This window comes from Strix aluco, chromosome 3 (assembly GCF_031877795.1).
Source record: "Strix aluco isolate bStrAlu1 chromosome 3, bStrAlu1.hap1, whole genome shotgun sequence".
NCBI classification, from domain to species: domain Eukaryota; kingdom Metazoa; phylum Chordata; class Aves; order Strigiformes; family Strigidae; genus Strix; species Strix aluco.
In genome coordinates, this window is record NC_133933.1 from 73464661 (window position 1) to 73608839 (window position 144179).

Here is a 144179-nt window from a genome sequence, read left to right on the forward strand (position 1 = left end):
ATTAGCAAAATAATAACAAAACCGTAGCAGTGTACATGGACAAGAAAACAGGCAGCACTTAAATTATTTCACTGCAATTCTTTTGTTCTGAAAAATGACAAACCAGCAAGGAATGAGTAATGCTATAGGTTTGCTGTTGTTATCTATCTGTATTTAACTATATATATAATTATTCATCTTATTACATTTTAACATATAAATTATTGTTACATATTACATATATATTTTTTTAAAAAGAGCAAAAGCTTTCACACCATAGTAGTATGATCATGCATATGCACCATAAACTGAATCATGTAAATGTGTTCTAAAAATCTATGTGTCTTAGCTTAGGACATGTTTGTTATCTGACTTTACAGTAGACAGAGAAACTCTACGCTGAAGAATGCGCTTTTTTTCATGCCTAGATAGTGCTCTGAAAAGATGATCGTCCAAAATATGATACTTGCTAATACATTACATTTATGTGTATTGACAGGAGTGGGTCCCATACCATCGTCCAATAGCAAGACCGGGATGTGCAGAGCTCTGTTACGACTTGAATGGACCGACTGCTCGGGGGGAGCAAGCATGCTACGCACACCAAGTCCTGGGCACTGGGACCTGATGGAGTTCCCATGCACATAACCCACACTTACCCCTCAAGTAGCAGCTCAGGACTGGTTGTCACAACCAAAGCAACTACTGCAGCTCACATCCAGCCACCTTTTCTGGAGCACTCCTCATCTGCCAGGCTGTCAACTGAATGAACATCTTTGGCAGAGACAGCTGCTCCATTTATCGCTGATCAGGCTGACAAGGGGTCCTCACGAAGGTTGGTTTTTATGAAGTACAATTCTGACAGTCATGTTCAGTCCTTGAATGCTCATTTGTGGGAGAGGAAAAGTCAGCCTTTCTCTAGCTTGTCTCCTTTCGCTGCTACAAGAAAGATAACATCACTACACTCTCAGGTCCAAAGATGCAAAATAGCTAATTCAAGATTACAACGAATAAATAAATCACAATTAAATGAAAGCTATAGGCTGCCTGTAATCTAAGTAACCTGTTTTTTAAAAATAACATCATAAGGGGAGTGGTGACATAGAGCGCATATTGTAAAAGAATTTGAGAAAAAGGCACCAGCAGACACTGAAGGTCCAAAACATTGAAGGTGTTACTGGAAAGCTTTGCTGAATTAATGTTTGTTTGATTTGGCTAAGGTTTGCCACTACCTGTTTATTATTAGTTTGGACTTGTCCATCACCTTATAAAAGTCAGATGAAGTTAAGCCGAAGCCACGTTTTTGAAAGTATTTTTAATAAATAATAAACACATGGTCAAACTAAAGGTTAAAGTAGACGCTGTTTGAAAATAAAAAAAGTTAAGACCATAAAGGCTTGGGGAGAGCTGCAGTGAGAAGCCAGGAGCTGAGGTCAGGCAGAGGGTGCTGCCACACCGCAGGGCTCACAGAGACATGCTGCCCTCCCTGCAGCTTCCTCTCCCAAACATTTTCTGCTCCGCAAAGTATTTTGGTGTGATGCACCGAGGACTTGAGCCTGCCATTACTTTTATTTGATAAGATAGGAGTTAGAAGAGAATCTACATGGCAGTTTTTAAGTGGGAAGGAGCAGGCACAGGATGGCTGAGGACAATCACCTCGATGGTGTGTACACCCTAGGAGAGAAGCCATTAGCCCAGTCAGCTCCTTTGCGTGCCAAGGGCACCGTGCTGTGCGACTGGCCGGCCCTCACGGCAGTCTCTGTTGGCAAGCCCAGCTCTGTCCTGCCCTCTGCAGCTGCTGCTAGAATGGGCCGTGTTCCTGCCCCTGCAGGTGAAGACCACCGTGCCTTGGATGCCCAGTGTGGACACTGAAATGGTTCTTTATTCATTAGACTGTGCTGTGCTGCTGGGACTGTGACTCGGGAAGCAGTGCATCACGATGGGCATCCATCCTCAGAGAGGCTTCAGTCTCAAGCCACCCCTCACCATCCAACAGATGCATATGGATTCCTTAAAAAAACCCCAAAACACAACAACCAAAAAAACACCCAACAAAACAAATCCAAAGCAAAAAAAACCTCACCCAAAATGAGCATGTTGCCAACTCTTTAGATGTATCATACACATGCTAAAAAAACCCCAAATGAAAAAAATCAGAAAATGAGGAGTGCACAAGTGTACAATTATCGTCAGGGGAATCACTAGCAGAGTCCTATTTAATCACACAATGCTGCTCTTCAGGCTTAACTAGCTTTACAATTTTATTTTGATTTACTGCTCTTTTCCTCCTATCTGCTAGGAGATTTTGGAAACTGTCCAGCATTTTTTAGCATGAAATAGAACAAAATAGAAACCATTATTTACAAAATAAAATGAGATTGATGAGATAGAAGGCAGACAAAAGTGGGCAACAGGCACCTAAAAATGCAGCTGTCACATTTATAGAAAGAAATGTTTCTAGAGAAGCAGTATTTATGTATGTCCAAGTTGGTCAAGGAAATGAGCTCTGGGCCATCACAGAACAGATCCGTCCACCACTCTTACAGGGTTGTGAAAACAAAATTTAGCTTCAGATCATTTCAATATTCTAGTAGTGGAAGTGTTAAGAGGAAAAACAGCCTGGGAAAGGTTGACATGACTGTGAGTGCATCCAAAAGACGGTAAGTGGACAAGTTAGGTAGAAATAAGGCTGATGCAAGAACACTGCTCAGATCAGGTGGAACAAAATTAGGTGATGGTGAGAATAGCGCACTACAAAGTGGACAGGCTTGCACTGTGTCTCAACTTTGCAAATCCGTATCTTACCTTCCAGCATCTCCACCTGAGAAGTGTTTTCCACAGCCAAGTAGGATGGGAGAGGCCATTTCCCCACCATCCCCAATGGATCACCGCTAGGATCTGCTACAAAACATTCTCACTACCTAGCGACCTTCAATACAAGAAGAAAAAGAGGACAACCTACAAATACTGGGACAGAATGATGATTCAGAGAGCCCAATATCCTCTCTCTGACCATAAGCAAAACCAGATGTCTGGGGAAGGATGCAAGACATGGTAAACAAATACTACCATCTACTACTGTCCAGGCCTCCAAATATTTTTGACTCAAGGACCTCCTGAGCCAAACAGGCTATCTATCTATACATTTGGTGACTTGCCACAGATTTCTCTCCTCTGAACTGCTTCATTTTCCACTTCACCCCTCAGCACCTACAATATCCTTCAGCAGAAAATTCTACCAGTCTTTCACTGTTCACATGAAGATTCCCCCTTTTTTTTTTTGCTATGGCTCCCGCTCGGTCACTATTTTGTCTTTTCTGCATCACTCAAATATTAAGACCTTTATAACAAACATGATAACCATTAAGTATCAGTCATATCATTCCCATATTGAAGAGCTTTCCTCTTATTTTCTTGTTTGTTGTCCAAAAAGCATTCGTTCGATTATTGTTACTAGGTCTCATCTTTACTGTCCTGTGTAACTCTCCATCATCAACATCTTTTGTTACCCCATTGTTTACCTTTTTCTTCACATCATTGCAATTACATTCAAGAGCGAAGTCCAAGCACAGGTCTCTGCACAGTTCAACCGACATCCTCCCTTCACAGCAAAAGCTACTCCAACTCTTTTGTATCTTCTGACCATAAGATGTCCAAGTTGTCCATGTGAGATCCTCTTTCCTACCCCATACCTAATTAGTTTCATTTGAGGCTATTGCAAGGAATTCCAACAAAGATTTCTAGAAACTCAAATAAAGTATGTAAACAAGATGACTCGCTGACCTGCCAAATAAACTTTGTGGTTGCTAAGGCAAGACTCCATAAAAGCTGTATCAACTTTTCAAAAGCATGACAGCTTTACCCATGTGGCTGCTAATTCTAATTCTGTTCTCATTAGCCAGTATTTCACGTATCACACATTCCAACATATTGGCGCCTTGTTTTGCTGCTGCCAAGACAAACTACTAAACAAATGCATGAGAAATTCAAATATTAATTCAAAATTCTGGGAATGTTAATTAGTTTTAATTATTAATAGTTAAATGTAATTTCTTATAAGCAGGCAGAAATGCATTAATGATTATGGGAAAACACCTATCTTTATTTCCTATAATCACTATTTCAAGTACCCACAAAAGCACATGCCAATCATCTGAAGGGAAGCATCTAAAAATCACAGTTGCATATCTGAAATCTCTGTGGAGCACATTAGTCCTTTCCTTAGAGAAATAACATCTTTATAATCAAACTCTGCTTTTCTGTCTTTTGTCAAACAGTATGAGATTGCAAGTGAGAAGTTAGCCTTTAATTTCAGTTTCAGCTCTAGGGATATCAATTTCTTTGTCCTCCTTACCATCCTTCCACTGCTGCAGACCGTGTGCTAGAATTCCTGCAGATAAGGAACCTCTGGTATGATGCCCTTGACATTTGGTTGCAAATCTTGACTGTTTTGAAGGGGGCTGGGGAGAGGGCTGAAAGACTGTCCTTGGCCAGAGGCATCTAGCACCGGCCTCAAGAGTTTTGCTGTGTATTTCACTGCAGTGAATTGTTTTTCAGCTTTATTTCCTACAGAAACAGACTGTAGAGAAGCATACTACCTTGTCTGCCTGTGCATGAACATGCAAATGCAATTTCATCATTAGGCATAGTGTTTAAAACTCCCAACACATCAGACAACACATTCCATCAATATTGTCAGTTCATCAAGTGTGGAAACCGAAAACAGTTCCTTTCCAGAGAGAGGCACCTGGTTCAATTAATGGATTACATATTTCAAGTTCACAGCTACAGACTGCCTTCTCTAAAAACTGCCTTTGAAGGAGATGGAGCTTTAGGAAGTAGTCCTAACAAGGGAATGGGAAAGTTGGATTCTAGCATATTTTCTCCTCATTTTGTATTGGGTTATTTTAAGCTAAAATTTTAACATTTCATGACAAGGTAAAATTTTGTGTTGCATATTAAGATGCTTTTAAAAAATGAAAGCAGTAGCCCAGAGATGCCATCACAGGGCAGGGAGTATTTTACATAACAATATTCATCATAATAAACTGGCTTTCTACCTCTGGTTTCATTTTCAATGTTAAAGTAGTGAAAGACTAAAGTGACTGTAATACAGTGTTTGTTAACAGAAATATACTGAAATTTACATAATTCAGTGGAATTTTTGTAGGATTACATAAGAATCATTATGTAGGATTACACAAGATATCATAAGAAATATTACAGATTTAAGCAAGACTCCTTGGAGCTGGTCAACTATCATTCATGCATACAATTTTTTGCAGAAAGAGTTAAACATTCAGACAAGTTTTATTTTTCTTTTTTAAAACTTTATTAGGTAGACGTTACTAGATGACATCGTAAAACCCCTTGTGTGCAAGTGAACAAACTACAATATATGTCTTCCCACAATTCATTAAATCCACCCCCCCATTTCTGAATATTGATTCTAAGACAGGTGAAGTGCATTCAAATGCTACTTTACATTCTTCCATTTCATCATGGGGAAGCACTTTTTCAGTCTGTTGGTAACAGGGGCTTGGGATATCAGTGTAAGTGAAAGGAATGCCTTTAAACAAAGTACCGTAAGTTTTGACTTACGAACTTCACTCTCAGTATGGACATCAGATTCATCACAGTCTTTTAAATTAAACTGCCTACCATGATTGTGATTGTTTTTAGCAAAGTGAAGCAGTACAGAGACATACCTACTACTGAATACTAGTGAGGTAACATTTTGAAAATAAAACTGTTAAAAAATTCACTTACTTTCAAAAGGTCCTGTCCAGCAGGACAAACATTGGCAGAACACCTTCCCTTGTATCCATGCATGTACATGTGCATATACAACCTGTGTCTACTATAGCTTTTTAAAGAACAGGATTTTAGTTATACATTCATCAGGACAAATTTAAAAGTCAGACATTACTATGGTAGATTCAACAGAAGACTTCAGTGAACCATCTCTAGACCTCCTAAATTAAAAGGCACTCTGAAGAGGGTAGCAAGAAATAATCCTTACAAAACATTGACACAAACCAAAGCAGCCACAAAGGTAATACACTCAACAGTGATTATTGGTGTACATTTAAAATACCAACTTGAAGATGGATTATTTGTAAAAATATTGCCCAAGACTACCAAGTTTTTGTCAAGTTATTACAGCATGAAGACCATTGTTGCAATACTATGCAACAAAAAAATAGTTACCAGCTAAATGCGGGAGAAAGATAATGGAAAAACCTTATCAGCATTTTGGTTGTGTGCCTGCTGGTTGTAAGAGAAAAGAATTTCATTTAAGGAAATAACATTTTAAAATAAACAGTAACTCCTAAGATTGAAGAAGTATTTTGATACACGATGCCTCCTATTCAATGGGTTACAGAATGACTTAGTTAATGCCTAAAAAGCAGAGATAATACTGAAACAGAAGTTAAGAAATCTGTAAGAGTGATAATTCACTTATAATTTTATTGCAGTATTGTTCTAAATCAAATTCCCTACCACCAAAACCTTCAGATATGCAAGTTGAATCCTGATTAAACACTTGTGTGTGATGCTTCCTGAAGAAATAACACTGCAAGTGACAGCTGTATTACCAATTAAGAACTCCAGGGGAAAAAAAAGCCTCTCCTACTGTTCTGAAAAACTTCAAAAGAATAAAAGGTTCCAAGAGATACTCTTCTCATCTTAATTTCTCCCTCTTTTCCTTCCTTCACAAATTCATAGTGGAGGAAAGTAAAACCATTTTATGATCATGAATCTACAGGAGATAGACCTTCTAAGCATAATTTTTCTTCTTGCCCCTCCATTATTAACTCAATTTCCTTCTGATAATTACCTTTTTATAACTTCAATATTTTTTAAAGGATAATTTCTATCAGAAGTTCATATAATTCAAGATAATTTTAGAAAAGTAGCTTTTTTCTTGGCACCTGACTTCCAATAGATGGTCAAAAATGGGAGCAATGTTAGTAAGAAAATACAGGTCCTTTAGAAAATCAAGATCATAAAAGGCAAAATTCCACTGTCTTCTGGGAAGAAGGAAGTAATCCCAGAAGAAGAAAAAAATCCTACAGTATCCATTTTGAAACTATCTGAAGATGGTACAACAAATACTACTTTTTCAGATCATACCTCCCACCATGCAATAAGGGCTGGGCAGAGATCCCAGAGCTGTTCCACGAAGCTTGTTTGATGGTTTAGTCCATCAAAATACCCACCCCAGGGGAATTACCAACTTATATTAACAGGATATGTTAGTTCAAGTTGGGTACATCTGAAATGCTGTTAAACTGCTTTAAGTCCCAACCTAGCTACAGTGCACCTCCGTGCACCACGCTTCTCGCTATTTCCATCTTCATTAATTAGTGCGGAACACGTCCCGTTTGAGCCCTGGAGTTTGAAGGTACACATAACACAGGTTGTGGTCTAACCTAACTTCAGCTGAATTCTCTTCCCCAAAAAGTTGCATTTTTTTAAGTGAAAGAAACGTTGAAAACTCCTAGCTGGTTATGCTGGAAGACCAAAGACGACAACAATGTAAGATGCATTTCTGCAGAAGTCTGAAGGGAGATGGGGCAGGGGGGGTGAACAGCAAGTTAAAAAACTCAGAAACGAGATAATCAGAATAGGCATGCCAGATTATTTTTATAATTCGTAAAAAGATAACTTCATCACTAACATAACATTTTTCAACTTTCTGAGCAAACCAGTATTGGTTACTTTGGCTTAACATGTCTGTAGGAGTCCATGGAACAGAAATTCCAATATTGCTCTATGGAGGGGAACAAACACCTTTCATTTGTTTCAAGCAATAAGGCACTTACACATTTAAAAGTCCTCATTATACAAAACACACTGAATACTGGAATTCAAGCGTTGATAGTACGGGTATTGCCAACCTCCAGTTTTTATAACTTCTTAGTCATCAAATAAACATACTACAGGAAGTTCTAATCGCCGATGCATCTAGTTTGTATATAGCCCAAATGTGGAGTTAGAAATTGCTTTCTTAATGAATTCGCGGTGTTTTGGTCAGCAGCCTGTACGCTAAAAAGGATGTGATCTATTGTCTCACTACCCTTACCTCCTGCCAGTCAAATGAACCCTATTTTAAAATGGAATTCTTCACCTTAAAATATATAAAAGAAAAGACATGGGGCAGAGGAAGGTTTCTCATTGAATTATCATGGTTCAGCTTGGACAGCCTCTTCAGAGATCATGTTTTCTTTTTCTCAGCACCTATTATTCTCATCTCTACCACAGTCACAAGAATTAACAAATACCTTAAAAAGTTATTTGGACTCAGATGGTTAGTTATGTAACAAAGACAACTGTGCTTTTTAATTACATTTAAAAAAATGCAAAATTAAAAGCCCTGAAGAAAAACAGATTTCAGCATTCTGCATTTCAGTAATTTAAATACAACAAAATTAACCTTTTGCTGGTACAGCTCAACAAAACATTACTGGAACAACTTCTTATGAGATCACATTTTCCAGCTCTGATTTTATCTTCAGCCATTTTCACAAGTCACTTTCAAATTATGAAATTTGGAAGGAAAATGAGAGTATTAGAAATAAGAGTGTATAACAAATGGAAATATGGTAAACATTTTATTGTGAGATGGTAAACACAGTGAAATGTAAGTCTATCCCTGTCCTTGCAATTTCTGGACACGAAGCAGCAGAATGTAAATTGATAGGAAGAACTCTTAAGAGTGCATTTTTTATGCAAAAAGATAGTCCATGACTGAAGACTGAATCCATCTGCTTACCCAGAGCTTGCATAAGGCATGAAAATGTTTCTTGACTGCATCAGCACTTTTACAGGACAGGTTTAAAATATCTGAACAGCTTGTTTGGATTCTGTAAGTAGATTTTCCTTCTAAAAATGAGGAAAATGTGGCACTGTATTAGTAACATCATGCTCAGCGACAGCAGGTTAAAATTTCAACAATACTGTTTTCAGTCTGACAAATTTTCAACAAGATGAACACTGAATGGGGTTAGCATGCAACTGTGTTTAAGCAGGTATGTGCAAAACTCATGTTTATGCTAAAAAAAAAATCAAATATTTTTTAAATAATAAATTTCTCCTCTTCTGACTTTGATCCATCCAAAACACTTCAGATTAATTTTTCAAGTTTTGACAAGCCAAATAAGCTCCAAAAAGGTATTCTTCTGTACAATATGCATTGTTTAACAAACTATTTGCTATTATAGCTACTCTTTTTTTTTAAGAAAAACATAGACTTAGCTGAAATTATGCTTAGAAATTTATGTATTTATTTTTTACTAGGGACTAAGTAATTAAAGCTTATTACACATTTTTGCCTTTGAAATCAGAGCATGCACTCTAAGACCAGTTTCCATTTCCCTACCTTATGGTATTTCACTGTCAGGTTAAGAGAAGCATCACTGATTAGTTACCTGACACGAGCACTCCATTCCTTACTGGACAGAGAACGTATAGATCCTGAGTTCTTATGCACAGAAAGATAAGGAAGAATCAGCCAGGAAGCTACAGTCCTGTGTAACTGCAACAAGCAGCATTTGTTAGCTTTATTAAGAAAAATGTTTGGGGGTGTTGTGTTATAGCTTGAGCAGTACTTAAGTGAAAACACTGCTAGTCTTGCAGTTGAATCAAGGCTCAGCTGGTTTTTCATATAACAGTAGCAAGACAAGTCACCAAATACATCAGCAACATAACTTTTAAATGTTGTATGCTCTCTTTTTCAAGTTTATGTGTTAAGTCTGAAAAATACTGAGCAGCTATAATTCCAATTCTTACACTGTGCTAATATCTGTTACACTGAAGAAAGTAGAATTTTAAGATATGTTATTTAACACTGTCCATGGATGTTATTTCTAACTTTATTAGTGACTCAAATCATTACGAAGGTCTCTTATACTAAAAGCTAGTATTCCTTCCCCTGACAATTTGCTTTAGTAAGAACATCATTTGGGAATTCTTCCCTACTCCATGCTCTCAGTAAACTCTGCAAGTGAAAGGACTGGCTACATAGCAGCTTGCGCTTCTTCAGAAGCGAACCAGATTTTCAAATTGCTGCACAATGGCTATCAACGGGATTCCAGATATTTTTATCAAAGTATTTGCAACCAAATTCCATACTGGCCTGAAAACAATTATGGCTCCTCTGGTTTCATGGGACTATGACTGATGTCAGGAATGGAGCTGACCCACTGCAACTATAAGGCTGCAAAATTAAAGGAAATTAAGAAATCATCTCTCTAATAGTTTCCTCAGGTAGGATTCTTTCCATCAGCAAAATCAGATATCTAATACAGATTATAGAAGTGAGAGTTATCCATGGTTCTTATCCACAGTGTGGACCTACATAATTATTATACCAAGAATTATGAACGGTGCAAGGTTTGCTCAAGAAACAAAACACCACAACTAAGTTTTAAAAAACTCAGAGCCTGCATGGCAAACTATTTGGCCATTGAATATTAAACAGTTTCTCAGATCTAACTGGCAAGAGAAACCATTCAATCGCTGGAGAATTTGTATCCTCTGACTGAATTACTGCCCTACCTACACATCATTTAACATCACACAAGCTATGGCAGTCTTTGGAAGAACAGAAAGCCCCTTGACTAAAAATAATACCTGATGGTGATCCAAAACACCTTCTAGCTAAATAGGCAATAGTCCCTGCAAATTAATGTCTTTATTAAAAGTAAACCTTCACGTTGATCACACTTTCAGAATCAGTAAATAGATGTAAATTAAAAAACCCCTAACATACCAGGAAAAGTTATGAAGTCAGCATTAGTAACATCAAAACCAAACACAAAATCCTCCCTTACTTACACATTTGCACTGCCCCAAAGGAAGGTAATAGATCACTCAAGGTGCACTGTATTTTAATGACAGCTGAAAGATATAAATATACTGTTTATTATAGAGATAAAAATTGAAGACCAATAGACTTTTGTATCAAACTAAAACCGATGGGTCAGCTACAGAACGAGGCTACTCAGAACTGCACTTTTGCCTCTCGCTTGTATTCCTGCTCAGCTTCTTATTCTTACTGGCTAATAGATTGACACAAGGAAAAGCACAGTTATTTTCCAGTCACAAGCTCCTGGATAAACTCTGCAAATATACCTAACTATGCTCTGAGATGCCACAGCAGTCAGAACCATCCTGCCACTCACACGGCTGAGCAGGCCTGAAACTTGACCCAGTTAATAAAATACAACTAATTATTTTAGCAAACAAAGTGGAGAAAGGGAGAGCAGCCCCCTCCAGCCTGGCATGCCCAGCCAGCCCTCCCTGGCAGGAGGAGGATGGGGCGCACACAGCACGGCACTGCTGGGAGGGCACCAGCTCTGACTGCTTGCCTGCAAGGAGGCCTGAGCACGTGGGCAAATCCATTTCAGGCAAGCTTGAAAGAGAAGGCTAGTGTAGAATGGATTTAAGCATTTCCTGGTCTGAATACAGTTATCAGTGAGCAACAACTTTGCACAAGGATAATCTTAAATATTAAATGTGGTAAAAGCAAACCAGCGATGATCAGCATACAGTAGCATGAAATCTGCCTTAGCAGGTTAATTCAGCTGCCTCATGAAGTTTTCTGCTAATAAAGATGGAGTAGAACAGTCTGGTGTTTCTTCAGAGTACTTACAAAAACCAAAACACATTTACAAAATGAAAGAAAACCATCATCGAATTTCCTTACAAAGTCCATTCCATTTCTTTCAAAATGATATATTAATGCCTGTAGAACAGATGACATGACTTTGATGTATATAAGATTTCCTGTGATACGAGAAGAGCTATTTAAAAGCTAACATTATATTGAATAAAGTTTTGTACTAAACTACTTCTCATACTTCAGTTGGTTATGTTACACTGTTTAACATCTTTGTCAGCTACATGGACAGTGGATTGAGTGCACCCCCAGCAGTTTCCCTGATGACACCAAGCTGTGTGGTGCGGTCGACACACTGGAGGGAAGGGAGATGCCATCCAGAGGGACCTGGACAGGCTGGAGAGGTGGGCCTGTGCAAACCTCATGAAGTTCAACAAGGCCAAATGCAGGGTCCTGCACATGAGTCGAGGCAATCCCAAGCACAGATACAGGCTGGGCGATGAGTGGATTGAGAGCAGCCCCGGGGAGGAGGACTTGGAGGTATTAGAGGATGGAAAACTGACTATGAGTCAGCAATGGGCACTCGCAGCCCAGAAATCCAACCATATCCTGGGCTGCATCAAGAGAAATGTGGCCAGCAGGTGGAGGGAGGCGATTCTCCCCCTCTACTCTGCTCTCGTGAGACCCCACCTGGAGTCCAGCTCTGGGGCGCCCAACATAAGAAGGACATGGACCTGCTTGAGCAGGTCCAGAGGAGGCCATGTAGATGATCGGGGGCTGGAGCACATCCCTTAAGAGGACAGGCTGAGAGAGTTGGGGTTGTTCAGCCTGGAGAAGAGAAGGCTCCAGGGAGACCGTAGAGTGTCCTTCCAGTACTTAAAGGGAGCCCACAGGAAAGATGGGGAGGGACTCTTTATCAGGGAGTGTAGGGATAGAATGAGGGGTAACAGTTTTAAACTGAAAGAGGGTAGATTTAGATTAGATGTAAGCAAGAAATTCTTTACTGTGAGGGTGGTGAGACACTGGAACAGGTTGCCCAGAGAAGTTGCCCCCTCCCTGGAACTATTCAAGGCCAGGTTGGACGGGGCTTTGAGCATCTGAGGAACCTCATCTAGTGGAAGGTGTCCCTGTCCATGGCAGGGGGTTGGAACTAGATGATCTTTAAGAGTCCCTTCCAACCCAAACCATTCTATGATTTCATATTTAATATTGATGAAAAATTGTACTATTCAAGTGGGAATATTTTTATATGGATGAAAAAAAGTCTTCCATATCCCTACTGTGCCTGGCTCTTGAAATTTTTTTCTATTCTACAGAAAAGCAAAAGCAAATATTATTTTAATTTTTTTTTTAACAGAAAAAGCAAGATTAGACTCCCTCATCTTTACAAGGTCAAAGATGCCTCGTTTTGGTATGTGTAGAAAATGAAGAACCATTTCCATTTGATTTAATCTGTTCTGATAAAAGCAAAATGGCCTAGATGAAATTACAATGTAGTAGTTGAGATGCGTTTTTTTTTTCCTCCATCCACAATGACATGCTTTCTGAATATACATAAGTGCACATCTATTATCTTCCCTTTTATGCTCTTTATTCTAGCATCTGAATTTCAGATCTTACAAACTCCCATCAGAAACTGAAAGTGGCAAACATGGCAGAGTGAAAACAGCTACAAAGACTGTAAGAATCTCTCACACATTTACAAAGAACCAGGAAAAGAAAGAAAATTAATCCACTGTATAGTTAATTACAGATAATCTCAAGTACTAAAATATTCTCAAGTGGAATAGTTTGACACTGAATTACAGACTGCACTGCAAACCCGAATCTATCTATATATATCTCACACTCTGAGGTCTGAAGGTTTTTCTAAATAATACAAAAATATCTTCATTATTTGACATTTAAAGAAAGGAATAAAAATCCCTGAGTAAGCCAAAGACAACTAATATGTATAACCTCAGAAAACACACTCAAAACCAAGACTGATTTTAAGGCAGCTTTCAACCTCAGACAGAACACAAATAGAAAACTGATGTGTCACAAAAGAAGAAATCTAATTAACAGGTGAATTTGCATTGACAATAGACTTTGAACTTTACTTCTAAATGTCACAGCTTCCCTGCTTAATTTGCAGATCTTAGAAAGGTACTATTTCTACCATTAGGACAACAGGGTCAATATGCCCTTAAATTTAAATGGAAATATTAAGTACTTGTTGACCACTATGGTGTGCTTGTATACACTCTTGCAACAACAGCAAAAAAACAAAACAAGAAAACAAAACCAGAAGCTGGCAGAAACCAAACATACTAGCCAACTACTGTAAGCTGATACTTGTGTTTCCAGGTAAACAAAAATCATCAGTTTCTTCCACTGAGGCCTTGAAGTCAAAGTGAGTATGTTAAAACAGCATTGTTGATGGGGCAGAATAGTATTTACTTAAAAATTACAACTAGATTCAGATTTAATAACAATTTTCAAAGTGGTGCAAAGTACATCCTCTCAAATGATATGCTATTTGCAGGCCTAAATTTTGAAGTCTGTGGACTTTTCAGGACATTGCCCACCTCCCTGCTTCCCACTCTCCCCATATATATGCAAATATATATATATATATATGCATCTTCAAACACACACACTGAAAGTACCTTCACAGTAAAAATCCAATCTTCTTTTCTTTAAGATCAGCTTGTATTTTTAAAGTACAGATATTTCTCTTATTCAGTTCCTTTGTTTCAGTGTTCTGATTACACAAATTTATTTTATTCTGATTTTTTTAAGTTATATTTGTATGATAAATTTGGATTATAACTGAAAGTGAAAAAATTCTCAGTAGCTGATTCCTACCACTGAATTACATTGCTCTTGTAGTGATGTGCTGAGAAAGAGGTCTGGTAGCAAACAGTAGTACTCTGAAGTTAGGAAAAAAGAGCAAAGATAGCTATTCTCTTCAGATCTGTAACACCCAGGAAGAGAAACACTGGAAGCAGAGAATAAGAATGAAATGGTCTCCTAAGAATTCATGACCCCTCCCCCCTTACCCAAATTCACAGATTTTCCTCATGAGACATCAGTGGATGCTCTTAAGAGTTATGTAGCCTACTTCAAACAAATGAACTAACAAACAAAACATGCTATTTAGGTTATAAAGTTTCATCAAGTCAATCTTCACACAACTAGAGTGTAGCACGTGTATTTATGCCAAGTCAGAACAGAAGAGCAGGTTTCCAGCTTCCCTGCAAACACACTTCAGGGATATCTTGGGACAGGAACAGACCACTGACACTTCTTGTTATCTAAACACTTCAAATTTTTTCTGTACTGGGAGAGTTTCAAAATGCTCCACACCCCACAATCAATATTAATAGACTGCCATAAATTAAATACTGAAGTGAAACCAATCAGCATATTTGTAAGTATCACAGAGCTTCAATACTGAGGATATTTCCTTCTGAGGCCCTGCAGTTTGGCGGTGGTAATCTACACTCTTGCCCACTAGCAGGACTCAGAAGATAACCAGCTGTCGTGCTCTGGCATGTAACAGGGTTTCGGTATGCTGAACAGAATGCTGTGTTATGGAAGTTATTTACAGAAGTAGTTTTTAATACCAAAAGTAGTATGCTCAGTATACAGTAAGAGTTCAAACACTTCTAAGCATTTCCCCCTTAAAGGCCGACACTGAAGTTAAATGGAGCACATGTTAGCAGTTAAATGCTTTCTTCACAGGCCAAATCGGTAGTAGAGTTGTGGCTACAATACAGACCTTGATTGTCTAGTTCAGAAGACTCAAAAAACCCCTCCAAAGTAATAATTAAAAAAAAACAACAAACCAAACATTTAAAAAGCAGCAGTCAGGGGGCCCATCTTGTTCAGAGTGCACCAGAGCAAAGTGGCTTTCTGGTCTGCAGTAGTGTTTTCGGCTGAGGGAAGATGGCAGGAGATCGATCCCCCATTCTTCTTCCAGGGCGGTGGCTTTGATGCTGTTACCAGCACTGTATTGCTCTGTTGCACAAAGCGCGTATAGCCCTTGCAGGACCAGCTCAGTTCAGGTGAGTAAGGTCCATCCTTACCAGGGCATACCTGTCCGTGACCTTTTCCTCTGCTTTTTACAAAGGCAATAGATAGGAAACACAAATAAACCTGTCAAAAGAAGAAAATAAGAAGAAAATCATAATTAAATGCAATCCTTTGTGCGTGCATTGTGTTCTTTCAGTGTATGTAGAGTATTCAGATGCAGCTTTCCATGTCTCAAGAGAATTTAGATAAGGCATTTGGACAAGCAGAAAAACTATTAGCCTGCAACAGTCTCTTCAAAAATGAGTTAAGCTACACTTTGTTTACTTTACAACAAATTCCTGCTAACCCTACTTCCATCTCTGATAAATTAATTCCTGAACCACGCTGTTTTGTAGAAGATACAAACTTAAAACTTTTAAAAGCATTTTGGTAATTCTTAGATTTAAATCCAAGGCTGATTTAACTGAACTAGTTTTCAACCTGTTTTGTATGTAACAGAGGCAGCATGTTATGGCTTTTTAAAAAAAATTTATTTAGTTTTACAAACATCCTCATCTATTGTGAGGTAATACCAAATGTTTATTCTTGCCTGGGCAGAGAACTATTTATTCTTAAAAGTCTTTTGAGAGAAAGGAAGCTGTAAGAGGAAAAATAAATAAATAAAATCCGTTTAGTCAAGAGAAAAATAGTTTTTCATAAGAGGTACTCTTTCAAACACAAATGAGAAGGATATCCCCCTTTCTCTTGCCACCAGCTGACTGAAATGGTGAAAGATCTCCTTTTCAGACACCACTACAGTAACAATATATAACAAAAGACTACTACGGTCACCAGGGTCCTTGCTTTGTTCAATAGCCTTGTAAATGTTGTAGAATGGTTTTCAGCTATGATACTGAGACTACTTTAACAGTTGTGTTGGCAGAAGATATTGCTGTACTTACCTCAAAACCAAAACTTTCCTATAAATAATCAAGTGTTTTTGGAACTGCTCATACTGCTGCTCTTGATCACATTATCTGGCCATACCTAGGATGGGACTTCAATGACATACTGGGTATTACTGTAATTATCATTATTATATTACTGCAAAACCCTCTTAATTTTCAACATAAGCAAAAGAGTGGGGCTCTTCCCAGCATAATTACAGAATCACAGAATAGTTTTGGTTGGAATGGGCCTTAAAGATCATCTAGTTCCAACCCCCCTGCTAGGGGCAGGGACACTTTCCACTACACCAGGTTGCTCAGAGCCCCGTCCAACCTGGCCTTGAACACTTCCAAGGAGGGGGCAGCCACAACTTCAGGGTCCATCTGGTCCATCTGTCAAATCCATGCCTCTCCAATTTAGAGACAAGGATGTCATGTGGGACAGTGTCAACTACTTTGCACAAGTTCAGGTAGATGACATCACTTGCTCTTCCCTTATCCCCCAATGCTTTAACCCTGTCATAGGCGGCCACCAAATCTGTCAGGCATGATTTGCCCTTAATGAAGCCATGTTGGCTGTCACCAGTCGCCTCCTTATTTTCCATGTGCCCTAGCATACTTTCCAGGAGGATCCGCTCCATGATCTTGCTGGGCACAGAGGTGAGACTGACTGGCCTGTAGTTCCCCAGGTCGTCTTTTTTTCCCCTTTTTAAATATGGGGGTTATGTTTCCCCTTTTCCAGTCATCAGGAACTTCCCCGGACTGCCACGACTTCTCAGATATGATGGATAGTGGCTGAGTCCCTTCATCCAAGAGTTCCCTCAGGACCCACGGAGGCATCTCACCAGGTGCCATGGACTTGTGCACCTTCAGGTTCCTTAGATGCTCTTGAACCTGATCTTCTCCTATAGTGGGAGATTCTTCATTCTCCCAGTTCCCACCTTTGCCTTCCATGTCTTGGGCAGTGTGGTTGGATCACTTGCTGGTGAAGACTGAGGCAAAAAAGTCATTGAGTACCTCAGCCTTCTCCATATCCCAGGTAACCAGATATCTTGTCTCCTTCCAGAGAGGGCCCACACTTTCCCTAGTCTTCCTTTTATCACTGAGGTACCTATACAAGCTTTTCTTGTTGGCCTTGATGTCCCTGGTCAGATTTAATTCTATCAGGGCTTTGGCTTTCCTAACCTGATCCCTGGCTGCTTGGACAATTTCTCTGTATTCCTCCCAGACTAACTGTCCTTGCCTCCACCCTCTGTAGGCTTTCTTTTTGTGTTTGAACTTGTCCAGGAGCTCCTTGTTCACCCATGCAGGCCTCCTGGCAGCCTTACCTGACTTCCTCTTTGTCGGGATGCATCGCTCCTGAGCTTGGAGGAGGAGATCCTTGAGTATTAACCAGCTTTCTTGGGCCCCTCATCTCTCCAGGGCTCCAAAGTATACCAGATTGCTGAGCAAGATAAGCTTTACTGGCATTAAGAATATTTTTGGCAAAAAAATGCCACTAAAAAGAATAAATATTTAAGATCTCTCTCTCTTTTCAGTGAATCCAACTCAGAATATCGATACAGGAAAAAGATATGTATTCTTAGTCTAAATAATGAAATTAATAGCAATATTCCTTATTTGGCCAGGTGTAGTCTAGGGAAGCTGTAATGGTATTTTGGTTTTATACTGATTGGTTATGTGCAATCTTATTAATATAAATATCCTGGTATATTTTGGCTTTATTATATGAAAATAGAGATGCCACAGCCCAACAAGCCTCAAGGCTGGGCATACACTGCAAAATTTTAAAAGGAATAAGTAGTCTGGTGAAGAGTTGTAAAGCAGCATAATAATCCCCAATTGACATATTACTGCCAACATAAACAGTGGATATGCACTTACATGAGTAAAATTACACATTTATCATTATGGCTTATTTAATTTCTGCAGGAGAATTCAGTTAAACCAGGCAAAGAGCAGATTTGCTAGAATAACTACATCCACATTAATACAACCACGTTAAGAGAACATTGATACTCTATCAAATGAGTTTACAGTACTGGTTTTTGTGATGGAATGCAATTTGGCAGTCTATGCACTGAATCAGATTTTGAGATTGACTCATCTCAATTTGCTGCTTTGTTGTTGTTGCTGCATCTTCAAGCTGGAGGGCTCTTGGGACTATGCCTAGTGCCCCCAAAATCTTACCATGCACATGGCCAAGATCTTAGAATTGTTGTCCACTGGGGTGATTAAAGGGAGGGTTCAAGTCAGCCAGCCCCCAGGACTAAACTTAAATTACTTGGACCTTTTTATTAGTTTAACTATACTAGTTAAAGATTTTGGTTCAGAAAACCAAATAAGTGGGGAAAAAAGTAAACCTAACAGGCATAAAATGCAAGTAAGAAAAAAAGATTCTAAACACAATTTTTTTTTAGAGAAAAGTAATGTGCTTTATACTAAAATGGTATCTATGAAATTTGTACCTTGTGTCCATCTCTGAGATGAAAACACAGAGATGTCATACAGAAAGTCACTGCAAAATCAGAATCAGACTCATTCACTTATATAACTCTTACCTATTACAACAGCTATGGCTCCCAGTGCCAGTCCCAGAACCAGTATTAGGGGTGTAATGAGTAGTTTTCCAGCTGAAATGCAAAATTCATTAAACAATTCAAAGTAGGCATTTTGTTTTTCCCTTTCCAACCATCCATAAATATTTTGATATTGGACTCCCAAACACTGGTTCATTTTTTTAATACTTTACCAGGATTCCTATTTGTAAATTCATCCTACAAATCTAACTGGGAGCTATCACCACTCAGCCAGATCCCTCTCTTTGCCCTTTTCACCCACCACAACTCTTCGAGCACAACTCATTTTGTAAATTAACGGTTAGCTTGCATTTACTTCTGTTTCCATTCTAAAATCCTTCAGGCATTGACAGAAACATGATAGCTATAAAGCTACTATCGTACAGCTTCTCCAGAATACTACTGTACAGCAACCACCCTGGAAAGATGCCAAGCAAACCAGCATCTTTGAGAGTTTATATTAACTCAAGGCGATGAGACCATCACCTCTAAATATGCTTCTGCTTGCTTTAAAAGGCTATGGTGAAGTCCTCCTGTACAATTGTGATTTAGGTCTAAATCAAACCACAGCCAAGCCTATTTTGGATCATTATTTAGAAGGACATGTTTCTGCTCTTACATGAGTAAGGCAGCGAGGTTGTGCAGCACACCAGCTAGAGCATAAGACTCTAAGAACAAATAAAACATGCTCATATTCTTTATTTTTGTTGAGTTCATGATTTGTAGAAATGCATGGAGGGGAAGGCAGGGTTCCTTCTGAAACACTTAAGCTGAAACTGAACTTTGAATCCAAGTTATCTTTCTCGCGTTGCATGCTTTCAACTGAACGGCAGAATCTCCCTAGCCATGTTGGCTGAGAGTTTGGATCACAAATGTCATTTGTCTCAGCTGTCTGAAAACACAGCAGGGCAGGCCTTTTTACCAATACACCAGCAGTCTGATCAGGGATTTGAAATTAAGCGATTTTCTAAGTTAAGCATGTCTTTGAAAGATCACCTCTAGAAATGGAGGAGAAGCAAGTTTGTTACCTCTCTCTAGTCACTTGTGTCAGATTTCAGTAAAAGGATTACTTCATTCAATGATGATGTAAACCTCTCCATAACCTGAGCCACTAATTTGGGCAGTCTAAAGGAAAAATGAGATATTTTGAAAATATTTACAACAGTTAAATGAATTGGTCCTTTTCGTGCTCTATTTTGATAGCTTTTAAATTTCATAGGAGTGTTGTGGGTGTGAAACATTAATTCCTAGAAGAAAAAAAATTGGCAAATATTATTTGTATTACTCTAGTTGCTAGGCATCTTAATGGTAACCCTTCTTGGGACTCCACTGTGCTGCATTCTATACACACAGAAGTTATCAAATAAATTATTCAAGCGTAGACAGGAGAAGGAATGTAGAATGATGGAAAACCTCAAGAAAAGTCAAAACATGAGCGATTAAAAACATTTAAAAACACTACCAGAGCTCTTAACAATTTCAAAGTAAAGCTTATAAAAGATTGTTTTAAGGTATGAACTCGCTTTACTTTACTAATAACCATGTAATTAGAATGTTACAAAATCATGACGTTTGGTACCAGAATTATTAAAAACTTAAACCACTGAACTGGTGACTAAGTACACAGAAATAAAGTCTGCAGAAAGAACTAAGATAGCTTTTGACTGGAATAATTTCTTTGCAGACACAAAGAACAGTTCCTAAGCTAATTCAGTTTAAGAACTTGTTTACTTACACATTTGACAAAGTAACTCGGAGCTGAAATAAAGACTGAGTGAGTGCATTTTTCCTTCTGCCTGTGAATGTAAAGTTATGAGTATCGTGTAGTTCCAAGATCTTATAGGATAAATTCATCATCACGGGACAGTATCTTCTTTTAGTTATCAATGCATTCTTTCTAAAGGTTACACTTTAAAACCAAAACAAAATACCCTTTCTCCTTATATATCTACCACATTTAAATCCTTTACCTTTGTAAACTAAAATTAAGGAACAAGTTAACATGAGGTGAACATAACTTGCACAAGCTACCATCAGTAAAAGTATGAACAGCAGCAATCACTGCAGAGCAGGAGATATGTACCTTTTACTCCAATCATTACCATCAGCATTGTATGAAACATTTATAAAATGCTCCCTTTTACATGTCTGAATTGAACATTACTTTATATCCAATTCCAGTTCAACACAAATCGTTTGTTGTAGTTTGACGGATTATGAGGCTTTCAATAAGAGGGAATCGTGACACACAAGAAATGCTGACGAGACTAAGGATGTCTATTGCAGGCACTAAACTTCCCAATGATCCACTGTCTCACGTCTGTTAGCTCTGAGACTGCTAGCAGAGAGCGCAAATATAAAACTTGCCTCAGAGCTGAATAAAATCTTAGGTCATTAGTCTATGTGGTGAACTCAGCAGTAGGTTATGATAGCCATTTTGGTAATGTTCAAAACCTAGTATTTAAAGATAACTTAAAAAGAAATGGTTGTAAACAGAACAAGGTTCAAAAGAGAACCTTTTTTCAATTTTACTCAAATTAATGGTAAACAATTTATCTACTGGGTTACTCAGCACAAAGATTTAGACATCTGTGGTAATGCAATAACTGTATTTGCAGGTGTCTCAGGGGGGTTGCATCACTTGTGATAGAGAGCGATGTTTTTCTGCAAAATGAGGAAAAGTTTAGGGAAACATGACAGAATATTTTTCCTTTGCATAACTTTGAATTTGGTTGCCAGTTTTATGGAAATGTATACAAAACACCATAACTCCTTAGAGAATTCTTTGTCACGTAGAAAACTAATATAGTAGTTTTAGAAAACAAATTTAGTCACTAGCATGAGAAAAAGTTTTGTCTTCCAAGTCTAAATATCATGTTTATGTAACAGAGCCACTAAAAGTATCCACTTACAAATCAGAACAGTCACATCTATGTAGATTTAAGTTCTAATACAAGTTTGTATCTGGTTTTAGAGTCCTATCAAGTGTATATAGAATATAGGCAACTTCTTACAAATCAGACTGACTTAAATGAAGGTTGGATCCTAGAAATGCATGCTTCCTTCTGCAGAGTTCAAAGCCATGCATACATAAAGTGCATCCTGCACTCTGTCTCGGGACAGGAGCACATTGGATCTGAAAACATGCTGCTTTCAGAATTCTATTTGAAATGCTGTTTACAATGCAAAAAATGTCATTTGCTTTAGTAGCATCATTACATGTTGTGTCCTGTTATGTATCCGTGAAGTACCCGGCAGTTGACTGTGAATATAATTCAAACTGAATTCAGGTGGTACTTAAGTGGCATCTTAAGTACATTTAAGACAAGCCGAACATGTTTTCCTTTTCTATGCAATTCATCACTAGATATTATAGTTATAACTAAACATTCTGCCTCCAACAACTTAGCCAAATAATTACTATGAGAATGAAATCTCTAAGTCCACTGGGACTGAAGGATAAAAGCAATTTCAGCTTACTGTACTGGTCACAGGACAAAGTTTCTCTAAAAAATGCTGGCTAAAGAAGGGAGAGAAATGTCATCAAATTGAGAGACCACTTCTGCTCCCAGGTTATTTTCTTTTCCCTGTGATTTCTTTTACCTTTACAAAACCACTGGTTTATGAAGAAAAAGTTTATGCTGTCATAAATGCTTTTCCCTTATTTTTATTACAGAGCAGTTTGTGATTGTAGGCACGAATGCTTGCTTCTCAACAGAAACCATGACAGCATGCCAGCCTGCCATGAAGTGTTCTTTCCTTTCTACACACCCCACCCACTCAGATTTAGTAGAAACAGGCCAAAAAACCTTCACTGCTCAAGGCTACAAAATCACCACATTTACTTAAATAAGTACTAACTTCTCCATAGCAAGAAAGTATAAAAAGTCACAGAAGAAAATGTATCTAACAACACCTCCCCAGTCTCTCCCTGACAATCAAGGTAATGTTCTCTTAATTTCCACTACTTAGCTAACTAGCAGAAGCATTTTACTACAGGAAATCCAACCTTTATTTCTTGCTACCTGTTACTAAAAGTTAGAGACTATGCTTTCAATGGTCTATCTGCTACCATCTCCTTTTTCCAACATCTTCTGCTGACTGCCAGAATGGAACCAAAACCAGGCTTGTACACTAACACCTACTGATGATAATGTTCCCCTCTTACCTGATAAAGCCTTAAAATATTTACATTTACAGTTCTAGCTACCAGGACATCTGAGCCCAGGCATGATCCTTAATTGGAACTAAACATTTCTGGGTTTTCAACTTGATCTTAAATGATTAAGACTAGGAAGCTTAAGTTCAAAACAAAATGGAAAAAAATAAAAGATCATAACAAAGAAGAATCTGATGGAGGGTCTATAAAAGATATGAGAAGGTAAGTAAGCTATTATTACTTACTCAATTTCATAACAGAAGTAACCAATGAAATTATCGGGAACCAATAAAAGCCAGGAGGAATGGAAGTACTTTCTCCACGCAACACATAGTGAAATCCTACAGCCCCTACCAGAGATATTGTGGAAGCCAAAACTTAAGAACTGTATAAATTGGTGAATGAATGGTGAATTGATAGTTATTAAGCAAAGGTTTAGATACAAACCTTAACTAAGGAAGCGTCCACAACGATTACTGGAAATAGACAGGGAGTGAGATCTTATTTCTAGTTGGCCACTGCTGGGGACAGACTCACTAGGCAGACCTTTACACTCACCCAATTAACAGGCACAGATCAATTCTGTTGAAGTTTTACAAAGATAGCTAATCTTGCCAAATTCCCACCATTCAAGACAACAGAATCCACAAACTGAACTGACACTGTATCACAGTTAGGGATTATATTGTCTTGAAAGAAAACTGTCAGGAGATATAATCTTAAAACAATATAATGCCTTCTTAAAAAAACCGTGCACACCCACATGTGTGCTTGTGTGGAAAAAAGTACAAAAATCTAGACTGACTCACATATGCCGATCATAGCCATAACCTAATCAAATGGAGGAAGAGCAGTGAGCTGAATTCCTGAATTCTAATCTGATATAAATTGTCGAAGCTTTTATTTTTTGATTTTTCACATGTGAGTTCTGTTAGGGCTCTGGAGTGCTTTGGTAGTTATTCATAAAGTGCATCAGGATCAATATTTTAATTTAGAGCTCTAGAGGTAACAGGGTCATGAGTGTCAATGCAGAATTCTTTGAATCATTGTCAACTTGGGCGTTAACAAGCCATTGTAAAAATGAAGGCAATTACTACATGTGCTGGCAGGTTCAGCTAGCTCTGTCTCTATTCAAATGATGACCATTCCTGTGAAAAATAGCACTGTATGACAGAGGTAGTCCTGGAGATAAATTTTTAACAGAGAACCCTATGAGAAATTTAAGCTGAGGCTGTAGGCTTTGCTAATCTTTCTTAGTTTACTAATTAAAGGCAAACTACAAGTACACTTGCAAACAGGAAATGAAAGTAAAATTATCTTATACCTTCTCTATGCATGTTTTTATAAATATGAACATATACATGTCACCACTGAAGTTTAACTCTTATATGCACTTTTGCATTTCTTTACTGCTTCCAAGTCACTGCAAATAAACTAAAACTAAATAAAGCTGTTTCTTTTTAAAAGGGAAAGGTTGTGTATTATTGATTCTTGAAATAGGAAACAGGGAAAATAGAAAATAATTTTAATAGTAGTTAGGCACATGCAGTATGTGCATCTGTATTCTGGACTTTGCATGTGGCATTAAAACATGCCAACTGCCTTATATGTAAATCATTGCACAAATTAAAACAATAATAATGTTATTTTTTGCAGATCTATGTTGTGATAAAACCCACTTATTTTGTATTTATATCTCCATTGTACATAGCAGGTTTAATCTTGGAATAAAGTTACCCATGATTCTGCATGTGAGCAGCACAGACTTGGTACTATCTCTGAGCACAGTCCCTTGCTATCACAGATAATAATTCCATCAAATGTACCAAGACCCATTTTAAAACAGCTTATATTGTTTGCCATTGTGGCTTTTACTAAAAGCTCTTCTGAACCATTACTAAGTGTTTTGAAACAGTTCTTGAATTTTAAGCCTAAATTTATTCATGAACAGTTTATACCCATGTGCTCTAGTGCCAGCATTGTCTTTAATCTAGACTAGATCTTCTCATGCGTTGGAATTTATCTCTACAAAATGTATCAGAGTAGGCACATTCAATCATTTTGAATTTTCATCCACTTTCCTATTTATTTCTGTATCTTTAATTCACCTCTCTCAAGTTTGTTCTAAAGCCTTGCAAGTTCCTGAGGTCAAATTAAAGGGCCTGGATGTCTTATTGCCATTTGTTAGACAAGCATTCCAGGTTTGCGAGCCTCCCACAACATTGCAGATCAGCAAGATCGGCATTCTTGTTACCAGGCCTATGAGTTAATGTGCCAACTCTTGTATTACTGTAAAATAGAAATCACCTAGTTTTCTTACTGGAATGTGTTTGGCTCACAGGTGTATTGTTGTCACTGGAAGTCTGCTGACTTCTATTTCCACACATTCAGTCTCTTACCTTTACCTCTACATTCAAGATCATCAACTGATAAGCTCAAAGCATTTCCTCATCCTAGTTGAATTCCAAGTCATCTCCAATTTCTATGCTTTAATTCAAGTACAAAAAGTCTTATTTTCCTTAATAGGTCCCCAGTTTTCAACAGCTAATTAGGAGTTGGGGTTTTTTTTTAAATAAAAAAAGTCAAGCTTTTGGCATCATATTCCTGTGAAAGAAATTAATGTATATAGTTGTATTTTGTTTTAAGCTGGATTTTGTCTGAACCAAAACTAACAGATAAAAGGTAAGTATCCTCCTATTTAAATGGGCAAACTTGAGTGATTGGGTTTTTCAAACCCAGACCAGGTTTAAATCTAAACAGTGCTTTATTCAAATAGATCCCTGACACAAAGGTTCATTTAAAAAAAAGTTCCTGCTCTGATCCACTTCTCCTATATGCTTTTAGAATAACGATCACAGCCAGCAACATGCATATTGACATAATTTTTCCAGTTTGCTTACTTATTATTTAAAAAGGTTAGAAAACAGAAGCTATCAGAAGAGGACACAATACTTATTCATACACAGTCCATGAAAAAAGGTAGTGCAAATGGTATATATTTCAATATACTTAATAAACCACCTTTTACATAACTAAACAACAGACTGTCCATCCAATACTTTAAACCACTAGTTTTTATTTAAGTATTACTGACACCTCCCCAATCACCTCATTGTGCAGCTCTCCATAAGGAACATTTATCCACTCACCACAGACAGAGCCTCGCACTAATCTCCTTAAATGTGGTCTCTCGGGGAGGTAACGGTATTTGCATCCAAAGATACTGAGGTTTGACGTGTGATCTCCGAAGAACCGGAGCTGACGGTATCTCTCCCCACAACGGTAACAGAAATTAGTGTTACACTGTGAACAGGTCATGTGGTCACACCCTTCTGTTCTCTGGATGTGGATCTGTATGAGTGGAAGAAAAAAAGAAAAGCATTTTTTCCCCCGCCCTAATCACAGGAAAGTAGGCACTGCCTGGTGCAGTCCATAAATCAGATGAAAAGACACCACAAACAACCCACTGCTTAATTCAGCATTTGCATTAATTAATACTGCAAATATCCTAAGACAATAGTGGTTTTCTAAAGCCACGTTTCAGAGCATCAAATATGAGTTATAGTTGTTTCCAGATTTCCATACATATTTTTCTATATAATCCTCCTTCTTTGTTTAAACACTCTTTGTATCAGATGAGAATCTGAGTCATCCTTGCCCTTACTGAAAATTTGTTTTTATTACTGAAGTAGACACATTAGCATCAAACTTTATTAAAAATAAAAGCAGCACAGTAAATATAGTTATGAACTCTGTTTGACCCGTCAACAGATGGGTTTCCCTCCTATGCTACCTATGGCTCCACTCCCTTTCCTATTACCATCACAAATTGACTTGCATTTGGTAATAAACATCAGAAAGGCTTCACTGTTAGAGTGAATGATTTGAAAAGTATGGGATTTTATTTTTTTTGTAAAAAGAAAGATTCTACAAACCATATAAAAGGATACGCCAAGCTTTCATAATGGCTGCAGTACAGCATGAAGCTGGGCTGCCTAGGTTCTACATCCATCTTTCTGCTCATTGCCTGCATAAATAGCTCCATTCCTGTATCTCCATCTACTCTTCTGCAAAACTGGTACATTACCTGCTTTGCACAGATTTGATAAGGCTTCAGCTTTAGTTAATAGTTCTGAGAGTCTTAGGAGAGAGGGTAGTCCTGGGGCTCAGTATTTCACTAAATCAATACGATTACACAGCCACTTCTAAATCTTGCAAACTAAAACTATAGATAATAGTGCTGTAAACACACACTTTTCCTTGCTCACTAAATTGCTAAACCCCTCCCCATCCCAAGACCATGCTCCACAGTGGAATGGCAGATAAAATTATTTAATAATTGAGGGTGGAAGTGACCTTTAGAGGTCATCTATTTTAACCCCTAGCTCCAAGCTGGGCTCACTTCAAAGTCAGATCAGATTGCTCCAGGCCTCATCCCACTAGATTTTAAAAATTTCCAAGTACGGGTATATCTCAGTTTCTTTGAGAAACTGTCCCACACTTCATCACCCTTCCTGGGAATATTTTTTTCCCTTACATCCAATTGGAATTTTATTTGTTGAAACTTTTGATGGATAAATGAACACCTCCTGAAATTCTTATCCATATCTACATTTTGCAGGGAGGTACAGGTGAAGACAAGGCATCACGACTCAGTGGCCCTGCAAGCACCAGAGATGCTGAAAGCTCAGGTCCAACTGAAGCCTCTCGCCTTGAGAGGCTTGTGACTCCTGGAGGATCTGGCCAACAGTAGTGATCTCAGAATCTGTATTTCTACAATTTCAAATGCTTCTTCTACACGTAAGAGAGGGGACTGAGCTATAAAACATTACTTTCTAGTAAGCAACTATTCTAGTGGACTTGTATTCATCCCATGAAGGGATGCAAATACTCACCGAGCAGTTATCCCCCCTCTATCCTGAGGAAGCCTGCTGTATCACAGGAGCCCTGTCTCCCAGAAGCACATGACAAAATACCATTGCTGACAAGCTTTATAAGCCACTTGACTTTGAAACATTCACATTTAAGCACTGACTGCAAGCAAAGTGGAAAGAAATGTTGACCCAATATTTTACCAACTTGAGCATAACTTCTTAAGTTATATACTATTTTCTTCTAAAAGGGATATTCTCAGCATGAATTTTGCTTTTACTTTTCAAGTTTTATATGAAAAAATTTCAACCACTTATGGAGCCATAGTTTATTTAATTCCTAAGAGATTAATTTGAATTGAAATTAAGGAATTTTAATAGTGACTTAATATATTTTAACACATAAAGTTTAAAATTTAATTCCAATTAGTTTTGCAGGGGACAAATTCAGACAGCAACTATACAGAATTTTGCAATTTTAGAGGCACCTTTCCTTATCTGGTGATTCAGTGACGTATCTCCATCTTAAAAATGTAAATGAGGGAATTAGATCTTATGACACTAATGAGAATTAACTGGTTGATTCAAAAAGAAAACAAGACTGTTGAATTCTCCTTTCTCTTCTCCAGCTTACCAACCCAATCTATTAAGTTACCATCCATCCTAATTGAAAATCTGTACAAGCCTGGAGCCTATAAAAACCCTAGATGCAAACCCAAACTACTTCACATATCAGAAACAAATTAATCTTCTTTGGTACCAGGAACTTCAAGGAGCTGCTGGCAGTAGCTTTATACATTCTACTATCAATACCTTTCAGAAATACCCACGTCTTTGACACTGCCTACCATTCTTCTATCCATGTTTTCCTAGAAGTATCCCAGCTCCAGTTAGCCAGGCAATACTCCTAAATCACTTCTGAATCTACTTGTTTCTGCTCTAAATACTCCAGATATACTGTCCTCTTAAAACATAAAGAAGGTGATATAGGATTTATTTTCTCACAGACACATATTGCAATTACACATACTTTATCTTTGCTTCTTCAAAAAGTATTAAAAACATTTTAGTGAATACTTATCTGCACATAAATAACTGTCTTCAAAGCTGCAAATTTGGAACAACTGGTTGTACTTGCTTATATTTTTTGTTGCAAAAAACCTTCCCTTTTTTAGTGAGGAGAGACTTCATTAAAAAAAATGAAATAAAAGAACCCAACAACCTTAGATGCGGGGCCTATACTCCCTGTCATATGCCAGGTAGACTGACAATGCCAGATGAACTCTGTATGATTCAGTCAGTCTGCTTTCAAGCCTAAGACATGACATCTCACCAGGTCAACTTCAGCTTGCGTTCACATGGGCACGCCTCCCTCCCCTCAGAATAAGCCACTGACAGAGATGGATTACAAATCTATAGGTTGAGAAAGCGATCACTGACAGGTCAGATATCACATGAGTGTTCCTGCTCTGCTGGCAATGCCGCAGCATGCAGCAGGCAGCCGGGGGAATGCACAGGGCCAGGAATGCACCTTGCTATAGTTAGCTGTGGCCATGTGGGGCTGGGTGACTTGTAACTGCAGGCTGCCCCACAGCATGGTGTGGGTGGAGAAGGCAAGATGAGAGCACAATGACTGCAAGTCCCACTTCTGCCTCCAAGCATTCAGTTACTGTTACTGGTTTCATCCTGCATCCAGAGCCTGCTCAAACCCAAAGACAAACCTTTCCCTGTAAGGTGAGGGTATAGTCATTCAGAAACCCAAGAATGGCTCCCACAACAAAGAGGGGTGAAAATTACACACCAACGGCAAAGCTCAGAGTCTTAAGGAACATCTGAAGTAGCACAGTGGCTATTTCAGACCCTCACTTTACCTCCTCTGCACGTTACATGCCCTCTCACAGAAATCTTCCAGGGAAATCGCTTCTAAGAGATCTGAGAATGAGTGGCCATTTCTCCTCCACTCCTTCTGGAAGAAAAGCTGGGGCACAGCTTTATCCCTTCCTCTACAAGATAGGGCTCTCCTCCATCCAGAGTACGAGAAATAATTTGCACAACACCTTCAAAAACTATGCCCCAAGTTATTTGATAACACTTGTATTAATCAGAACAGTGCATCCACAGATAAGAAGTACATACTACTTGATTTGCATTGACATCCTTGTTTACTTAAATTTCTGCTGTTCAAAGCTTTCTAAGCTAGAGCCACTGTTTGGTGTTTTTCAGACAGTGGTGCTTTTGAAATCTGTGGTAAGATAACACCAACATGAAGTACTTCCTTGGTTTGCTGTACTGTACAAACACTTGTGGAAAAAAGGCATTTCGCTGCAAACATGTCACAAGAAACTGTAAAACATAAAACCCTAAACAGTAGTGGGGAAAGACAAGTAAGGTTATTGATTTTATGAAAAGACATCTAGTATGTAGCAGATCTGAACTCATTAGTCAGTCCCTCTAGAACAAGACCAGCGCTTTTTGAACAAGTCTTCTTGAGAAGAATGGTCTACACTGAGCTTCTCACAGTAGCGTGTAATAAATTTGAAATAGGCTCTATTAGAAACAATAAAGATGTAAAAATTAATTTAAGGTAGTTTTTAAAAAGTAGCATTTTGTAGTATGTATTTCCATACTGACATAGTCACAACATGAATCTACAATTATGTATTTTGACTGCGTGTAACATTTTTATTTGCTTATGTAAGCATATCGTAGAGAAACCAAGTAAATATATGCTACTCCCATTAGCTGCACTAAAGCTGTGTCCACCAACAAGAAAAAGTAATCAAGTTTAAGCTTATTTAACAGTACCTGCTAGTATTCACATTAAGGGATTATGTTCTTTCAAAGCACTTACCAACACTAGTGAAAAAACTTGTGAATACCTGCCTAAGGATCTGGCTATATTTACACACACCACAAGAGTGTTCCTATTTTCTCACCTTCACGCCCAGACAAGATAATAATTGTGCATTCTACTTCTCCATGGTACAGCTACTTAAAGAAAGAGTCTGTGGGTATATGTGTCAGTGTGTATATATAATTAACTCCAGAAGATATCTGGAAGATATGGTCACAGTTTACACTGCAATGAGTATCTTTGCAAGTTACCAGTAATTTTAGAAGTTATTTCAGTAAATTCTACCTCTACCGAAGTTTCCACCTTTAATTTCCATTAGCTTCAGTTTTAGCATAAAGACTGAATATTAATATCTTGACACTTACAATTTAATCTTGCCTTTTCCTCAAGCTGCTTGTCAATTTTGGCTGCTACAAATCTTTAACCAAAACATGAAAGAGGTTCTTTAAGCAGAATATATGCACTTATCAAAATATGTTGTCACCTGAAACATTGACTACGCGGATCAAGAACAAGGATAAATCAAATAGTGTGTTACCAAATCTGTTACCTCTGTCACCCTTTTCTCTATTTTATTTGGATATATGGTAGTCATCTGAGTCAATGTCATTTTATATAGAGGTTTTGGGGGGATGGCTGGAGAGAGAGGCAGAGAAAGTATCAGCTCCAATCCCCCTGATCCAAATTGTTAACTGATGTAATGTTTATCTCTGTGTGCCCAGACATTTATTAATGCTTTGGTGAAGAATTCTCCACAACATGTATTTTTTACAACTACTCAAAAACTGATTAAGAAAAAAGAAAAAGAACAGTATCAGTAACCGCTGGCTAAGTGGTTCTTTTGATTACTTGCTAGTTATAGATTTGGTTTTAAAACAAACTGTGTTGAGATAAACATTTTGAAGGCTGTAGGCAGGAAGAATTTTTTTCACCTCTGAAGAAAAAAAAATAAATATCAGGAGTGGGGCTAGCAATACAGTTTATGAAAAGGTTGAACCCTCTCTTCAATATTCACTTGTACCACATTACCAGAAAGGACTTGTTAACAAAGGTTCTTTTTCTGTGCTAGTTTCATAACTTTCCATACTGCCTCCCACCATGCAGTTTTATTTTCTTTTGATTAAGAAAAGAAACTTCAAGTATTTATGAAATTAACAGCCAAACTCATGCAACTTCAGGCTTCAACATTAGTGACTTAACCTGCATAAGTTTCAAGTGTCCAACCTTTTATTTTGAAGACGGTGAAAACAGCTGTACATTTGGCATTTTAAATAAATTTTAAAAAATGAAGAATAAACATGTTAAGATTAGCAGTTTTAGTTCCTTTCTCTTTCCAGCTAGCAGCTCTCTTCCCCCTGCTTTTCCACATTTGTACTTTTTTGCTTGGAGCATTTTCTTCTTTTTTTGGACAACTTACTTCAAGAGTTACATCATTCACATTGTCATAAAATCTGAATCTGGACACAAGTCAAAGAATTAAAAACAAAACACATACTTCCCACTCCAAAAGGAATGAAGTTTGTAAAAGGATTTTACTGTAAAGATTTCCCAGAAAGTGAACGTTTTTAGAACTGGCTCAAACCTATCAATTCTTACTAAACAGCAAGCTGTTAAAACTCTGTTAAAATGTCATGTGCATGCAGGAGGAAGGGTAAACAACCAACTGCTGACTTTAGAGCTTTCTGAATTTTTCTTAGTGTTTTGAAATCTTTCAATTTCAAGCTATGGCATCACAGGCATTTCTTTCCAAGACCAAAATAAGATACTTAGTAAAATAATAAACATTCTGCTATTTGCACAGCGTAAGGCTCAAAGTGTGACAAAAGTATACTTTGGAAATTCAGAAGGAAACATTCCCATTCAATATTTATTTCCTATCAAATGTTCCAGTTTCCCTACTTCGTCCTCTCCATGAAGTAGATTAGAGCAACAGACAGGTTCATATTAGGCACTCCCTTTCAAAAAAAAGGCGTTTCCCACCACCACGGTGCTCTCAAGATTTTGACTTATTACTCTGTCAGTAGCTGAAGATAAGTGCTGTGAAAAAAATAGTGAACAAAAATAATGGCCACCTTCATTAAGGTCAGCCAGAGCAGGGGTGTGCAGGGCTGCTGCATCTGAGTAGTGGGAAATATTTCCTATCCTGAATGAGATTAATAACATTTTTAGAGTATGTGCCTGCACTTCAGTGTTGAAAATTAAATTAATGCAAAAGAAAGACTTGTAAAGAACTGACAAATTCTAAAAATACTCCTGGTTTTGCCAAATCTTAAAGTCTCCCTTAGTTAACTTGTTGACAGAGTACTTTCTGCCTTACTCAGAAATTGCATTCACCCAAGCTCTTTGGAAAACCTGACAAAGGGCTTCATATTTCTCTAAAGCTTTAAATTTCTTTAAAGATTTATTTTAGGAATAATTTATTCTGTAACACATATTCATTATAAGCATATATCAAAGCCCCCTCTTATGATTTCCATAATGTTTCTTTTACATGCAGAGATTCTGCAGAATCGATGAGGGAACCAGCAAGTAGAACATCTGACCAGTTTTTCTCAATGGGTCATCGACAAGAATCTGCACAAGCGTGAATCCCTTTTCCAATGCTGAACAGAAGCTACAAATACTTGCTTTAATACATATTTAAATGGTTTGAAGCCACTACCTGCAAGCCAAGGGAGAGCAGCTCACCTTGCATTTTGGACACTTCTGGGCATTCCTCTGCCCGTGTTCGATTTCATTGGCCCAGTGACGCAACAGCTTGTCTCCCTTCTTGTATTCTTTGCAGTTAACGCCTTCATGCCAGGGAGAGTGGCACTTGAAACACCAGACAAATTGGCAAGATGGACACTGGATCTGTACAAATGAGAAAACACCACGTTTGCAAGCTGGGCACTGACTCAACTGGAAAGCCTGTTTTAAAACAACTGCTCTTAAATTAGGAGAGTAGCTGCCCAACAAAGGTCTAACATCTTTTGAAGGGTCTGTTTTAAAAACACAAGTTGTAGAAACTAACTTGTTCTTTTTCAAAGAGAGAAAATACAGAACTATTTGCTAAAGCCAGGAAAGGCCCCAATCAAACAAATCACACGTAGCTTGGTTTAACCATAGAAACTGCTTCCCAAATTCACTGTGTGGCTCAAATGCCAAAAGGCAAAATCCAGGAAGCTTATTCAGTTGCCTCCGATACACGTGTGAAAACACCTAAAAATTAGCAGCCAGTTTTCAGTGCTGTGGATCTCAGTCTTCTAGTTATAAACTTCCCTGCCAAGGCTATTACCAGGGACTACCTGGTCTTCTGAAGGGGCTCTACAGAGTCCAGAATGGGTTATAAAGCTTATATTAGAAAAGGTCCAGGGAAAAGGGGCCAAGAGCAAGGGTCTCAACTAAGGGCCACAACTATCACCTGGAAGTCAGGCACCTCCTTTTGCTCTTGATTGTGTAAGGGCAAGACGAGGCTGTGCCAAACAGACCACAGCTAACGGCAAAAACCACAAACCAAACTCCTTAAGTTGAGAAAGGATCTATTCTTCCCACTCTCTGGGTTTTAAATCATTGTGTCAAACATCATGATGACCATCGTCACCATGTCTTCCTTCAGAGCATGGCTATTTTGAAAAAAAGCTATAGCAGCTGCTGTGTTTGTACAAGTAATAGAGGCAAGTTGCTGGTGCTTATCTGATGAAAGACAGGCTTCCTACCTGGATTGTGACTAAGGAAAGCAAGAACTAGAAGCCACATTAGACACAGGCATGTCTCCACTTCTGCTGTGTTTGGCAGCAAAGCATCTCAGCCTGAAAGACGGGAAGGCACATCTCTCAAGTGACTGCTGAGCCCTGTCCACTAGCTCCAGGCAGCCCATGCCTGGCACTGCCCTTGCTTGGTACCAGCTGATGGACAGGACTGAGGAATTCAACCAGACAGAAAAAGGCTTTTTAGTTGTATCTGTGTCTAGAGCTGGTTCAACACCGAATCATGGATGTGTCTGTGCTGGCCATGCATGGTGTGAGGATGCTGCTCAGGAAACTACATCCTAGTGTGTAGTCACACATGAAGACCCCAAAATGTATTTCCGAAGTTCTCACTCCCACCAGCTGCTGTGCCTTCTGCTCAGACATGCTGACTGGTGGTGTGCTGCCTTGGCTCCAATTAAGAGTCCAAAGTAGGCACTCTGATCAGTCTTAAGTATTTTGCTGGGGGGCAGCCGTAATTATTTATATGTGCAATTTCTACATCCATCACTACCAGCATACTAATACAAAGCTGATCTGATCTCTGATGCATGACTGAGAAATGAAGCCGTCTACTACCCCTAATGCTATTCCCCAAGTTCTATACGCAGAGACAGCATTTAGCTTTTTGCCTTTAATGTTTCACATTAAAAACTTAATTGACACAATGGCTCAAGCTGAGCATTTTTATGACTGTGGCTGACCCATTTTTCAGTGGTTGTCTTTAACTTCATCTGTAGAGAGAAATTTTAATTTTTTTTTTTTTTTTACACTGCAGCAGTGTGCAAGTCATAGCTTCATTTGTATAAAGTGATGTACCTCTGTGCGGCACTGTTTAACCAAGTATTTTACTTTTAACAGTGGACTATATGATGTGCTGCTCAATGCATCACTTCAGCTTACCTCTTTATGCCAATACACATCTACAGATCAGCAAGTGTAAAAATGGGAGTTAATGGTCAAGAGAATTAATAATTTTCTCACTACCCATAAGACAGCATTTCCCCCTCCAGGATCCTTTGCCTGGGCATAAGGCTAAAGTGCAAAGAAGAGAAGCAGCATCAAGAAATTGACAGATTTTCTTACTACAACACATTAAATTGACAGATTTTCCTATTATAACACATTAACATTTTAGGCAGTTACCATCTACTAGCATTATCCTTATAAAAAAAATAGTATGTGCATTTAAGTGTTAGAATACATACATTTCCTTCATATCAAGCAGATTCAAAAGGAATATAATATTAAAATGGATGAAATTCTGATATCATGTAGCCGGTGCAAGTATAGCTTACTGTTTTCTATAGCTCCAAAGTGACATTTTCTGCTAAGGCACACAATAAGATACCTCACACAGAAGAAAACTGCGCGTATCACACGCTTCCTGTCAGTGAAGTGAGTCACTGCAGACACAGGTAGGCAACACAAAAACAGGAAAGAACAACAAATTAACTTGTTTGTAGGGGAACAACACGATAAAGCTGCAACGTGTGGATTACAAACATTCTTACTTTTTACACGAAAACACAGTCATGTCTAAGGCCAAGATAAAGTATAAAACAAAAGCAATACAAAATAAAACCGGTGCCCTTTCTGATTTGTTTGTCTGCTAGCCCAGACGCTAAACCAAAGGGAATACACTATCCTGCATCTCTGCTTCCCAAATGAAATCTCCTAATAAAACAGTTTAACAGGAAAGAGGAAAATTCCCACTCTGAATAACCTAAAGAATAGTGTATTCATTGCTACTAACCAAACTAGCACAGAGCACTGATCCATGTTTCCACAATACTTTAGAAACCAATATACAAAAGATAGATTACTAGTAACTATCCTGCCCAATATCTGGGTTTTTTTTTCCCCTTTTTCCCCCACCCCAAGCTTTGAATTTATGTTTTTCATTAACATGTCACAGTGACCTACTGCAAGCATCACACTGTACTGCTCAGTATTTGTTATGCCTCAGCCAAAGATGGAGCTTGTAGCCACAATTTAGTGTTCTGCAACCTGAAAGCTTTTATAAGTTGCAGTATCCAGACATCTGAGATAGAACATGAATATTAAAAAATACAAACCCAAACCAACGATCTGCGAAGCTACAAGTTAACACTTCTTTCTTAAACAAAATGCCAACATAATTTAAAACATAGGTTTTGTGTGTTTGGTTTTGGGTTTGCTTTTCTGGTGAAAATCTGACAAATTCATTGCAGGCTCTATCTTTCCATTATAGCATGCATATAATTGGAAGAAATATAGCAGCCACCAGGATATATATTTAATTTTATGCATGCACACTGACATCAGATGTTTCCAAATACATTACACTTAGAAAGTACTGAAATACAGGATGAGGCTCTAACCGCATGAACTCAGAATAACATCTGTTACCATGAATAGGCCTGACTAACTGAAGTAAACTAGAGGGAACTGTCTACTTCATTACCAGGTTTGGAGTTCCTAGTTTCCTCTTCCACCTGTCACCCCTCACAGCACCTTCCTCAAAACTGAACCGGTAAATAGTTTTCACATTTTGAATACGCCACTTGACTTCTTTGTTGTTCAATACTGTATGAATATACATTAAGCAAAGAAAAGCATGCTCTTTTAAGTACTTATGAACCTTATTTTTCTTGGAACCAGTGGCCGCAAAACAAAACCCTAAACCTATTCAAACTTGGATTCAGCGTGACACCAGTGTGCTTAAGAAATAGGGACGCAACTGGCCAATTATAGCAGTCTTTCAGATTCTTATTCCATTCTTTCTCTGCTTTTCTGAAAGAAAAAAGTCAAATATGATTTGCTTTATGCTCCAGTATTAGTGTATGAAATCATCACAAGGACACAGAAATGCTATCTACTTATAATTTAAATCAGTAAAATACATTGTAGCCCAGCAAAGCAGAGAAACTATACCCCCAAAACACCCAAAACATCAATCCAGTGTTTTTTCAAATACGTTTTTTGTCACACAAAAGTTTTTCCATTTATTTTACAACTTCCATTTCAGTCAATCAGAATTGAGAGGATGGATATATACACAATCTTCTGTGCCATCTGGAGGTCAGTGTCCCTTGAAATAGAAAAGATTACACAACTTCTCATACTAGCCCTTTGGGTTCTCAGCTTTCTGAAACACTGACCTTTGAAGCTAACATTTTCCATTTTCTTAGCTAGTCTCTTTACTGCGGACTAGTCTAACTATGATTTTTCTCACCTCCCAGGAAAAGACCTTTCAAAACTGGTAGGTAACTTCAACACGAAACACTGCTTGATGTGACACGATTATAGCAAAACTGACTGCACGTTAAAAATATTCTGAGAGCCTGAAGCTGCAAAAATCTTAGTGGGATTTTCTGCTGCTTAGTGGAATGCTAGCTATATAATAGGATGGCCAAATTAATCATGCAACTAACTGATTACATGAACTACAATCTTTAGTTACAGCTACACAGTTACTTTATTCCAAAATAAATATGGGCTCCTGCCAAAACAGCTGCCGCCTCCTTGTCACCAACCAGTCCTGTCTCTTGTACCAGCTGAAAATAAGAACAACAAAAAAAACAAATCTTGTATCCCACTGGAGCTGATCTTTGATCCAGCTCCCAGTGTGACACCAAAACATCAACATGAGCAAAAGCAAGTTAGCAGGAATGAACAGCTGAGAGCAAACAGGGAGAGCAGAGCAAAATCACCACGTTCACAGCAGTTCAGGCTCAAGGCAGATTGAAGTGATGTATAGCCATGAAGGTAGCTACTAAAGGTTAAAATCTGATCCAAAAAGGGGAGAACTGATTGATATGAACTACACAGACCCGCTTTATCACAGCATCTTTGCAGGTACAGATTCCTACTAGTTCTAAAGCAACAAGTTTCAGAAACTCTTGAGTAATTCAAACAAGATAGTTTATATAACAACCGCACTGAAAAAACATTTACATTTCCAAAGCCAAGCACTCAAAGCCCTTCTTTTATGTGATGTGTATCTCTTGACAGAAGCAAACAAGCAAACTTCATTACGAACCTCACAGGTTGACAAGGCAGAAATAGAGTCCAAGAACCAAGAATTGCTTCTTCATGGCAGGTGGCAGGTCAAAGAACTAACATTAAGCAACAGGTGAAATCCAGGGCTTAGGAGAAAAAAATCCCCCCAAATCACCCCCAAAATCCCTCACAAAACTAGCCAGCCTACTCACTTTTGTGAAACCTGTATCTGTTCCATGCATAGGAACTAAACTACCAATTTTTCAATTTTTGCCCATTTCCTTTGCACTTTGGTATACTAGCTTTCACGAAAGGTTTATTAGGATCTTGTCTACAACCAAGTTCTGCACTCCCAATTTAGGTCATAAGACAGGTGGCAGAGGTATTTCCTCAGTTAAAAGTTGGATCCATTTGTGATACAAATATTTGATATGAGAAACTAAATAGTCACACTGCTGTACTGTGCTGTCCTAAGTGGCACTAATGGGAGAAGAAAGGTTTAGATAGCAATTTTCCCTTTCCTCCCTCTCCTTCTCTCTCAACATACATGCACCAGCTAACTTTCTAGGCTTAGCCCACCAAGACTGACCTCAAAAACGAAAACCAGCATCAGCAAACTGAACTGCTGGGCTTTCATCAGTTTAGCTGACACAAAACAGCTATAGCAAAGAAAATTAATCTAATGATTTTGCTACCTCTTTAAATTTAGATGTTATTTATACTTTTAAATAGTTTATCAAATCTTAGGAATGTCATCAATAACATTTTTAAAGTATCTGTTCAAATGCGCTCTTGGATTTTAAAGTGTTTTCCTGTTGTAGTGCATAGGAGAGTGAGGGTACTGGCACTGAGCCCTCGCGTGCAGTGATCCTACTAGTAGGCTTGTGTACCGACGTTCCCCACACATGACTCAGTTCTTCTGAAGGCAGCACTTCCAGTGCTGGTGCAGAATTCATCTGGTGCAACTGCTGTTTATATTGGTTGCATGTGAATATGTGAGTCTCCTAGTCTCCAGTCATGTCTCCTATGCTATATGCAGAAGAAAATGAGTCTTTACCTCCAAAGAGCCTGTAATTGAAGGCACGGACAAGATACATACAAGCAATCACAAGAGAATCTAAGAAAACAGAGATAATAAGGGCCCACAGCTACGTGTGTATGTAACTACTCACATATACACAATCTCATATGTAGTCTTCTTTTTAAACCTTATCCCTGCAACAAAACTATTCCTTGTGCTAAGCTTAAAATAAGTTAAAGCTGTACCTATGTCAGAAAACAACACAGGTTCAGGGAGTAGGCTGAAGCCCTGGACTATCATCACACATACTGTTTGCTAGCACTTTCCTAATTATATTTCTGAGCAGCATCAACTAGACATTCTTCCAGGCAACAGCTGGGCACAGCTCAAAGAACACATTTTGCCAGAGTCTGTTCCCAGGAGGAGACTTAAGCTGTGCAGATCAGAGCTACAACATACTGCAAGCCAGAAGCAGTTCCCTGGTCCTGCAGTGATGTATTATTTCATGCATCACACAGCCTCCCATCCTTTCTGATTATGATTTGTAGGGAAGTGGTGGGAACATTTTAACTCATAAAAGAGCACTGGTGGGCAGAATGACCCGTTTTGCATCTTGAGGAACATTCTCAGAGTTGGCATGTTTATGATACAACAGCTGCACCACCTGTGACTCACACCAGTGGGACACTAACAGCTTCTGGCACCTTGAGAAGCTACTCCAGAAGCATTAAAAACTCTGATCTACCCTGGACTCTACATCCTGTCTACACCTGAGGGAATGCTAAGCAGATGGGTAAAGGAGAATGGTTGTGGGCAGAAGGAATTTTACCTGCAGTTTTGAATTTCTCCACCTCTGTGTAAGATGTCAAAAATCTGAAAAAGTTAAGTCCAACAGACAGTGTGGCATATAATTAATGCACTGCACAGATATACATAAGTAGCTCATAACTCAGAGTTAGCTTTACCAAGGTTTCAACTCCACTGGATACACAACCTTCTATCTTTTAATCTCTGTACTGGGCTGAATTTTATGCTGTGTAATTAGCGCTATCTAAACAGTCATCTAAACTTGTACTAAGGAGAACTCGTTTGTCCAGGAAAGGCCAGCTCAATCATGAAATTAACCACAACAAATCTAACAACCGGATGGAAAACTAACACAGAGCATGATGCTGAACACAGAACCATGGTCTTCTGGAACTGAGATGGACCTTCAGCAGCCCAAAGCTTCTTCTAACTGTAATCTCTTGCTTTTTACCTTCAACTGAAATTACAGTATAAGCAAATCTACTAAAAGAAATGCTGTAAAACTTTTTTCTTCCTACTTGCCAAGTTTTCTATATTGTGAGTGATGAGACTACAGTAATGTATAACCTCTAGTAGGGGACTGAAGAAACCAAAACCAAGAATCAGGACAGACAACAGCTCTAAGGAAGGAGCAAGCCAACAGCCAAACACTATAAAATTGCCCAGTATTCATTTGCCCAGAGTTTTAGGGAAAACTTATCTTTGCTAGAGTTGTGTGTCTAAAATTATCAGTTATAGTGATAACTCCCCTTCCCCAGTCTCTTCTGATTGTGACCATATTGTTTGCACGTCAAAGAGAAAACACTCTTTAAATTAAAAGGTGTGTCAGGACAAAATTACACCACCCACCAAAGAAGTAAGGGCTAAAGTTCAACTGTTTGAACTGTTAGAAATCAATTAAGTAGTTAAATCAATGTTGTACTACAGATTCATATTCCTAAGCTTGTACACAGCCCCAGTGATACAAGAAAGCTCATTTAATGCCCACCAAATGCTGTCCTATTTTTGCAGTGCCATCTAACCCACAGTCCTGGCAAGCATGCTCACTTTGTATTTGTTCTCCAATTTGGCAGGGGTAGGAATGTGGCCTCTTCTCCGGAAGGTTGTAAAGTGCTTGCACTGAGGGCACGGCTTGGTGCTGGAGTCAATGCGGCTGAGTTCCAGGAAATATTTATACTTGATGATGTCATCATGGGGCAGGTTATAGAGGACAGTTGTTTCATCCAGGTGTTCGCTGCACTCTGTGATTGGGCATTTTATATCCGCTTGTCCCAGCTGCACCTGCATATGAAAAAACCCAGAAAAGCCGTATGACCTTTTGCTTGGAAAAGTTAAGCAAGCATTTGTGATTTTTCTTGAGGAAATTTACTTTCAAGTACTGTAACAGTCCACAAACTATCAAGCACATAATCTTAAAACTATTTTGACTTAGTCCAAGCACGCTGCGTTTTTTTCAGAGTATTTTCAAATCCAATCAGAAAAGCTAATTACCCTTATGACAACTGCAGCTATTAAACATACAGTCTCAGAGTATGTACCATGGCTATGTACTCCATGAAAGCAAAACACAAGTCCTAACTAGCAGCATCCATCCAGCACTCCATGCTTTGGTTGTAATGGTCAGCCTCCACTATCACTGCTCATACAGGCTGCGAGAAAGCAGGCAATGGAAACATCTGTGTGCTGTTTCACTGCAAAACGTGCTGGGAACCACAACACAGAGAAATTAAAGTCAATTTAGGATCATCAGAGTCTAGCAGCTCTGACTCAGTGCTAGCCTTGAGTTGGTTCCTGCTTAGCAAGCTCAGTGTCTCTGCAGTCTGCTTCCAAGTAGCTCCTTACATGCCACACTGCATGTGCAGAAAGTGTGAGCTGAGCCTGGGGCTGATCAAGCTAATAAATTTTCCCAGCACTGAGTTAGAGTTTAAAAACAATCCCTAAAAAAAACCCCAAAATCCTTAAAAAATAAAAAAACCCAACCCAAAACAAAAACAGGTATAGAAGCAAGCTCAAGGTTAACAGGGCTGAAACTGTTGTTGATCTAATGAGTCCTGATGGTCCCAAGCTGATCCATATGGTCAGATATCCGCAACCTGTTTCCAGAGCTCCTGGATCCGAGAACAGCACTGGACCCAGTTCTGCACCCTTCACGCTTGGCAGGCTTTAACAGCTCAGCCTCCATGCCAAAACAGCAGATCCTACTTGGTCTGGGAGCAGCAGAGTTGCATTTGCTTGGCACTGAGCCTGAGTTAATAAACCCTGCTGGATCTTGAGAGTCTGCAAGGACCCAGCTTGAGCATGTTTGTGTCTGCCTCAAATAATCTTGCATGAATGAGTGTTGACTGTACAAGTGGAGCTTACCACCAGTCCAATTCCTTCCTTACTGAATATCTCCGTGCAAAGAAAAAGCGGTTCAATGGTGCAACCAGCACTTCTTTCTAGGAATTACTGTTTCAAGGTTGGCAAATTTGATTTCCCTAGACTGCATATTCTTTAGCATGCTCCATTATGGGAATCTGCCAAACAATACACTAAATACAATAGAAACACCTGAGATTTGGATGACGATCTCGCTTCTGCACAGTGGCACCAGAAGACACGTCAGAGACTTCACTAATGCAGTATTTAAGCTAAGAAAGGAGGAGAAAAACCCCTAAAACCAACACAACACTACCCTGCCATTTCTGCCTCAGCAATGAAAACATATGAGCTCTAACTGAATGATAATTAATTTAGGCAGGAGCCAGAGGATCAGAAGAGTCATAACAAAATGGTATAAAACCTAAGGTTCATACTGACTTCAAAAAAATCCCTATTGCACACTACCTTTGTTCTCTTGGCAATGTAGCTAAACCTAAGCAGAGCAAAGGGGTTAGATACACATTAGAGAGAGAAAAGCAGGGTGAGGATGGTGGCAGCCTGTCCCAGACCAGCAAACACTGCGGTGAGCAGTTGCTGCCGTGGTGCTCTAAGCAGCCTCAGCTCAGGGTGCAGGCAGGTCAGGATGGAGGCAGATCTGCCTGCAGTACAGAGGAGAGGCAGCTCCTCCAGCAATACACCCACTCTTAGGAGGGAGCTTCCCTCAATTTCATTTCCAGCTCCAAAAGATCAGCAGAGCTCTACCACATGCAAATAAGGCTAGGCTCAAAGTCTGGCTTTTACATGGACCTGTGTAAGTACAGGAGGATTATGTACTCAAAGGTATTAAAAAAAACAAAATCCCACAAACTACATGCTGGGAAATGTCCGCATTTTATACCTGTAGGACACTAAGTCACTGGTAGCAGCATGTGAAAATTGAATTTGAGCATAGGACATCACTAGAGTGACTCTTCTCAGAAGAATCACCCAGTACATCATGGAGGTGTGCTTAAAAAGGAGATGATGATTAATCCAGCACTAGAGCACTCAAACACGCTAAACTAGGAAAACAATTTGCTATAGAAATATAAATCCTTGCACTACTGCAAGGATTAGTACAAGCTTCTGTTTAAAGAAGTGTAAATACAACAATTTAAAACTAAATAATCAAATTAAGCAGGAATGTCAGGGGTTTTAAGCATTAGGGAAATACTGAGAGGCAAGCCCTTTTGCTAAGAGTAAACTAAGCTACAACGGGGTAAACACTTCACAGTGAGAAGGCACACTGTATCTGGCATCTAAACTAGTGCTTAAGAAGCACTGCTTATATTAAATGCTAGTTAGAACAAACCTGCATTTATAAAACGAAGGAATACAAAGCTGAACACTGTCTATATTTCATGCCCACACAGAATATGATTGATATATGTGGTAAAAGTCAAGTGTGGTTTCAGAGCTTATTTTGAAAATATGGTTTACACCCACTTGAAGTAAATCATTTTTATCCTCTGTAACAGTTTCAAGCCTTTCAAGTTTGGCGAAGATTGATCCTTTTCCTGTGTTTTGAATGGGACTGAAGTGAACAGAGCTGGTTCGCTTATTAGCAGGATCTTCAATGGAGCCTTGTCTTACCAAAACAGTCCATCTTTGTTTGTGCACTAGCATCAGCAATTAAGTACAGCTTTAGAGGTAGCCTGTTAGGCTACCTGCTGCTGCAGACCCAGAAGGTGCTACAGAATGGGAAAGAAAAAACAAAAAAATTCCTTATAACATAGGTAGAAATACCTAGTTTTATTCTTTTCCTTGATTTTTTTTTAATTTTGAAGAGCCCATCCTTCAATATCAATTTATCACAATGTCAAACCTCTGAGTTTTAAGAAGCCTTTGAATTTCAAAACACCATAGTGTGGTAAGAACTTCAGAACTCCTGGTATACACAACAACATGGTGTATTTTCACAGCATGATGAACGACTCAGATATGTCTAAAAGCAGCTGAGCTGTAGTACAGTGTTAAATGTCAGGCAGCATGCAGTTCTTATGCCCAGCTGTGCTTCACTTCTCTAAAGCATCTTCAGGAGGGGCTAACTCTGCCTACAATTCATAAGGAGAAAGCAGGCTCTCAAGACCTTCACTCTACAGAAAGGTAACATTTAAACTATCAGAAGAGAAATACGTACCTCCCCACCACCCCCATACCCTCCAGATTCTTGACATTTTATTTGAAAACACTGGGGGTGGGGGGGGGCGGGGCGGGCAGGGCAGAATCAGACTCTACAGTGGTCCACTTACTGCCCCAAAATGCAGTGATACCAGCAACAGAAAACAGAAACAGATGGCATAGTACTTTAAATAAGAAAATTATTTCTGCACCCTGAACTTTCTTTTAAAAGGAAATCTTTGTTAGCCACACATAAAGCAAAGTTCAAACTACACCAGAGAAGCACTGATTTATACCTGTCGTTTAGCCTGGCCCAAGCTGGATGTAATCTAACCCTGTGCAGGCTGTACTTGGGCAGCTATATTCCTTAAAGGAGGGGCCATTTTACTTTAAAATAGACAAACGAGCATTTTCTAACTAAAACTTTACTCTTAGTTCAGAGATGCATATGCTAAATAAACCAGTAAACTGTTCTTACTTCTCACCTGAAAGAAAAGTGAACAGTGCCATCTCTGATCTGCACCTCTGTAAAGAAATTCAATTTCTACCAGTGTGACAAATTCTCCCCTGTAAACTACCAAAGATGTTATGCATAAAAAATAACATTCTGGAAAGCACAGATGCAAGTGAAGGGACACTCTGGTCTACAGGACCTTCATATTCTACAGGGGAGAAAACAAATGGCAAGTTCCCTTTATTTATAAGCAAAATCCCATTGCTCACTGTTCACTGGAAACACTGCTCTTGCATTTTTGCTGGTAAGTTGCAAATCAGTGAAGAATTACTTTTCTTGTAGGTTTGGTAAGTGGAGAGTGTCATTTTGAATTTGTTTTCTTTAAAAAAAAAATCGTGGAAAATACTTGAAGGATTAATCATGGTTCGGGACTCTACAGTGATAGGTGCTAATCAAATGAAATCCAAGTAGACATGACTCAACAAGTGAAAACCAAAGACAGTGCAAACCTTTACTAAGCATTCTGCACCTGCCTTTAAGCTTGTGGTTCCATGACCATTTCTGTGGTCTGAGTACTAACTTCAGCAGTCTGAATCCCCCACCTCTGATTTGTGTCAGTGATATGCTGGCATTCTCCATTAAACTCCTTTTACAAAAAAAAAAAACCCACCAAAATTCTATGAAACGGATTCTCTTTTTCAGTCCATCTGTCCTCCCTCCTCATTGCTAAATGGTAAAAATCAGTGCTGCAAGACAAAGTAAGAATGAACAGCTGGAAGTACAAGTAATTAGATTAGGGGCTACCTAAGTTGTATCACCACCAAAACAGATTGGTTTCTTGTGTGCCACCTCCTCCACTGGACATCATCACACAAGTTCTGGTCTGCCATTTATTACTTCACAAACCATACCCCATGGAGTATGTTTCATTTTTATTTCCCCACTGGACATCATCATACAAGTTCCTGTCTGCCATTTATTACTTCACAAACCATACTCCATGGGGTTTTATTTTTATTTCCCCTTTTATTCATTTCTCAATACAGAAGACTTGCAATAAATCACTTTCTGAATTCCTTTCTCATTAAGTCCCCCTACTGTCTTTTCTGCCAACTACCACCTGTAACCTCACTCTAGTTGAGATCCATCGCTCCCCTCCCTCAGGAGTCAAGGGCTTCACTAGCTTTAGCAGGGTATATATTGCTGATCTCAAAAGGATCCAGAAAAAGTTCAAATTGGTGAGGAACTCCTGCACACTGGTATTGAACTAATAATTGTTATATTTTGAGTTTTAATTCATATTTTCTGCTATGTCAGGAAATATCCGAGTAAGCACCAAAACAACTAGAGTGACCAGTCTTTCTTCATAGTCAGTGGAGAATAAGGAAGACAACTGAGGCAACTCAAAGGTGGCAAATGTCAACAGCACCTTTAAGATGTCTAGGAGAAAAAAAAAAAAATTCCCACTTTTCCCCAGCTCAGGTGCTAAAAGTAGCCCAAAAAACCGAACTTCTCCCAGCAATATCTGACAGATATTCAAAGACAAAAAACCTCAAATAATTTCTGTATACATTTGTGACAGATGTCCATTTTAAATTGTATTTTAAATGGCTATTTATTCTTAATAAAAGTACAACCAGAGACTTCCACTAAAAAAATAATGAGATTTCTATTATGTCACAAGCTCACATAGATCAACCCTGAAAGGATCCATCAGGATGTCCTCCTTCACATGTCCTCTGAGGACAAATGCTTTGTTCTCCTTTCACATTGGTACCACACATCTGGATGACCCATGACAATGACATGTTGGTTCCTGCTCCATGTGACATTCAGAAAGAGAAAGTCACTTGGGCCCAAACATTGTAAGCATGAGCAGACACCACCTCTTCTAGTCACACTGTTAGAGATTCGCATTAACTATCACACTGTCAACACTAAAAAAAGACACAAAAAGAAGCAAAGTCTCAGGACCTTTGAAGAACATGTTAGTACCTCATCCTTCAGGAGAAAGGCACTCAAAAGCAAGAAGCTGGGAAGGTGTACATAACTGAATCCAATCACCACCACCAATGGTTTGACCTTTCTGTTCCAAAAGCATCTCTCTTTTGAATGCTTTACAATGCATATTTAAATGCGGCATCAATTTAAATTCTCATCTAGCTTTCACAACCTCAGCCTGTACTGGGTCTGGCTGAGCCAGAACTGGTTTTCCCCTGTAGCAGCCCTCATGGTGCTGTGTTTTATGTTGGGAGCTGGCAGGGTGTTGATAGCACACTGGTGGTGTGGCTACTGCTGAGTAGTGCTTACACAGCACCAAGGCTCTTTCTGACATTTCCCCCCCCCACAGTGGGACAGGGTGGGCAAGATCTTGGGAGGGGACACAACCAGGACAGCTGACCCGAACTGACCAAAGGGATATTCCATACCATATGATGTCTGCTCAGTATAAAGCTGGGAGAAAGGAGGAAGGGGGTAGGGTCACCCTTGGTCCTCCGAGGCAACCACTACGCGTATTGTAGCCCTGCTTCCTGAGAAGGCCCGACATCGCCTGTTCATGGGAAGCAGAGAATAAATCTGTTTTCTTTTTTTGCTTCCGCGTGAGGACCTTTGCTTCGCTTTGCTTATATTAAAACTGCTTTTGTTTTACCCACAAGGGTTGGGTTTTTTTCCTATTTTCTTTCCCCTCTTTGCCCTGTTGAGAAAAAAAAAGGGGAAGGGGGGGGAAGTGATAGAGCAACTTGGTGGGTACTTGGCATTTAGCCAAGGTCAAACCACCACACAGTCAGGGATTCCAGCTTTATCCATAACAGTCCAAGGACTGCTTCTGGGAACGCACTTACACAAACCCACATTCCTGGGGTGCTGCAGGATGCCAGCACCACCACCTGCGCAGAACAGCAACCAGAGCACCTTTAGCCCCAGAAACCAACCAAAACCTTAACTGGCAAAACTGGCCTCCACAGCCTGAAGCAAAACCCCAAACCACAGTGTCTGCTTCCTGTTCAAATTCTGCTTTTTCCCTCCACAGTCAAATATAGGATTCTCCTAAAAAAAACTTCATGAGGATAAGCTAGCAAGATATTCTTCAGAATACGCCTAAACTCAACCAAAACCTTTTTCTTGAAGGCCTCTTAATTTGCTTTTTCATTTGATGACATGCTGATGTGAAGATCTAACTCCTTTTCCCTTCCTTCCACAGGACCGGGTGTTACCTGCTCACATGGATTCAATATCAACAGGAACATTCTTTTATTTGTCCTGTTCCCATGGGGATAGGATTTATAGAAAATTACTTGTAGAAAAGCAAATTAATACTGAAATTCTCCCTCACAAGATGTAAACAAGTAATTATCAACTTGCATGAGCTCCCCCTCTCTGCGCTTTCATCTCCTGTTACTTTCCCTAGCACTAAATGAATTAAAAAATGAAACAATTTTACCTCAGTAATGCATTTAGAAAAACTACACTGCATTAAGTCATGCCTCTGCCTGCTACTACTCAAACCTAGTGCATGTCATCAGCATGTATGGAGGTTATGTACTTTCTGCTCTGTTTTTTTTGGCATCCATGGTGAGCTGAAATCCACAGCAGAGGCAATGGTTAGTCCTGTGGCTGGACAAAACCAGAGCAGGTACACCCAGACAGCTGCCCGCTGTGCTGGGACACTGACAAAATAGGCACACCAGAGTCAGTGAGAGATCAGCTCACAGAAAGTTTTCACAACCTCTGGGAGCCCTGGAGTGTGCAAGATAAAGCTATCTTTCATCTCTCCTCCTGGGGTATGTGTAGAAGCAGAGGGAGGGGGAAATCCCAGCTGAAGAAGGTAATTCAGGAGGAAGAGTGGCAGAAACTGCAAACCTTGGAGGAATCTGACCCAAACCCACAGGTCTCTCAGCATTCATTAAAGGGAACAAGGAAATGCACAAGAGCTTTCTTATTTTGTCCAGGTGTGCATATTACCAATGCTAGCCAAGTATGGGTATGGTAATTTTTCTATTCCTTAGAAGGCACATTCACTTTTAGTAAAAGACCCAAAGATGCTCCTGAAAGAACTTCTTTGAAGTCGGAGGACCGAGCCAGACACCTGCCTTTCCTGAGGTGGAAAACAGAGGCAGTTGCTTCTGCCTAGGAGTGGGACCAAAAGATCCCACTAAAACCAAGCAGGTATGGAAGGGATTACAGAAAGGAAGCAAGGGCCAGGAGACCAACTGCATACCATGATACGCTCCAATAACCTGGCCATCTCAGGAGTGAACCCTGCTCGCAGGGGCTGAGTAGCATTAGGAAATACAAGTAGCGAAGAAGCAAAACCTTCTTAATGTAATGATTTGCTGGGCTTCCAACACTGGAATAAAAACACCACTGCCAAATAACACAGAACCAAAACAAGCCAACTGCAACAGCTGATTCTTGTAAAATAAGATAAAAATCTATCAGTTAACTCTTTAATCAACAGCCTTAAATTCAGAAGAGAACAGCCTGTTCTCCTACGGCCAACATAAGACTTTCAGAAACAGTCATCTGTACTTGAATTTATTACCAGCCAAGCCTAAACCAGGTCTATTCTGCCCACCCAGGTGCTCTGGTAAGGTACAGACCATGAGAGTCCAAGCTGACATCCTGGGAAGGCAAGGAGTGAACAGGTTGAACGGGACAGGACACAAGCCCTCTTCCTCCCATGGGGCAGTACCCCTCCCTTTCAGCATGTCAGACCTCCCAAAAGCAGGAAAGTCATGATGTGTTTGCTATAATTCATTTAAATACTTACCTCACAAAACAATAAATTAGAAATAAAAAACCCAAGAAAACCCCAAATCCTATTCTCCTTTTCCAGTTAAGAAGATTAAACCAAAGTGTGCTCAGCTACTTGAGCAGATAATTTTTATGTATATGCTGCTCTCTTATAGGAGCAATGCTTAAAAAGGTACACAGCTGTTTCCTTGTCTTGCTTACAACAGAAGTCCTCTTCAGTCAAACTCCGACCTTCACTGAGTTCAGATTGAATTAACCCAGATTCAGATCTATTCCAATGGAATAATAACTATAAACAATAATTAATATCACAACCAAATCCTTTCCCATGCTTTTCTTAAAAGAAGCTGTTATAGAAGAATGAAAATATGCAGTCTTAGTCTTTATTAGAAACATCACCTCAGTCTTCAGGTGGAGCCAAGCAAAATCCATCAAGAACAGCGACAATTTATTCTACAACTGTTTATGTTGGAAAAGAGATCAACAGCTCATTCTTCTACCGTTTAGTAAGCAGTGTCCTAACGAGACAAAAACTAGAAAAATGTCCCAAGTTTGCATTTGCCAATCAGCGTTCACCTTTCAAATAAAATAGGGCCCAAACCACCATATATTTGCACAACCTATTCAGCAATCTGTATCACTGAGCCTCTAATACAGATAAGCCCCGTTATTATCATCAGCAATAATTAACTGAATCTTCGATTTCACCAGCAACGGCTGTTGTTATGTTTTACTGTTGTACCTACAGAAACATTTATGGTGCTTAATATTTTCTCAGCTGAAAGTGGTGTTTAGCATATAATAAAGAAAATCTCTCAATCAAGGGAAGGAGGTAGGAGAAGTATACTCCCACCTGCCTCGCTACTCCATCCCAGAAGATGGCTACAAAACCTAACAGAGAGTTGCCATGGATGTGGGTGATGACTTAAAAATAGCAAGAACTTTTAACATGAATCTCTCAACTATTCTCTTGACCACCCTGATCATCTACATTCCCTGGCCTGCAGAAAAAAGGATGGGCATTTTATATCCACTCTTAATCTGTCCTGCTTTCCTTAAGAAAGCTACCTACAACTATTTAGTTTCCATGTCTTTGCTAGGTCTGAGATTGTATGCGAGTTTTCTTGTGCATGTATGAATAATCAACATTTTCATTCTTAACTATTAGACATGAAACCAAATTGTGCCCTCTTTACTTGATAAATTTAATATAGAAACAGCAGAACTGTACAGGTGCAAGCAAAAGCAGAAGAAAGCCTGAAAAGTACTTTTTAACTGGCTGACAATTGTCAGGAATGATAGTAACACACCTCATTTCTAACATTCAAGGTGGAATATATAAGGTTATAATGCCATCACTTGGTTTCCTTTACAAAGAACATAGCTTAAATTTGTTTATACAATCAAGTTGCTAAAAATAGCTAATATTTGAATTATAGTTATTTTGCCCTGCCTTCCTGAAATCAGACCTATCTCATTCTACCAGTACCTATCCACAATAAACAAAGCTGCTTTTGGTAAAGAGCTATGCTAATTAAAGCTACCACAAAGTGAAACAAATTGGTAACTTTTACATAGCTTAAGCCATAAGAGGACGGGTGTGCATGCTGACCCATTTTCAGGAATAAATACTTCCTGGGAAAGGCTAACGCAGAACGACTTCCAGGCGTCTCCCCACATACCATCATTTGGACAAACCCCATATACTGTGCTAAAGCTCCCATTTCACATGACTTTATGAAGTTATGTTTCATAATGCACTGTAAGTTTAAACCACATTTTAATACACATTTAATGCAATGATGGGTACAGCCACAACAGGGAGCAAACAAACAAGATCAAGAAGTGCAAACAGCACAGCCTACTCCAGGGAGCAGTCTGAGGCAAAAGCTTAAGCAGTGGTTCTGATCCATACTTGAAGAAGCAGAAGTGAAAGCAAAGCAAAAGTGTCACTCCAGTTAGGAGAAAATTACCCATGAAAGAGTTACACTGTTACCTAATATACCTCAGCAGAAAACTGTGACACAGAAGAAAAAGCCTCTTGGGAAAGTTGAAAGAACATTTTTTCCCCACAACTGATCTAATCCAGTAGAGAGCTGCACTCCTCTAGCATGTAGTGATTTCTAAACAGCATATTTAACAGCCAAACTATCATAGGTAATTCTTCTGCTGATCAAACTCTGGCTGTAATTTGGGGGTTGTTAACATAACAGGTCAGTCTCCCTGAGAGTCTGCCAGAATTGGGTCCCGACTGAAGATGGAAGACAGCCTTCAATTCGATTAATGGAAAGTATTTGTGTATTGATTGCTGCAGACTTTGTCACAAGCAGCTACAATCTCTACATCACCACAAAACCATTAGAAACAGCAAAACAAGGGGGGAAGCAGACAACACAGATGTTTTACACCAGGAAAAACAAACAATAACTGTGTTCAGAACAATATACTGCACTAACCACTTTTTATATTGCACTTACCACTTTTCCATAAAGCAAAGAAATCATGAAGCAAGCTCATTTAAATTCCTGAAGGCAGTTCTATCAGCTGATTAGGTTGTTAAAATACTCATTTTCACATCAGATTTGCCACAAGAGAAGAAATTATGACTTCCTATTTGTTCTAAATTCTCTTTAAAAAAACCCAAAACACTACTATTCATATGCAGTTTATATATGTAAATCTATGTTTTAAAAAAAGTGTAGCAACATAATATGACCTTTACTACAAACCCCGTACTAGTTCAAAACATTGATACGGATCTGACAAATCTGTTGCACGTAGTGTTGTGCTCTGAGAGCCTGCTTTTGCCATGAGGCGCAAGTGAAGAATAGAGGTAGAATAAGTCAAAATGCCCCAGGTTAGACTCCTGACTAAAATTTCACAGTTAACAGTGAGGAATAGATTTGATTTGATTCTTGCGAAAATAATATTGTCATCAGATAAGGCTGTGGAAATACTTGCATGTAGGAGAAAAAAAACACAAGGTAATAAATATAAATATAAGGCTTCCCTTCCCTACCTCATCATGTTTTTAATCACTTTTGTTCCTTTGAGGATAACAACAGTCCCAGCCAGTCCTGAATACTACAAGAAAGGTGGCACTAATTGTTGTAATCACTGAATGCAGTTCCCTGCAATCACCCTTTTTGACTAGTTAGAGAGACTGGCCTGGAATAAAAAACCAAAAGAGACCTTCTACCTACACAGGCTTACCCTGTATGACTGGGAGTTTAGCCCAAGATCTCCAGTTATGTGATCAAACACCTACATGGGCCTGAAAGATTTGGGATGCAGGTCCAGCTAGATCTCTCACGTATCAGTTGGTCCAGGTATCCCTCTCCAGGTCTCAGACTCCTTCAGCCATTCCATCAGGTCACAGTTAGCCAAGAGTGCCATTATCTCAGACTGCACCCTGCCTAATGGCTAAAACATTATGGAAGAAGTCAATATAGCTTTTCCTTCTCCCTCTCTGCTTTAGAAAGCAATCATGAGGCTGCAGGGAGAAAAGCTTCAGGTGGCTAACACCAGAGTCTGCAGTAGTTTTAAATTAGTTTTCCAATTGATCAGGCAGCTGAATTAATTCTGTGACATATGATCACTGGTTCAGTACCCAATAGAAAAGTGGGAAACACACGGCCAAGGAGAGAGACTCTTGCAAAGGTAGCTGGCCACCAGTCATCTTACCTGTCATGTCACTCTACACCTTCAGATCATGTACCAGGTTCTTTCTCGTGTTAACTTTGTTTACCTTTAGGAAGCTACAAGCCTGAAATACGCTCAGCAGCTTCCCTCAGTAAAAACTGAGGCAACTACAGTACCAGGGTTGGAGGGCTGCACCCAGTCTATGCATCAGTGTTTTCCTCACACATCCAAAAACTATTGTTCTTCAGAAAGCAGCTTGTATTTTTGCATAGCTAGGTGATTATTAGATTTATGAATACTAATGCATATTTTCCCATTCTGTACAAATACTCAAAATGCTCAGTGCACTCAAGAAAATCCTTCACTGAGCTTCAGGTCTGAACCCAGCATCTGCCCTTACACCCGCCCTGCAGCCCTTCAGATGGTTTTCACAGTTTCCACTCCTCTGTTAGCACTATTTCTGCTCTTTCTTGAAGGATACAAGAGTCTTACCTGTGAAACTAAAGCAAAGGGAATAGTCACAAAGTAGAAAAAAAAAAAAATCTTAAAAATCTCAAAAGATGAAGAAATGCATTACTTGTAACGAAACAATTAAGTTAATAGGTATCCTCAGCAATGCTGGACCAAGCAGCAGGGAGGAAAACTCTATCAAGAACTGTCATGCATGCTACAAAACACTGAAGCAGCTGACTGTAAGAATAAAATAATGATTATAAAAGATATACTACGAACAGGACACCTCATTAACTCAACATACACTGCAAGGAATTTTTACTAAATACATTTCAATTGTTCTGTTCCAAGAGTAAAGATATCACCTCCAGAGACTCCAACTTAAAAATGGTCATGGTAGGAAAAAACTGCTTACAATTGGAGGAAAGCAACTATTTATCATTTCTGTAGATACTGCCTATCTATTTACAAACAAAATTACTTCAAACTTGTCTAACCCCACTCTCACCACCCCCCCAAAAAAATCCCAAACAATCAAGGATTATTGACTGTGAGGATTTGTAAAGTGATGGTGGTTAGATACCTTGAAACACCACTTCTGCTGGCATTAAACTTTTGCAGGGCTCCAGAAACTGGGTTGCCACACTGAATATTTAAAGAAGCAGCTTTGTTCCTACCAGTAGGTATCAGAGTTTTCAAACCACCACCAGTAAGGACTGCAGCTTGGGGACCAGGGAGTGGGCAGGTGAAGTGAGGTGAAGGAGGTATCAAGTCAACTATATCCATCTCCACTTCTGAAACCACAGACTCCAGTAGTAATTGAATTCAATACTAGTTGAGGAAATTCTAGTTTCATTAATTATTTCCAAAGAATATATATAGTCCTCAGTGAGAGAGAGGTTAACAGGTAGGAACTAAAGCAGTACAGGAGGAGAAAGGAATTGTTACAAAGCATGGTACCAGAGAACACACAAGGATTGTACACAAGGACAAACATCTCTCCAACTCCAGATTTTGCAAGACCAAAAATAAAGGATCAACAGCTTTCATGACAAAGAAACAAGAAAATAAGTAGAATGCTTGTTAGCAAGGAGATGAAAACTTTTGAAAAGTATCTGATTTATCATTTCATTGACATCTTTGTTAAAATGGAAGCACATCACCTGACATTAAACACCACTGACCTGTCTATCCAAATATGACCCCTCTCAAAATATTAGTTTTGTTTCAGATTTTTAATGGGATAAGAACTTCTTTTTTTAGAAAAATAACCCAATAGTTCTTCCAGAGCAAATACTTCTACCTAGTAGTTGCAAACTGCAATTACCCTCTATGATTAAGCAATCACTGATGACCATTTGCCACCAGTGCAAGCTTCTGTAGAGGCCTGGCGAGCTGCAGTGGTTTAACCTGGAAAAGGGAAAGCATTCACAGTTGCTCTAGCTTGTTTGGGGAGAGGAAGACAACAAGAGGGGAAAATTCAGGAAAAAGAAAGAAGAGGTACTCACTTCAGCCTTTCCTAGGAAGTCCCCACTCTTCCCACAAGTTGCATCTCTTCTCTCCTGCAGTTTTTCCCTGGAACATAATGTCCTCTTGTCTGGATACAAGGGGGAAAAAAAGTCTGCTCTTCAGAATTTTCTGAATCCACCTAATTTCCCTCACTTTAATAACACACAGACAGAGGCTGACTACCCTCTGAACTGCCCTGTACCTTCACCTAGTGAAGGTTCCGCACTTGTAAAGTCTCCTTTTAACCTGAACCTGTACCAAACAGCTGGAGGTGCTGCTGAGAACTGCTGTTGCTGCCACCCAGAAAACTGCTGCCCCAAAGCACATTGATTTTCTGTGCAAAAGAGACACAGTAATATTTGTATTTGTGACTATTGTTGTTTTGGAAGCACACCCAAACACCAAAATAAGCGATGTGTTTGTTACCCATTTTTCACCAAAACACTGCCTGCAGCGAGGGAAACAGTTGGCATCCTACTGCAGAACTAAGGTCTGAATTGTACTGACATTTCTCTAAAAGAATCAAAACATCACTGCATGAGAACAAACACGGCTGTGTTAACTTCCTAGTAAATTCAGCAATTTCGGAATTTCCACCCATGTGCGCCTACTTTTGATTCCCCAGCACCACCCCAATATGCTATAGGTTTTTGAAGCAGAAGTCACATAAAAGCTGAGAATTTCTGGCAGCACCAGTAGGACATAATAACAGCTTGACAGTCCCCAGTAAAGCACTTTCCCCAACGCTTAAGATTCCCAGTACTTGTTAAAACAAGTCTCGGCACTTTCCTTGGTGGCAAGAGATCAGGCTCAGAGACATTCCCACCCCCTTATTCCCAACTGGACAGAGGGGGATGGCAGAAGTATCCTTCCAAAGCTAGTCCCTTGTGCTCCTCCCTGCTCAGTATGATCAGCTGATGTCCTGTTGCATGCCTATGCAACTCCCATCATTTCCTACAAACACACAGGCTTACTAAACTTTTAGTACCAAGTAACTAATGATACTAAGATTAAGATGGCACCTCTGAAATTCAGTGGTTAACTGAATGAAAGCCACTCTTTGACTCTCCTCCATTCCATATTCTATGTATTCCCTACATAAATTGAAGGTGACATAGCTGAAACAGCTGAAAGAGTGTATAGAAGTCTAATTTTTTTGTCAAACTTATTTTGGGAATAAGGTAATTTACCCAAACAGCAAGAAAAAAACGTAACTAAACAAATCTGTTAAAATTTATATTAAAATACAATCCTGTAAAACTGGGTTTCTCAGGTAAAAGTGACAAATCTGAAAAAAAGCACCAAAGGGTGCTTACACTTAAATCTACAAGCCACTTGCTGTCAAGCAACGGTAAGGCAGTATCAAGGGAAAGTTTAAGAACATTTTATAAAATCATTTAGATTTAATGAAACATCTCTTATTAAAGGCAAAATTAATCCTTTGTTGTATTCCAGTGCATAGGGTATCCTATAAAGGCATTTTTAATAATAAGGTCTTTGGAGTCTACTTTCAACCTCTACTGAAATAAATGTTTAGTACAAATATTTTAATGTATGCTAAGAATTATAGAAGACTGAAGAAAAGACTTACGCACATTTTCTGTGCTAAGTCTCCAAAGTACAAATGGCTATGCTTAAAACTAAGTGCAAATTACAGTTCCATTTGATTTCTCATTTGCAAAACTGCAATCAGTAAGAACGAACAGGTTAGCAAGTCTTTCAGCACACAGGAAGAATGATAAAATAGAGATCATAAAAGCATTTTTTAATGTGCATCCTCAGCTATTTCTGCACACCAAACCTCTAAAGTTATTAATTTCTCATTACAGTATATGAATGTCTTATAAATAAAAATGTCTTTTTCCTAATGTCACCTTGATTTACCTCAAATCATAGCTCCCAGTGACTGAGTGCCAAAGGTGAGTTCACAAACTGAGTCACTGCAATAAGCAGTCATCTGTGAGAAGTCTGGATTGGGGGACTTGGCTAGTATCACCTTGGAAGGCTCTAATACTGCCAGGAAAAAACAACAATGCAGTTCTCCTACCTTAACTATTACATTATTCTCTCTCATCTCACGGCTCCTAGAGTCACAACAGCTGTAACAATCCTCCTCAAATTCAGTTGTATGGGAGAGTACCAGCTATGCATTTTATCAGCAAGCTAGAAGACAATCACCATGTATAGAGGAAAAAACCTGACGTTTGAACTTAGGGAATAACCACTGGCGGTACTAGGCAGTTATTTTATGCTAAACAGCTGCTAGAGAGAGATTTGCCAGGAGAGATTTCATCCTAGGCAGAGCAAATGCAGACAGCAAGCAGATCCCTGCAGCCTCAGCAGCAGCCTGCAGACACCCTGCCTCTCCCCTTCCCTGCCCCGCTGCCTCTGCTTCCTGCATCTCTTCTGGCCTCTCTGCACCAGGCCTCCCTACACCAATTTGTTCTCACTCTTTGCCAAGCCAGCCCTGGTTAGCCTTCATCCACCACATCAGAAGACTTACAGGATTGTCACTGGTGTGCAGACTGCCTTCAGCTCCCACATCATGGCACTACATCCAGAAACAAGGCTTCCCGTCCCATTCAATTTAACTCCTCTGCCACCTCCATCCTGCTGTTCTTGCTGCATTTTGGTTCGCCCACTCCTCCTGGACAGCAGGAAAGGAAGATGTATGCACACCAGAAAAGTGCCACCCTGCTCCAGGATCCACTGCAGGATATTACAGCAGTCTAAAACAGCCAGGATGGACAAAAAGTAAATCTTGTTCAAGTCTCACACAACTGGGACTGTGATTTACGTCACCTAATGAAAAATCTGCATGTTTAACTGCAGTTTTTCATCATGTATCATTTGATTCCCCGTATATAGCATTTGTAAACATGAAGACAGACATCCTGCAATGCTGAGTTCCCCACTCAATTACTGAAACGCTCAAGATTTTCAGTAAAATAGACTAAATGTGATTTTTAAAATTTTAATTTACTGGCAGAAACAAGAAAATAAGTGGGCTTCTCCAAAGTTCACTCTCTTGAGGTATCCAAACCAACTCTTTGCTAGGATTTTCCCCAGAGATTCAAGTGGGATGAAACATTTCCATTTGGAAGAAACCAAGAAAATCTAGAAATCTGGGTTTGGATTTCTCAATTCTAACAGCAGACAATAAATTGCAACAGTGATACATGGTAGATACTTCTACTCAACAAAGAAATGCACTTGCTGAATTCACGTGGGACATCAATGATTTTCCTTCTTATCTATGACAGCAGATAAACATCTTACAACGGAAGGTGGTGAATTCATGTCCTACATGGGACTAGAGAAACTGCATACAGTATTGACTACTGTGCAACAGAAGTACTTTTAAGAGACACTTGGAAAGTAAAACCCATCAAGCTGCAAATTCGAGTACAGTACAGCAAAGAAAACCTGGCCAACCAGCAGAAACTGCTCAAGAGATCTAACCAGAAAAGTGGAACAAAACAAACCAAAAAAGCCTAAGCGTAAAGAAAAGCTCATGAGAAGAAAGCGGGACTGTTTTATTTAACCACCACGAAGATGGGAGCATCACAATTCTGCCTGTAGTCCAGGAGTATTAAAATTTCCTGAGGTGTGCAAATTCAGAAGGGAACTAATCGCAAGAGTCAAAACATAAAAATCCAAAAGGAAAAATGAAAGGAGAAAGGAAGCTATGCAAAATGTATATATTTCCTCTTTCATGGAATGATCTGTAATTTAACTGCAGTATGAAGGTTTAATTATCATCACAGATATTTGTATTGTTACAGTAGTCAGTGTCATTCGATAGCGTACTTACAGGTTCAAGGAAATTTCAACAATTAGGTACCACTTCCCTGAATTTACAGTTTTCAAGCAAAAAAGCATTTTTAGAATTTTACAAGTTTGCAATTAGTTTCAGATGAAACCATACCAAAACCCACCATCTCTTCCCCCAAAAGTTGAGGCAAAACTGGTTTTTAAGGTAGTTTAAAACTGGAGTTACAAGAAGGCATGATTCCAAGGTTTTTCCACTGCGGTCACTATAGGACAGCTAAGACTGATCAGCTATCCTAATTCTGTATTTTTCCAGTTAAATTAAAAAAAAAAAGCTATGAGCAACTTCTTGTTTGCTTGGGTTTGCAACATGTAGTATTAGCACAATCTGTTGTACAACCCAAGACATGATATATGCAGATAGCTTCTCTAAATCATAAACCCCCCCCAAAATATAATTTCTAAAACATAAGTGGTCAAAGCAATACTATACTAAATCAACACTAAATTTCCTACTGCCATGTGATATGTTCTCTAAACTGGGTAGCGACAATTGCTCTTTTTAAAATAAAGTCCATTTTTTTCTGGTCTCGTTAGTGCAGCCCTACCTGCCCAGCCGTATTAGTCACTTCTTGCAAGAGCACTCAAACACCAAAGTGGAATCAAAACACCTCTTATTACATCCAAGAGAGGATACAGGTTTAACTGAAACATTAAAGCAAATCTGTCCCCTGTGCCACCATACATAAGGGTGTCACCTGCAAAACACTCTGGATGGAAAAACTACTGCTTCAGAGAGAGACTAACTCCTGTTCCCAATGCCCTCCCATCCCCAAGTTACATTCAAAGAGAAAGACAGGAAGAAAAAAGAAAAGGAGGAAAAGCAGACAAACAAAGTCTTAATCTCATGATTATTCCACTCTCTTATCACTTCTAGAGCTTGAGACACAAGTAAGAAAAGGGATAACAGTAACTCTTCTGATACTGGGGGGGGGGGGAAGGGGGGAGGGGATGGTCTTCAAAAAACTTTTTGTAATGCTCAATGCAACAGTAAGATAATCTTCTGTTACAGGCCTTTATGATTTTAACTTTCAAATTTCACAACTGCTCCACTTTACCACCAAAAATATCTGTACAATAGAAGCTCAAGTCTACTGAGTTCTATCTTCAAAATCAGCATGCTGAAATCACAGTTGAGTAACAGGGTTGAGTAACAGCATAGGCTAGTCCATAACTTCTCCAAGTCACAAATAACAATGCTTCCCATACCCTGCAGTAAGTGGGGGAAGAAAAAAAATAAATAATGCTGTAATTTCACTGCTGTGAACACTATTCAGCTCCCCCTCCAGAGGTGTACAGGGATAGCAAGGATCGGTGAAGAGCTTCTTGAGCCAGCTATAACTGATGGGTCATGAAGGTTCAGCCTTGGCTCAAGTGTCTTAGTTTAATGCTACAGAGTGACACCACCAGTGCAAAGCATGGCCAGCTCTCTGAGAAATCTGCTACGTGGATCATACTTGCACAAAAGCAGCTGGACAGACAAAAGGGTGTGACATCTGATTACAAAGATCCTCCTGCAAGGAAGTCTTTCTCTCCTGCTCAATTATACACTGTCAGGAAGTAAAACAAGACAAACACTCCAACATATGACAGAGATAAGAAGAGTCCATGGCTGAGTGACAATTCCTTCCCCTGAAGTCACACAGTATAAAACAGATGTTAGATTTCTTCCAGTACAAAACTTTCACCTTAATGGCACTGATAAATAATAAATAATGTGACCAAGTTAGTCTTAAGCTGTATAAATCTCTACTTTTTCAGGACACAACTGCAAATACTGTAAGCAAAAGGATTGCTATGCAAAGGAAATACCATTTTAAAAAGCTCCTGAAAGTGGGAAGGAAGCTCATCCAGGAAAGGGAAGAAGAAAGAGAGCAAAAGTTGGAAGCTGGTGAGAACAGAGGTCACTCTCCAGGATCTTTAGAGCACTCATTAGATAAGCATACACCTTTTGAAGAAGCTCAACTTCCTGCCATAAATAAAGGTTTTATAACCCACTCAAAATACGTATCAGCCAGCCATTTACCTCATTTCATTTACCTTTTATTATTCCTTGGGCAGTACTTCTGCGTTTTTCAAGTGTCTCAATAGACCATTACACAATATATACTACTATTTGATATATTCCAGATATAGTTCTCATCAGTTTTTCCACCATGACTTACATATATGAAGTAATTCATTAAAAATCATACACCTTTCAGAAATATTTTTCAAGTTTCAATGCTTGCTGGTGTCAGTATATATCAGTCTTCATGTTTGTGTAAGGTTTGTTCGAATCCAGAAGTAGGTTTGTCATGATCAGATTAGTGCCTGGTACTGATTTCAGAGCCAAAAATTAAATCAATTACTGCTTCCATGAAATTTATCTTTCCAGACAGACTTCACTAGTGAACTCGGAGACAATACTTGAAGCTAAAACCCTGCAGAAGACCAGTTTAGTCTGGTATAAACCTAACTTAACAGGAATTGAATAAAAATAGTCTTTAATGCTACAGTCTTCACAGGTACAAACACATATAGGACATTAAATACATAAGACGTGCTTGGCTACACAGCCTCTACCTTTGTGCAAGATTTGTTCATTTTCCCTGTGGATCTAGCTTCTGCATGTAACAGCTGTAAAGAGCACAACAGCTTCAACAAGTTAATTCAGCCAGCTTGCAGATATATTTTGTGATGAATACAGAAACTCAATGTTTATTGCATCTCAGCAGCAAAGCCCTCCCTGTGTACACCAGGTCAGGCACAGAGCCAGGATGGATTTCACCAGAATCCCCAATAAATCACCTTGCAAACCACCTCGAGCTACCAGAAAACTACCTGGCAGCCAACACAAGTACTTTAAGGATGCTAAAATCCTTCCATAAAATTTGCCAGATATCGTTATCAAAAACTGGAAGGAAAAAAAACCTTAGAATGAGACATCAGGACTTAAATCCAGAATGATGATGCTGCAGCCTGTCAAGTGAAGCATACAGCTAACCTAAAGACTAACAGGAAGACAAGGAAGTTCAACAACAACCAGCTACCACCTTCCAGTAATTTACAGCATGTTCACCCAACTGGTAACTGTAGTTTCACAAAAAAAAAAAAAAATTTCAAAACAAACCCCACACCCAAACCACCCAATTTCAGAGACTGTTTTCCAGTGTTACATAGCTTTTCTTTGGTACCTTAACCATCTATTCAGTTCATTGTTTTCATGTAAAAGCAATCTGTGGAAACTAAAACAATCACTGGTCTTTTCTAATTGTTCTTTCTCTCATAAGTTTCTTTATACAACAGCCTGCATGAATTCCCTTGGAGAGTTATTTCAAAGGCATCCTCTATAGCCTAGGTCAACTCAGGTAATGGCAATGCCAGCAGAGGGAGGGAACCACTTAGATTGATCTGGCTGAATCAGAGCCATTTCCAACCAAAACAGTCTGAAAAATGCAGTTTTGAAATTTATTTAAAAGCCATTTCTCCTAAAAACAGTGTGAAACATTTGACTTCAGATTCCTTACAGACCAAAAAATGCCAGATACAAAGCATGGTGTGAAGTGCACTGCTTGCAGGTACACGTTGGGCATTAGAAAATCCTTTGCCATTTTCAATGGTTAAAAAAATAAAGACAATAGAACTCTTTTACCGTTTCCTCATTGGACTCAAGCTTCTCATCAGAGCACACTGAGAAGTGCAGGGGCCTTTCCATCCAACCAGGCCAAATTCAGCACATAATGGCGCCACATAGCGAGTCTTTTTTTGGCAGCAGCAAAGGTGCTGGCTTTGAGAACCACTCAGATACAGTGTCCTTCTTCTCAAATTCTGAGACTGGAATGGCTCTCCCAGGTCCTTCCCTTCTATCCCAAACATATAGGCTCATGCTGATTTCTAGCCTAACTTAATTTATTGCAATTTTTATAATTCGCATTGTGCCAAAACTTCTTTAGAAGTGCCTACCCAACTTACCCCCTCTTGTACTTAGAGAGCACAGTCATTTCTCCTCCCAGTTCTCCTTATGTTAAAATAAAGTTCCGCATCTACGCGACAGCACTTTTCTCCTTGTGGTCCTTCCTGGTTCCTGACATTCTTCTTAAACCCTGGTGCCTGAGATTCCAAATAAAGCCTCGCCACATACGACAACCTCATTGCTCTCCTCTACTACATCCTCAAATTGCATTCACCTTTTTAGTGGTTCCATCATTATTAGCCACTCACATAATCTGTTGTCATTAACCCAGATTTGTTGTCTCCTACTAACATTACAACAGACAGATGAGCTCCTACTTGAAAAATGAAAATCATCAAAAACCCACTTCCTTACTCTTTCTTTTCACCATAAGGACTGATAAAACAGAATTCTCCTAGATCAAAACTCAATAAAGAAGCTAAATGGTAAGCCAGTATCAGAAAACTTAGCATCTGGTGCCAGTTCCATTACTGAGGCAAGGAGGGTGGACTCTGTCCTTGCCTCCTTCCCTTCCCCCAAACATCTCAATGCTTCTCACTAAGAAACATGCTTCTAGCTTGTGAAAGCTGTAGTTACAGCCCATTCACACCAATACACATGCTGTAAGTGTGGATTACATACATCTTAAAAGAATTCTATATTTATTGTAAAATAAGGCTTAAAACTTTTATGGGTCAAAAGCAATACACCTACAAAAACCACAGAAAGTCAATTAGAGTGGAAAAGAATATACTGGAATAGCAATGAATTGATTTTGGTTTCATCTTCAAAACAAGTTTAGTTTTTTTGTACTTGTACCAAGAGACTGTATGACCAAGTTAAAAAGAACCTCCACCAGCAAAGATCTCAAGATGATGCATACCAGTTCTTCCATGAAAATCCTGTACCTTGTTCTGTTGTGCATTTTTAAGTAGCATCATATCTTGCAAGTCTTCAGGCATTTTGTGCCTTTGCACAAAAACAAAACCTGGCCCCCTCAACCCACACAATAAACCCTCAAAATCCTTGTATCATTTTGAGCTCTGCATCTTTTCTCTTGTTATTCAAACACATAAGGAGCAATAAGGAACTTCTTTTGAGAGCTCTCTGGTGCAGGAAAAATCTCAAGAAAATAATTATCATACTTGGTACTGCTTGGCTGCAGCAAACTAAAGCTGTTGAAACAAGCAAGATCAAAAAAGAGGTTCCTCATCTGCAAGAACATTCACATGAAAAACTTCACTGGTAAAAACAGCCTTTGGAATAATCTGTTGTGTGTTATAAAACACTTAGGGATGCTTTAAAATTCCAGCTAGTTGAGAGCTTCTTATTTAATAACGACACAGGCAGCAGAGACAGGACTAGCGGGTACCAGCCTGGGCTGTGAGCAGCTCAGAGAAATACTCTGAACCATGCCACCAGGCCTGACCAAGAGCTGCGGGTGCAGACGCACCTTCAGGCGCTGGATAAACTGTGACTTCCTCTTTCACAATCCAGACAGAAATGATGCAGCAACAGGACCAAATTGCTGGTTTGATTTCATTGAGCTCAAATGAAAACCTCCACGTGCTGTCATCTTGAACACGTTATGTCCCCTTGCCTCACGCTGCCTTTTCAATCGTTTTGTTCCAACAGGCTGTTGCAGTTGCCAAAATAAACGGCTCTGATTAGTCATGGAGACTTTATTCAGTACCACCTTGTGGTGGAATAAACATTTGCACGCTGTGTGCATGAAACAATTAGGAAGTGGATAAGACAAAAAAAAAGCTAAAAAAATGGTTGTTAAAGGTTACTTTTAAACCAGATAATTTTTTTCTGATAGTGGATCAGATGATGCAGAAACAGTAGGGAACAAGTTGCAGGTTGGGATGAGCAGCACTGCTAGCTAAAATGACCACAGACCTTCAGCTTTAGACAAGGTCTGCTTTTCTTGATATAGAAAGAAAAAGAATGAGATCCAGAACTCATTTCAGATCCTTAACTTACCAGAAGCGATGGCCTGGTCTTGTCTGACTACCTGTCTTCACTTGGGTGAGGTCCTCATGAAGCACTACACTCTGGGATACTTCAGGCAGGATTTGCTGAGTTACTCTCACAAAAGGAATGACAAATCAAGCCTTCACATGAAATACCTACTTCACTGAGGCAAAAGCACTCAGAAATGTCCATCAATAATAGTCACAACTCACTGCAAGGAAGGTTTAAATCTTAGATACTGGGAAGATGCTAGTAATTTAATATAAAGTTATGACTCCCGATAATGCCTGGAAAGAATGGGCATCTTCAGAAGTTTGAAAATTACTCTTTAAGCGTTACTTAGAAATACACCAGAAGTGAGACTGAATCTGCTTTCCATTATACAAATGGGTGAAAATTTTGAGGCTGCTTAATTTCCACTGCCCCTGTATAAGGAAAATAGGGACCACAGATATGTGCATACTCTGAAATATCTAGATTTTAATAACGCATTTCACATAACGCAATGGCCACTATGATGTTTAGATGGCCATGTATGTGTCAATACCCATAAGTGTCTAACAGCAACAACATTTAGACAGAACTGCAGTGTTTTACAACTGATCTTCTGCCTTAATCTGAGTAGTTCACCACAATAAAATATACTATTACCATCATAATTCTGCCTGGACTCCTAACATCTACATTTTGTGGTTGGTATGCAACACTTGGCATCTAAATACCACAGGGCACGTTTGCTCTTCTGTGGATCCGTTGATTCCAAAAAACTTTTAAGTTGCACATTCTTTCCCCTTTTTAAGCCGTACGTTAATACCTTAAAGTTAACTAAGCAGAGTTTCCAAGCTATTGCACAACTGAGCTGCACATGCACTTGAAAAAGCACTGAGCAGTCTACATACTTGCTTCCATAAGGCCTCTAAAGGAGTACCTCTAAGCAGACAAATTATACCTGGCACTGCACAGGTGTGCTGGAACGGAAAGGCATAAAGTGTCCTCTCCCCAAAGCATTCACACAGCAAGCAATATTAAAATAGCTGAAAGCATTAAGAAGCCCTCCCCCACCATTTCTCTGCCCACACACAGCAGCAATAGTCCTGACAATAGTGAAGCACTTCTTTTTGCTTGCTCAGGAAAGTGGCACCTCTCACAGCGCCTCTGTAATCGTGTCACAGATGGCACACTGCCCTCACCTGCCCCACCCCTCTCTGCTGCCTGTAAGGTATGAAAGTCTTCCAGCAGTCCAATAAAACACCAACCCATTCCTTTCCTGGGAGTTCTATACTTTAAACTGTGTTTAAAATCTATTTTTTTTTCCCCTTTTTAAGGTTAGATTTATCTCCTGTCTGGTCCCATCCAGTAAGAAACCAGAAATAGATCTAGTCCAGTTTCAATTTCTGGCCCCCATTTACCAGAATAACTAGCCAGTATTTGACTGCAAGTTTAAACACAGGCCAAAGATCCACCTTATACACAGGAAGGCCACCAGTCTTCATGATTCCCTTTTGTTTTATGAAAGCTTACCCTCAGCAAGCCCACTTTCTGGGCCAAACTGATTCTTACAACATCACCAAGCCCTTCCCATCCTGGCAATCTTCTTCTTGCTCTTCTTCCTTCCTTGCATTGTGTGAGCAACCCCACAGAGCCACAACACAGCTGTACAGTTTGGATAGGACTTCCCTTTCCTACAAGCTAAAGGGACAGTCATTCGGATCCCCATCCTACACCCCCAAGCTGATACACCACCATTCCTACAAGATCAGGGAGTCAAACCAATTAAACTAGAGAGGTACTTGCCTTTGCTGCCATGTGTTAGTAGTAGAAAACAACATACACAATGGTATCAGCATGGCTAGGCTTGACAAAGTGGAACTTTGCCCCTTCTATTTTCCACTACAATATCCAATATAGTTTGTACTGTACTTAATAAAAACACCACTGAGGAAAAAAGTTCACAGAAGGGAAGAGGTACTTTTATTATTATTATTTCAATCTGATATTCCTTATAAGAGATATTTGCCATTTTATAAGTGCACAACTGTCTACCCACAAGCTCATAAGGAAAAGGAAGTTGGATAGCTTTAGAAATTTCTTTGTCTTCTAATGACATTGTAATCTAGGAAGTGCATAGCCTTTCTCACAATTAGGTAAATAAACAGGAGCAACGATACATACCAACAAGCTTGTCAATGAAAATATACACCAATCTTAAACTGAAGCAGTGAGGTAGCTACTAAGGTAAATGTGGACTCTAAAACGTTTTAGGTTCAGTTCCAAATCTGGCTTAAACTACTGTTAAACTTCTGACCTTTTGCACCAAGATCCATAAAGTTCTCTTCTCTACTAGTAAAGTCTTGAATTCATTTTTCCATTTTTTCTATTTCACTTACATTTATTGTATAGGTAAATAAGCCTTGTGAGAGCAGTTGCTTAATGTATGCGTGCCACAGCAGAAAAAAATATATTTAAGAACTGGCTATTCAACAGGAATGCTGTTATTTTAATGTTCACATTACCTTCCAAATAAAATTAATTTCTTTGCCTTATCAAAAATTTTTCGAGTACTTAAAAATGGACTCAAAAGTTAAATAGCCTCTTCATCACTAGACAAATTTGTCCCTTTTTATATACACTAGAAAAAGTCACAGGTATTTGGCTAATAAAATCCTATAGACAAGGACTTTTTTTAAAAAAAATATAATTCGTAAAGAATGTATTAAAAAAAGGGCAAGAGAAACCTAAGCGCAAGCATCTAAAGCATACTGAAAGACAGATAAACCAGTGTAACTGGGTGGGTAAGTAATGCACTTCTTCACCAGTTTAAATTCCTTTAAAGAACTTGCATCCCTTACCACTCTTAATCATTTTGACAACATACATACATCCTGGCCACGTAAGATACGTACTTTCCGCAAGCCTGGCTGGTTTATACAGCAGGAAGCAAGATATTTGTACAAGAAGAAGAGAGGAATGAAGGGCCAAGAGGCCCCAGAGCAGTTGGAAGAACAGTTGTTCTGGGTGGAGAAACAGAGGAATGGGGCAGAGGTGAGCTGAAGGCCTTCCCAACCCCCATTTAACTCCTTCATTTCTCTTTCTTTGGGTAATTAAAACCCAACAGTTCAGTTTTCAACTCATTTCACTTTAAAATTCCTGGACTGAGTCCACACCTGTGCCTGGTAGCTCTTGGGAACAGCTGGTGGGAGCAGTGGGAGGGAAGGCACATGGCAGACAATCTCCCCACAGCTCAGCCTGTCTATGGTCCCCAATGCCAACACCACAGACAGACCAGCAAGATGCAACACACGGGCTATGGGAGGCAGCTGACAAGCAGGGCTTCTGCTTCACAGAAATTCCACATTTTCAATATTAGATTTCAACCCAAGCTAAAAGAAAACCAGTTCTCCTTCACCTCCCGCTGCAATTTCACATCCACAGGAAGTCTTTACCCTTCAAAATCAACTTTACTATCAACACCAACAAATTCATGGCACCACTGCAGGACTCACCATTTACCTTCACCCCTCACTACCAACAATTTCATGACAACATTTATCCTTACTGCAGGAATTCAGGCTTTCCCCTATTAGCAAAATCCTCCCTGCAGCTGTTCAAAGGTGACACCATCTTTTCCATTCCAAACATCTCTGATCTTACAGATCAGAGTTTTAACAGAAATCTTCTCAGCTATAAGAACAGCCATTCTTTTTCCCCTTCGCTCCATAACAGCATGGCTAAGAAATAATGGCCACATATTACAGCCCTACATCTGACAAAGACTTTTCCAAACAAGAGGAAGTCTTAGCTGTCCATGTGGAGTAAGCTTGAAGCTACTTCTATGCAGGCAACAAACATACCATGCAAAGTGGTGGTATGTCGCCAGAGTATTTATCTAGGCGTACACACACTAGGACAACCAGGCAGTATTATCACTCAAGAACATTGCTCAAAATTAGTTTTCTTTAAAAAGAATTTAAAGTATTTCCAGCAATGCTTGATTTTGTAAAACTTTGTTCCAAACTTAAGTTTCAGCCCAAATTGGATCCTTCAACAAGCATTCAAGAGGGACTAAAAGCCAGCTATACACCTAGTCAACTTTAAAGACTGATGCTTACAAATGTAAAGGTACTTGGGTGTTGTTCTGAACTGTGACAGTAACCCTTGGGCAGCTGGCTACGAAGCAGCATTTCAGCACTGGCACTGCATACAACACGTCAGGAGAACAGGACAGACTTTCAGAAGCTGTTTGCTGAACATGACAGAGGAGAAGCTTAGGTGCTCCTGCAGCTTACAGGCTGCTCACAGCTGATGGACCAGGTCTGTCTCCTCCTCCTCCTTCTACTCAGGAACACAGCCGCCTTACAGTGGCTGAAGTGGCTGGTTTGGTTTAGAAAGCCTGTAATCTAACCAGTAATATATTCTTTTCTCCTCCCGCACCCCTCTTCCTCCTCTGGAAACTTTTGTGTTCTTGCAACGTCAGCTGGAGGGTGATCATTCACCCTGCCATCACCTTCTGGTAGCCAGTCTGAAGTTGTCCTAGCAACTCACTAGCTAGCATCAGTGTGTGTTTTTGGATTAATAATCCTTGCAAACACAGAGCTTCTCCCCCACTGAATGACAGTGGCCCTTCTGAGCTCTGGTTTGACTCAGGGCACAACCAGCTCATTAACCATCAGATGATTCAGCACTTGGTGTCTACATTTCTGCTGGCTGGTTTTCATCAGCAACCAGACTACAGCTTTGAAGGTGTATCATTTATATGATACCATCAGACACCTGAAGAGGCACACAGGTGTCAAGTGCCTCCAGCTCCAAGCCAGTACTAGGTTTTAGGCAATACAGCCTGCTCCTAAATTCTCCTCTTCGCTACGTGGCTTTATAATCACATTCCCCACAAAAATCCCATCTGTAACTGCTGTTTTGTTCTTCAGGTCTTCCAGAAAGAGATCACGCAGAGAAAAGAAAGGGGTCAAAACCAAGATCTCAGCTCACAGAGGAAGACCGGTAACAGGTCCTGGGCAGAGGGAAGACAATCCCCACATTTCATGCTCAGGAGAGAAGAGCAGGATTTTAGTCCCACCAAAACCAGACATGCACAAAACGCTGTTGGATGTGGCCCCTCTCCACCCCCAACAATCCCTTCCAATTTACTCATGGCCACTAATCTCACTAGGGTTCCTATGATTAAAGCACCATAATATCCGATAGAGAATATAGTATGCTGTTTAAACTAAGTCACCCAAAGTCCTTTAATATAAGAATGACTGCCCCAAGAGAATTACAAGATTTACAAAATAAAGCTTCACTAATGAGCACAGGATCAAAACTGGACTATCAAGTTTCCCGATTTGCACACAGGCAGTCAAATGACCAAGGTTTCTGTAAAACTTTTACAGTCACTTTATAGGAAAAGTGAAACAAGTATAGATACAATTACATATATATATATAGTTTCAAATATTTATTAGAGAACATACTGTACTTTACAGATGTTAGGAGGCAGGAAATGTTATTTTGGTCTAGTCAATACTTGCTGAAAAGTGAGGAGATTGTTGTTCTGAATAGCACTTGTCAGGTTTTCAGATTAGGGAGATGAGAAAACACATATAAACCTTAGCCTCTTTACCAGTCCAGGATAAGTTAAATAGTAAAAACTATGTAAACTTTAGGTCTTCTCCCTCTTAAGTCAAAATGCTTCCCATACCTATTTGTTTACTTCTGAAGAAAATTTCTGAACAAACCCCATCCCCAACCCGGACACACAAATGGACGAAAAGCAAAACCGCATGCAAATACTCCCTCTGACTCAGATGTACAAGCAGCCAGGAAAGGTTACGAAGTGAATCACTCATTTAGCAAACCTGTGTGTGCACACAGTTTCTGGAACAACCCGGGTCTGGTGCCATGTTAAATGGAAAGGAAGATGGGAAGTGAAGGAGATGTGAATGCAGTATTACATCTGTGAGACTGAGTTCCCCAGTTCTTATCCCCTATCCCCAGCTTGTATGCTGGATGCACGAGCATAGAAGCCCACAGCTCCTAGGCAAAAGGGGAGCAGTTCTTCAACCCTTCTGACCCCAACCTCAACTCAGCACATACCTGAGAGCCCATGGAGATGGCCTCTGTGAGCACAGTCCTGGAAGAGCACTGACATTTCAAACATTCACACTCTTCAGCCTCATCTGTTTTACGTTCATGACTAAGCATAAGAACAAAGAACAGCTTTGGGCTGCATCGATTCCTGCAGACAGGGCTTGTTGGGACCCGATCCAGGCTCTGTGGGACCCACACCAGGTCCTGAGGTGCAAGAGTCACAACCTCTTTCATACTAACCCATCACCCATATCTATCTCTCCCTCAATTTCTCCAGGTCCAAGGGAACAAAGTCATAGAAATTTTTTGGTGAATGGTAAACTGGTCATAGTCAGACCCTGAAAAGCCCTTAGGGGTCTGCAAGTATTAGGCCAGGAGAAAGAATAGCTAAATTGAGGCAGAGGTAGATTTATGCAAGTTACCAAAAGACAAGCTCCAGATCAGACTGGGCACTCAAGGCTCACCTGCTAAGCTTCTGCCCCAGCCATTAAATCTTTGAAAGGAATTATGCAGCAAGGTGTGGGTGATAAGAAAGACTGGATTTGACCTCTAAGGACCTTCAGATATGACATTCCCGAATCAACTGCCCTCATTTTCCAGCGTGCCGGTAACACTATGAGCAAACACTGCAGTTGGGAGTATTTTCATCTGAATAATCTTCTTTTCAACAATGCCTAAAATTTCAGTTGATTTTCTGATCTATAAAGGGCTCCAAGGCAGAAGTTTTGATGCTGCTATGTGTTTGCATAGAAGAGGGAAGAGTGCATTAACAGGGTTTTTACTTTGCTACTCCATTAAGCATCATTTCAGAAATCTCAAAGCCATCATCATCACAAATCCAGCTTTCTTCAGTGGGAAAACAGACATTAAAGGCAACATGAATTGCTTTAAGCGTTATACTTATGCCAACATACTCCACATTTTCAGCATGAAAGACCACTGCTTCTCTAGAGACTTAGAGTAGTCAGCCAGTGTCCTCTCAAACAAAGGGCACAGATGGCTACTTCTCTGACAAGGAAACCAGATCTAAACAATGCATATTGCTGCTTGAGGTTTTTGGTTTTGGTTGCTTTTGTTTGTTTCCAATTTCAGGTACCTTCTTAAATTAAGCTGACCGTATCCAACTGGAAAATCTTTTAAAGTTTTCAAACAGAAACAGCTTTTCTACATTTACTTCTTTTGAACTTTTGGTAAATTTTCTTTTATTCTTTGCTACATGAAGTGTTAAGTCTCAAAGATGAAAGGCAGCTTTATTTGTCCTATACTGCCTTTCCACTCACCCTTCCCAGAAATTCCTACAACTGACATGGAGAAGAAGCCTTTTCTCTCTCCTCAGGATGAGTCACAGGGTCCTTCCACAGCACAAAGGAAAGATACATCACTTCTTGTTCTTCTCAAAGAAATATCACTTTCCTGTTCTTTTCAAAAAAGAAAGATAGGGGAAGAACACATTGGACTGTTTGAAGGTATTTTGTTTCCTTTTTCTCTGAACAGATTTATCAAACAACTAAAATTCTGCCTGGTCATAACAGCATCTGTTACAATGTGCTCACAGAAGTGCTCTGTGAATCTCCCTCCAAGACCAGCATGCCCGCCTGCAGACATCCCCTCCTCTGCATCTGTATCCCTGCCCCATTTTCTGTGCACAGGAGTAAGTACCCACATGGCTATCAGCCAAGCAGACCTTCTAATAGCTGCTGGGATAAGCTTTGCAGAGTGCTTAGCAATAGTAGCGGCTTCTGTGAATCCCTGCATATACATCCACCAGCTGGCCAATGCTAAACCCACTTCATGAGGCATATAGCTGGTTCCCAGCCACCAAGCTGCTGGATCATCATCCAAGAGTCCAGCCTGAACCAGGCAGAAGAGTTCTTCAGTACATGTTCAGATACTGGATCACATAACTTCCAGAGATCACTGTAAGCTACTCTGCATCGCTTTAGCTCACAGCTAATACAGAACCAATTTTAGGTTTGGACAGAATCTTACTCCGATACAATTTTTTCTCAAACCCTCTAAGATCCTACACCCCTTCTTACTCAAAGGAAACAGGACAAAACAGGCACATCTAGTGGCATTTCAACTCTTTTAGATAAATTATACCCTAAACCCACCTCTTATTCAGCACTAATTTTTTAAAAAAGGGGCTTAGATAACTCAATTCAGTGTTTATGCCTATGCTGCGGACACTTGAACTTCAGCATCTGAGGTCGTTACCAACGACCCTGCCTGACCATTCCTTGAAATATTTTACCACCTGTTTTAATGGGGAGGAACTACCACAATTCATCATGTCAACTTGTAGAACAGGCTGCAGGCATCTGCAGAAGCTAGAGATGACCACCCTGACATCACACCACTTTGCAATTTCCAGCTTCAAAGCAAGACAATATTCCGACACATGACCTCAGTAGCAAATACAAAGGTGGCACAAACATACACTGGCAATATACTCTAAAAACTTGCTGAGAGTTTCCAGTCCATCACTTAACTGCAAGCCAAACCATCCTGGGCTCTGTGCACAAAGTCTTGAGAAGACTCAGGAAGTGTTCCTGAGTTTCAGTGCTACAGGAGACATACAAAACACAACTCTGCTTCTCCCATTCATCAGTTCCCATGTTAAGCCCTTCCCTGTTACCTAAACATAACGAAGGTGGTCCATAAAAATGCTAGTGAGTTTACTGTTAGCCAGACCAAAAGCTACCAGCACTAGTAAATGCTACATAGGCTACCAATGCCTGGAGAGGAGCTTCACTTCAGCCAGAACGTGCAATTTCCAAGGAGTGAAATGTTCCCTGGTCACAACAGCCTGACAACTATTTTTAGTGTGTGGGGGTAGCTGTAGCCATCCATCCTGTCCAGTGGGAAGCACGACTCCCTGCCCCAACAGGTGTAAAAATTCATTCTACCAGCTCGTCTCCACTGAAGTTTCCATTGAATAAAAACATAAAGGCGGTAAGCAAAGGCTACCTGGTTTTGTCTTTCCCATATACCCATACTTCTCCCATTGCTCTTCTGGGTTTAGGGTATGCCTACACTAGCGGCAAAAACAATACACGAGTGTTTTGTGATGCTAAACTAGCTACTAAAAACACTAGCAAAGACAGAGCTTTGCTTTCAAGCTGCTGATTTCGGTTCGAAACAGTAGTTCCGACTGACAAAACAGCGATGAAGATACAAGCTGCCTATACGGGCGTAGCTATCTGCCCAGGACGAGCAGCTATCTGCCCGGAATGGTAAAACTGTTGTGTTTTGGGTGGGGTTTTTTTCCCCCCAAAGTTGTTCTTGTTTACTGTCGCAACTGTGATTCTTCACGAAGAGTCACAGAGATACCCCCCCCACACACACTATTTTAACCTCTCGTACCTGGCGCAACACCAAAGGCAACGCGCTCCCAGAGGCACCGGCCGCTCCCGCACCGAGGGCCCGCCGGTACCGGACCCGCCCGGCGGGCCGAGGGGCTGCGGGGCGGCGACCGAAAGGCCCGGCCCCAGCTCCCGGACTCGCCCCAGCGGCGGCTGCCGGCGCCAAGCGCCGTTCCCCGTCACCCTTTGCACTTCTCTTTAAGGGAAAGCGGTGCCAGCCACGGAACCCCACGAGTTTGAGAGTTCGAGGAGAAAAGCCTTTAAAAGACGGGACGAGCCTGGCAAACGTAGAAGTGACCAACCCGACAGGCCGCGCAACAACGCGCAAACGCTTCGGGAACAAACGGTCAATAAATTAGCAGCTCGCAGGCGGGCGGCTGCCAAACGCGTCCCGTGCGGGACGGGCGAGGCTCCCACGCCGCGCCACCCCACCGGAGCTCCACTCGCCAGGCGCGCAAGCCGCGGGGCCGGGCCCGGAGCGATGCTCAAGCCGGCGCCTCACGCCCGGCAACGCGGTGGGCCTGGGCGGCGGCCGCACCGTCCAACGGTGTCCGTGTCCCCCCCCCACCCCACCCCAGCTCAGCGCAACACAGCAGCGCCCGCCGGGCCGTACCTGGGAGCTGAGGTACCGCTTGAGGCACTCCTCGCACACCGCCTTCTTGCAGCAGGACAGGGGCTTGATGGGCTTCTCCTCCAGGCACACGCGGCAGCTCAGCACCAGCAGCGGCCCGAACTCCCCCGCGATCAGCCCGGAGAAAGGCTCGGGCAGCAGGTACAAGTCCACCACCTCGATGCTGCCGCCCGCCGACAGCGGGTCGCTGCCCGCCGCCACCCCGCGCCGCCCCGGGGGCTGCCCCACGCCTGGGCCGCCGCCGTCTGGGCCGCCGCGGGGGGAGGCAGGGGCCGCCGCCGGCCGGTCGTTCTCCACGCAGTAGACGGTGCAGTACACGTGCCGCCGAGGGGGGCGGCGGCGGCCGTTGCCCCCCTCCGTCCCCGGCCCCTCCTCCGCCAGGGCGGCCGGCGGCTGCTCCGGCCCGGCCGCCGCCTCCTCCTCGTCGTCCTCCTCCTCTCCTTCAGCCCCTCGCCGCTCGGGGCCGGCGGCGGGCGGCGGCTCCCCGCTTCGCCCCGGCCCGGCTGCCCCGCCGCCCGGGGCCGCCTCTGGCGGCGAAGGCGGCTCCTCCGGGCCGGGCTCCCGCGGACCCCCGGCCGGGCTGGGCGGCGCGACGGCGGCGGCGGCGGCCGCCCGCGGGGCGCTCAGCGAGCTCTGCTGCTCCCCCATCGCCGCCCGCCGCCGCCGCCGCTCCTTCCCATCCAGCCGCCTCCCGGCCCCGCTTCTGCTTCCGGGTCCCGAGCCCCGGCCCGCCGCGCCGAGCCCCGCGCCGCCCGCCCGCCCGCCCGCGGGCGCCGGCCGCCCGGCCTCCTCCCTGCGGGGCTGCGGGGGAGGCCGCGACGGGTGCTCAGCGCCGCCCGCGGGGTCTCGGCCGCAGCCCGACCCCCATACCCGGGAGGACGCGGGCAGCCGCCGCTGGTGCCGCGGGGCAGCGCGCCCGGCCGCGCCCCGCAGCCGCCCCGGACCGCCCCACACGTCCCCGCCCCCCGCCTGCGGCGGCCGCCCCGCCGGGCGCCCGCCCCTCCCGCCCCGCTCTGACGCAGCTCCTTGGCCTCGCCCCTCATTCAGCCGTAAACACCGCGGGCCTGCCCGCACGGCCCGGCCGCCCCCCGCTCCCCGTCCCGGGTCCGCCCCTCCGCCGTGTGCCGGTACCGGGGACCGGCCGGCACCTCCCCGCCCCCCCCGCGCCTTTCTCTCCTCCTGCTGCGGCGGCAGCGCTCCCCACCGCTCCCCCGAATCGTTTTCTGCTCGGGAGCACGGGGAGAGGGGTAAAGGGGGGCGTTGGGATGCAGACACCGGTTTCAAGTTCATAACGCCTTCGTGGTCCGTGAGTAGCGTCTGGGGAGCGAACTGTGGGCGTCCGGCTAAGAACCATTCCCGAAGAAAACAAATCGTCACGAGCAGAAGCAGCGCTGCTGTAAGAGCCACGCACTGGAAACAGGCGATACAGTGGCGTTCACAAAAATAATTTAAACCAGGTGGATCCACGTAGGTCCAAAATAGTATCTGGTTGGCTGGGTACTGGCAATTAGGGGGATTAGGGGAACCTCTGTGCGTTCTGCTCTGAGAGTCTGCCAGTATGCCGGAGCCTCTGCTTGAAGGCGGCATCTCCAGACCTTGATGTCATCGCTACATCATCACGTAGGGCAGATGTCATGGAGCTGATCCTGCAGCAGCTGAGTAACATAACAGGGACCTGGCAGCTTCCATCCTGAACTTTGTCTAGAGCGTTAATCGGACGTTAACCAGTTGCTCTGCATGAGAGGGCATGGGGCTGGGCTAGCTAGAGTAAGAGGAGGAGGTATGCAAGTGGGGAGATAACAGTGGGGGATGCCAGGGGTGTCCGCGTGCTGTCACCCCAACCCCAGTGAGCTCATCAGCGCAGGCCCCATAGGACCTGGCGCATCTCCATGCATTTGTCTGGCTCTGTGCTTGAGCTCAGCAGCCCCCCAGCCGTCCCACAGCGCGGGGTGTCGAGGACGCTGCGTGGGGCCAGCCCAGCTCTGGAGGGCCCTGCGTGGCGCTGAAAGGTGTGTGTGCTCTGGAGAGGAGCTGAGCCTCCCAGAAAGCCACAGGGGGAGCCTGCCTGGCCCTGCCCTGCTGAAGGCTGGAAATGGAGGCACCCCGGGCTCTGTGTGGCAACTGTGACATCTTCTAGCTTGGGGGCTCTTCGACTTGAAAATGCTGTATTTCTTTCAGACCCAAGCTGACCTGAAAGTCAGTATGAATGAATTTGTGCAATGTCAGACTGTGGTTACCCCTGCCGGAAATCCATATAGAGGAATTATTTATTTTAAACAATATGTTTATTTAGCTTTTCTTATTTGAGCCTCTAGAGTTGATGCTCCCAGAGCTTACTTCATTCTAATGAATGAATAAACATCAGAATTTCCTACAACTCTGCCATTCAAGAAGCTGGAGCTCAAAGAAAAAACCTAGAAAGACAACATCATTGCAAAAGCAAGCAATGTTGCTCAGCTGTTAATTCAGAAATGCATGTGCTGAAGCACAGCAGGGGAAAAATGGTGCTGGGAATTCAGGACAGCAATGCGAATTGTACTTGGCTTGGAGGAAGCGTTAGGCAAATACAAGTTACAGAATTGCCTGTGCCCTGCCAGACTATGGACTGAGGATGGTCCAGCGGCCTGCGCCTGGCCATGTGTCCTGCTGGTCCTGCCTGCAAACAGTGGGCAGATGTGCTGGCCCCACCTGCCCCCCGTGTCCCCCATCCTGCCCTGCTTCTGGCTGGGATGGTGGGACCAGTCCTGGCTGGTGACGTCCTGCCTGGCAGCCCGCGAGGGGGCCCTGCCACTCCCTGCCACAAGGCTCCTTGATATATATATGCTTTGCAACAAGTCTTTGCCATATTCTGTATATATTCCCTCAGACATATTAAAAAAGTATGGAATTATATAGTAGTAGACAGAAAGAAATATTGGGCTGAGGTAAACATGACATGACCTGCTAGTACGTACCAATTGCCTTTCCCACCATGCCTTCACACAGATTAATATTTGAACAACGTCAAGGAAGAAGAATTTTCAAAAAAAGACCACCCTAACCCTCCACAAGCCCCCAACAACTGGACAAAATAGGATGCTGTGTTGCATGGCACTTGCTTATTCTCAAAGAGAGCTGGTGAGAGAACAAGTGGTCAGCGAGGGATGCTGGTTCTGCTGCTCAGTGCACTGCTGGTAGGTGCCTGCGTGCATGAAGCAGAAGCCTGTACAGGGCTGAACGTGTGGTTCCCAAACAGGCTGCTCTGCTGCTGACTGACAGCCTATACCATGTATCTTAGGCTGGCTGTTGCCCAGGTTTTGAGAAAACATGAGTCAGATTGCATCCAGAATGACTGTTGCTAAAACCTTCTTGTTTTAAAATGCGATTTTAGATCCACACATTTTACAGTCTCTGTAGAGCATGTCTAGACTTTAAATAAAACCTTATGGAAGATATGAAAAAGATAGCAGCACTACTGGATTTGCATAAGATAACAGATTAAAATGAATTATCCTGCAGAGATAAACCTTTTTCTCAAACTGTTTGGTTTATGAGAACTTTGTCGTGTTTGAGCACAGTTGTGTGGAACTGAGTCTACTTGCTTGAAAGATTACTTTTCTCCCTGTGATATAGGCCAAGTCAAACTCCACAGAGATTCACACATTTGAGCTCTGCAAATGAAGTGTGAGGAAGCAGCTGGCAGGGCATTCATTCTCTGTCAGTGATCCCCTATTTTGGAAACTTCTACCCACCATCCTCCACCAGAACCTGGATTTGCTTACCTTTGCTGAATGCAGCAAAGTCTGTCATTTTTTTCTTCTTTGTTAAAACTATTGGAGGGTGTGGTTTGAATAGGTATGTTTACAGGTGGTCCTTTTACTCATGCCTGATTTTTAAATTCCACAGCTGAGATCCAGGGCAGGCAATATTGTATTTGCAAACAATAAATGTAATTGACTTCCACAGTTCTGGTGATGAAATTTAGGGATTTTTTTTGTTATTCACACTGAACAAAGAAGTTAGGGTGGCTATTGCATCAATTGATTCAATTTTTCCCAATTTGTAAAATATTACAAAGTATTGCCTGGGAATTTCCATCCTTCCTTATTTTCCCTCAGTTCCTCCTTTCCTCCCTTCCTTTCTTTCCTTTAATCAAAGAGCACATAAAACTTCAGCAAAAGAAATTACCAGGCTATGTAGCATATAAGCAAACTGCAGAATTCATTACTACATGCAATCACTGAAGCAGTTCTATAGTGAATTTAAAAACTGGATACTTTTAGCAATACAGCAGAGCTAAAGCAGGCTGTGCTGTCTGTACCAGCTATGTATATCTATCTATCTATCTATTTATCTATCTATCTATCTATCTATCTATCTATCTATCTATCTATGTGTGTGTATACACATATATGAAAGGAGGACTTAATTTCCCAAGGCTGTAGTTCTTGAGACTTCATGAAAATTACTTTTACTAAAAATAATTAATATTTTTAGGTTGAGTAATTAACATTCATTCTTCTGGGCTTATGATGATGGCCTCTGAGGAAATTCGAAGACTTATTTTACTATGTATAGCAATAAGTAACTGGCAGCATGGTACTGGGTCATTGGGTGTAAAACTTACTTTTGGGGTTGTGTGTTCTTTTTTATCTTCCTATTAAGTGTTTTTTCAACGTATTTACAATTTTCGTTATCTCTTTTGCCTACCATTGCAAATGTATTCTGAGTATTTTATGAAATGTCTTTAACCAAATGTTTATTTTGAAAACAAAATAAAAATTCAGGTACTCGTGTTTGCCCCTCATGCTTGTAATTCTCACTATTGTACACTTCACATATAATATATTGTCTTACATTCTCCAGAATACATCCCGTATATACCACTTACACTCTGGACATGGTCCAGCTTTTGAAAGTTATAAACTGGCTGTGCTAGCTTGACAGTTTTCACCCAAAAATATCTATAACCTTCTGTGACAAATGCTTGTGGCAATGGTATAGCAGTCATGACAACGGTTTTCTGGGACTGCCCAGTGAGAACAGAACTCTTAAAGCTTCTTCATCTGCAGTTCCGAATTTAGGTGAGATACACGTGGCAAAGAAGATGTAGTCATATAACTCACCTAGAAGAATCCTCCTAGCATCTGAATTATGACACCCAAAAGAAAGTATCCTTGACAGTACTTGGTTTTAATAGTTATGCAGTAAGTTTCTGCAGCTAGAAGGAAAATATAGTTATCTCCTTGGGCTTCTGTTCATTTTGTGAGGTGAAAGTCATGTATGTTCTACAGAAAGTGTAGGTTAGAAAAAGGCATGCGCTAGAATAATTTCTTACTAATTAAATTAGGAAGAACGTGTGTCTAATTTAATTGTTACAGTATTTATTTTGAAAACAGTCTGTGCCATTATTTTTATCTAGCACTATGGGAACAACCTTCAAAATATAGCTATGTATCTTTAAAGTATGTCCAGAAATTCTAATAGATAGCTTTTGCATATGAGTTCATTAGAAAGCTTTGGGAGAACGTGGTCACTGGCACATCACTGGAATTAAAAGATAGATATATTCATGTATGTGAGTTCCTTCCAGCAAAGAAAGCATTGCCTAAATGAATCAAACCTTTTGGACCACATATGTGCTTACTATCCACATCTGGGCTAGGGACAGAAAATGCTTTTCTGAAATTTATGGATCTTTTCAAACAGATCTTAGCAATGTCTCAAATCATCTTTTAAAGGGCACCTGCAACCTTGATTCATCCTCCTTAATGCTTCTCTTGTTTTCGAATGATGTGTCCTACACACTTCTTCAAAATCCTCCTTTACACCTGTGACACTGTTTTTTTTTCTTAATTTTCTGCCTAAATCACTAATTTTTAGTATCTTTCTCTTTTTTCCTGCCACATCTTCTCTTCCTACAATTACCACAAAGCTCTGTGTTTAGGCTACAGCTTTGTAGACAGACTCATGACTGTGTTTCTGTTCCTGATCTTGCTGAATCCAGTTTCCCATTGAGGGCTGGACTCACCAGCAGCTTAAGCTGATGGAAACAACTTCCTCCTCCTTACCCCAATCTTTGATTCTTCCTAGACCTTCTTACCACATTATCATCGTTCATGTCGCCTGGGTTCCTAACTTGGGAATCACTTTCATCTTCAGCACATGCAAAGAACCACTTGAGTGAAGCAAGGTACTTAAACACCAAACTTTTCATAGAGCAGCAGTATATATTTTTAAGTTCTTGAGGTTAAACCGGAGAGATTAAGCTGGGAATCTCATGACCACAGATTGCTTCGCCAGGTGGGCTTCTTCACTGTTTGTCCCAGAACCACAACTGAATCAAGCTAGTCTCCCTATATCCCACAGTCACCGATTTTCTCCTTAACAGCAGACGACGCCCAAAACATTTATCAGCATTAATCTGGAATGAAATGCCTCAGTGCACAGCCTGGATGTGATGCAGCCATTTTGAGGAAGCTGAAGTTGTTTACCACCGTCAGCAGCAGTACAGGCATGAGACCGTTCCAAACTACATCAGCATTTTTAGACTCTCCCAAAGAAAGAATCCTTCATTACTGCATTATTTTTATTAATATGCCTTTGAAGTTAATTTTATAGTAATAGCTGGCCACAGGATTACCTGGCAGCAGCACAGCAAGAGTAAATTCTGCTGAAGGGCAAATATATTTTGTAGCTATTCTTGTTTTAATTAACTATGCAGAATGACACACAAATAGAATGTTTTGTAAAATAAAGACTTATCAGCTACATTTTTAAAAATATCGGAGTAATTCTCTGATCTGCAAATTGCTATCTTTTCCTTCTTAGCTTCAGGCCTGAAAATCAGTTGAACATTTGTTAAAACAATTGTCTACCCTTATTACAGGATTATCAAATTATGCTTTTATCATTTTGTACTAGAGGGTTTTTTTTTACAATGTTAATAATTTTAAAGGATTTCAGAAAATAATCAAATTAAGTAATTAACCTAATCAGACAGTGGGGATACATGGAGCTATTCAAATTAGCTGTTTTTTAATTATTCTTCTTTACTTCTTAAAGCCAAATTTCAGAATGATTTTGAAGGCTTCCTTATGCTCGTTTCTGTAATTCAACAAAACCCATTGTTATCAGCAGAGGCTCCCATTACACGCTTTGTGACTCCGTTGAGACTTATCGCTTCTGCAAGGAGCTGCTGTAACAAATCGAGCTGCTTTCGTGAGCCGAGCAGGGATGGGCAGCACGGTTTCGTGGCAAGGGCACTGGAGCGAGGTCCTGGGGGCCCCCTTTCTAATCTCAGCTCTGTGACTGACCAGCCCTGTGACCTTGGACGAGATACTCCTGTATCTCTGTTTCCCCTTTTACCCTTTGCCTGCCTCAATTATTTAGACTGTAAGCTGTGTGTGACAAGGAGTGTTTGCAGCTGGGGCACCGCATGGCCCGGCAAATCCCCTGGTCTCGGCTGATACTCAAGATATTGCTGTACCACAGACAAAACACAGTCATTTCAACATCCAACGTGTCACATGAAATTAGTTAATAAATAGAACAATTTACAGTTAAAAGTAAAATTGTATATATTCAGATACTTTTTGCTATTTTTACTTTGTTTGACTGGGGAACACATTCATGAGAATTTGTCTGCTGGGCTGTAGCCATTACTGAACAGCATGTGTGTGCTGTGAGGGTTTTACACACATAAGCCAACACCAGGAGCTTAACCCACCTTCAACCTCACAGTCTCTTTGTGTAAGAAGGCAGGAATCTAAACATTTTCCGTTGCTCAGGCAATGTGTCCAGATTTCCAGTGGGATTTTATGTGGTGTACCAAAGCAAATATTTGGTAGGACATGTGTGACAACTCTACCAAGGAAAGAAAGGCCAGAATAAAATCTAGTTCACTAGCAGGAGCAAAATACCATAATTCCTCTTCATAAACTTGTTTTTATTACTGCCACGAGAAGTAATGTCTGCTTACACTTGATCAGTCATTCTGCAGAATAAGATGATGCTGGTTTCATACCGTTATGGGTCAGAATAAGTTTCATTTTATGGCTTTGACCCTAATTTGCAAATCCCCTGTGTTTTCCAGCCTGTAAGGCTAACTTCACTGTGGAGATGCCATGCTTAGAAAATCTTCACAGCTGTATGGAAAAAAGGAGGCTGAATTATGATTCTGCAAAATTTAAGCAGTGTTATATTGATTATATGTTCTATTGATTATTCTATAGATAGTTTGACTATTGTGCACTGCAGTGGGGATTTAGAAGCATCAGATATGGGAACAGTGAATTGCCTTGACGAAAACTTGTTTACTTGCTGCAATGCACATCCAATATGTGACACAACACAGTGTCAGGTGGCACACCTTTTCTGAAGGGCTGCTAAAACAGAGCAATTAACAGGGAATCAGTTACATTATTTCCTTCAAACATAATTTCAGGTTTGTTTGCATGGGGCATCCTTTGCTCCCCCATAGTTAAGCTAAAGGCTGATTCTTAAAGACTTCATTGCATACGTTGAAAAAAGTGTTGGTAAATGATACGCATTTTGCCTTAGGAGTTACTCTATACAGCTGAAAACAGCCATACATTTGTACATATGCCAGTAATAAGTCTGCATGCAACATCACATGTGTTTTTGCATGTAGTACTCATCAACCTTGAAAAAACTGTTCCTAAAAGTCTTTTCCTAGATTCTCTTATCTAAGATATCTTGTTTTAAAACAGGCCAAAAGTAATAATATTAAAAAGTGCAGGCCAGCTAGAGCAATCTGCAGACTGCCGTAGAAAGCTGTTTTTAAAGAAAAGAAGAGTTCAGCTAGGAACTTGATAAATATAGGTGAGAAACAGTTTGCACTCTCTCTACAAAAGCAGTTTTTTAGTAGCCATTTTAGAAGCAGCATTAGTACATCTTGCCCTAACAATGTTAGTTGCTTGGTTTGCAGATTAATTCCTGGATGAAGTTATAAAAAGAGAAAGAGATGTTGAAACAATATCTGGAGTAATGAAAGGGCATCAATAAACCTCTTATTCTAGGAAAGCATAACTGGAGGAAAAAATGTAAAATTTGAAGATACTGTCTGGACAGAAAACAAAATCCTTAGGCTGTCGGAGTAGAATCTGAGACTGCCGGCAAGCCAAGGTTGCAGCAAAATCCCTGCAGTTTGTTTTGTGGATCTGGTATGCTTATCAGCAACATAAAAAAAATCTCAAAAATGCCAAGCCTATCACAGGAGCCTTCCCAAGGAGCCACTTGTGTGGCTGCGTGCTGGGAAACCAATAGTTCTGATGGGTTCTTGCTATATGAATCTCCGTTCATGAGGACAAGAACCGAGACTGACTCTCTTAATGTAGCTTCAGAGCACCGAGATAAAAAGCACTGGTATAACTTTAAACCTCAGACAAACTTGAATTATACTCACAGGGAAAATTATCACCATCATATTCTTCAGTGCCAAGCCAGAAGTTTCACTTTTACTTGAACAGTGGCAGATTTTATAAAAAATAGTAAATATAATTGCAATAGTGTTCCTTATATTAATTAGATCGGAAGGTATCTGACTACTTATGATTGCTTGACTTAGTGTGACTTCACCTGCTGCTTGGAGTGATTCAATTTGCTTATAAGAGAGAGTTTAAAAATAAAGAGAAGAGAGCAACTGTGGGAGATCAACATAGAACTGTGTAATTGCAATCAGATTTGTCTTTTACATTTTTATCACCTATGAGCTTTTTGCATGTGAAAAGGTCTAACGATGGAAGACTACTGTTTAAGCAATTCTTATGTGAAACAGCTATAGGCTTTCTTTATGCTGTCGATTTTAATGAAGTGCATTTATTGAGTACTTCTTATTTTCCATTGAAAACATTTATCTGTGGTTCCTTCAGGACACAACTAGAAGGTATATGGTAAATTTTTGTAATCTAAGAATTGATCTGAACACAGCACTAACAGCATGATTTTAAATAAGTGAAACTAAATTGATGCAATTCAGAGCCAGTGAAGGTAAACTGGTATAACCTGCGCCAATGTCAATGAAACAATGCCCAAAATAAGACATGTTTATTTAAATAAATTGGCAGTGTATGTTAACATCAGGTACGTCTAGATAGTGTCTTTCCAGCTTCCTTGGTCACATCAAAAGGACAAGAAATTGGTCTAAGATGACTAAAATTGACTAAGTATGGATACATTTAAAAATGAGTGAAGCGTTTATCTTAATGCTGCATGATATTCTTGTTTTAAAACACCTGACATCACAACAGAAGTAGTGCACATGTAAAATAAATGAAAAACTGGTAGCTGAATTCAAGGAGTAACTATCAGTGGGAAAGGATCATCAGGTGGGCCTGTTTCCAGTAGAATTCAGTGGAAATTAATGCGAGTCCTGGCACTGCTCAATAATTTCTTAGTGCAAGTCCTGGAACTGCTCAATAATTTCATGAACAGGGTGGAAATAAATACAGTGAGTAAAAGCTATTGAGTAACTAACAATAAGGGTAGAGCAGTTGCACAAAGGAGTTTAACTTTAGTGTGTTAGTCTTGTTCCAATAAAATATCTTAATATAATAAAAAGTAAACTAGTATGTTTCAACATACATGTCTAGTATGTAATAGATTTTGTAGTGCTTAAAAGTCTTCAAGGATGGATGCTTTTCTAGAAGTTATCTTTCTGTCAAACATGCATTAAGTGTACTCCGTACACGTTACATAGGTAGGAAATAAGACTCAAGTCTATTAGAGGAATCCTTTCTGGTGTTGGTTTTTATGAATCTATTTTTAACCAGCGAAACTTCTGCACCTTGACCAGACCTGATAAAAGCAGTTGTTCGTGTCACCGGAGCACTTAGGCATGGCACTGCTGCAGGAGTCTGGGCTTTTTCTGTGTGACTGTGTTCAGCATGAAGTAGGGTCCCAGCTCTGCTGGAGCACTGAGATACGCTGAAGTGTTATCAGGAAGAATCACAGCAGTTCCTGCAAACAGACCATTAAGGAAGCTGCCGTGCTTCTTCCAGGTTAGCAGTTTTGCTTGCAGTGCAATTTTTTGCTTGGGAGTTATACTGATGCAGTTCCTAGTGTGGATGTAGGTAGGATGTTGGATGCTTTTATGCGAGACCAATCTTTTCTCTTTCCTATTTAGAAAGCTTAAGCCTTTGAACTGGCAAAACTGCGTCCATGCGAACGGGGTTACAGCACTTAAAGGATTCCAGTGCAGCGTTGGCTTGCTTTCATTTAGGCAAGGTCCATGCTTCTTAGGCTGCTGAAAATGGATGTCTTGAACTTTCAATTCAGAAACTGAAAAGATACCCTAGGCATATAGTCATACCATTTTAACTCTGCTTGGTTGTGTGGTATAATGTGAAGTAATACTAAAACTAGACTATCTAATCTAAGCTATTATTCAGCATTTAAATATGTGAAGCAGAGAGAGCACAGCTAAGAATATGCCAATAAAGTTGCCATGATTTAAGATGCCTGTTTTCCCATGTTTCTTTGGGGTAGAGATAGGCACAGAAACATTTGAAAACTTGGGCAGAAAAATTTTTACTTTCACATTTGTGGATGTTAATAAAATTTCAGCCTACAAAATTGTTCTGGGTATATTTTGAAATCTTTATACCCTGAGTTAAGAACCAATTAAAAATTGAAAGTGAAGGCTAGTAAAGCTTAATTTTTTTCCACATATTTCTTATGATTAATATAAGAAGTATGTGTGACAGAAAAGGATTACAGACCAATAGCACCACTTCCCCTGTAATCTTTATCCCTTTCCTGACTAAGTGCTATCTGCTAATACAAATCCCCAAGATCCTGACCTCTCTTTTTTGCTTTCCTTCCCTGCAAGCACAGTGGAGGAAATGATTCCTGTCACGTAGCCAAAGGGGGCATATTTACATGGCTCCACATGATGTGATGAGGAAATCCTGTTGCAGAGAAATCAGGAGAAAAACAAGTAGGTTGCCTGTTCTGCCCCTCTTTTTTTGGAAGTCCTGCCTCTGCTCCTCTACAGGTTTGCTTCCTGAATCACCTCTTCTGTGACTTTATCAGTACAGATCTCTTTGTTTCTCAATTTTGTTTCTCCGTTTTTGAACATGGAGGTTTTCAGGACATTATTCTCCTTCCTGGTATCTACTGTGATTGTGGTGATGTCTGCTACAGATTTTTGCTTTGCAGATTTTTCTTGTAGTACTCGTATTTTTTTGTTCTTCCACTGATCATCTTTAAGTGCGTCACCAAAGTAAGGAACTGCTGTAAGTGCTTTAACTCTGTTCTCTTCTGGGATGGGGGAAAAAGCCTCCACTGCAGACAGGAGTGTGTTATAATTCCAAATCCTAAAGCATGCCAATAGCTTTGGCTGTAGCCTAGAGGAAACCAAACGTAGAAGGGTTTAATGTTTGTTTGAAAATGCATTTAGTACATATATAGCCCGTGGTTAATATTTTCTAGATTATATTATAAACAATATATGAAACCTCAGTGTGGGAGCTTTCCTTCACCTACCAAGACAATACCTACAAGGCTGAATTCCCTTCCCTACTGGCTCTGAGATCTGTAATCAAAATCATCAGTGAAATGCATCAGTTGTCTAGAAAGGAAACCTTTAGTAAATGTAGGACCCCATGTAAAATCAACATGGAGCTTATGCAAAAAATCAATTTTATTAAATGTATGTGATAGTAAAAGCTACAGAGCAGTTGTTAAGAAAGCATGATGCATGTGAGTGTCATCCTGCAGTTTCAAACCAGGAATACTCTCCTTCAAAGGCTAACTGCTCCTTCAGCTGGCAGCCAGGTCATGTATGTTTAGAGCTGGGTCTGATCAGAGACCACAAGATTAAGAACAAAAGCACTTTTCCACTGTAGCATTAATTTTGATACACAATGCTATATGTTAAAAGCTTTAAGCTTCTGGAACATTTAGGTCTAGATCCCACTTTGTGCCTCAAAACCATTGCTATGTTTGTACAATGCACCATATGCTATTTTAAAAAATCTCTGCTTTCAGAGAGGAGCTTATCAAAACAGAAAAAATTTATGTTTTATTCCAAACCCATAATTCTACATATATCTTTTGGTCTGCATCTCCCATTTGTAGTCTTTCAGAAGGACATAGAAGGGACACAGCAGGCCTCCAGTGATTAAATAAAATTTACCGAGATCAGATGATGGTGCTGTGTTCTGCCTTTGCCAGTCTCAGGATATGGAGTCAGATCCAATTTCCTAGCCTGGCCTCTCCAGCATGGCAGTAATTTAGTAACACAAAGAACTAATGGTCAAAGCATTGTCATACCAGTCAAAGAGATTGTGCAATGCTTATTTGCTTAATTTTTTAGTGATTTTCTTCTTTCCAGTAATACTGGAATTTATCCAATGTCAAAAACATTTTTTGACCTGCTTAAAGATGTTTAGGCTAAAAACCTGACATCTTGTGTTTAAGGTAAGAATGAGTAGGAGGATATTGGGGAACAACCAAGTCAGACTTCCACAGTATAAAAGTGTATAACCCTATGGAATAGAAAGCTGTAGAATATGATAAATGTTTCAGGAGAAAAAGAAAATTTTCTCCTTAAAAATAATAAAAACATTTCAGCTTTCAGATTAGGAAGAGCCAGAAATACTAACAGCTTCTCATTCTGTAATGCAGCTCTTTTCCCCGCTCTTCTTAAGAGTGCAATGTAAAAAGAGGTAGAAGTTGAGTACAAGGGCAAGGGCGAGAAATATTAAATGTATAAACATTCTTTAGGTTTTTCTTATTTTACTGAAAAATGCAAAACACTCAATAAATTTAAAGTTTGTGTTGCAAATTCTTGTTTTATTAACAGATCTCTGTATCTCAGAAGGTGAATGAAGCTTAGAGATGAGGAGACAAAAACCACAAGAGCTACAGTTGTAGTCCTGCCTTACAAATTTAAAGGAAAAACTAAATCCAGTGTAATTATGGAACATCAAGTTATCAAAGATTGTAAGATCAGTGGTTTTTCCCCTCACATCTTACTTTCAGCAAGTATGTAGGGAAGAGTGAACACCCTGAAAAGACCTGACTTGAATAAGAAGCCAGCATTGCGAAAAGGTTGACTAACACTGCTCGTAAATACAGGATCTTGACTATTGGGTCAGTGATTTAGGGTGTTTTCCACACACTGCTCGGACATGGGGCCAGGGCTCTGTGCCTGCCCACCTCTGGGCATCGTCCATGTGGCCGCCTGCCCCATGCATGGCCCTCAGCTCACTCAGCAGTGCTGTGGGGCAGCAGCCTCTGCACTGACTCTGCTCTGGCCAACAGGACACTGCGGGATACACCACCTGTATGTAGTGGGATGAGACCTGACAGCACATGCTGCTGTTTTAAAGCTACATAGGTTTTCTTGTATAGATTTGCTCAGTTAAGCTATGAAAAATACAATTTCTGCATGTTTGACTGCTACTTTATGAGGCCATCAATTTTTAAGAGGGTTTTATGAAGTTTTGATCTGGGCAAACATAGTTATTAGATAACGTCTATCTAGTTTTAAGAAGAAAATAAAAACCACAAATAAAGTAATAAAAATGGGCAATAATAAAAAACCTTAAGGATTTGGTGTGTGCAAGGTGAAGATTTAGGTTCGGTTTGACTGACAGGAAGAGAGGGAACTGTAGATCTCTAACATGAATCATTGTCCCTTGCTCATCATAAAGTTTAATTTTCAAGTAGTTTAGCAATAATAAAAACCCTTAAGGATTCTCTGTGTGTGAGGTGAAGATTTAGGTTTGGTTTGACTGACAGGAAGAGCGGGAACTGTAGAACTCTAACATGAATCATTGTCCCTTGCTCATCATAAAGTTTAATTTTCAAGTAGTTTAGCCTCAGATTACCAGAAAAAATTTCTGATTCCACTCTAGATAATGTTGGTGAGACAGCTGTAGATTTAAGGGTTGTTAAAGAATTCTTATTCACAAAATTATGCACTTACCTTTAATCACATATTTAATTCTCATGTAAGCTAATGGGGTTTAAAAATGTTCTGCAGTCCTTTTGCTTTCAATGGAACTTTAACATTTTCTTCAACTGTAAATTTCCTTAAATGCTTTTCTTAACTGGGGACTTTCCCATCTTCCTGCTTTGCAGGATCAGCCTCTAGCTCCTTCCCCTGTGGTAGGCACCAGCCTCCCAGGTACTGGGTACAGAGAGCCAGGATCTAGGTGGGGAGCAGGGTGAAGCTCTACCAGCTCCCTTTGCTCTGTAATGGGAGAGACACTATAGGCACCACAGGGGATAGTGTGTGCTCATATGGGAGGCGGTCTGGAGTCTCCCTGGTAAATCCCTTTCTGAATCACCCCTCACGTGGCACAGGCAACAAGTACTGCACCTTGGTTTTCCTGCTGCAGATAAATTAAAGGGGATTTTCCCTGTTTTTCTACAGATTTGGACAGAGGGGTTTTTATTTTTCTGCTATAAATTCATTTTATGAAGAAGTATCAGTTAGGATCTGATAGATGATTCTCAGCCGTTTGTCCTCAGCATCCCCTTGTCCCTAGCGTGTTTTCTGCTTTGTAGGGGATTTGCCATTTCATGCATTCAGCTAAAGGTCCCCAAAAGCATATAAGAGAGTAAAATCTTATGTTTCGTTTTAGAAGATTTTATAAGAATCGTAATGATGATTATTGTTTACTATTTTATTTAAAGGAGAAGCTCCCTTCGGGACAAAGAAAACAACCCTTTGGTCTAACCGGTCAAATGACATTCCAGGAACATTAGCGTCACTGGGGGTCCCTAGTGACTGAAACTTCAAAACGTTTGGCTTCTCTCTGTTTATTTAGTGACAGAAAATGTGGAATGCTTTTGCCAAATTATTTGGAAGAGACTTAGCGGTGAGTAATCTGAGTTTTCTGTCTGTTTTTTATTCCTTGTGAAATTTAGTAGTGGTACCTAAACTCATGTGTAGTATACTTCTAGCCACAGAGTAAGAGGAATAAATGAGTCTGTAGTAGAAATATCTGATTGTTTCAAATATAAGGCCAAGATGGAGAGCCATGGTGTAGCCAAGGAGAAACATGGGTGAATGGATTTTACCTACTTCAATGTAGAGCAAGGAAGAAATTATTTCTTTCTTGCTACCTATCAAACAGGCGTGTTTACCTAAGTTTTTATTTACCAGATACCTAGTGTATCTTTTTTTAAAAAAAATTATCACTACATCACTGGAAGAAAAGAACATAATTTAATTTTATTTTTCTTTGCTAGTTGAAATGTCCAATTTAATGTCTTCCTGGAAAGGAAGGAATATAATGCTAACAATCCTTAACTGTTATATTGCTTAAGCATTTGAAAGAACCATAGCTATAGCTTATTTTAATTTACTAAAAGAGTCCAAGAGTTACAGTTATGCCATGTTTAACTTTATAACAGTCATACAGAGCTCAGTCTGACACTAGGTACGTTGCCCAAAATAATTTTGCTAAGCGGTACTGTTATTTTATTTAGAAATGAAAAGAAAATGGTTTTCTAATTCAAAGTTTTGTCAAGACTTTGAATGTAATAGCTCTCAGTAAATCTCAAATTGCTTTATGAGTGTAGGTAAATATCATCATGCATGTCCCATGTCTATCCATGTCTATCAGCTGGACTCACAGTGCTGTTGTGGCTACCAAATATTCCTCTCACCCTGGTTCACAAAAGTCCTATTAGCATAGAGAAACACTTGTCTGCACCAAGATCAGCCCGTAACTGAACATGCCACCTATGGAACTGTCTCTGCTTGACTTCTGCCAGTACCAGCCTTTCCTTGGTGCAGGTAGAATAAACTTGGGGTCTTGAGGGGTTTATTCTTCCTCAGGAGTTTTCCTCAGGATCTCTCTGTACTTCCATGTGGTGGGTGTTTGCTTTGAAAACCTAGCTATTTCCCTGAAAGCCCAAGGACCAGAGACCTGTGGCGTCCCTCTCTTATTTCCCAGGGGACCCTGCCTGGTACCACTCTTAAAAGTATACCCAGGCTTGGCCAGCCAGAGCTGAACAGTGTTCCAGGAACATGGCTGTGAACACCTCCCTTGGGTTTACAGGGTAAGCATGGGATGGCAGGGGCTCAAAGTGCATGTCCTCTCCTCAGGGTAGCAAGTCAGGAGACAAGTGCTGAGCACTATTTCTGGCAAGAGACAAAACCTGGTTTTGTTATTCAGTTCCCAAAATAACTTTGTTCTTTTCTCCCACAAGGCTGAGGTGACGAAGTTGTCCCTGATGCTGCAGAGAGGAGCCTCCCTGCAGGCTCCGTGCCCCAGGGTGGAGCAGAAGTCACATCAGCTGCTTTTGACAGAAGAGCTGCAGAGCAACTCTAGAATAGCCTGAATTCTAACCAGAAAATAGAGCAGGCCTTAGGCTTAGCATGTTTCCAGGTTTGGCCCTCAGCTGCAAGGACAGTCATTCTCCTCTGCTCCAGCCCACCCAGTCAGCCCCAAGAGGTGGGGGTGAGCTCTGCCCAGGCTTCCACCCCCCTCAGCTGCCTCCAGCAGCACCACAGGGTCCCCTGGGGAAACAAAGACCTGTTGCCCCTCCTGAAGGGCCTTCCCGGCCCACCTTGTCTTCTCTTGTCCACTAGAAGCTTTGAACCCCCAGTTACACAGAGTGTTGGGGGATACCGTCCTTAAGGCATTCCAGGACAATGGCTCCACTCTCTGTTTCAGCACTGCATATGAAACCAGAAAAGAAATACTGGTCCAAAACCTGCTCCCCCACAACCCCTATATTCTCTATATATCTTCTATATGTTCTCACTCTCCAGAACAAGACTGATTGCCTGAGAGGACTCCCTTGCTCCCAGGAATGCCACTGTAATGGTTGTGCTCAGGAGAAGAGGACTTTACCTTGATTAGGATCCTTGCTAAAGGTCAGCAGAGGAAGAGGAGGGTGGTGAGGATGAGGACAGAGCATTTGATAGTAAGTAGGAGGCAGTGGAGTGGGGCAGCATGGGTAGGTACAACACTATTTTGTATCCAGATAAAAACCATGGATGTTAGGCTTGTCCCTGTGTGGATATTCATGCATCTGGGCTATGAGTGGGGCTGATGTCTGTTTAAGGTGGCCAGCTGGCTAGAATAAGCTCCGAAGACTTATTTTCTTTTGGACTGCAGGTGGGAAGGAAATGAAAACTAGTTGCTGCCTGGGAACAAAATTAGAGTCAGATGCGCACACTTGTGGGATGCTAGCCAGTGAGGTACAATGTTATTGTCTAGAGCTTTTCCAGCTCTGCAGAAACCTGCTGCCAGGGAGATTTTGACAGCTGATAATCACCAGTAAAATGGAGAAGAGCTCAGGGTGGAGAAGGAAGGAGAGATGCTGTATGTATGAGGCAAGGAGCAGGGGGGAGTCCAGCCATTGCAACCATGCTACCCAGGCAGGTCTCTGCCAGAGTGGTGTGGAGGAGGCACCTTCTGACTCTGGCCATAGGCTGTCCCTGGTGAGAAGAGCGTGTTGGCTCAGCTCTGGTGAACAGGACATCTCTGCAAAGCTGTTCTGCAACTGCACGTGACAGGGAAGTGGGACTCTGCCATCACGCAGAGCATGCGAAGAGGATTAGCAGCTCATGTGTGTGAGCAGTGGCAGTGCTGGGGTGCAGATTCAGGCTGGTCAGGCTCTGCTGCTTTGTGGATCCTTCAGTGGACTTCAGTTTCTGTCACTCCTTAAGCTTACAGGGTGTGCAGACCACATCAGAAGGTGGAGGACTAAGTGCCCTCAGGTTTTTTTTTTACCAATATTCAAGCTAGAGGCTCTTTTTCTCTTTCTAGGTGGCTAGATGCAGTCAGAAGTTGCAGAAGTTATCCTTGAAAGCAGTGGGAGAGACAGCCTAGGAGATCATACCAACCTTGTCATCTCACCTTGCTCCCATGCTTGCATACCTGCTTGTATACTCTTTGCCATCTTTTACTTTGTTTGCCATATATATTCTGGTTTAGCAGCAGACCAAACATCTGAAATATAGTAACTAGGTAGCTACCATAGAAGAGAAAAGATAAAAAACTTGTTTAGGAATAGGAAACAGAATTGGAAGAAACAGTCAATCCTTGAAGGCAAGAAGACTTTATCAACGTAGTTCAAATCCATCCAGAGATCTGTACTGTTCAACATATTCATAGACAACCATAGTTCAATCAGTGGCAAAGAAAGATTGTATATGACCCTAATTTGTTTAAGGCAGCAAGGCTAGTTGTGGGATGCAGGAAGACTTCACAAGACTGAGTGAGCTGGCAGCAAAATGGCAAATGAAATTCGATGTACGTACATGTAAAGTAAGAGGTGATTCTTTCCACTGTGAGATGCATATCTAACTTCTCAACCAAAAGAGGTAGATGTCAAAAGGGGAGCTGGAACAAGTTCATGGAGGAGAGACTAAATGCACAGGAGGTATATCTAGCCCTAGATGTCTCCAAGATGGAAATAATTGATGGCTAGAAGAGCATTAGAGGTATGCATTGCACATACTTGTCCTGTTCTTACTCTTCCCTGAGCAATATTTTATGACTACTTTTGGCATGAGCATAATGGGCTAGATGGACTGTTACACAAGCAGCATTATACAAAATAAACCATGAGCATGGGTAGCATAGTGCTTACTGTCTTCCTGCCTTCCTTTCCTCCCCTCCTTAATGCAAGAATTGTGTAAAAATGCTGAAGGTTAAACAGACCTTTAAAATTTTCAGCAGCTGCTATTTGGAGGAAGGAGAAAAACAAACCCTTCACGATCACTGAAGGTAGGTGTTTCCATTGGATGCAGACAGGCAATAGAGGACAAGGTTACATTCACTGAAAGACAAAAGGCGACCGAGGCAGAGAACAAATTGCTCCCTGTTAGTAGGATGATTTAGGGTTTTATTTTATACAAATGGCAACACTGTTGTAATTGTGATAGTCTAAGGACATAGATGCAGCAATTTTTGAAGAAGAAATAATACCTTTTGTTAGGCTGACTGATAGAGCAACAAAACCCATTTGGCAGCGCTGGTGCACAGGCACTGTGGCCTTGGGCACACAACCCTTCCTCTGGGCTCCAGCAGATGCCTCTGTCTGGGACACACAGGCCTTTCTTTACTCTGAATCAGGAGCTTTTCCCTGAGATGGGAAGAAGGGCTTCTGTGCCTGAAAGCTTGCTTGTTTTCTTCAGCTCGACCAGCTGGTCTAATACAGGAGATCATGCCTCACTTAATTTTCTTGTATCTGTTAGGGATCTCATAGATGAGGTGCCAGGAGATTGTGTGCAAGACATTTCAGCATTGTCTTTGGATACTGCAAGGCTGCTTACGTTTTTCTGCAAACATCTTCTGTGCACAGTTTACATTGGGTCTTTATGACAGACACTTCATAAAAATAAAGAGTAGGGAACCTAAGATGAGAAACTGCCAGCAAAATTGTTGATATATTTAGTAGCCGGTCATAGATAGATCATTAAGGCTCCCCTTTACACAGATACCTGGCCAGCTCAGGCTCAGGGCAGCCAGCATGTGTCTTTCAGAGTCCCCTGGGAAAAGCACTCTGTGGGTTTCATCTGCACTGCTGACTGTCTTGGGAGGCGGTGAGGTGGTGTGAAAGGTGGGCAAGGAGCTACAGCTTGTCCTGTCTTCAGGTGTCTGAAGTTTACTCTTTCAAGCGGTGTAAGGGTAGGCAGGATAGTCCCAAATTTGCAGAAACATTCTTCAAATTGAGGAATGCAGACAAGGAGAAATTAAGGGATTTACTCACCCTAACATAGAAAGGCAAGTCACAGGTCACAACAGCTCCAACATCCTCAGTTATGTCCAAGACCAAATAGCAATAAAAGGTTTTTATCCTTGACTGTCTTGTGGTGTGTTTGATTGTTTTAATCATGCTCTATGATCACTTGGCCTCATCAAAACCACAGTTTAACAGAGCTGTATTCATAGTCATCATGCTGTCAGGGGTGGAAGCTTTGGCTGCATGCTTTTCTGTTTCCCACTGAATCACTTTGATGTGGATCCCCCACATCTTGAGTGAGCTATCTAATAAGTCACCTACTGTGTAAAAGCTGGGTACAGTTCCTCCTCCCACTGTATTTTTAAATGAAAATAACTATGGCATCCGCTTTAGTCAAGCCTTCAGGGACACAGCTTGTTTCATCTCATAATAGGGCCTGTGAGGAAATTAAGAGACAAAATTTACCTATGTTACTGAAAAAATACGTAGGGAATTTTTCAGTTCAAACAAGGTTTGATTTAGCCCTGACCAGGAGTTTCATTTCATCTAACATTAGTCACCTAAAAGAGGCATATGATCTAGTCCTGACTTTCTCCCAAGCAATGGAGAAAGTACCTTGCAATGGAGAAAGTACCTTGCAATGGGAAAGCAAGTCATTTCCTCTCATCTAAGTCTCTGTTTAGGGATAGGGTAGGAGGAGCCCACGTTTCTTCACTTCTGCCAGTCTCTAGAGCAGGTCCAGGACTACCTTTCTATGAATAGAATTTCACTGATGCTAAATATCCATTATTCAGATGGTCTCACAATTATGCATCATCAGTTATATGTATGCGTAGGCTGAAAAATACAATGGTCAGATAAAAATCAACCATGAGTCACTACTGGTCTCTAGGAAAAAATGCAAAAAATCTTCAAGTATTCACTGTGAGGTAGAAAAAAGTCCAAAACCTTTCCATTAATTATTTGTTGGCTAAGCCCTTCCATCAAGAGCACCAGCTTTTCATTACCATAGAATATAAAGTAATAAAATCTACAAAAAATATAATTCCACAGGGCCATTTTTCTTTGGAAAAAGCTATTTAAATTTCTGTCTTTTCTGATTTTAAAGACAGAATATCTGTGATTCCAAGCACATCATAAATATTAGCAACAGAGACTTGTAATATGTGGTTTAACTCTGATAATGGCATCAGAAGCACCTGAAACACGATGCTAAGGCTGCATTAGAGTCTATAAGTCGACATAGCCTCCAAAAGCTCAACTTAAGAAAACAAATTGTGTCTGAACAAAACAAAGTACCCTGCACGTGGGAAACAAAACATCAGCACATATATTACAGTTTTGGATAACAGTTCAGATTTTTCTTGAAGTCATGATAGGTACTCCTGGTAAATGTTGCTTGGAGCTTTCTTTTACTAGTTCTTTTATACTCGAGGGAGCATTTATAGCGGATTCCTGTTTAAATCTGCTGAAGCCATCTTCTTGGTTCAGTTTTTAGAATATCTTTCGGAAAGTTATCTCATGGTGCATTGTCTGAGCCACTGTAATCAGATAGGGGATAATCTTACAAAAGTTACAACTTTTGGGGGATGCGACCATTATTACAAATTAAGTTTAAAAAAGTCTAAAGAGAAGCAACCTGTAACAGACCTTGTGCACACAACCAAGTGATAAGAACAGACATATTAAGATAGGAAAGTTATATTTCTTTTTTATCTAAATTCCATGTCTCTACTGGACAAATGTAAAATTATCTTGATTGCTCTCCAATTCCCATATTTCAAGATGACCTATCTCAGCAGTTCCGGGAGCCTGTTTTCCACTTGGCTGCCCCTTCTGCACTCACCAACACTTATGCCACGCTGATCTCATAATCCTAGAAGGTGTTTATGTCACAGAAAGCAGTCAAGAATCTTTGTAAGACATTTTTCTGCAGTTGGAACATACAGGTAAGATTAACATCATTCATTGATGTTAAAGTCCTTATATCTTGGCTACATATAGCACAAAACTATTTAGAAACATTTTTTAAAAATGGCTGACATTAAAGTTCAAGCTATTTTCTCATTATTTCTATGATCCTTTAGCCATCGTCATGTGTTCCGCTTTGCAAGGCTCCTTTAGTGAAAATCAATCTGGTCCTACAGCCCCCTCTCCTGTGCATTTATTATTAGTGCAAGAAATTCAGCAATTTGGTCAGCTCTGTAACATTTGTTTCTTGCATACTTACGTAGGGACTTAAAAGTTTGCTCATTATTCCATGTTTGAACAGTTGGTAACTAGTAGTGGATTTGTAGTCATTGCACCTCAGTGCATTAAGGGAGTACTATTAAAGTGAGGAGCTAAAAAGGAGGTGGAAACAGCTACATTTCTTTTAAAATCTTATGAAGGGACAGATCAGCACCTGCTGGGTTATTCAGAAATGTCTGATCAGGTTAAGTATCTAATTTTCAAAGGGAGTTTGTTAGAACCTGTTTATGCTTATTAGTCTGTCTACTAAATGCCAGCCTTCACCCTGGGGATTCTAAACACCTTTGAAAGTCTGTTGGAGAAGAGCTGCATGCCTAGGCTCTGGTGGAGGCATTAAACTAGTTGAGAGCAGGATTTCATTTTTCAGTGTCGCTCCAAGGTCAATCAGAACTTGCCTAGTAGAATCAGAGATTAAACCAGAGATTAATGAGGAAGCTATCATATTTTAGGTAAAAGCTGAAGCTAATTTTGTAGTTGCATTTACTGTGCTGATGGCTTTCCTTCAAAAGCTGTCTCTGCCAGGGAGTCTGACCTCTCTGTCACACACAGTTTGGTCAATACTGTCATTGCAGCATCCTTCACCCTGGCAGCACAATAGGCAGCACAACGGTAGCAAGCTCCCGGCCAGCCGATAACTGGTGGAGCCTTTTGTTTCCTGGCTGAAGCTTCTCTTATGTACCAAATTCATCCCAATTTACTACCTTACTTATTCTCCCATTGTTTTCATGGGATGCTTATGTCTGTGACATACAGATACATACAACAGAGCTGGTGCCGTGTGCCTTCTCAGGTCTGGAGCTGTCCCAGCTTGCAAATAACTGTTAGAAGTAGGTAATATCTGTAACATTATATGCAACTACTGCTTGGGTCAACAGAGCTACCTTAACTCTTAGCTTGGTGGCAACAGTATTACTTAGTACTGTTCAGTATTACTCAGCCTAAAACAGACTCCAGCCAGACTGAGAGACTTCTAACCCATTGTTATATACACTCCTTATAATAAAGTTAAATCCAGGATTCCCACAGAAAGACCCATCTTGCTGATAGAAAGATCAAAAAAGAGAGTGAGAAACAGAGTGCCAGTGGATGAGGTGATGTAAGGTTGGAAGAAGAAAGTGTCATTTGGTCTTTCTGCAAGCTTGGCCCTGGTTGTCTCGTGACGGCTAACCAGAAGAGAAAGATGTTGGGCACAGTGAGTGCCCAGCAGTGAGCAACTGGATTTAAATGCCCTGGTCATGATCACATAAACTCTGTGATGGAGGGTGGTACAGAATCCATTTCCAAGCTTTGAAGCTGACAGAACCAGGACAATGTTCAGTTCCTTTTCCTATGAGACCACCCTGTCTCTTCCTGCAACTGCCAGCCTCATTCACTACACACTGTTTCAGTTCTGCAGCAGCAGATTTGTTATGATACCACTGCCATTCACCACACCATCCCTCAGAGGTCTGTCCCTTACACTGAACTCTGCAGAAAGAAAAAAGAGTGGAGGAACAAATATGGAAAACAGAGGTGAAATAATGTCTTTTCCCTTTTCTTAAATCCTACAAAACCCTGGCAGAAGGACTGCAGAGAAACTGCAGAGAAAATATTATACAGTTGCTGTAGCCCAAAATGGGAAAAGATTTTTCCTTCTGAAGCCATGACATTTCAAATCTGGTAAATAAGGAAAAGCTACAAGGAGATATGGTGTAACCGCTGCAGGTGAGATATTCAAATTATTTGGCTAAAAACTCAACAGTCTTTGCTGTACTTATGGGTTTGTGATGGTCTTATAATTTGACCAAGTTTGGAGGAATTTTTCATATGAATTATCAAAGATAGCATGTTGAGACCAGTCCTCACCTAAGACCTCAGCATCACTATAGTGTCTCAATAAAGAGTTGTAATGACATTTCTAATAACAATAAACACAATGTCATGAGTTCATTTTTTTGATGCATAAAAAAAGTTTTATCTGGGTGGAAATTTTAAACAGAAAGTTTCTTAATGCTTTAATCAGCTGAAATAAGCTCTCTCTGATAGGAAGATTTGGGTACATCTAGCTACACCAATACCACCAGCCCTGCTTATCTGGCTTCACAAACCAACAAACTGTATCAACAGAGCTGCACCCACGTACTCACCTACTGCCAAAGAGGGTTCATTTTATAGCTATTGAACAAGCAGACTGGCATGTCTTACTGCACATTTTCTGCAGAATAGCATACTTTGTAGATATATCTGTTCTAGTCTAAAACAAGATTATCTCTTAGATATGTTATACATTTTGCAATTCAAATAGTCTTGCCTTTCTGAAATACCCTTGTGCAAAACACTATGTCTGTAGAGCACAGTTGTTAAAAAGAAGTCAGCTTTTGAAAATAGTCACTCTTATGGGAAAAAAGGGAAACAAAAGCATTTATCTTCACCATTAGTGGTAGAAGCAGTATTGCAGATTAAAGTTTCAGCATTTGTCCGTAAGGAATTTGGGTTCTGACTGTATCAGTTTGAAATAGAGGGGCCAGCTGCACTCCTAAATGTGTTTTTTTCTTGCAATATACGGTTTATAACTGTTGTGGTTTAACCCCAGCTGGAAAGTAAGCACCACACAGCCGCTTGCTCACTCCCTCTGCCCCAGCAGGATGTGGGGAAGAGAATTGGAAGGGCAAAAGTGAGAAAAGGCATGGGTTGAGACAAGAACAGTTTAATAATGATAATATAATAATAATGATGATGATGATGATATTGTAATGAAAAGGAAGATAACAAACAGAGACAAATAAAACCCAGGAAAGACAAGTGATGCAAATGAAAACAATTGCTCACCACCAACTGACTGATGCCCAGTCAGTCCCCGGGCAGCGGCACCCCCACCAACCTTCCCCCTAGTTTATTGCAGAACATGATTTCATATGGTATGGAATACCCCTTTGGTCAGTTGGGATCAGCTGTCCCAGCTATACCTTCTCCCAGCTTTTTGTGAACCCCCAGCCTACTTGCTGCCAGGGTGGTGTGAGGAGCAGAAAAAGACTTAACTCTGTGTAAACACTGCTCAGCAACAACTAAAACATCCATGAATTATCAACATAGTTTCTAGCACAAATCAAAAACTTATCCCCATACTAGCTACTATGAAGAAAATTAACTACCCCAGGCAAACCCGGCACATTCTCCACCCCTTATTCCATAACATTTATGTCATTCTCAGATCCCATCCTATCTAATACATCCTCATTAACCACCAGTCCCCTTCCCATCCTTTGATACAACACACAGATGTCATTCCCTTAGTCTATGGACTAATGGACTACCCCTGTAAAGTGTCTGTAAAATGTCCATAAATGTCCACAAACATCCACAAAATTGAGTTGATTTAGTCCATGATTTTGGGCTCCATCTGTTATGGTGGTCACTCAGGACAGGAGAGGTGGTGTGTTACGTGGAGTTATTGGGCACCAAAATCAGCTCAGGTTGAGTCATTACTGCATTTGCACTGCTTCTTGTAAGGCTTGTCCTCCTTTGGTTCAGATGGTTCCTGCTATAGTAATTCCTACAACATGCAACTCAAACCATGGGTCACAACAATTTAAAGGTATATCCATTACATCTCCACCCCTGGTCCCTTTGGGCCAGGTTATAGGGTTTAGCATTGCAGTGAACTCCTTCCCTTGCTCCTAGCCTGGCTAGCAACAGGAGGTTCCTGCTATAGTAATTCCCATAACACACAACCCAAAACATGGATTATTTTCACCCAGGATTAAATGACTTTGAGGTACACAATGGACTCTCCCATCCTTCTGCATTACCCACCCAGGTCCTTGAGCGAAAGCAATCCCACAAATAAGTTTACCCTTTCCTGAGGAAGGAGTAATCTGGACTGTTTTTCCCAACAAGTTGCTTATATGTAATACGGGGATCTTATCTCCTTCCACAGTGTGCAGGGGTTTTGATTGGGCAGAGCCAGGTCAAGTGGCAGATCCTCTAATGTTAACTAGCCAAGTGGCTTCTGGAAAATATGTATCCCAATGCTTGAATGTCCCAGCACCCATTGCTCTCCATGTAGTTTTTAACAGTCCATTGTGTAGTTCAATTTTCCCAAAGGCTAGTGCATGATAATGCATGGGATACACCCAGTCAATGCCATGCTTCTTGGACCAGGTGTTTATGAGGTTTTTCAGAAATGAGTCCTGTTGTCCAATTCATTTCTTTCAGCATAGTGTTGCCATAAAATTTGCTTTTCAAGGCCCAAGAGAACATTCTGGTCAGTGTCATGGGTCATAGAGTATGTTTCCAAACATCTAGTAGTTGCTCCCACTATTGTGAGCACATGGTGCTTACCATGGCAGGTTCATGGTAGTGTGATATAATCAGTCTTTCAGACTTCCCCATATTGATATTTCAGCCATCGTCCTCTATACCAAAAAGGCTTTAGATGCTTCGCTTGTTTGATTATGGTGCACCTTTGACATTCATGGATAACCTGTGCAATGGCATCAATAGTCAAGTCCACCCCTCGATCGCAATCCCATTTGTATATTGCATCCCTTCCTAAATGTCCTGATGTGTCATGGGCCCATTGAGCTATAAGTAACTCACCCTTATGTTCCCAATCCAGATCCACTTGAGCCACTTCAATTCTATCAGCCAGTCCACCTGCTTATTGTTTCAGTGTTCTTCAGTGGCACAACTCTTGGGTATGTGAGCATCTATGTGATGTACTTTCACAACCAGGTTCTCTACCCGAGCATCAATAATTTGCCATAGTTCAGCAGCCCAGATGGGTTTACCTCTGTGCTGCCAGCTGATCTGCTTCCATTTCTGTAGCCACCCCCACAGAGCATTTGCCACCAGTCATGAGTCAGTACAGAGATAAAGTACTGGCCATTTTTCTTGTTCAGCAATATCTAAAGCCAGCTGGATGGCTTTTATCTCTGCAAACCGACTCAATTGACCTTGTCCTTCAGAATTTTCTGCAACTTGTTGTGTAGGAGTCCACACAGCAACTTTCCACCTTTGATGTTTTCCCACAATATGAAAGGATCCATCTGTAAACAGGGCATATTGCTCTTTATTTTCTGGTATTTTATTATACAGAGGGACCTCTTCAGCACAAGTCACCTCCACTGGTGACACTGAAGTTTGGGCTCTCTGGCCAGTCCATCATCACTTCCAGGATTTCTGGGCAGTCAGGGTTTCCTATTCGAGCTTGTTGCATTATCAGTGCCACCTACTTACGCCATGTAGCATCAGTCGCATGATGAGCGCAGGCAATCAAAGGTGCCAAAAGGAGCTGTGCTTCAGTAACAACTGCTTCTGAAGCAGCTTGAATTCCTTCATATGCTGCTAATATTTCTTTTTCAGTTTGAGTGTAACTGGCTTCAGATGCCCTATATCCCTGGCTCCAAAATCCTAAAGGTCAGCATCAAGTTTCTACAGGTGCTTTCTGCCAGAGGCTCCAGGTGGGGCTGTTATCCCTGGCTGAGGTGTAAAGTATGTTTTTCACATCTTGTCCTGTCTGGACTGGCCCAAGTGCTACTGCATGAACTATCTCCCATTTAATTTGTTCAAAGGCTTGCTGCTGCTCAGAGCCCCATTCAAAGTCGTTCTTCTGGGTCACTTGGTAGAGAGGGTTTATGATCAGATTATAACCTGGAATATGGATTCTCCAGAAACCCATGACACCTAAGAAAGCTTGTGTTTCTTTTTCGTTAGTTGGTGGAGACATAGCTGTTTCTTTATTGATCACATCCATTGGGATATGACGACACACATCTTGCCATTTTATTCCTAAAAACTGGATTTCTGGTGCTGGTAATTTGACCTTAGTTTGTTTTACAGCAAAACCAGTTTTCAAAAGTATCCAGATTATTCTTCTCCCTTTCTGAAACACTTAGTTCTCTGTGTTGCCCACATAATGATGTCATCAATATCCTGCAGGTGTTCGGGACCTTCACCTTGTTCCAATGCAGTCTGTATCAATCCATGACAAATGGTAGGACTGTGTTTCCACCCCTGGGGCAGTTGATTCCAGATGTACTGGATACCCCTCCACATGGAAGAAAACTGTGGCCTGCACTCGGCTTCCAGAGGGATCAAGAAAAACACAATGATATCAGTTGTTGCATACCATTTGGTGGCTTTTGACTCCAGTTCATATTGGAGTCCTGGCATGTCTGGTACAGCAGCACTCAGCGGCAGTGTGACTTCATTCAGGCCTCAATAGTTCACTGTTAGCCTCCACTCTCCATTAGATTTTTGCACTGGCCATGTGGGACTGTTAAAGGGTGAATGAATTTTACTGATCACTCCTTGACTCTCTGGTCACCAGATCAACTTATGGATGGAAACCAGGGAGTCTCAATTGGTGCAATATTTTAACCGGTGCATTGTCATGGTAGTAATTGGCACCTGCTGTTCTTTAACCTGCAGCAACCCCACCACAGATGGATTGTCTGAGAGACCAGGCAAGTTAGACAGCTGTTTAATCTTCTCTGTACTCAAGGCAGCTATACCAAAAGCTCATTGGTAGCGTTTTCAGTCTTTGAAATACCCTCTCCTGAGGTAGTCTATGCCAAGGATACATGGAGCCTCTGGACCAGTCACAATACAATGGTTTTGCCACTCACTCCCTGTTATGCTTACCTCAGCCTCCAAAACAAACAGTTCTTGGGATCCTCCCATCATTCCAGATATACAGATGGATTCTGCCCCTTTGTAATCTGATGGTATTAGAGTACACTGTGCAGCGGTGTGCACTAGAGTTTTATAATCCTGTGGGGCTGATGTGCCAGCCATCTAATCCACACAGTCCAGTAAACCCGGTTGACCCTTTTCTCTGCCTGACCAAAGGCAGGGCCTCTCTATTCCTGGTTGGAGTCGTCATTGCTTGATTTTTGTAACTGCAAAGCAGAAGTCCCTTCATCAGGGTCAAAAATATGATCAGCCCTTCTGCTCTGCCCAACAGACACTGGAGCAGTAATTTTCCTGGATAGATGCTTTTTGGCTGTTGTTTTTCCTTGCAGTTCCTGTACCCAAGCTTCTAGTCTCCAGGTAGGTTCATAATCCCACTTCCTCATGTCCTCCCCCTGGTCACACAGGAAGAACCACAAGGTTGCATGTGGTGTGCACCACCAGTACCCTTTCACTTGAACAGAAAAAGGCTGACTCTTAATAGCTGAGGCTTTGGTTGGGGTGTGTGAAGAAGATCTACCCTTCTTGTCTTGCTCAGACATTTTTTGGGTCAGTCTGTCCACAGCTGACACAGGCCCACATGGAGGAAGACAGATTATCTTTATATTCTTGGAGTTGTCTGGCCAGTTCATCTATAGTTGGTGTCTCTGTGCAGGTCCATTTCATTATCGCCTGGATGTGAGCATATGATATCGATGCATTTTGTACAAACTTTCACCACATGGACCATGTGCACCAGATTTCATCTGGGTCTTCGGATGCCTGGTCATTATCCAGGTTGTTGTAGATCACCTCCAACATGGCTAAGTCCCTCAGATACTGGATACCTCCCTTAGTGTTGGTCCATTTGCTCCAGGAATTTCCAGGTTCTTCCTTGAAGGGATATCAGTCCTTCACACTTGACAGGAGTCACCACCAAAGACTGAAGACTTCTGTTTTTTTTCCAATCCCTTCATCAGTGGTCTTATCCTCAGCAATGTATCCCAGCTGTCGGTCTTCCTTATTCTCTATTTCCTGACTAGTGACCCCAATATCCCGGCATCAGAGTAACCAACTGAGAAATATCTCACCTGGTTGAAGGCTAAAATCTTTTCGCATACCTTGCAGCTCACTTAGGGATAGGGATCAGGTGGTTTCTGTCTCATTTATGATGTCAGTCTCTTCGTCCTCCTGTTCTTGTGACTGCTCTGATGCAGAACAGGCTGCCTCTTCTGATTCTTTTTCCTGCTCCCTTTTAGGAGAAGCTTCTTCATCTCACTAAAGGAGCTGCCTTCCACTTCCATTGTTTCTTTGTAGCTATAAGGGCAACTGATATAGTGTCTGCTTTAGCTGTAGTGTCTATTAGTTTGTTTTCCGTCTCTTCTCCCTGAGAGTGCTACATAATATTGAGTGGTATTCGGTAGATGCTGGCCAGGGCCCAGTGCCATGTGGTAAGCTGTGCCTCTTTGGAATAGCCATGGCAGTTTCTTTTTTCAAGCATTCTGTCACTTCATCAGGATCCTGTAGTTGTTCCTGAGTGAAGTTTCAGACCACTGGAGGTAGTAAGTTCTCTAGATACCTGCCCATATTCTCCCACATTCCCTGACATCCATGACCATACTCTTGCACAGCCAGGGTCATATTCCTAAGTTCCTTGTTAACCTTAGACAAAACTCGAGCAATATTCCCAAGAAACATCAATAGAAGTATTTTAACTACCCAAGGATGTTCAAGATACTGAGAAATTATTGTAACAAGGGAAAAAACATCACAGAAGAAGGTAGCGAATATGCCATTCTGTATTTGCTCCACAAAAAACCTCTCAGAGGAAGAAATATAATTGTTAGTTGTCTCCATGAGATGGTACCTGAAGTACAGTAATGGCTTCAGGACAGAGCCCAAATACCAGATTAAGCTCAAGGTCAGTGTTTTAACAACAAATCTCCCAGGCAAAACATCACTAATCACTACAGAGCACATCAAACTGCAAAAGCCAACACTAATCTTTAACATGTATAGCAAAAAAAAGAGCATGGTGCAGATCAGATAAACTAATATCGAGAACAGATGAATCGATATTGTGACCACAACTGTTAACAGATATAAATCCCTTCTAATATACTCTGGTCAATCTGTTATTATCTCAACACTTTGAGCCCCATGTTGGGCACCAAAAAGGACTGTCATGTTTTAACCCCAGCCAGCAACTAAACACCACACAGCCGCTCACTCACTCCCCCTGCCCCAGCAGGATGGGGGGAAGAGAACTAGAAAGGTAAAAGTGAGAAAGCTCATGGGTTGAAATAAGAACAGTTTAATAATTGAAATAAAATAATGATAACAATAATAATAATAATAACAAAATTGTAATGAAAAGAATAATGAGAGAGAGAGAAATAAAACCCAGGAAAGACAAGTGATGCAAATTAAAACAATTTTTCACCACCAGCAACTGACTGATGCCCAGTCAGTCCCGAAGCAGCGGCCCTCTGCCCAACCTCCCCCCTAGTTTATTGCTGAGCATGACACCATATGGTATGGAATACCCCTTTGGTCAGTTGGGGTCAGCTGTCCCAGCTGTGTGTCTTCCCAATATTTTGTGCATCCCCAGCCTGCTCACTGGTGGGGTTGTGTGAGAAGCAGAAAAGTCCTTGACTCTGTGTAAGCACTGCTCAGCAGTAACTAAAACATCCCTGAATTGTCAACAGTTTCCAGCACAAATCCAAAACTTATCTCCATACTAGCTACTATGAAGAAAATTAACTTTGCCCCAGTCAAAACCAGCACAACAACCATAAGTCTGCCCATGTTGTCACGGTTTCCTTTCTTGTTTTCTGTTGCTCAAGTAGAGCAGTGTCGTTTTGCAGGGTCTGCAACATTACATGGGACTGCAAAGAACAGACTGTCATGCTTTGAAAGAGGGAAGTCTTGACCTACGTTGAACCTTGTTGTAGGACACCCTGACAGTGACTCCACCGTTAGCACATGTGGATTTATATGAAGAGCTGCAAAATGACATTTCAATTTAAGAAAGCACCAAGGTAGAAAAAGCCTTGTTGTGGCCATGAAAAAGTTGTGATTTACTGCCTATTGTTGGTAACTGGTTTATCATTGCTGTTTTTAACCTATGCATGGCCCTAAATGCCAATGAGGACAAACTGTGGTCAGTGCTAAGACAACTCATTTGGTGCTAACAGCCAGTGCTGGCAGCCAGGAGAAAACTGCTGTGACCTGGAAACTCCTGCTGTAATGCTGCTACCTGATACTGCAGTTTTGTCACTTCTGCGGCTCATAGCAACAGTGAAAGTGACCCCAAACTCAGCTTTGCTGGGCAGAACAGCCAGCCATGAGGCTGCCAGACTGGGGGTCCTCCCGCTGCTCCCTCCCAGGCCCCAGCCCTGTCCTGTACCATGCACCCTGAGAATCCAAACTGAAGCTTGGAGATGTTCTGGTTAGTATTCGGAGTCAAAACTATTTTGGAGAACACGATTTAAATCAATAATGTTAAAGCAAAAACGAGATATGAAATCTTGAGTTTTCTGGAATGGAGTTTTCCATTTTCCATCTCATCCATCAACCCTCAAACTTGGTGTTCCTCCCTATGCCTGCCCTAGTGAAGCTAATCTGATAGGTGATCTCCAGTGAGGTGCAGAGGAAATACACTGGTTAGTCCCCTTTTACCTTAAAAATCAAATGAAAAAGGAAACACCTCATTTGTCTAGTACTAAAGGGGTGCTCTGGGACAGAAAAGAGTGCCCTCTTCTGCCTGAAGCAACACAAGCCTCCCCTCCAGAAACATCTGTCACGGGTTGTGGAGTGGTAGCGTACCAGTGAGAACAACCTGAATCCCTTCTGTTGAAGTTACTCTGCTTCCCATGAATAACAAGTGCTTCACAGGCATCAGAAGACAAAGAGAGCACTGTTGTAGCTGAATAGTTGGGATAACCCCATGGTTTCCCTTCTTGGCTCCAAGGGCTGCTTGCTGACTTCATACTGTGTAATATATAGGCATGGATGACATGAATAGAGAGTGCTCAGAGGAGAGACAAGAACCTAGGGATTCCTCTGTCAGTATCAATCCCTATCATATTTCTCTGTTTTTTCTTCCCCTCCTCCCCCAGTGTTTTCTTCTCTTATTCTGTGCTATGACTGAAGGGAAAATAAATAGGGGACAAATTTCTCTTTTAGCGAAAGCACTGGATTTTGGGAGGCTGGAGATGCTCAATTATTGCTTTTATAAATCACTGCTTGGGAGAAAAGCCATTGTAAAACCAAAAATCTTTGTACAAATGTTTAAACATTTCTGACCGATTGGACTAGTAACTCATCTATATAAAGAAAACAATCTCTATACATTATACATTATGGATATCATGGTATTCATTAGCAGGGGAAAAAGCACATAGCAATGAAATGTAGCATTAGGAACATTTTAAAGACTTTTTCATTTGCCAAATATGTACCACAGGGTTTTTGTGAAGCGTACAATTTTTGGACACCCTCCTGATCTTTACTGAGATTTGGGGGGGTGATGGTGGAAAAGAGCAAATGCGTATTTTTGTCCTTCTTAGTTTTTATTTTCTTATGAGTCATTACTCTCTTCTTCTTAGTGCTCCTTATGAGAGTCTACATGAGCTGTATATAATATTATCTTAGCTTATTTATGGATGCATTAAGTATCTTTTAAAGTTCAGTGCATTCTCTTCCCTCCAAGCTACTCAAGCCCTTTTATTACTTTGTTCTTCTGAATCACTAACAATATTTTACCCTACTCTGATCACTATACAAAAGTAGCTATTATATGGAAACACAGATATGAGGAATTGCTTTCTCTTATTTTCCTGGAATGAAAGCCTCATTAACCAGACTAATTCTGCCTTGGCAACTGCTCGTTTTGACCCTGGTCTGGAAATATATATAATGTGTGTAGCACATCACTAAAACTTGGAGACAGTTTTGTTATGTATGATCCTGGTGGGGTGTCTAGCTCAATGGGACTCTCATACCTGCTGAGAGTCTCTAATGTGATTCAGAGACAGAACCAGAGTTAAATGCTCAGAAAAGAAGTATCTGTTGTATTTTATCACTGCACACAATCAGATTGAGTGGGAATAAGCTAACCATGAATAGATTAAGGTTTTCAATTAGTAGAAAGGGCCTAACTATGTGAGTGGAAAGGTTCAGAGACAGCACGTTTTGGCAGGAAAACAATCTGACCAGTTTTAAGGAATTTGACAAATATTCAATCATTTGGGTTAGTGGAGGACTAGCAGAGCTCATCCACTGCTCTGTTCCCACTCTGCAGATGCTTGGTGTGGCTACTGCAGAAAGAGTTTCAGCTGACTCTGTGCCCTTGCCTTGTTTCTTCTGCCTCCACAGTGATTTTCTATATGGGTCTAGATACTGCAGTTGGTGAGGTTAAACTGTTTTGATCTTTCTTGGTTGCTTGGAGTGCATTCCCTGTTCAATGTCTATCAATATCTTTCTCTCACAGAAGGCTTGCACTGCTTCAGATCATGCCCTGGACTGTTGCCTCCTGTGCCTCTGTGGTTACTGGAGAGGTCTAACTTATTCGTCATGCCTGCAACACTCTGGAAACAATAACTTTGCTTCAGAAAGAAAAGTTATTGCATAATTATATATTATACAAAATCACAGACCTTAAAGCAATATAGTCATGCACATTTACTCCTAGTTTACAACTTTCACTTCCCAAAGCCTTGAGTCCCTGAATGCTGCCTTATGTAATGGCAAAATTGTCTCTTTGCTCTGGAATCTATAAATAAAAATCTAGCCCAGTCCTTTGATGTCTTCACTTCGATAAAGCCACTACTGTTTAGCTGTCTATAACCTTCTGTTTTCAATGACTACCTCCAGCAACAGTAAACAAGTCCTGAGACATGATGGAGACAGAATGGAAGAGCTGTGAATTGAATAGCCCCTAACGTTGTTTTACAAATGTACACCAGAAATCCCATAGCCTTTATGCTTATCTTTCCAAAACATTTTTTTGTCCCTTGTTAATAGGTAAATAAAACCTTTCAGATGGGAAGCTTTAACAATTCAGTATTCATTGTCTCTGACCAGAGACAGGACACCAATCACCCTGAGGTGTCAAAGAAAGAATTAAATTGAACAAGTTAAGTTGAATTAAGTTGAACAAGTCACGTTGTATTGAGTGGCTGGATGCTTTTCGGACACATGAGCTCAGGTTCAGCTCCAGATGAAGGCATTTAAATTCAAATGTCTACACATAAGCTTGGTGTCTAGACTTCCACTATTTTCAGAAGGCATTTAAGGTGTCATTTAACAGCAAGCACAGGTGTTTTGTTTGGGACAAAGAATCAACCGAAAACCTCCACAGATGGATTGGTCAAGTGCCTTGACTCGGTTGTCTGAGCACAGGAGTCTAATGTCACTTGAGATGTCCACAATGGTTCGGCAGATGACACAGCAGCTGCAGAAACCCATGGAGGCCAGTGGGGCACTCCTGGGTGTATTTCTTGACTCTGTGCATGAATGTTTCAGCAGTAGTACTGAACCCTTGAATTCCACCGGTAGCTAGCTCACGTGCAGAGGCTTTAAGTATGTTTCCTAATCTGGAACTAATTCATACCTGTAATGTTTCTTTCTTGGCTATGAGAACACTTGGTGAGAAATGAAGCACAACTAAATGGCTGCAGTTGTCTCCTGTGTGGAGTGGGAAAAGCCTCCTGCCATCTGACATGGATCCTGGGGGAATACTGACCCCTCCATTCCCTACTGACATGGAGCGGTAAGGGAGAAACGCTACCAGGAATCAGGTGGATACCGAGCCCGTACAAAGGCATATGGTAAGCACAAGGACTGCTCCTGCCTCTTGCCGTTCCTGGAGATCTTCTGAGTCTGTGAAGAGGAACAGGCATAAACCCCAACCTCGGCAGAAGTACCGTGGAGGCTCTGCAGCCAGTTTCCCCATCCTGTGCTGTCCAGCTGAAGGTCATTGCATGCACACATTTTGCAACAAATGCCTTCAACTTTTACTCTTTCATCAATAGATGGCACTAGGCAGTTAGCAAGAGCCATGTGTGTTTATGAAATTTTTGATCACTAAGTAGACTATCTGTTTCTGTGCTCAGTACCATGTACTTTATATGGCTCAAGATCATATTTTCACAGATTCTACCACCTTTTCAAAGTTTTCTTAGTTATAAAGGACAAAAGATGTAACAAGAAACTGGCAGTTCTGGCAGCTTCAGTAATGATAGGCATGAAGATTCTTTAATTAAGATTGTAAGCATGGCCTGCAATGGTAGTTTGTCTGGGAAAACTCTGACCTAATCTTGATTTACCTGAATTTTGTTTATACCCATAATTTCAGATCAAGATCCTTAGCACTGTTCTGAGCTGCAAGGAACACTCTGAAGCTATTGACAGGCTACATTTTCCAGTGTGTCGTGGAAAATACCTTATGAAGAAGGAGAGGGGGAAAGGAAAAGGTGATAGTGAGGGAATCCCATGAATCACTGATCCCATGATCTAACACATGCGATCAGGAGGATGAGCAGGCATGATATCACTAGGTTTCTAAGAAGAGACAAGTATTATAATCTCACTTGTAACTCTACAGCTTTTTCCATCAGGTTGAAATAGTTAATTCCTCTGAAGTATTTCTCATTCACTCTGTAACTGTGTGATTGTTAAAGAAAAACAAGGGGAGAGCTGATAAGGTACTTTTAGCTCTTGTAAAAAACATTTATGGACCAGGACTAAGATTTCTTGATGGGATCAAGATAAACTATATCAGAACCCCAAAAGAAGGTACAATAAGACCAATGGGAGCAGACCCTTTCATTTGTGTCTGATAGACAAGGTACAAAGTGCTGTTTAGTCTGTTTAGCCTGGGTCTGTTAACAGACCCAGCTGTTGTCTCAGCAGACTGCATATGCAGCACTCTGTTAATGATTCAAAGCTATTTTATCCATGCAAGCTTCTTTTATGTAGAAAAGAATATTAAGGTAAATTTAATTTTACTTCTCCCCAAATTACATTAACACATAATATTAGGAGCGGCTGCTGGTGTTACGTTTTCTGATGAGGCTGTCCCATACATTTTGGTTTCTAGGGCAGTCTAATCTGAGTGTTGGAGCCTGACTGCTTGTCAGATCACAGGCACGATGCTGTGTGTAAAAGAACCTGGAATCAAATAATGAAGAGCTCAATGGAAGGTGCAAGTTTCACATTTCTTTATTTTGCCTACTATTTTAGTAAGGCAAGGTATTTTGGTCTGTCTAAATGCATGCAGTGCTGGGCTGAGACATAACTCTTCCTCGTCCCAGCTGCTGCTATCTACAGTATGTGCTAGGGGCTGTTCCTGTGTTATGATTTACACTGGTGACACTCTGGTGCTGTCATGAATTTGGAGGTGCCTTCTTTTGCTTATACTTGCTAGGTCTGGCTCCTCTCTTCTTCTTGTATAAAAGAGCTACAAGCAACAAGCAGCCTTAGTTTGGAAGGAATACAATTTGCCACAGTCATTAACTGCTTTTAAAAATAGAATTGCGACATTCACGAGTGAAGGAAAAGCTGTAGATGCTCTATGTTTGGATTGCACTCCCGCCTTTAATTACGGTGTCGCACAAAATTGTAATCTCAAAATTAATTCAAATTGAGTTGGAAAGGGAAACTTGTCATGCAGATTGAAAGCTGACTGCAATACCATAAACAAAGGGTGATAGTAAATATAGATGCACCCTATTCAAAGCCAAAGGCTTGTGGTGATTCTGAGGACAGATATAATTTAACAATTTATTGAATAATCTAAAGTGAGGAGCAGAGGTTATAATGGTGTCTTGGTAGAAACTCAGGACTGGAACAGAGAGTCTCAAGGGTTAAAACATGAGGTTGCTACACATCCAGAACTGTAGATGGGGGCTGGAAACATCTGTTCTGCAAGTTGAAGTACCAGGAGAGTTTTTATCTTCCATGCAGCAATGGGTTACATCGATAGTATGCATACTGCTGAGATATATAGATAATGGGAATAAACACAAACACCCTGGAAGACAAATTAAAAAATGCAAACAGGAATAACAACCTGACCCCAAATCTCATAAAAATAAAGGAGAAAATAATAGGGAGTGTGTGTGTGTTTGTTTGTTTGTTTATGTTTTTTTTTTAACATTCTTTGGTTGTCTCAGGCAAGGAAAACAACAAAATATGATTCAGAGTAAGGCACTGGAGAAGCAGGTGGGTGCAATTTAAAGGACTTTCAGTGAGACACAGGAATGTGGGAAGCACCACAGCTGAAGGAGAACCATGGATGATGGCAGACAGCGAAACTGTGCTGCTCTGAGGGTCTCACAAGCTCAGGCTACATATATGACAGTGCAGTTGTGAAACAAATAATTTCATAAAATGACCAACTCATATTCTAGGCAGAATGTCCCATTTTTCAATACACTAATGAAGTGACTGATTTTGTCATTCTGTTGCTATGAACATCTTGTTGTTCTGCTGTTGTGAAGAGTCAAATCATCACTGGGAAACATTGTCCTTAAAAACTTTTTACTGAAATAAATGTGCAGACTAAAACTTTGGCAATATACAAAACTTATATAATATATTTTGCAATCATGTGCTTACCACCCTTGTATCCCAATGTCTCCAGCTATATCTTTCAGTTACCACATAATGTCTAATGTCATGGAGGCCCAAGAAGTTGTTCTCTGAGCACTAACAAAACCTAGTTTTAGTATCTGTCTTCATTGAAAATGCCAAATTGAAGGGTGATATTAGCCACTCCCTAAATTTCTTTTCAGGCCTACCCAACTGTCTATCTAAAAATGCCTCCAACCCAAACCCCACCTTTATAAGACTTGCCTAGAACTGTGATCTCTCGCCATCTGGCCAGTTTATTTCAAACAAATTCAGAGGTTTTCACTTAAACACAGGCTGCAGAATTGCTTAAAAGCCCAAGAAACCCCTCTTCTCCCTCCCATGATATCTGAAGAGGTTGAATAAATCCGATATCAAACTGATGAACAAGTCTTGAAACGGTGGCCTGCCTTCTCCCGCTAAATAGATTTATAGATAAGCACCAACTGATTCTTTTTTGAGCCAAACTCCTTGACACAAAGCAGAGCAATTGTAGTGGGTCTTCTGGGAATTAAACATATTTACTGCTGGTGTTGTTTTTAAAATAGTTGTTTACAGGGTGTCAGATAGTAAGACTGTGTATGATTCATAGCAAAGAGCAGCATATCAGAACTTTAAACTCTCCTTGCATGGTAATTTGCCTGCTAGCTTGGTTGGATGGAAGGAGAATATTTAGCTTTCCACTGTAAATATACCTTAAGATTAGCACTCTTAATACAGAAAATGGGAAATACAGCATAGCAACTCCTGTTAACTTTTATATAAACAGCATTAATCGAGTGCATTCTGTATTGTATTCTCCTTGCATTTATGTTCCAAATTGGTCATTCTCTTCATCCTATAAAACATTTTCTGTTACATCGTCTACCCTGATTTTTGTTTTGTATTTTTTTTTTTAATGTATATGGTTTAAATTCTACTTCAACAACCTTAATAGATATCTAGGACATTTTGAAATATGTACAACCAGTTATTTCATTATTTATTGCACTGTAAAACTGCCCAGAAATGAATGGAGTATTCTGCTGCTATCACCATGATATTGTTGATGTAGAACCTGATTAAACCTGCTAACATGATGCATACATGGCTGGACAGCTGCATTTTTTTGTGTCCTTATAGAAACTGTTCATGCACACTGTGACAGCTATTTCAAGCACCTTAGACAAAGTGGCATATACTAATTTTTTGTAGGCCATTTTTTCTTACCTATTGGAATGAAAGTTGTCTTCTATGTGGGGCAAACATGCCATACACTTTTTGTAGATCTATTTAACTGCTTCCAGGAACAGTTTTTATCCTCAACTCAGATCAATGATGGTAGAGGTGGTCTAGGAAGGTCTGGGAAAAGGTATCTGTACCTGCTTCCTGGTCAGTGGCATCATCAAGAAACTAGGAAAACAGGGGCTGAGAAACTGGTGTAGGTATCCCAAGCCTTTCTGTAGATGAAATGTACTTTGCATATTATACCAGGAAGTAGAATAGAGACTGTGGATGTATATCATGTTCCATACTCAGGATAAGTCTCTTCATTTTGTCAAACTTTTATAAAGATCTGTGTACTTGGCTGGATACTGGACAGCACCAAGATGAAAGAGGAATTGTACTCTTGATAGACAGGTCATCTACAATACTTTTATTGATTAACTCTCTTTCCCTGCAACATGCATACACATGCACAAACAGACAAACACACACATTCACTCAATTTCTGCAGATACTTTCAAAATAATTTTGTGTAGGTGTTGTTCTTACTTTGCATCCTGCACTGAACTTCTTTATTTAGCCTTCTGCGATGAAAATACCTCCATGAAATCAGAAATGGATTTAACTAAATTGTACTGTTAAGTTTCTACTGCAAATCAGAGCTGACGTTTGTGCTTGTATCCATGAGAATTTTTGACCTCAAAACAGACTTTTAGATCTTCAAAACACACACCACCATAACAAAATGAGAGTACTATGGGTTATGCTGGAACTCAGAATAATGGCAACTTTTATCCAAAATGCATCCAGTGAAATGTTTGGTGTGTTATTCTATTTAACAGTTACAGTTTGCAGAAGTTCATTTGTCCACCTTTTTCCCTAGTGAAAAAAAAAAAAATCCGAAAGACAGCTTTAAAATTGGTACATAAAACAGTAAGAGGAATATATCGTGGACTAGTTTTTCTGCTATTGTAGTTCTAAATTTTAGAGTAATGAAAAGTATTTATTTTTCATTAAATGAATTTATTTCCATGTTTTTCTCTCTTTTCATCTCTCATCTCAATTATTCTTTTCTTTTTATAATGCTCTTGTTAAGTACTTACAATCCATCTATAATCTGTTGCCACAGCATTTGTACAGCTGAAAAGAAAATATTACTGAGTTGTCAGCATGTTTTCAACTTCATTAAAGATGACAACCTGGTAATCAGCTGTACAGACTATATTACCACAGTTACAGGGAAATCTGAGCTATTTTCCTGCCATTAAATCATCCTAACAGCAACCAGCATACTCTGGAGTCAAGTCACTCAGCCCTCACTTTCATGTTTCTTAATAAGTTGCTTTGAGAGAATTTGGAATTTACTTCATACAGCTCTCTGGTACAAAGGCTGCTCCTGAACTGCTGTTTGAACTAGTTGTAGAGCGTCAATGTAGCTGTGATAAGTTTACTGAGGATGAATGGTTTTGAGATAAAGTTTGAGCTTCTCTTCCACTGAATTTAAGAAATAAAATTTGCCAGGGACCAAAAGTCCTGTTCAAAGAGAACTGACTTTGCATAATGCTGTTTAAATTACATCTTCATTTTACTAAATTGTGGTCTTTTGGAAATGTCATGTGCACACAGGTAGGTCACTTGATTTTTCTGTAATTCCACCAATACAAAGCATAATGCTTCCTTACAGAAAGGTTTTGAAAGTGTGCAGAGACTAAAATTGGCACAAATGAAAGGCAGTGCAGTCAAGGAAAAGGAAGAAAAACTGGAGAATGACAATAACGTAAGGTGGCACCTACATAAGTCAGAAGGCAGTTTAATTTTTTTCCTTTAAAAAAGAAGAATAATATAATTAGCTATTCATGACTAGACCTTTAGGACTAGAACAAAAGTGCTTTAGGCAGGGTTTGGTAGAAGAAGAAAGGAAATTACTTGATACCAGGTTTGGAGATGTCCATACAAAACTTAAGGGTTAGGATGGAAGAAAGTACAGAGGTGCTAATGAGAGAAAAGTCTAATCAGAATTCATCAAGACAACTATTGGTGACAGAGCAGAACTGAACCATGGGAAAGGATACCAATTTTTTGTCAGATACAGGCAAGGTGATATTTTCTATAGGAAATAGAAAGGAAATAATCTGAAGGTGATGCAAAGAGACTTCCTGGAACAATTTAAGAGATAGAGTCAAAGAGATATGCAAAAGAAGTGGTTCTTGGGCATCAGATGAATTTAAATGGGAAAATATGTATAGAAGGAACAAAGCGGCAACAGCTGCAGTAGTCAGATGAAACATCTCTAAGAGAAAAAAGAGAGCAATTTCAGGCAGGGGAGGACACAATGAATATATGAACAAAGACAGGAAAAGAGCCAAAGGTGTCTTCTGGGGTCATAAGAATCATTCATGAAATATATATGATGGAGACCCATATAGCCAGAAACCAGATGAATAAATGAAAAAAACCCCCAAGCTATGAAGGCAACATCCAGGTATGAAAAACAGTTGAAGGAAAGCATGTGGTGGAACACAATCACAGGAAGCATGTAGTGTCTGCCAGACCACATCATTCAAAGAAAAATGCCCCGAGCAGGGCTTCTTGCCAAACTGTTGATGTTCCAAGACCAGACAAATTTGCTGTTGGCTAGAGGCCTCACATTCTTCTGATTAAAAGTCCCCAGACAAGAAGCATACCAATGCAGTATATCAACAGCGAGCATCTGACACATTGTGCATGTGTTGTACAATGACTGTGCATGCATTGGTTGCCCAGATTTGCAGTGCATGTGCAGATCAATTGGACAGCACGTGCCCACTGGTTTTAATGCACTTCAGTTACATTGGACTTGCTCTAAGGAGGTGACAAAGCTACCGTGTGTGTGGACAGTAACCATTTGCCTAGGATTTCAGGATATCTGCCAGCCCAAACTTATCCTTTTCTAGAAGGTGGAAGAGGCAATAGAGGAGGAAAGCTATGCCAGTGTTGTCAGATAAGGATATTCACGAAGTGTGTAAGAGCAAAGCATTCTGCACAACATAGGCACAGAGGAAAATGCAGTCCAGGTCCTTGCAAAAGAGGGATGGAGAATTTAGCAACAGCACAGCCACTTTTGCTTTTGCTGCAATGCAGTATGAGGAAATGTACTTATGCCATGTGGTTATGTTACCTGAGCTGATCTGCCAGAATAAGCAGAACAACTTGGAATGTCAAGTCTAAGCCACAACATTCATAAAGTTTATATCAGCAAGGCTGATAATGTCATGAAGACATACTGGGGAAATGCAGGCTTAGACGTAAGTATTTGGACAAATCTTGGTGCCTGTGTGATAGCTATGATAGCAGAGCCACTCCTAAGAACATTTCCCTTAGCATCAGGAAGCTTGATATAAATTTTACAGTCTATGGGATGCCTATGAACTTGTCTTCCAGCAGAAAAGATTGAGGAAGCTTTTCCCAGTGTGTTTAAAGGATACCTGATGCCTCCCAGACTCTAAGGATTCAGCTACTTCCAAATGCAGTGTGACTAGCACACATGCCATAATGACTGCTACTAGTGATGGGGGACAGCAACATAAGGCTGAGCATAACTGAAAAAGCGGGAAACCTCAGTGGTTGAGACTGCCAACACTAGCACAAGATAAGTGAGCATGGGCCTTTTGTAGCTACCAAAATGAAGTATCAAAACTAAGGAGACTGTCTCTGCTGAGCCTGAGCTACCATGCAGCTCCCAGTCTTCTTCCTTTTTCTGCCTAACTACGTGATCACAGAGGACATGATCCTTGGAGCAAGTGTCTCACTTGTCTTTTCTTCCTGTCTACAGCCCACCTACAGTCTAACCACCCTAGAGGACATCACTTACAGGCCCTCTTCAGCAATTACAGTCTGCTTTGGCACACTGTGTCAGATTGGACAAAGAAGAAGTTGAAGTATGCTCATTTGTCTGTCTAGAAAATGGCTCTTCCAGAATATGCCTTCTGCTATATTCCTATAGCATCTGCACAAATCCAGAAAGGGTACAGTGAAATATTAGATGGAATAGGAGTCCTTGCTGTTGACAATCTAGTATATACAGACACTCAACAAAAAACTAATAGCACTACTCATAAAGTGGAGTGCCATCTAAAACTGAATCATAGCAAAATAAAAATTGGTGTTGTGTGAGTTACTTTGATCAGACCTTGGCAAAAAATACCTCTGAACCTGTTCAAACAAAGTGAAAACAATAAAGCATTTCCAAATCTCCAATTTCTTGTCGGAAAAATCAGAATCCATAATAATCACAATGGTTTACCTAGCACAGACTAATATAGATCCTGGCTATGAAGCCCAAAATAAAAAACAAAAGGCAAGTCTTATCAGGAAAATTTGATGAGAACTTTGAGAACACAGGAGCTGTATCATTTTTAAACCACAATAAATGACAAAAATAAATGGCAGCAACAAAGTCTCTGGATGTGTTCCAGGGAATGTTCCTAGAAATTCAGGCCACAACACTGAAAAGGTAGATATGCCATAAATAGTGGACGAAGCAGTATTTTGCAGGAGACACTTTGGGTGCATAAGGATTGAGAGTGTAGAACTATCACAGGAAAATTATACTAAAATAGAGAAGAATTTACCACTGTCACTGGATGTCAGTACATATTGTGCAGTATAGCTGAAATAGATCACAAACCTTAGGGGATATTCTTGACAAATCTTAAGCTTCTGTACCATCTAGACTTCACACATGATCATAAACCTACAAAGGCATGACTTCAAAGTGAAATACAAGCCCAGAAGAGAAATTCCTGTAGCAACATGTACTGGTGTCTCAAAAAAAAAGGAGCAGAAATGCTGAGGAAAAATAGAGAGCATCAATGTGATGAATCTTTTAAAAGAATAGGTCAGGATGGCTTGCCCAAAAACAAATGCTCCTAGCCTATCAGGACTTCTGGAGTGTAAAAAACCAAAGTTAACCTGAAAAATAAAAGGAAAGCAAGCAGTGACACTGAAGAAAAGTCCTTCCAGGCATCTGAAAAGATTTATGGATCTGACAATGATGTTATGGGAAGTCTGAGGATCAAACATACTTCACTGGTCCCAAATGTTTGTAAAAGACATGTGGTTAGGACATGCTGACAATTTGTATCTTTTTCTTTCATATGGCAATAAAATGTGTATAGCAACATCTGAAACACTTGAATAAGCTAATCTGTGTTAATGCATTAATAGAGACTTCCATTATGGAAACTACTAGAGGCAGAAGCAGACGCTTTTATACTAACAGATGATGTACTTTAGAGAGCCCAGGAGCAATGGATAACTGATCTAGAAGATATCCTTAACCTGATGCTAGATTATTATTACAAAAATATTTTTGAAATAGTTCCAGTAGACAATGCTTCGCTGATCTCTGGACTGGGTGACATAAAGGCGATATTCTCCAGCTAAAGCAGCAGTGGTGACTTCACTTCATACAATGAACCACAGAGCACATTTAGAAAAATTTCAAGGCACTGGCATTTCATTACACAGGCACACACAGACAAGCAGAGGCAGAGCCAGCCACCAGCGCTGCCCACCGTCCCAGGGGCTGGTTGAAGTGCACAGAAATAAGCAAGTGGATTCTGATACTGTTTAAGGTGGTCAAGAGTGCTACCTTTTTGTTTATTAAGCTGCTAAAATGAACCTCTGGAGTCAAATATTTCATCTTCACAGGCTCTAGCAAGCAGAAAGTGCAAAGCTGTAACCCCTGTGGAAAGAGTGTCTTTTTCTTTCCAAAACCCTCACGTCAGGGTGAAATAAAACAGCTAAATGAACAGAGGGAAAAAAAGTAGAAATACTATTCATGATGAAAATTCCAGTATACAAAATCCTTTCCAAAACAGGATTATAAAGGCCAGTGCCACTCTAGTGAGATAACTGAACACCCTGGGCTGGGTGTTAGCGAGCCGAAGAAGGGATTCCTCTCTGGGTGAAATTGCAGACGCTTAGGAACTACTTGTATCAGTATGAACATGGCAGGTTGTGACCACATAAGTCCTGTGACATGTGGAAGGTAATTCCCAGCAAGCCACCTACCTCTGGGAGAAAACAGGCAACACAGCTCACAGCCTACACACACCATGGTGTCACAGACATGACCTGGTGGCAATACACAAGAATGTGCAGAACAGACCTTGATACATATGTGGGAGAAAATCCAAGCTTAAAAGTCAGGGGGAGTACAACAGCATCTGCTGAGGTGCCTCCCCTCCATGGCTTAACCACATTAATTCCTAGCACCCTAACCCTGATTCAGACCTTGTGGTTTCCTTGAGCTTCATCTTTCCTATGAAAGCGTGTATACAGAGCTTTTGCTCAGAGGCTCCAAAGATGCATTTACTTACAACCTGAGACATTTACTCTACATAGGAAGCTTCCTAAATGCAATGTTCCATGTCTGGACTTGTGTTACCCACGGAAGGAGTGAACCGTACTGTCAAATCAACTGAAATGGAAGTTGTGTCCACCTGCATCTAGGTAAGCAGTGAGGCAACTCATGGTTTGATCATGTAAACCCTGACCAGTCTCTCTCTTGATATGAAATATACTCACCTGGTTCTCTACCTGCTCTAAAACTCCTTTACTCTTTAAGGATCTTCCTCTGTCATGCACACAACTCCTTTCTAGCAATTGCCTTCCTTGTTTGGCTGTTGATGACCTTCTGGTACCCTTTTTAAGAAACAAGTGGAACAGCACCAGCTGCATCCTCAGGCTGTCTGGGAGAATTCAACCTACACAGGAGATCAAGATCTAGCAACTTGCTGTGATAAGGTCCTCCAAATCTCACAGGCAGGATTTGGGGTACTGTCTATTCCAGACACCTTACTGTCTTAAAGCTTGAATTGTTTCCCATCACCATTTATGCATTCAAGGCAGGTACTGAGCTGCAGTTTGATTTAAATCTTCTATAGGCAGTGATTCTGACAAAGCACGTTTTACAATTTCGTATGCTTAAACTTATGTAACAGAGAAGTATATAGACCCTGAGTCTGTAAGAAAGGCTATGCTAGTCTTACATAAAAAGTTCTCTTTACTGGCTGACAAGGTTGCCTGCTACTGCCCATGAAAAAGACAGATTTTCCTGAATCAGAATGGTAGAGGTAGGAAAGCACCTCTGGAGATGGGCTAGTCCAACTCCCAACTGAGCTGGGTACCCAGAGCTGTTTCTCATTGGGTTTCTGAAGTTCCTTTACATATTAGTTTACATTGTGACAGACAGCATTTCATTAACAAGAAACTCCATAGCTGGTATCACAATTTTTAATTAAGTACCACAATTACAAGTGATGGGATGAAGGAAGGGATTCATTTCCAGTCCAAGGGATTCTTTGCAAATAGGAAGATACAGCAGCAGATTTTTTTACATCAGCTTAGGGTCTTATTTGGAAAGACAATACCCAAGAGAGGAGATCTGTCTAAGGAATTAGGCCCTAATTCTGATGAGTGTGAAACTGTCATGTCAGCTTTGCCAGCTGAGCAAATTGGAAAACACAGCTCAAGACTCAGCCAGCACATGAAGCAGTTTTAAGGTGTGCTGTCATTTCATTTCTTTGTTCTCACTTCCAAAGCCAATAAATAGTTCCTTGACTTTTCTTCATCTTTTCTAGAGTAAATATCTCCTCTTTAACATTATGTTTTCTTCCATTTCAGGAGCTATTTCAGGCTGGCCTGATAAATATTAAACATTTTATTCTTCAGGTTGGGAAATGTCCCTGGAAGATGCCGGCTGTATCCAGGGCACTTCTCTACTAATCAACAAGAACTTGTAAAATGGGCTGCCAAGCTGGTGGCTATCAGCCAAAGTCAGGGAGCAAGCAGCGGGGAGACGCGGAGGTGGCCTGAGACCTAAATGTTGTACTGACTTTGACACCTAATGTTATTCCTGGCTGACAGTGTGAGTCACTGGTGTGACCCAGACCTGCAGACCCATCATGTATGTGTAAAGGGAGCAAATTCCTCAGTGACAGAGAGCCCCAAACTCCCAAGTTCTGCAGTGAGACTCTCCAACTCCCCACATAATACCTGCCACCACAGTTCATCTGCAGCAACATGAGGGCTGCCATCTGTAGATTTCGTGTTTGTGGCAGTGTGACAGAATACAGTTGTATTGTAGTAATTAATGATAGGTTTCTATAATGTTACTTTTTCAAGAAAGGCATGGTAAGGAACCCCTAAGTATTGTTTCTTGGTCGCTATCAGCATGTGCCAAACCTGAGTTGCTAAGAACAGAATGTTTTTTAAGTCTTTATTGATTGGAAAGCCTGTTACATTTATTTCAGGCTAGTCTAATCCTAGATCACTGCTCCCAGAGCCAGTGTGTCCTGGTTTTGGCTGGGATAGAGTTAATTTTCTTCCTAGTAGCTGGTACAGTGCTGTGTTTTGGATTTAGTGTGAGGATAATGTTTATAACACACTGATGTTTTAGCTGTTGCTAAGTAGTGCTTATCCTCAGTCAAGGACTTTTCAGTTTCCCATGCTCTGCCAGCGAGGAGGTGCACAAGAAGCAGGGAGGCAACATGGCCAGGACAGCTGACCTGAACTAGCCAAAGGGCTATTCCATGCTGTAGGTTGTCACGCTCAGTACATAAACTGGGGGGAGTTGGACGGGAGGGGTGGATCACTGCTGGCGCATTGGTCAGCGTGTGGTGAGGCCTGTTCATCTTTTGCCTTTTCTTGGGTTTTATTTCTCTCTATTTTGCTTATATTGCTTTTCATTACTACTACTACTATTATTATTATAATTATATTTTATTATTAATGTTGCTATTATATTTTATTTTATTTCAGTTATTAAATTGTTCTTATCTCAACCTATGAATTTTACTTTTTTAAAAATTCTTGTCTTCATCCCACTGGGTGGGGGGAGGAGTGAACGAGTGGCTGTGTAGTGCTTAGCTGCTGGTTGGGGTTAAACCATGACGGTACTTTTGACCTGTCCAAAGGGGTATTCTATACCATATGACATCATGCTCAGCATATAAAGCTGGGGGAAGAATAAGGAAGGGGGGGACGTAAGGAGTTATGACGTTTGTCTTCCCAAGTAGCTGTTAGGAGCCCTGTGTCCTGGAGATGGCTGAGCACCTGTCTGCTGATGGGGAGTGGTGAATGAATTCCTTGTTTTGTTTTGCTTGTGTGCGCCAACTTAGGGTGAAGTTAGGCTGTTCAAGATGAGAAAATAAGAGAAAAGACTCTGAACTCTTAGACCAGAGGGCTATTAAATGACCCAGTATCTGATATTTAACAGAACCTGCTCCTTGGACAAATAAAATACTATATATGCAGTAAAAAATGTTGGAGGATTCTGAAGTTACTTGTTAAAATTTTGATTCTGCAGAAGTCAGCAAGCCTTCTTTTAAAAAGAAAAAAAAATCCTTTTCTCTTAAAAGCAGTTTAAGCTCACTATCTTCAATTTTAACTGCCCATACATACCACAGCTTCTGTACGTACTACCTGATACCTTGAAATCATCTTCTCCAGGACACGGGAGTACATGTACCATGCTCACATGCATGTGGCATGCCCTTAGCTTTATGTTCCATTGCCAAGCCTGTGAGTAATCCAGGTCTTCAAACAAATTTTCTCTCTTTAACAGAAAGTGTCAGCAGCAAACCACACACATACTGGTGGCATTTCTGCAGATAGCTGCGCACAAAAGCCAAAGCCTGACGGTTACCATGGGATTCTCTCATTAAGCTTTTACTGAATATACCGCATTCTTCACTGTCTGTTAATCTTTGCTACTCTTCCCCCGCCTCCCCTAATTCTCTTGCCCTCTGTGTAGGAATGTGAATTGTATCAAACCATGGCAAGGGTAAGAGAGTTGCTGTGCTCCGTCTTGAGAAATCTCATTTTTCAATCCCTCACCAAATAGACATTGCTGTGTATTTTGAAGAAAAAAAAAAATCTACTGCACCTGTTGCTGTTTATGAAAAGCAATAAAAAGCTTGGAAGAAGGAGGGTACCTAATCTGCCCTCCTGCTGAACATTGGACCAGGATCTCATTTTCACTAAGTCCTCTTTGTGCTCCTTTATCAGGAGTAGAAGCCTTCAGACAGGTGTATTTTACACTGTCACTCCCCTGAAGGCCCATATACACTTCCAGAGAGGTATGAGAGGGTCCCAGTAGTTCCAGTAACGAAGATGGCTTGGGTTATTATTTCACGTGAAGCAGTCCTTTCTGGTTTACGTGTGTGTCCTTTGTGCTTAGGCTTTCAGGAACAGCCCCTGGGGAAGACTTGGCTCAACAAAAACTCTAACTGTTCCTAGGCATCTCAGCAGAAAGATTTCTGTCCTTTTGGATCTTACAAAGAGCATGGTATAACTGGCTATACTGAAACCCCCAGGAAGACAGGTGCAACACTTTAATGCACACTTTGTTTTACTTAAGATAGCAGGACTAAGAAGTTTTTTTTTCCACTTAGCTCCTCAGGTAAAGGAGCCTGAGTGACAGATTTTTCCCTCTGTTGTCCAAATCTCCAGTATGCTCCAGATACGTCAAAAAAATCATCAGCTATTGCACTGCTTGCCTGCTATGGATGTGCCTGTTTCGAGACAGCTGCTAGCCTGGATCAGGCTGCCTGCACTGGCCCCAGGTGTTTCGTGGGCTGCTGTACAAAGCTGCGGCTGCTGTAAGCCTGCAGTAGGTTTTAGAAAGCTGGGAAGGGAATTATAGTGACTTGCTGCTGGCACATTCCTATTAACGTGTTTGCTCACTTTCTTCAGGATCTTATGAGATTTACCAGTGAATTCAGATAACTGACAGGATCTTAGTTATAATTAGTAGCAGCTTCCCTTCTGATACACAGGAAGGGCTAACAACATTTTTCTTAATGCAGAGTTGTTATGCTATCCTCCAGGGAGGTACTTTAAAAAAATGCATTTTCTGGCAAAAAGCCTCTCCCACTTGTTTAGGACAGATGGGAGAGGAAGGGATTCTGAAGTGATGGAGTTAGAGGGTAACAAAGTATTGTACAAACTGTCACAGTGTGTGGGCTGTTGCAGATCAGCTATTTTTGTTACTGTCATACATCCGTTATATTGGGAGCTCAAACAAAACTCACCAGTAGCAAAAGAAAGGTATCAGTGCTGATGTGAATGAAGTTTCTCTCCCCATACAAACTGAAAAAACTCAGGGAAATTATCAGAATGTAATACATGTGGAGACCTGAAACTTGAGGGTTGGTTCAAATTACCGCATTTATTTAGCCTGACAAGTGAAGCTGTCCACAGGGTCTAACCACAGAGCACTGATTTTCTGTTCCATTTCAGAGAAATTTGAAGATGAAAATAAACATTAGTGGGGCTTTCAAAAAGGTCTAAGAAACTAAATACCCAAGAAGAGTTCAAGATCCGCTGAGTTTCAGTGAAACTGAGAGTCTGGTTTGAGGTTAACTCTCCTCACGGACACCACAGAAATAAGGTGCCTGAAGGGATGGCTTGGATTGCTGAGTCCAATTCTTTACAACTGGAAACAGCCCTGTAATGTTTGAGAAGGCTCATCCTGAGGGACCCTTTCCCATCTGTATTTCCCCAGAAAGTCCTGTAGTTTTACATGCCAGCAGGTCCTTCTAGGAATCTGTCTGGTCTCTCTCTCCAGGTTCTGTTATAGACTATACAGATGAAAAATTAAGTGCAGAAAAGGAATAATTAATGGACAAAACCTGAATGATAAACTTCCATTTCACAATCCTGGAGCCCTTAAGAGCAGTGATAGGACTGGGAGATGATCTGGGCGAGCGACCAGTCAACCCAGTTAAACAAAATTTGACAACAAAGTTAAACAGAGTTTCTGGCCATAATTTGTATGGCTTTCAGGACTAGAAAGTTTTTTTCATTGTAAATGGTCTGTAGTTCCGAGCTTGACGACGGCTTTTTGAGAGCAGTCCTCTGGGGTATAACATTTTCATGTTAATTTTTCCTGCTCTTTCCTTTGATTTTTCTAAATGTAAAATGTACTTCTAAATGTAAAGTGTTCCCCACTGAAATGGGGAATTATAATAAATAAATAAAGCAAATAAGTGCAGTACTAAAAGTAATAAGCAGTACTAGAAGTAATGTAATTATGCACGTGAATCAAGATGTCCTCACATCCATAAAAGAGGCTTGAATATGGTGAAGTTCAAACAGTGACTTAGCTTTTCTCAACTAAAGTTTGTTTTTCAGAAGTATACCTGAGCTATAGCTTTCCTAATGCAAAAGTTTTGGAGTGTTGTTCCTGCTTTCCAAAACTCCCTTCTCTAATTGAACTAACTCTTTAGCAGTTGCAAAGTCTCTGAGGAGTGAAGCAAGGCAGGGCTTTGTCACTTCAAATATAAAAAGCTGGAGCCAGACAAAAGTCTGACTGTTTCTCCTACAAGAAAGGCATGATCCAAGTTAAAAGAGAGATCTAGGAAGAGATTCCTTCAGATCCACACTTGCTTTTCCTGCTGGTGCCAGGAGGATGTGGCCTCTTGGATGGTACCATTGATCACCTCTGGGAACTGCTGGTCCTGGACCCAGTGCAGGCTGTGGGTGTTTGGGGATCTGGCAGGAGCAGACAGCAGGGAGCAGGGAGCAGGCAGGTAGATCTTGCTGCCCTTCCTGGCTGCCCCTGCTTGAAGGGCTTCTCTGCTCCACGTGTGCCTAGAGCTGGCCCTGCTTGGGTGGCACAGCACCACTGACACACTGGATGCTTTGTCACTAAGGTCATAGAGACCATGCTTAATTTTAATTGGCACTCACCAGCAGTTCAATTTTATTACCCAACATGCCCATGAGAACTGAGACTGTCATGGGGCAACAGTCTCAAGCATCCAGGCATGAGAAAGATAAGTTCAAGGGAACAGGCCTGAAGAAGCAGTGCTAGTTTCTCATATATTTCCTTTCACGAGGCGGAATATGTGGTTGTGCGTGTCAGTGACTGTCAGGGTGGGGGTCTTACTTGGACAGAGTTTTGTCAGGAACTACATTTCAGGCTGTGAATTAATCAGAGAGGTATTTTTTGCACAGGAGAAACTCCAGACTGAGTGATGCTTTTGGCATAAACACTGGATTTCCAGAAGCACTGGATATTATTAGCCTGTCTTTTGAGGTTGTGCTTTATCTTTCTGTTTATGTGCAAAAATTTCCCTGCTGCTGAATTAGCTTGCTCAATGGAAAACTTATCAAGTCTGAAGAGCTCTGTGCAATTGAGCAAGAAGCTAGAAGGACATGAAATACTTAGACTAAGAATTGTAGGTTACAACTAATATTTAACATTTATTTATAAAGGGAAAAGAGGTCATGTAGCATATTCCTACTATCGCATTGGCCAAATAGCTATGCAAATGTCTTTTGATTCCTCCTTAATACTCATGTTTTGCAGAAAGTCTCCCAGGGTGCTAATCCCCTGGAGTGATATTCATTCACATGAAATGAAATACACAGAAGGGTGGGAATGATAGAAAGATTTTACTGGCACAAATGTGGCAATGAGCAAGTTATGTAGGTCAGCACAAATGAGTATAGATAAAATTTTTATATCATCAGACCATGCATTTCACAAATGCTGAGCATGAAAGGGGAAAAAAATCAGAAATTTTGTAGAGGCATTTAAAAATTATTGGGGGTAATTGTTATGGGGTTTTGTTTTTTCAAGCAAAGCAAATATTCAGGCATCTTAATTGCAGAGTGAAAACCTGAATTCTCACTGAAACAAACAGCAAAATTCCTACTGACCTTAATGGAATTAGGATTTCATCCAAGTAGCCAACTGCAGGAGACTCAAGGAAGGGAAAAATAATAACCAACACATTTCAGAAACTGATGTTTTTCCTGAAAGCTTTTTTTAATACATAAACCTCTTATTTACACTACAAAGTTAATTCTGAGACTCCCTCAGCCCAGCAAGCAAGATTTTTGCATCCTGTTGAGATGCTAGGAATATTTGCAATGGGGAAAAAATGAAGCTTAAATGAGAGGTGAATCACAGAATCAGAGAATGGCTGAAGCTAGGAAGTGCCTCTGGTGATCGTTTAGTCCAACCTCCCTGCTCAAGCAAGGTCACTTGCAGCAGGTTGCCCAGGACCATGTCTAGTCAGGGTTTTAATATCTCCAAAGATGAAGACTCCACAACCTCTCTGTCCAACGTGTGTCAGTGCTCGGTCACCCTCACAATGAAAAACTGTTTCCTGATGTTCAAAGGGAACCTCCTGGGTTTCATTTGGTGCCCATTGCCTCTGGTCCTGTCACTGGGCACCACTGAGAAGTGTCTAGCTCCCTCTGTCTGTTAAAAACCAGACCTGGGGATAGAACTAAATATTTTGTATCTAAAACTACAGCCCATTTTGTTTTAGGGGATGTAATTTTCAAACTTCTTAGGAAGAAGGAAATAGCTTTTGATCAAAGCTAAGAACAAGAATTCTAGCAACTATTTGCACTGGAAACAATCTCAAGAGAACAGAAGTGGTGGACAGAGAAAAATGGGAAGATGGAAGCAAATGGTGCTGACTGTAGGCTACATGGCTCTCTGAAATCATAGCCTGTGTTTTGCCACCACCTGCAATGTGACTACATGCTGCCATTCTTGATCTCAGATCATATTTGCAGACACAAGAAGTGGCACAGCATCATTGGATGGGCACATTGGATGGGCACACGCTTTGCTGGGTAAAAAACTGGCTGGATGGCCGGGCCCAAAGAGTTGTGGTGAATGGAGTTAAATCCAGTTGGTGGCTGGTCACGAGTGGTGTCCCCCAGGGCTCGGTTTTGGGGCCACTCCTGTTTAACATCTTTATTGATGATCTGGACGAGGGGATCGAGTGCACCCTCAGTAAGTTTGCAGACAACACCAAGTTGGGTGGGAGTGTTGATCTGCTCGAGGGTAGGGAGGCTCTGCAGAGAGACCTGGACAGGCTGGAGCGATGGGCTAAGGCCAACCGTAGGAGTTTCAATAAGGCCAAATGCCGGGTGCTGCACTTGGGTCACAACAACCCCCAGCAGCGCTACAGGCTTGGGGAGGAGTGGGTGGAGAGCTGCCAGTCAGAGAGGGACCTGGGGGTGTTGATTGACAGCAGGCTGAACAGGAGCCAGCACTGTGCCCAGGTGGCCAAGAAGGCCAATGGCATCCTGGCTTGTATCAGAAATAGCGTGGCCAGCAGGGACAGGGAAGTGATCTTGCCCCTGTACTCGGCACTGGTGAGGCCGCACCTCGATGACTGTGTTCAGTTTTGGGCCCCTCACTACAAAAAGGACATTGAATTACTCGAGCGTGTCCAAAGAAGGGCAACGAAGCTGGTGAAGGGTCTGGAGCACAGGTCTTATGAGGAGCGGCTGAGGGAACTGGGGTTGTTTAGTCTGGAGAAGAGGAGGCTGAGGGGAGACCTCATCGCCCTCTACAGCTACCTGAAAGGAGGTTGCAGAGAGCTGAGGATGAGTCTCTTTAACCAAGTAACAAGCGATAGGACAAGAGGGAATGGCCTCAGGTTGTGTCAGGGAAGGTTTAGACTGGATATTAGGAAGCATTTCTTTACAGAATGGGCAGTTAGGCATTGGAATGGGCTGCCCAGGGAGGTGGTGGAGTCCCCATCCCTGGAGGTGTTTAAGAGTCAGGTTGACATAGCGCTGAGGGATATGGTGTAGTTGGGAACTGTTAGTGCTAGGTTAACGGTTGGACTAGATGATCTTCCAGGTCTTTTCCAACCTAGATGATTCTGTGATTCTGTGATCGTTCCTGCAGTCCAGGCACTGTTACACCTTTAAGTCAGCCAGGGGTATCTGGTATAGTGCTCAGCCCCTCGTTCATGCTGACATGGTTTCCTCTGACATCTTACCCTTTTTTTTTGCAGTCATCCCCCCATTACCTTTGCACCACAAACTTTTTGGTTGTAATCATCAGACTTGTACCATGATTTCATTGTGCAAACATCTTCATTAGTCTTTCAGTGTACTTTTGGTTTTTTGCCTCTGTCTCTCTGATGCCCTCCAGTTTATTAGATAGGGCAGAGTTTTCTAAATCAGAATCACAGAATCACAGAATCCACTGGGGAAGGCTGTCACATGATGCAGGCTGCCATGGCTCTTGTCACTAGGACTGTGATCTTTTACTTTTCCTGAGAAGTTGTTCCTATCTACCTAAAAGTGAGGTCAGATTTTTGGTCAGTGCTTAAGATGCCTGAAAATCGCACCCATGCTGCATATATGTCTACAATGAACACATGAGAAATATTTTTCTTTATTTACAGGTTCAGTGTTCCTGATAGTTTAAAATAAAAACATTTGTCCAAATGAGACTCAGCACTTTCAAAGCATGGTTTCCTTTCAGTTTCAGTTCTTCATCCTTCACAGGCCTCTGTTGTGCCCAGCATCTGCCTTTTTATAATCTGTGATTTTATCTAATTTGGTCATTTCTATGTACTGACTCTGAAGCACATACTATGATTCTATTAAAATAGAAAAGTTATTTAATCCTATGGAAAACATAATGAAACTGCTGATATTCTCAAAACTTGTTTGCATTGTTTTCCTGGATTTGAACTATAAAATATAAGGCCAAACCAAAGATAGAGCACTTATTTTATTTAGCATCAACAGTATTCAAAATGTTTTTCATACTAAGTTTCTGTCTAAAGTTTAAGCATGTACCCACATGTTATACTAGACAAGACCTTACATCCTTGTCATGTTGAACAGACAGTGAAAGCAAAGATTAAATGGAAAACATGATTTTATATTAATTATAAATGTCTATTATTTCTCAGGACCTGAGGGAAATAAACAAAAGATCTTGCTAATGGAAGCTTGGAGTGTATTGCTTTAAATCTGTAAATGTGGACAATTTACATGCGTAACATGCCACATATCAGCATGAAAATATTTGTCAGAAAATGATGAATGAAACAAGAAGAATAATGAAGAAAAATGACAATACGCATACCCTCCAGAGAGTAAAATAAACAATGTAAGTATTTGGTAAATAAATCCCTGCAGAACTCTTAGAAACGACTTACTGATTAATTGAATCAATCCATCAACCTTTTGTGATGGCATCAATTTGCAGTCCCTTCAATGTTGTTCTTCTTCAATAGCTACTGCTTTAGAAGCCTTTACAATGTAGGATATGATGTAATACATCTATATGGAACTATAATTAATTTGATACTCTAGTGAGAGAAAACTGGCTGATTCTTTTACTCAACTCTCATATGTACATGCTTAAACTAATTGTATCACTCTTATAATTGTACTCCAAGTTCTCTTTTCCCTGCCCCTCTCCTTTTCCTGAAGTTTTTTGGCACCCACTTTTTTGATTAGTCAAAATTTAACAGCAGAGTGGGACTGGGAGATCATGTTTTTCTTCTTTCTTTTTAAATTGAGCTGTTGTCATTTACTTACTTTATTTAGCATATAAACTCTTTGCAGAAAGGACTGTCTTATTTACTGTGTTCATAGATTGCACCACGCTTGTACATCCAGTAAGTATCAGAAATTGTAATTTTTGTATACAGAATGCCCATCTTGAATCTCTTGAGAGGAGGGATAGGAAAAGCTAAGAGGATAAGGGGAGAGACTCTGTGTGTGATTTTGTGTCCCCACCATGAAATATACTCACGTAACAGGTATGTATGTGTGTCTGCATGTATGACAGAGAAATGAGCCAACGTATAAGCAAATGCCTATAGGTGCATGAATACTGAGAATCCCATGTAAATTAATGCAATTGCACATACTTACATGTTCTCCTAGGAATAAAAAGTTCACCTGCGCACATAAAAACCAACCATCCAAATGTTTGGAAGAGAAAAAAAAACCCCGAGACAAATTTGAAGAGACTGAAATGTGAATATGATTTAGTTAGTGTGTTCACAAACACATTTTCTATGAATTTTCTTCTAGTTCACCTGTGCTTTTTGTAACTCTGGATATTTATGACTCTCTGTACTCACTGAATAGGTTTAGCAAATGTAATCGCACATTTGAAAATTACTCCTATCAGGGCTCGCTCTACCTCACAGCTTCTGTAACGCTGCCAAACTTTACCATGTTCTTAAGTGTCTCCCTGTGTCTGGGACCCTTGGAGGATGCACATAACCTTCGTGCTTCCTCTTCTTCCAGTTTTGCACATATCCACAGTGACACCATCCTCCATGACTGTGATCACCATCATTATATGAACAGTTTGAAACAACTGATGTGACAAAGAGCAGTACTTAATTTTGGGAAGGTATCTGGGGTTGTGTTCAGACAGGGAGAGAGTGAGAATGGGACAAGAAGATGGTGACAGGGAGAAAGAAATGAAATATGTATGAAATAGCATTCTATGTGGCAGAACAGAAGACCGTTGAAGAGCACAAGCTGAATATGAACATGCTTCTTCACATTTAGCTCCATAAAACCTATTTCCCAGCAGGACAAAGGCAAAGATAGGAAAGTGGTTAGGTAACAGATGCCAGCAAAGATCCTCTTCCACTGGTGAATGCAGAAGTCTGGCTTTCGTACAGGAGATTCAATTTTGGATCAGAGATGACCACAAGCAATTTTTTTTTTTAATTCTCAGGTTTCACAGTACTCTTATCTATCCAAAATAATCCCAAGGTATTTTGAAGTCCCAAGAGCTAAGTCTTCTACTCAACAGAGAGCAGAAAAGATGGTGTTTTGATTGGACCTGATGAAAAAAAATCTTTAGTGATCTTGGCAGGATTTGGAAAACACTTGTAAAAGACATTATCTGTATCAGTTAGTTTCTGAGAGATAAAGGAAGAGAGCATTTTAAAAGACCCTTCTTTTGGACATATGGAGAGAGATGTGCAACAAATGCATGTATGATGCTACACTATCCCACTCAGCTATGCAAAAGTCACAACTGCAAGTGGCTGCAATTGCCCCTCTTGGTGGAGGTCTGAACAGAGGGACTTGTCAGGACATTAGAAAACCAGAGCCGATTTCTCCAGTCATGGCTGGGGATGAATCGTATTTAGTGACTACAGGAAGGAAACATCTTTTACTGACTCATTCTGTGCTGTGCCACTTCTATATGTGAATGAATAACTGCAGTCTAAAGGGCAGTTTCTTTTATGCATGGTAATTACATTTAATATTGCACATAGCTTGGAACGGACTGATTAGCATAACAACTGTCTACATTTTTCTCTAAGGAGCAGTGGACACAGAGCTGTCTGCAGTATTTCTATGCATCGGTCCTTCAATAAATCTGGCTCACCTTTAGTGTCTGTTGCCAATCCACATGCACTGGGAAGAAGACAGATTCAGTTTAGCTACAAAACAAATTCAGAAAGTCTATCAATTTTGTCTCAGCTATGTTGAAGAGACTCAAAAAGAAAGAAACCAAGCAGTACAATAGAAAGAAAGCAAGCATTACATACACATAGATTATTCATGGGGCTTTCCATTTTTGTGAGAAAAAATCCAATTGTATTTAAAAATAAAACAGAGGACTGGAAACAAAAATATTACAAGCTAGAAGGATTCACGGTGTATGAAGTTTTGCTTTGCCTACTATCAGTGTGCTCAAACAGGATGAGAGTGCAAGTGATCAGAACCTTCAACACTGAGTTAACAGCCACTTCTATCTGGAGACATCCAGGAATCAATATATACTGCACTAGCCTTTGTCAAAATGCTGTATGGCAGTTGAGTATTGCAACCACTACTTAAAGTAAGCAAGTGGATCATAAACTGTTTCTCCTTACCTGAATGAAAAGTATCACTTGCACTATAATTACGGCATCAAAAATCCTAATGACAATAATTAATGAACTCTCTTTCTAAGGAATTGACTTAGGAGAGCATGACAGAGAATCTTGAAATGTATACTGTTCTGCTCCACCTTTATTAAATGACCTCAGGCAAGCTGTCAATGTATGTGTGCTCTATAAAGATGTTGCCTAAGACAGGATTTCATCATTTCAGTGTAGGGACAATGAACAGAATATAAAAGAATATCAATGCAGTGGAAATATCCATGTTACATAGCTCCTTCTTAACAAGGATTACTTTTGCAGTACTTAATACTGTTGGCAACTGTAAACCTATCATAGGCTTAAAATTCCTGATGAGTAGGCAAAAAAGCCCCATTTTCTAAGTGAAGAGACTATTGCAGTCAGCCTTGTAAAAGAAAACTTGTAGAGTCAGTGATAATGAAAATACCTCTTACCTATGACAGAGTTAAAATGGTGTCATGACCTGGCAATTTCTATTCAGCGCTGTCACATCCATGCACTGCACAGATCGGGATTGTCATCATGTAAATGTAACAGGGTTCTTTATCCTGCATTGTTGCTGAGTTGGAAACAGTAATTCTAAGTTTCCTGTAAGTTATGAATAGCAACAGGGGGCCATGAATAGCTTGGAAACCTATATTTTTTCCATTTATTTTTTTTTTAAATGCAAATTACACTAGTAAGTCAAAAAATCACTTTTGTTAAAAATACATTCAGAATTAACAAATGCCAAAAAGAAAAGAAAAAAAAAAGACACATTTGGATTGTATCTCTTGCCTTCTGAATATTTAAGTTTATAACAAAAGCCCAGCCTAGAAAAATAACATTCTTTACTGGATTTTGAGGAGGATACAGCTGTACAAATCAAAAATGTCATCCAGATATTCTCAAATTACTGTGCTCTAAACCGCTTCCAGAAGAGATCTGTCCACTAATCATTTAGTTTAGTAGTCAACAGTCTTAATTTCTTTTTAATGGTGGTGCTCTAACTGCAACTTAATCAGGGTTATGAATACCAACTTCATATAGCTATGTATGTGTATATATATGTATACTGTGTGTATGTGAGTGTGTGTATATCTACTCTATATGTAATATATGAATACACATTTATGTTGTAATCCTTAATAGTTAGATATGCTTCCTATTTCCTAAGTACTTTACAAACATTAACGATTCAGACCTCACAAAAAGCCTGTGAGGCACATATTATTCCTGTTTTATAGATGGGAAGACTAAGACACAGAGAAATTAAGGCCAAAATTTTCTAAATTAAAATCAGGCCTAAAAGCTACATGTAGACACTTCATTAAATTGTCTGACTTCTAAAATTGTTAACTATCAGTATCTACCATTCATTGGGAAATCACTGAATGGTACAAAAAATTATCTTCTGAAAATTAGATTGCTGCTTAGGTGCCTAAACTGGTTTCTTTTCACGTTAAAAAATGATTTTTATAGAAATATGATTTTGATTAACTGTTATACAGGGAAAGCTAAAATACCATGTTATGACATTTTCATTCCATTTAAACCTCTACATTGTGTTTAATACTATACATCTTCTATATGTAATACTACATAAAAGTAGAAACTTTCAAAATTTTTCAAGTTATGGGAAATTTCAGCCTGGCACTTGGAAGCTCTATGATTTTCCAGGGGGTGAAAAGCAGTTCTACCCAGAATGAACTCAGAATTTCAGGAACCCAAGTCTGAAAATTTTAATTCAAGATTCAAATCAGCAATGAATGCTTTACGGGATCAGGTCTAGGGGACGTGCTTAATTCACACAGGAAATCCCTAGCAGTATCTGGGGCTGGAGCCCTTGGCCCCCTGCAGCAGAATCTTCCTAGGTTATGCAGCCCCTGTCAATTCCTGTGTATTTTATATACATAGACATACACACACACACACACACACACACACTTACATATATATATATATATATATATAAATCTCACTGAATAAATGTAAGTATAGTTCCTGAACATGTCCCATATCTTGTTTTCACTGTTGAATGCCTGTTCCTCTGTCATTGTCCAGAGTTGCTGCTTGTGACACTGTACATCCATGCAGACACAGCAAAGGGCACTGGTTTGTACAGGGATGGATGAGTGGCATGAGCGCACAGGCCATGGGAGCTCGGGAGCCACGCAGGTTCGGCCAGCAAGGAAAAGGGAGTTGCTCAGGGCATCTCGAGCCTTTCCAAGTGCTGACCTTCCCTTTTGCCCTCAAAAGCTATGTGGTCACCTCAGGTGTGGTAGGTGTGTGCGTTTGCCTATGCAAGGTCTGAGCAAAGAAACAATGACAATCCAAGTTTCTGAAAAGCCTGAGCAAAATATTGGGTTTTTCTTAATGAAAGCCACCTAAGTGCTTGAAAATACAGATCAGATGTAGAATAAAACATATGTTCCTAGGAGTTCAGAGTATTTCATATACACATTGACCTACTAGTAAAATTCCCAAAGGCATCTTGTTGCCAACTACGTAACAGCACAGTTTTTTTTTCAGTCACAATAATACAGGAAGATAAAATACACGTTCTAACACACAACAGATCCCCCAAATATACCACAAAAAGGTCTCCAATATTTCTTCAACTCAACTAGGCCCTCCCCTCCCTCCCCAACTGAAACCAAAAATAAAATATATGGATCCCTTATGGTGCAATTAGGAAAAAAAAGCTCACAGAGAATTTTCAGTTGAAATTAGATATAAAAGAGTAAACGTATCTAGTACATATTCAGTTGGCCTTTGTTGATAGAAATCTGCAGATGTCTCTGTAGTTAGTAAAAGACATTTAGAGATAGCTATAAAAGCACCTACAGTGCGATAAATAAAACCAGCAGGATTAAGAAGCACTGTTTCTGCTGCTTATTTCCAGAACGTTAAATTATTAGTTTATGTTACCCCTTTCCCCACCCCGACCCCCAAAAGGTCTCATTTCTTTTGTTTTTTTTTCTTAACCATTATAAACTCTTTGTTTCTTGACCACTGTGGAGCCTCAAAAGTAAAGCACTTCTCAGACAGCTGGCAGTTTTCTACTTGGTCGCTCTGGAGCCGTGGAGCAACAGAGCCTTATTCCCTGACATGAAAACAAAACAAAACCAAACAGAAGAAAACCACTGACTTAGAAATCGTTCAGAATTAACAGCAGCATGTTACTTCAGAAAGCTTGCACGGAGTTTCTCTGATGTGCAACGCAGTTGGGTTAAGGCAAGTATGAACTGTACAGCCTTCAGGACAAACAACGTGCTGTCTATTGACTTCTGCTGCAAGGTCATCCTGGTATTTTTAGTGTTGTGTTGACTAAGGAGACTCGATGCGGCCAGGAGTGTGGAGGGGGCTCCGAAAGCACCAAATGGGCTGAGCTCATGTCTTAATCCTGATGGGCCATGATGGCAGTGGCCAGGGTAGGGAAGAGCCAGAAGATGGCACCAACGCCTCTGCTCTGGTCCTCTGGTGCTGGGAGGCAGGAGGTCCAAGGTGGGGGTCTGGGACATCTCCCTTAGTACCTGTTAGAAAGAGGGGCTGAAGGTGTCCATTGTTTTTTGTCTCACTGTTCAATCAGCTTTTTTTTTTTCTTTAGCACAAAAACTGGATTTTTTTTTGCTCTTTGAAGAACCAAGGGGCCATCCTGAAACAGTTTCCTTGATGGGTCCTCCAGCCCATGTTGAGTAGCCCCTTTGTTTACTTTGACCTAGAAGATAGAAAAAGAAAGATGCTTGTAATCCACCATATACCTATCTGATCCCTGCCCTGCTGCTCTGATGCCCTTTTGCAAGCAAGTGTAAGCCACCAACCAGTAACAGTTCAGGTACACATGGGATGAAGAGGACACAACAACAAGGTGTTTGCTCAGGTGATTGCTTGGCTCTCTCTGGAACACCATCAGGGAAGGCCGCACAGGTTTTCTAAACCATTCTAGGCAAGAGTGATATTTAATTAGAATCTTAACTATATATCCATGTGTCAACTGGAAGGTGACCTGAACTATAATAATCCATCAGAAATGCAGCTGTCTTTGTAAAAAGGATGCAGTATGCAGGACAGACAGGCTGAATTGCAGATACCTGGGAAAGTCTCCCAAGGCCCGCTCACAAAGCAGAGTACATGTGTGAGTACCACAGCCCTGTACACCTGGGGTGCTGTCCCAAACCTGTGTTTTCTAACTTCAGCTTTCAGTCTAAAACAGACAAGGTGTTGCTGGTTGCTACACAAGGCTTAGCTGGTAGCTTATTTAAATAAAATGTTGCCTCTAATGTCTGAATCCCACAAAGATGAATCTTAAGGAGAGAGTAACCGAGCAGATTTGTACTGCATGAACTTGGTGAGTGTGATGGTGGTTATACTCTAGATGCTGGTTTTTGTGTCTTGCTTAAGTTTCATTTATACATCAAATGAATGGTAAAGCAGACAGTACCTTCAGTATGTGCAATTATCTAGACAAATACCTACAGCCTTAGACAAGGAGACCATGACCAGCATAATGCACATGTAAACACACAGAGAGAATTGATGGGACTAGGTACAAAGGGACATGCATTAACCCCTCCTACACCCCTCTGACCCTGAGTTATTGCCTCAAAATCCCTCTAACACTTGGTGAAAAGTAGGATCCCATTAGCCAGAAACTATCGTTAAGTGCCTTCTAGTGAAAAGCAATGCCTGCTGATAGTCTTGTGTAGCAAAATACACAGAAGTGGGCATATAGATATATAAACACATATATATACACATATATATAGTGGTCTGTGTGCATATAGGGTGTGTGTTTCTATGTGTATATAGTATATGTGTGTGTTTATATAATGCAAAGATGCTCAGACTTCACAGAATATGAGGAAAGCAAGCTTCACTTCAGGGCTGAACTGCTTTTGAGCAATTTCTCCAGTGCATTAGGCATCAGCATCAGACAGGCATGCTTTTTTTTTTTGCTTCACCACCTCTTTTCTTGAGCAAACAAGATTACTGTGAAAAACGTAAAGAAAAATATCTCTCCCCTCCTTCCTTCCTACTGTTTTTAGAGCAGTCATGATGCAGTGCAGTCGTGTTCCACAACTATAATTGTGTTTTTTCATGTGCAGCAGAATCAGTTCCATGGAGTGTTTAGTCACCTTCCTCGGTCACCTCCCAAGAGCAGAATTTTCTCTTGACAATTGATTTCTACCATCTTGCTGTGTTCTTGTCCCATGGTCTGGAAATGAGCACTGGCATCTACCGCACAGCATGCCAGGAAGCTACTTTTTAGTACATCAGCTGTGGCCACACTGCAAGGGGGTACATGAGCACCGGTTCTGTCCCATTCTATTTAAAAAAATGTATTCGTTTTGAAGGGACTGACTCTGACTAGGTTTCTTGGCTTGTACAACATAGAGCATGCTGTTGACTCTTAAATAATAATAAAAAGCCATTTATGACAGGTAGATAAACATAATGATAAGAATTCTTCTCCCAAACACCAGTGTTTTATTTAAAACATAATTTTATATTGAATATATTTTTCTTTTTAGAAAAGAAGCGATTTAAATTAATTGTGAAATTGGGAGAGATGATAAGGAGAGTTGTGATTGGAATTCAAAGCCTAAAATATACAGAAAAGAAACAAAGTGAATTTGAATCTAATAATTCTAGACTATTTAAGGAAACAGTAGCCAGAGATAGTCACCCTAATTCACTATCAACTGATAACACTTCTTTTTCATAAATGAAGATTTTTTTCCTTAAGTATCCTGTTCATTCAACTGATGAAATCCCCCAAAAGTGTACTGTGTGCGTGTTTAAACTGAATTGTTCTTAAAAGTAGAGCTTGATTGATATCACAAATAAAAAGTAATAATTCTTTAGATAAAAAAACTCCTGACACATTAGAAATGTAAAAATGAGAAGCCTAAATAAATCAATATAATTATTTAATTGCATGTGTAAGTTTATGTAGGTTCAGTATAACCTCCAAATTAACAAAATGAAGTGCTAACTTTAGCACACAGGAGGAAACTGGTTACAAAACAGTGTGTCTTAACAGTTAGCAATTACTAAACACAGCTTTCCTTCAGGATAATAATTAAACTGTGCATGTATAAAACAGTTAAAATTGATTTAAATCACTTGGATGTAAATCTATCTGGCTTGAATTGAAATAAAAGTTTGTGTTGATGGAATTCTGTCATTGCAATCCACTAAATCAATTCACTTCAGCAAGCGGTACGTGGGTGATGACTGAGACCTACCACACAACTCTGTATGTCTTTAAGATTTGTACTATTTCTGTATCTGGTAAATATATGGGGGGTTCTCTGAGCTTATTACTGAAATGCATGTTGAAATTTGCATTTTGGTGTTCTGTACAACCATTAGAAGATGATTTTGTTTTGGTAAGCTCTTCAAAGCTGAGGCCATATGTTCTCCTTCACTTTTGTAGCATGCCTCACACACCTATAGGTACGACCACCCCACAGACAACAAAAAGAGGTGTTATTGTGTCTTTGGAAATAGCTAGTAACTGGATGATTTAAAGGCAACTATGTCCTATTTCTCTCATAAACCCAGAGCTCCACATGAGTTGCACCCAGTGTGAGCCTGAATAGTATAGGACGCAGAGGTGGCAACAAACTATCTTTTTATTTTCTTGATCTTTCACAGGAATTAGACAGGATAATTCTTAATATAACCTCCACTGCTTATGGATTCAAAGACATTTTGTAGCAAATGATAAAGTTGTGGAAATAGTTGTGTGAATACATCCATATGAATATGTATGGTATAGTTGTATCCCGGATGGGTATGATTATACCTTGGACAGTGGTGAGAGTATGGCAATGGACTCCATAAAGCAGGTCAGGTCAGGTCAGGTCAGGTCAGGTCAGGTCAGGTCTATTCTATTCTATTCTATTCTATTCTATTCTATTCTATTCTATTCTATTCTATTCTATTTTCTGCCTTTCTATGTTAAATAAATCTTAACTTTTACTCCTCCCATAGAGATGCTGAGCATTCTAAAGTGAAGGTGACATTGGCCAGAGAGTAATGTAAAGTCCTGTATTTTTGTTTTCTCCTTGCATATAATGGAGAAAACATCAGAACATCAGAACACTGATGTTCTTTCGTGAACAAGATCCCTAGGGAACCAAACCCTTCCTCCCAACAAATAAAGCATTAGAACATCAAGTGTGGCCTGCTGTTATCATATTGGTGTGTTTTGATTTCCAGTAAGTAATATTGCTGTAAATAGTGCTACAAGCAGATCAAACCACAGCTTGATTAATTTGACATTCGAATTTGTCACTCCACTACCTAATGGTCTGCCTACATTTACAGAGCAACTGCAGTGTGAATACATATGCATGTGTTCCTGGTACACCTCAGCTGTAAATAACAGGTATTACTAAATGCTGCAAAAGCCTCTTAAGGACAGACTGGAAATTCTAGAGAACCTTGTCAAATGCTATACAGTCAGAGGGAAACATGAAGTGTCTTTGTTTGACTGTGGCTGCGACATGGCAATACTTTTGTGGGTTGATTGGACAAAATGTCAGCTCACATACTGATTTCTGTCTCTCAGTTAAGACAGCGAAATCACCTATACTCCAGTGAAAATGCAGCACTGAAATAAGGCGTAAAACAGTTTACATGGATTAATCATATATCTCTTCATCTCAGCTACAAGCTTAAAAATATTGCCTTCTTTTTTTGCACAGTCTAGCTTTCTTTCCAGTCAGCATGAAGATGCTCAGTAAATGCAATCTGCTCTTCTGGAAGAAACACTGAGAGCATAAAGAGAATGGGATAATATCTCAGCTGGAGGGCTCCATATGTTGATGACAAGGTAAGGTATACTGAGAAAGAAATAGGATTAGAATTGTTTTAAGAACCTATGAGCCACACATAATACTAGGAAGGAAAGAACATTTTCTAAAAGCACAGCATTGTGCCAAAAGTGCAGGTGAAAAATCTTTACTTGAGCACAGACAGATGGGAAGCTGATGTTAAGATGGCATTGGAGATATGCACCATTGTAATTTGAGATTATTAAAAAGCTCCTAGCAAAGCTCCCAAAGGGCCCAATCCTAAACACCACCACAGAATTGATTGTACCACTGATAAAGGAGTAAATGCCAGTTCCATGCAAAAATCCACTAATCCATTAGCAGACTTTCTTCCACTAATCAGACGAAATGAAATTACAGTCAAGGGTAAATGGAAGTGTATGTTGGGATGGATATTGTTTGCCTGCATTTAGTTCTTTTCCTCAAAAGAGATGTTCAGAAGAGAAACAAAGGAAAAACGTAAATGATGCCCCTGCATGAGCTGTTCTGTGTTGTGCTTTTACTGTGTAGGCTAGTGATGGTAA

At 40.6% G+C, this 144179-nt stretch overlaps 2 protein-coding genes across 5 annotated transcripts in view; both read right to left on the reverse strand.

Moving 5' to 3' along the window:
- Positions 1-5287: 5287 nt before the first annotated feature.
- On the reverse strand, positions 5288-76361 carry RNF217 (ring finger protein 217). 4 transcript variants are annotated; one of them, XM_074819199.1, is made up of 6 exons: positions 75696-76361; positions 41602-41835; positions 33703-33867; positions 26439-26640; positions 19113-19184; positions 5288-15748 (listed from the first exon to the last, which is right to left on the reverse strand). In XM_074819199.1, the coding sequence occupies exons 1-6, from the start codon at positions 76359-76361 to the stop codon at positions 15675-15677; spliced, it is 1413 nt and encodes a 470-aa protein (XP_074675300.1). In that variant the 3' UTR covers positions 5288-15674. The 4 variants fall into 4 exon arrangements, with proteins under 4 accessions (XP_074675300.1, XP_074675301.1, XP_074675303.1 ...); XM_074819200.1 differs by lacking the exon at positions 19113-19184; XM_074819202.1 differs by lacking the exons at positions 5288-15748; positions 19113-19184 and adding an exon at positions 20221-20255.
- Positions 76362-136450: 60089 nt separating this feature from the next.
- Positions 136451-144179, reverse strand: part of NKAIN2 (sodium/potassium transporting ATPase interacting 2) — a 578259-nt gene continuing 570530 nt past the window's right edge. The window contains exon 7 of the mRNA XM_074819203.1: positions 136451-139529. Coding sequence (XP_074675304.1) covers positions 139520-139529 — 10 coding nt within the window. The 3' untranslated portion in view covers positions 136451-139519. The remainder of the gene's footprint in view (positions 139530-144179) is intronic.

Excerpts from the sequence above, each read along its gene's own strand:
- RNF217 (XM_074819199.1), bottom strand. The coding sequence starts at position 76,361 with ATGGGGGAGCAGCAGAGCTCGCTGAGCGCCCCGCGGGCGGCCGCCGCC. Across the intron at positions 33,868-41,601 it reads AATTGGAGAACAAATACAAA|ATCCAGTGTCCATCTTGCCA; the intron begins GTGAGCATGCTT and ends TCATTTGTACAG. Across the intron at positions 15,749-19,112 it reads AGCCATAGCTGTTGTAATAG|GTTTATTTGTGTTTCCTATC; the intron begins GTAAGAGTTATA and ends TTCTTTTGACAG.